Source organism: Haliotis rufescens, unplaced genomic scaffold (genome assembly GCF_023055435.1).
Source record: "Haliotis rufescens isolate VD_foot unplaced genomic scaffold, xgHalRufe1.0.p SCAF_1, whole genome shotgun sequence".
NCBI classification, from domain to species: domain Eukaryota; kingdom Metazoa; phylum Mollusca; class Gastropoda; order Lepetellida; family Haliotidae; genus Haliotis; species Haliotis rufescens.
This window is the reverse complement of record NW_025963779.1, coordinates 26,724,519-26,868,697: the sequence shown is the minus strand read 5'-3', so window position 1 is coordinate 26,868,697 and position 144,179 is coordinate 26,724,519. Positions and strand designations below refer to the sequence as shown.

Genomic DNA, 144,179 nt, shown 5'->3' with positions numbered 1-144,179 from the left:
ATGACAAATCTAAAGTGAACTCAAAGCCTACCATTCACGTTGGAGGTTCTGCAACAGGATGAGCAGAGTTGGACACGATTCAGATTCAAGCCGATTATTACCCTTGTACCTTGCTGATGTGAAGAAAGAGAGACAGACAGATATTTATGTCTCAGACACCCCAAGGGAGGGGAGACATAGTATTTTTTGCTCGGTTCCCGCGTCGGCGTCGGCGTTCCCGTCCTATCTCGAACCATAACTTGAAAACCGTTCAATGTGTTTCAACAAACTTTGGCATATGCATTGCCCATCAGCTTAACTGGTGCATTTTGCCATTTGAATTTGTTCTAAAATATATTTTGTTACGTTTCAATGGAAACAGTTTGGAGTCTCAAATGAGTTTTGTAAAAAGCTATACATGTGCAATAACTACATGTTAACTATTGCTTTTTCATATTTTCCATGTTTGATTGTCTTTATTTCTTGTGTTTCCATGGAAATAATTTTGAATTTTTTAAGAGTCTTTCCACTAAGCATTAAGCTTGTAATTTTTCATTATGGGTACATCTAATTGCACATGCATCTATTATCCAAATAAATAAATAAATAAATAAATAAATAAATAAATAAATAAATAAATAAATAAATAAATAAATAAATAAATAAATAAATAAATAAATAAATAAATAAATAAATAAATAAATAAATAAATAATAGCGACACAACCCTCACCAAATTCATAAAACATCACTGCCAGAAGCAGAGTCGGATGTAGTGATGATACCAGGTGTTCGCGAAAAGGTGAGTGTATCCTGTCCCACCGGGGGCACCTATCAAAAACACATGCAGAGGCAAAAAAAACAAACCACTGGTACATATGGTACAAATCAAAATAGGGAACTGCATAAGACATCATTCTATCGCCCATACTCATGTAACAACTTCATAATCTTGTCTGCCATAAAGAGTACACATGGCATCAACTGCAATGCTGCTTCAGAGATGCATTAAACCCCAATACTTTCAGGGAAATTTGCCTTTTAAATGTAGTTGGCAAACGTTATATCTATTGTTATGATATCTGTTATGAAATGTTTATCCCACTGGATAAAATTATTGTCCATGCCATGCCATATGTACCCAAGAATTTGTTTTAATATGTTGCTTTCACGAAGTCTTGATAATGCTGGAAGGCATTAAATCAGATTTGGTTAAATCAGGGTGTTGGAAGCCCGCACATATTTTTAGTTTCTTTTTCTCGGCGATTGAAAGATGCATCACGTCAAAATTGGCTTTGATATTTACATAGGAAAGTCAACTTAAGATTATATGAACTGTGTAAATATGTGCTACAACCTGAACAGTATCAAGTAAATATTAAGAGTCAGTTATGTAAGAAATGCTTAAGCGTATTCCGTTGTGGAAATCATTATTTACGTATTTAGTCTAGACGATTGAAAATATTTTGTACGAAGAAAGATTATGTTTATAATCTAAACATGTTTGTTTAAAGAAAGTTATCGAAGATGAAGAACATTTTCTGTTGATGTGTCCTTTGTATGAGAATGGAAGGAGAATTTAGCGTTGTGAAAGGACATGTTAACGTTATAAGTATCATGAAAATGTGTGACAACCAACATGCATGGAAACTAGGTCCAACACATATTTTATGGTATTAATGTGAGATGTATTGCATGTACAAAGGCGGGCCTTTCATCAATATATTGTTTGTGAATTGTTTGTGAATTATGGATGGCCTACATTTCCGGAATAAAAACACACAAACATGTATTAATCAGAATCTGTACTAGTATTTATTTCGGATTTCCAAACAACTTTCTAGTAACAACTTGAACTGATGTAGCAAAACAAGGAGCAGGGAGACATCTGCTTTTAGGGGTAAAAACACATTCTAGTGTTATTTGAGTCTCACATATCATACACAAATACATTACTACCATTGAGCAATTCCATATTTACGTAAAACATTAACTGTACATCATACAATAGTGAAACATTAAATGTTTATATCATACAACATTGTACTTATTTACATTTCTTCAGACCTCTTTAGGCTCGACAGAAGCTATTGATGTTTGCTTCGAATACGAGGTTCTCCTCGATCATTATCCTTGGTCTGTCAGCATCACACCCAATCCTCGGTTCCACTGATTCATTATATAACTTACACTTGCCAACAGGGGAAGTACAATGTAATCCAGATGACGCGTTGTATGCACGCACGGGAACATCTACGACTTTCAATTCCTGATACCCGGAACAGTGTTCAAAGCGAAGTTAAACGACTCACTGACCATGTAGTTTTCAACACATTAACCTTTTATTCATCATCTATCATCAAGTGTATTCTATCTGGACCCGTACATACACTTAACGATCCCGGATAGAATAGGTCTTCAGCAACCCATGCTTGCCGTAAAAGGCGACTATGCTTGTCGTAAGAGGTGACAAACAGGATCGGGTGGTCAGGCTCGCTGACTTGGTTGATGCAAGTCATCGTATCCCATTTGCGTGGATCGATGCTCATGATGTCAATCACTGGATTGTCTGGTCCAGACCCGATTATTTGCAGACCGTCGTCATTTAGCTGGAATGTGGAGTTTGAGAACAAACAAACTTAAAAGAAATAATAATATTTAGACTTTTGCAGCTGCGATTAAAAGAGTATCTAGTCTCCAAACGAAATCCCAGCCCCCTAGACATACATGTTTTCCTTGAGGACTGTTGTCTATTTACGGACTGACGTCATATAGCTGGAATATTGCTGAGTGCGGCGCTGAACAACAACCCAACAAACATACCCATAACTTGAGTCTTTCTTTCCTCATAAATGAATTGATTTACAGAACCTTGTGGCTCACCAGTTCAGTGATTGACGCTATAGCTCACTTTTATTTTATCAAATGAGATAAAGGCATCAACCATTGTTGACTCATTGTTGACCTTAGCTGAAGGGTTACAGTCTCCATAATGAATGTCACGGATGAGCCTCCTTTCCTCATCACCAACATGGATCTATTGTTGTTTTACTTGAGGTTGGTATACCCGACTGCACATCCACACTTCGGGTTAGGTTGCTCATTTCCATAAACATGAATTAACAAAAACGACAACAGTCCTCAAGGAATATATGTATGTTTAGGTGGTTTGGGTTTCGTTTGGGGACTAGATACTCTTTTAACTGCAGCTGCAAAAGTCTAATTATTATATTTCTTTTAAGTTTGTTTGTTCTCAAACGCCACATTCCAGCTATATGGCGGCGATCTGTAAATAATCGGGTCTGAACCAGACAATCCAGTGATTGACATCATGAGCATCGCTCCACGCAATTGGGATCGATGACATGCATCCTCCATTTCAGCGAGCCTGACCACCCGATACCGTTTGTCGCCTCTTACGGCAAGCATGGGTTGCTGAAGATTTGTTTTACCCCGGATCTTTACAGACAGATTTGGATAATTGGAATCCAGTACAAAAGAGGAATGGACATGTCTTCAGGTTTTAGAGTCAAGCCAAAAGTTGATAGTACCGATTCATGGTTTTGCCAGATTTATTCCTCAGTTAACATACTGGCCTTGTATGTGGCGTTATTTTATATTTCATTCATACCAAGTTCTTTGATCAAACAATTAATGTAGTGATGCTTACATGTAATGGTTATGTCATTTGAAGCCTTATCAGTGGGATCAACTACAAAACTTTCATGTAGGGCAGCCAGAATTTTGATGGCAGCCGGCGGGTCAGAATATCAATTCCAATTCTGTAGTTCAGTTTGTTCAATTTACCAATGACAACGTCACGCCTTTAATTGATCCTTTGAGAAAGACATTCAACAGTTTCCTCTTCTCTTGTGGCCCATGTTTTGGCATAGGCGTCTACAACATCCATAATGATTTTAGAGTTGTGATCCCAATTGGTAGGAGGCTGCTCACGATATTTTGGTCCATATTTGAATAATTGTCGAAGGTTGTTGTTGTCAATAAAAGAGAAGTCACCTGAGATTATATGACCAACATGTTGGTAGCTGTATGATGAGTCTTCCAGTCACAAGTAGTGGAATTTACATCATCAATGATAAGTATTTACGCCGAAATGAGTATAATTAATGAATACCTTCATCAGTACCCAAGTGTATATCACGGTAGGCTAACAAAATGTATTGATATAAACATGATTAAGTGCCTGTCTTTCAGGCATGCGCAGTGGAGTCCACCCCTGTGGCAGGTTCCGGGAATCTAATGGAAATGGATATATTGTCCTTTCTCGGAGATCCAAATGTTAAAGATCTATGATAAACGCCTGCGAAGTTCTTTGCATGTACCTCGATGTAAAAGACACTATTTTCAAGAAGAAAACCCGGCTTACTGTGCAGCAAAAAGCACCATACACGATGCAAAAACACTCCCTACAGCGAAGGCGGTATGATGCAAAGAATGAACACACCACAAAGACTACCGTTATATATGAACTTCTGACATGACGTATGGCCAATATTTCGAACTTTTGAAAACTACCAAGACATACTTTTCACAATTTGTTTGTCTTCACGTACCGCTCCTTAGAAAATCAACAAAACATGTTTAATATAGGCAATGTGCTTTTTGTGAGAACCTCTCTGATAAAATCGTTCCTCGTTCCTGCCTTTAAGCTTGTTGTAAGTAATATATACTACTCAAAAGTAGTTAAAGAGCATCCGATTCTTTCATATTCTTGTCACGTCATGACAGATTAAAAATGGTAATAAGAAACTATCAGCTGTTTTTTAACTTCTTCTGAGTAGTATATGTGCTATTATTGAAATTAAAAAAATTATAGTCATTCGTATGAACATTCTGATCAGTTTCTGAAGGTTTACAATACTTCTTAAATTATGCAGCACTAGCACGCCCTCTTTGTCAAAATGATCCCGTCCATGAGAATGAGACTTAGCTTAATGGCATCAGAGCCACTAATGCGATTGTTAAAACTTCTAGAAAAATGAAAAAGGGAAGAAAACGGAGAACATTACATTCCCATTGCACACAATGAAACAGCTGTAAATTATTCACAACGCACAGACTTCGAAGTGGAGTTGTTAGCTAAGAAATAGAGCAGGTGCGTTATAGATTTCTGTGTGCCCTTATCTCCATAATCGTTATGTTTCGCATGTGTCAGTTTTGCACTACCAGACATCTATCAGATCTTTGCACATATAAAATGGATGTGTATCTCCGTGTTGTGTGCGCCGTGTCTGTGATCGACAGTCTTACATGGGGTGAGTAGCTGGTGCTTCCGGTAGAACAGGACTTGCTCACCTTCGTAACACCTGGTGTCATCACTGAATTTCAGAGATATTTTTCAGATCATTTTTATCACTTTTTTTTATCTTTTTCCATCCAATCGAATCTTTTTCAGTAGATAATCGAGACTCTTTTTATGACAATATTTACCTTTTCTCTTACATTGGAAAAGTGTTTTTAATGCTCAATATGATATTTGAAACTAACATAAGCGAACCAAATTTCGATAAAAAGACATGCCAGGTCTACCACTATAAACATGACTTTGCTATATGCTCGAATCCTTAAACTGACAGAAATGTCATTTATTTTACAAAATGAACATTGATCAAGAAACGCATAACACTCGTGAAAACCATACACTTTGGCACTTTTGGCTTTTCGTTACTATAGCATATTATTGTATACAGTAAACTACGATTATAACGAACTCAAAGGGACCACTAATTTTAGTTCGTTATAACCGTTGTTCGTTAAAGCATATATATATATATATATACAGCATATACATAGCAAATGGCTGAGACACAAAAACGGTTAGTTATATACGTCAGTTCGTTAAGAGCGTGTTCGTAATAAGCGTAGTTTACCGTAGTTATATTATTTAAGGCTACAGGACATGTCAGGCTAGAAGTATTATTTGGCATAAAATGTATTTACAGCCCATTACACACAGAGAGACATTGTCAGAAAACAATTATATAACTAATAGTGTTTTCATTCTTTCCCATTCAGCATGTTCCGAGAACCATGTGGCCGACTCGGGCACATTCACTTCCCCCAACTACCCGGCTGACTACCCCCGTAACCTGATGTGTACCTACACCTTGGCACCTGTCACCCCCGGGGCTACACTTAGACTCATCTTTGAGGACTTCCACACAGAGGAGGACCATGATGTTGTCAAGGTATTAAGTTTATGTGGTAAACGCGGGGTAAAAGGGGTGGACAGGCGGTGAAGAAGGGGATGGGAGTTCTGAAAACTCAGTCGGTCTCGAGAGGCTAAAAAATGAAAACCTGAAAAGATGAGAGGAGATCGCGTCAGGTGAATCAGCATCGAGGCTTCTAAATTCAGGGTACGAGTAAGCAAAACATTCAGGCCAGATATGTGATTTTGTTTCTCGAAAACGGACTGCAACTACAAATTCCGAATGGAGATAAATAAGGTAGCGTCATTATATTGTTATATCGGATATTAATATTGTATACACGCTATCCTTTGGAATCTAAAACCCGAAAGGGATTACCATCAAATAAGAAGGCTGGGGTCTGATTGAGTGAAGAACTTACACATCCTTCATTTAGAATGGGCTCACAGGTTTCACCTGACGCCACATACTACGGAGCTGTATGCAGATCTTGACGTAGAGAGCTTTCGCATCGGAGTTTAGATCTAATTTAAATGAGATTGTTTTTGAGAGAAAATTTAATTCTCGATGTTACGTTACGACGGCGTAGATATATATATTAGCATTATCCATAGTGAAACTGAAAAAGGTGTTAGCAATTTCATCAATGCAACGTCATATCCCTACAACAAACTAACTGTATAATAATAACAATTCTGTAAAGCCGAAGAGGAAAGTCCCATTGACACTTAAGTGAAAACAAAGTGATTTGTATATATATCGGAACAGCTATATCTTTCCATATAAAACGGCAATTTTTCTTAAATCGTATTGACATGCAGACAGAAATGTTTTGTAACTTCCATTGCAAAAGTAACTTTACAACCCTTTCAATTAAATCCCTGTATCTTTGCATCATATGCTGAGTGTTAGAGTTTGGTTTTACGCCGCTTTTAGCAATATTCCAGCAATATCACGGCGGGGGACACCAGAAATGGGCTTCACACATTGTACCCATGTCGGGAATCGAACCCGGGTCTTCGGCGCGACGAGCGAACACTTTAACCACTAGGCTACCCGACCGCTCGCATCATATGCTGAGACGCTATGTTTCCGATCATCTGGGAAAACATAGCGTTCATGTTCCAACTTACTGTACGTGTCGGTGGTATCTTAGACATAGATCAACATGACGGAAGCGTGTGGACATGTCCTAAAGATGCATGGAAGTTCTGGATGTATAAAATTAAAGAAGGGTTGTGCTACACTTATTTCCAGGTGAATATGTCAACTAAATGGGTTTGTTTTTACATTAATCTGATGGTAATTGGTACACTCTCGCAAAACTAGACACAATTTACTCTTGGCGAAGTCATTCTGCGAAAACTTGAACCTGAGGACCTATTCAGGGTTCGTGTCCTCGGATCCTTTAACTTAATGGCCTCGCCAATCCAAGTGTAATCATTTGATGGTTGTGCCGAAATTCATTTATAAAGTGCTTGATTTCACCTCAAATTCAGTTGGACTCTTTTTGGGATGGTACAAGTCAAAACAGAGAATTGCATAATTTTGGTCACTGATGCATCAAATTTAGATATGTCCTCTACATGTCTAACATAAATGTTTTGAAAGCATTGCTAAGGTTTTGATTGTTGTAACCCTCAGCAAACAACATCTGAGCAAGAATCGTATGATATTTTTGATGAAAGAAAATGCTCGATTCTACCTCAACAGTTGTAAAATGCTAGACACCAAAGGCTGGAGCTGTTGGAATATGTTGGATCATATAGGGACAGCTGACTATTGGACAGTTAAAGTCATCCCCCTTGTCATAAAGTCATATGGGTATTTATTGCTACATGAATATGAATCTTTATGCACAGATCTATATATGAAACAGATAAGGCGGTCTCATTTGTCTCTTTTATTTCTAGCTCAAGTGTGTAAATCTGTGGAATGTAAATGGCTATTTGTCCATTATTGAACGATATCAGATAATCGGTATACCTGAAGCTTAAGTTAAACGTCTTGGCAAAATTGCCTTGTTTTGATTTTGCCAATCGGAGAAGATATTCTGCATAAAGAAACAGATCAGGAAATAAGCAAATTTGGTTCCAATGAGGATGCCTGCATCTTGCAGTATGTCCTAGCCCTACAATTCACGTTCACCCGCTTTCGTCCGTTGTACTTTGTACAGAATTATTAGTGACCAGGTTTTACTCAACACCGGTCTACGAGGAAGATTAAATGCTGGCCTTTCCAGAGAATTAGACAACCCCAAAGAGTTGCCGTTGGACGCGTCTAGAGCACCGCTCGTAGTTCCTCATCATCTGAAAGCTACAACAAAGGGACACAACACTCGTATTACACCCGATAAAAAGAAAGGCTTTCTAGACATTCAACACACTGAAATAATGATACTTTTAGATAAAACACTCCGCGAAAGGAGGGGTTTCAGAGTAGTTCCGCGATGCTGTGCGTGCCGCCATGTTGGTTGTGTTCGCGTCCCTTGCAACGATAGCGTCATTAGCAGCTGACTCGCTCTATAATCGTCAACGTATATCTGCTCATATCTGTCATCTCGCAATCGTCTGTCATTGATAATAACACAAAAGTATTGGACAAAGAAGGTCGCGTAAGATATCTCGAGAAGACTGATTGATCCACAAAGAAGATCCGTACAGGATTCCGAAATTGACATGGGAGTGACGACCACAAGCATTTGGCGGCAACCATCTACATCGACATCGTTAACTATCTGGTATTCCTTTTTGCAGTTTATCAGACATCAAAAACTACATGAGTTTGGAAGCATATGATAGATTTGTGTGTAGTTGGGTACGAGACATTATGTACGTATGTGCATTTGTCCCTCCAATATGGAAAGGCCACATCGTGATGTCAATAGTAAGTATACAACAACTTACCTACATTCTATAACTGTTACTGTGTGTATATAAAGTGATAACATTCTTAATATTCAGGTTTCATTCGGAAAGGTTACGGGGATATTATAAAGGCGGTTAGACAGATCAAATAACAGCCGGTCTATGTACAATCGTTATGAGACAGAATCCAAAATGTCTTCAGAATGTCATTAAAATGATACTTACTGCAAATTACCTTTCCTATCCCACGATGAAACGTCTAGATGCTCAGTTCATATCATTGTGATGAAGTATCAGAATTAAAAATACTCTCATTTTCATTAACTTGTTGAATATGATAGTAATTTCAATCTGAAATAAAATTCACCCCTCCACTATATTTGTACAGGTAATGCATTCCCAGCGCTTGAATGAAGCCCTGGTTCATCACTGATGACACTAGCAAAGTTTTGTCAGCCCAATACAACTGTAGGGCAGGTTTTGGAGCATAGTGCACACATGTCGCAAGTATGGTGTTTTCTTTGGCAGTTATTGTTAGACTAAGGGACAGTACCACGGCCACACAGGAACCAGCCTACTGGAAACTTCCAGCTTCGATGAAAAAGGTTGACTATGTGCCTTTAAGAGATATTGAAGAAGAAACTTGACTTGTCAAGTGGTGATTCATCTGCTACATGTTCAAGTTCATCGAGTGGTAAACTTACCCATAAGTTTGAAGCTGCATCGTCACAGAAGTTTGACATCTTTCTTCGTACTAGTAATGTAGACTGACCGTCTTGTCTAGTGGTTCATAGTGATTATAGTGATCAAGATGTACCTGTAGCACTACAACCACAATTTCTACAAGTGATTGGTCTGTTTGATGAAAGTATGGTTGGCATCCCATATGATGAAGTTTTAGAACACTGTCAGAACTCACAGAAGAGGAGGTTACAGCAGTCGAAGTAGCAACAAGGAACCAAGCAGGTTTCCCACTTTGGTTTCAGTTCAGGGCTGGATGTATAACGGCATCAAAGATGAAGAGTGCAAGTCGTACATCATTGTGGACCCTTCTAGAAGTTTACTTCGCCATATCTGTTACCCTACTCAAGTCAAGTTTTCTAATCCAGCTACGACACGGGGATGCAGCCATGAGGTAACAGCAAGGGATACCTATGAGAAATTATCTTCTGAGCATCATCATAACTTCAGTGTTGAGGAATGTGGTTTATTCCTTAGCTGTGAGTATCCACATCTTGGTGCAACTCCTGATGGTATTGTTGACTGTAGCTGTTGTGGAAGGGTCTGCCTTCAGAATAAGTCTCCTTTCTGTGCAAAGTATGACTTTGTTGATAATAATATAGTTTACTAGAAGTTAATGGTATACTGCAACTGAAAAGGGGCAGTCAGTATTATTACCAGGTGCAAACACAGCTATTTGTAACTAATGATGATTATTTTGTTGACTCTGTTGTTTGGACAAATGATGAATTGTTTGAGAGGCATTTCTCGGAAGTTGACGATGACAAAGTAGACACAATTCATGGACTTCATTAGTTACTGTAAAGACGACGTCTTGATATAGATCCTGAGACCGTTGTATACCTTGATAAACGTATAATGATCTATAAAAAAATGCTCAATCACAGAAAAAATTGTGTCTACTTTGGACAAATGATGATAGGGAGGGAATTCTGGCTTCCAGTAGCTGATCAGGCGGTGCCGTTCTTTAATCTGTTATTCTACCAGAGATTGTTGCATGACACGTCTTGAACACCACACGTGAAAGGGTTGTTCCAGAAAGTGTGGGTGAAGAACTGTTTTGTACATGCAGGACACTAGATGATGAAAGCAAGTATTTTGGCTGTGATGGGAAAGAATTACAGTGAGTTGTTTCACTTCAAGTGTGTTGGGCTTGTACGAAAACCAAAAGACAAATGGTTTTGTAAAGATTGTTGTACAAATAATAAAAGAACGAAACGCAAAACAATAGTGAAGAGTGATGTGTAGATCTCAGTAACATTACCTGATCCGTTTACTTTTCATCAAGCAACTTGTTTCTGTAACGGAGCTGGCTAACCATGCCTTAATGAAACTTGTTCTAAAAATGATATTCATGTGATATTATGTTGAGCATACAATATGTACAAATTATAACTACAAAACTCACTTACCATTTTCCAGCATGCTCAGATTAGATGTATTCTTACATTTTATAGATTGTTCATTTGATCAATAACTCAAAGTCTTATGTATATAATATTTTCTGTTGATCTGCCAAGTTCTTTTAAGACATATTAACAATTGTTCTTGAAAGGTTTGCAGCTAAGTCACGGAGTGAAACGAAGGTTCAGTAATCCCATTTGAATATAATGTAATTTCTTTAACGATTAATTGATCTGATATGACTATATCATCTGGGTGAATGATGATAATACATCCATGCTGAAATTATCGATTCATATTGTTAAAACATTGTTTCGTGTGAACCACAGTGGTGTTTGACACAAAATGAACATGGTCTAGTCTGAATCAGATGTATTTCAGATGCAATACACGACAGTGGGATTTAAGTCATCACTTGGGAGCTCCACATTGAGACAGGGAGATACGTTAATACTCCACGAGAGCAGAGATTGTGCAATAGTTGAAATCAAAGATATGTCGAGAATGAATATCATTTTTTATTAATTTGTAACGCTTATGATGAACTTCGTCTTCAGTATTTACCACAGAAGTATTTTGTACATCCCACTCTTGCTAAATTCAATATGCTTATGGCGGTAAACAGTCAAACTGTTATTAGAAATGTTGCAACATGTACACGAATAAAGAATTGAAAAAGTCATCACTTAACATGTCTAGGTGGTGTATTCCTGAATCCTAAATACGAAATCATTAAACACATTTGACATTTTGTTTATGTATTTTACCGTTTGTAAGTCTAAGTAGTGAACCTTCACTCGAATGGAACAACTGATGGACACATGTTGGTAAGTGCACAGTAAACATGAGTAATCTTATCAAGTAGTGGAACAGTATCAGTATTTTTGTCATCAGGTAATCAATGGGAACGATTCTGCTCATCTTCCCGAGGCATGCGTGTCCACTAGCCTAAATCAAAGCCTAAACAAGACTTTGATAAAAAGGCTAGTGGACTCTCTTGCCTCGGGAAGATGCGTGCTGCTCAGTATCATATATTTCTGACGGACACAAGCAATCACTCTTTCTAAATGAATTCTCATTTAGGCAATTTTTCTTGTCTCCTCAACTTCAGTGTCACTTAACTACGGTTTACCTCGTGTAAAAGTTGGAATCCTTAACTCTGCTCCACCAGAACCAATAATTCAAAAGCCTCCATCTGCTAATACTATATCAGTATGTAGAAGATGGTGAGTGAAATTACTATCACGTGTCAAATACTTAGCGCTAACACGAGTTCCCATCCCTCAGACATGTAACTTGCAGGACCTTGGTGTGTGTTGCCAGTGATATATTTTACGGTATCATAATGCTTGTACGCTGACCAAGTCTGGGTTCGAGATGTCAGATTGGATGGTCTGTCAACAGAAACCTCAAACTAATCTATAATAACAGACACTGCGTCCGAAATACTTTCTGCATACAATTGACATTGTTTTTCATACATTTTCTCCATCAGGCAAGAAAACAAGTAGTTTCAAATTGATGAACAAGACACCCATAACTTGATTAAATCTCCTGGACTTTGGAGCTTTGTTGACACCAAACCTATAACATAGGTCAATAGTGGGTAAATTCATTCTGAGTCTCATTAGTGTAATAACTTTTTCAATTTTGTCAGCGATGAATGTGACGGTTGACTTGTTCCAAACGATATTTAATTGAACAATGCAAGGTGTGACACAAAGGAAGACAGGCCAGTATAATATCGTCCTTTATCTTCATCACCATCAACATCTTCATTACTATTTGCTTTCATTTTAAGAACTATTTTCTTGAGTGGAAGATTCTCAGGTTGTAAAGATCTATTTTCTAATTTAGGAATGTCAGTTTCAATATGACAACTCTTAAGTTCTAATGTATAATTTCACAGTGTCTGGTTCTGCCCCGCAACGTTCCTCCTCTTCTACATCAAACCACAGAGTCGTGTCGCCTCCTTGCGTCCCTAAATACCAAAGAACAGTATTTGTTAGCTGAATACATGCATTTTAAATAAACTGAAATAACATGTACTCTCAGAACATGACACTGATGTGTTCATAGTTTTATCTTAAACAGTGTTCAAAATTAAGCATGAAAACCAAGGAGTCCTTGCAATAAACGTAATGTAAACAACTGAAGATTGAGTGAGTACCTGTCATACCTATGGTTAGATAGCAACAATAAATTAACCTTGCAGCCCTTAATTTTCTCCCCATATGTCTTCCACCAATAGTTTACCCGTAGGCGGAAGAAACCAGAACGTTTGACGTCTTTGTAGCCCTTGTCATAGCCAAGTTTTAAACCGGGTATCCAACAAGGATGAGTGTCCTGATACACGGCTGATAGAGAACCTGGAGAGGATAATGTATTTATTCATATTAACTATCACTTATTACTTGGTTATACTCTTGGCGTCATTATGGAAGGGTCACCTAGGTATGTAGGGTGTCACACTTGAACATATGCCAACAAGCGTCAATAGGTGGTATGTTGACGATGTGATTAACAGTTGAAGAACATGATGTTTGTGTCACACTGATTGAATGCTTTTATGAAACTGGAAAAATGAACAACGACTACCATCACAGTAACACAGTTAATTGTATGGAGGACATGTTTAACATTGTTTACATATATCAACGACAACATTTAGCCCTGATGGCCTGGTTGAAATATTGACAATATGACCACTGATCACCGAGAATAGTTATTATATTGTCGCCTTACAATGATAATGCAAAGGTAATAAAAAAACTTATTAATGTTTAATTTGATAGTTTGACCCCAAAACAGATGTAAATAAAAAGAAGACTTACATTGTGAAACTATGATCGCGGAGAAAAGCGTTTGATATCTTTGGTTGTGTTAAACCCGTTCTACTGTCTCCTTGACAGTGTCTAAACGGTCTTAAAAGTATTTCATGCGAAATAGAAATGACATATATCCAGTTCGAGATTGAATAAATCCGGACGATTGGCTCTACAGACGCGTATAGGACAACTCACACCAGCACATCAGTAGAAATACGAAGGCGTATTAGACCCCTTCACATAAACTCTTCGATTTTACTTCCAGATTTACGACGCAAACGACAAGTTATTGAAGATAAAAAGCGGTGGACGTTACAAGTGGGTTGTTATCGCAACACTGAGCTATTACAAGGTCGTGTTTTCGTCTGACAATACCAACGCTTTCCTTGGCTTCAATGCAAGTTGGTCTGGTAAGAAACCCGCTATGCGAACACCGTATCGCATGGGTGGTTTAGAGTTGCGTCCCATAGCCGTACCAGGATCCGCTGCTTGTTAAAAGTAGGTTTCACCAAAGCGGCCACTTTAGGGTTTCCTCCCACACAACACTTTAGTCGGCCTCCTTTAGCTGTGATTCAGGGGGAATTTAAGACAGGTGGATTACCTGGGCACGTACTAATGACGGGGGACTGGTTATATTCTTGGCGTCATTATGGAAGGGTCACCTAGGTATGTAGGGTGTCACACTTGAACATTTGCCAACAAGCGTCAATAGGTCGTATGTTGACGATGTGATTAACAGTTGAAGAACAAGATGTTTGTGTCACATTTGATTGAATGCTTTTATGAAACTGGAAAAATGGACAACAACTATTACAAACACATCTTTCCGAGGCAAGGGAGTTAAATGACTGTATAAGTCCAGTTTCCACCCTTGTGGGAATTTGGTGACTATTTCCCTATTTATGCCCCTCCTACTGAGCAACCAGATTCAACCCCTCGTATCTCTTGCATTTGCTTCAAACAAAATCGCGGCGCCCAGTTATGAAGATCTGATCGATAATCAATATCTATACGGCATTAAAACTGGTCTTCACTCGCTAAGTGCATCAAACCACTTGTGCACGTTCAATAAAAACATGAAAACATTTTGGAAATATTTGTTGTTGATGGTACACATACTTGTCCAATCCTTCACTCGATCAAAATCTACACGGCAGTTACCATATTGTTTACAAACCGCGTGTCGATTTAATTACGCGAGGGGGCACGGGTGGCCCAGTCGTCTAAGGCACCGCAATTCGCTGTGCAGAGTTGCGTCCCTTGGGCACGCCAGAAACCTATGTTTGTTGGTTCGAATCCCGGTTCGCCCCGATTATGTTTCTAGGTTTGTCAGCACCATACCCGTGCTCGTGGGTTTCACCGAAGTGGTAAACGTCCAAGACCTGCATCACTTCAGGCTTTCCTCCCATATTAAGCTGACACGCCGTGATATAACTGGAATACTGTTAAAAGCGGCGTTAAACCAAACTCACTCACTCACTCACTAATTACGCGATTTTATATTCGACTACACCTAGACTCGTTAGGCCAGCCAAAATAATACTCAGAAATGCCATCCCAGTTCAACAAGGGTGGACTTTTTAGAGTCAGTTAACGCCCTTGCCCCGGGAAGATGTCATAAACAATAAATGTGCAAGATTGTATGTGAAAAGGCTATACAAAACATATCGACGTCAGTAGCGCTGTACGTAATCAACACCGACTGAAATAAAACAAACTGTGTAGATGTATTATTTAAAGGAGTTGGTTGGGTTTGGAGGTGGGGGCATTAGAGTATGACATGTTTGTGATCCGGTTAACCGAAATACTTCCTCGATCGCCGACAAAGAGGACCAACGCCGCTCTCTGCACGTTCACGGGTAATTCAAGGGTCAAAACCACTTCCACATCGGTCATGCTCTAAGACCTAATCTGGCCACTTGTTTTATAAGGGAAGTAATGTTTAAAGGGGCGTCCTACTCCAACACATCACTAGCAGTATAAACCAGGATAATGTTTTGGTGTTATCAGTGGCCTCATCTGTGTGTTGATGTCAAGGATGCTATTCAATGTCTAACAAGTCTATTTCCCTACAGGGAGATAGTGGAATGTTGGTTTCAAATGAGTGAGCATCAGTGAGTTAATACTTATTATCACATCGGCATTATTTCACCCATATAGCCACGACTGTAAGTATGAAAATAGTTGACCCTAAACCGTTTTAGAAAAATATGAACTTTCTGAACAATGAAGTAAGTGAGTGAGTTTGGTTTAACGCTGCTTTGAACAATATTCCAGTATACAATATTCCAGTTATATCACGGCGTGTCAGCTCGATGTGTGAGGAACGTAATGCAGGTCTCAGATCACCTTGGTTAAAACCACGATCACTGGTATGGTGCTGACAAACCTAGAAACATAATAGTGTCGAACCCACGATCATAGGTTTCTGACGTGCCACTCAGGACAGCGAACTGCGGCGCCTTAGACACTGGACCCCTTGAACAATGAAAATGCTGGTGATTTTATTACACTGAAAAGAATTAATTTTCACGGTGGGGTAGCCGAGTGGTTAAAGCGTTCGCTCGGCACGCCGAAGACCCGGTTTTATTCCCGAACTGGGTACAATGTGTGAAACCCATTTCTGGTGTCCCACGCCGTGATATCACCACCAATATTGCTAAAGCGGCATTAGATAATACCCACGAACTTACATATTTTGGATTGGATAAGAACACCCATTTTAGGGAAAAGGATAAAATGTGTCAGAAAGGCATGTTGTGGGTTCAACAGAAATCATTTTGTAACATTTAAACATGAGCACTCCTTTGACTCAAGCTGGGTTTCTTTTAACTGGGCACGTGTAAACAAAGACCGTCCAAACCGTCCAAACACTCCCCCCCTTTGACAAAAAGTGCCCTAGAAACTCACATAAACATATCTAATAACTTTAATAACAATATTTTAATTTTAAGAGATTTGAACCTTACCACTGACTCATATGATTGACGTACAATTATCGTCAAATATGTGATGGTTCCTTCGTTGACATTGATCTTTGAATCTTTCAGTTGCCCCCTCGTCGAAGGCACTTGACTACCAGGTTGCCATGGCAACGACATGCCCGGTTCAAGGACTCTTTCAACCAATTCCAGAGATAAACGGAATCAGAAAGTTGGAAATTATGGCATCTATGACTTTCCATAAATGTATGTTGCTGTGCCAGGTGTTGACGGAATGCTCCTATTTTAAGTTATATGCCACCAGCGGTAACTGTTACCTGTATGAAGAGGAGGACGGCTACGTGTTGATGTATGACGCCACATACAAGAAAGTTACCAACCCTTAGTCAGGGGCGAGCCATTGTGGCGATCACATTGGAGTATGTGAGTGAGTGAGTATAGTTTTACGCCGCTTCTAGCAATATTCCAGCAATATCACGGCGGGGGACACCAGAAATGGGCTTCACACATTGTACCCATGTCGGGAATCGAACCCGGGTCTTCAGCGTGACGAGCGAACGCTTTAACCACTAGGCTACCCGACCGCCCGATCACATTGGAAACATATTCAGTTTTTGCCACTCATGAGTGAGTAAGTGAATGTCGTTTTATGCTGTTGCGGTCGGGTAGCCTAGTGGTTAAAGCGTTCGCTCATCATGCTGAAGACCCGGGTTCTATTCCCAACATGGGTACAATGTGTTAAGTCCATTTCTGGTATCCCCGCCGTGATATTGCTTGGATATGACTAAAAGCGGCGTAAAAGCATACTATTTATGCTGCAGTCAAAACATTTTCACGACCGAAGAGCCATCTGTAGTTGACCAGGAAAAAGTATTGGCTCGGTAAATAAGTGGTTGACGGCATGAACATCGATCCATTCCGTAAACAAGGGTTTGAAACTTTCAATATTTAGTCGGGGGGAACAAAATGTTAAAGACACTATAAATAAAGAAAGGCACCAACGAATGAACAAAAATACCTTTCATTTCTTCATTCAAAGCCACATGAATCCAAGGCGACGGTGGGGTAGCCCAGTGGTTAAAGTGTTCGCTCGTCACGCCGAAGGCCTAGGTTCCATTCCCCAAATGGGCCCATTTCTGATGATCCAGTCGTGATATTGCTGGAATATTGATAAAGGCGGGGTAAAACCATATTCACTCACTCACTCACTATGAATCGAGCAGGTGATTGCAACAACCCAACTTTCGTTTTAGTCCTCTCTTGCGATCTACATGGGAGGGTGGCAGTATAGTCCCACTGTGAGAGATTAAATAGGGACAATAATATGTGATTTATGATAATGCTGTTGTTTGTTATTCAGTATATCTGCGGTCGTTATTAGTGTATAGCACGTGCAAAATGACATCAGCACCTCGTCAAATCCATGTTTTGTTTGTTTGTTGTTTGTTGTTTAACGCCGCACTCATCAATATTTCTGCTATATGACGGCGGTCTGTAAGTTATCAAGTCTTAAAAAGGCAATCCAGTGATTGACATCATGAGCATCGATCCACGCAAATGTGACACGATGACATGCATTGACCAAGTTAGGGAGCCTGACAACCCGATCCCGTTAGACGCCTCTTACGACAAGCATAGTCGCATTTTACGGCAAGCATGGGTTGCTGAAGACCTATTCTACCCCGGATCTTCGCGGGTGTCATCTGCATGGTCGGGCCCACAAAAAAACCCACAACGTGTTATCCCTTGTTTAGGTCATCAGTTATAGTTTAAGTTGCATTGTCTTAAATGGTAGTTCGAGTTGACTGAGTTCGAGATATTTATCTATATCACTATATTTCGCTTTACTTATTATAGAAATTTTATCAAGTTATAACTAATTCGTTATTGACCCGTTTTATCAATTCTGTCATATTTATATTTTTAATCAGACATAATGTTAGCGATGCATGTATTTAATGGAGTCTATAAAGTTGTAATATTGCTGCGTAAAACTACGATCACTAACTCGAATACAGTAGAACATGGATATAACGAACGGCAAAGGACCAGAAAAATCAGTTCTTTATATCCGTTGTTCGTTATATACGTTTTCGCTCGGAAACGTCCGCCATCTTCGACAAACAAAACACAATACACGTAATTGCAGCAATGACTTGTACAGGAGATAAATCGGGGATTTTTTTTAACAGTTCGTTGTATCCGTTTGTTCGCTATATCCGTGTTCTACTGTATATGAAAATTGTCTCCCGAATGGATTCCCAAGTTGGATTATAACAGCTGTAAGGAGCTTCCTTGCTTTGTGCCTGTTATGAGGACATCAGCTACAAGTTCAGCAAGAAAAAGCTAAGAAATCGATGCTGCGCAATAACATAAATAAAATGTATAATCATTAACATTTCGTTTTTTATAAATAAATCTTGTTTGAAGAGGTTTGTGGATATCCATTGTTATAACTTTATTTAAGAACTGACTTTAGGTCTTATGAATAAATACGCCAAAAGTAATAACTTCACAGACTGCTTATTTAATCATTAACACATAAACATTGTCAACAACAAAACGAAATCCATGTTGGAGCTATCTTCCCGAGGCAAGCTTGTCCACTAGCTTATACAAGTTGACTTTGATCCAGGGGATCAACACAGCTCAAAGAGATGTTGAAGCAGACCTACCTATTGATGCAAGTACCTACACTGTCATCACCCAGAAGATGGGACAAATTGTAATCTGCATTTGGCACCCGCAGAATCAGGAATAAGAATATGGCACATTTCAGTTTAAATATTTATGTAATATAAAAGTAGGAAACAAACATATTATGAAAACAAAACGAGTAATATGTTTTCACAACAATGGCTTCCTGAAACTTTTGTTGTTTTCAAGGTACATTGGGTATTAAGTTGACATAATCATAGCGATATATAAGATACCGTTGACAATGATAGATCAACAGTGGTAAAGCTATGAACACACAATGCCATTTAGAAATTGGTCAAATGTAACAAATGTTATATTTGGCATAACACTTTCTTGTTCTTGGTAAAGTACAGATTCTCGTACTTTTTTGGGCTGAGTGCCGTCCGGGATTCCACACTTTAGTGTTAAGTAATTCATATTTTTTCATAATTAATCTTTTCAGAGTAAGAGAGCCAAAGTTTTAATATTAGTTTATAATGAAGTAAATCAACACATAAAGATTGACATGCAATTATTGTTAAAATTGAAACTCACAACGTTGCGAGTGTGTCTGTTGTTTTTCACCATGAACCATACTTGTCTATGAGAGTTACCTCCCTAATGGTAATGTCTGCTCCTGTAGCCTGACGCGTCAATTATTCACACTGTCCAAAAGTGCTAATATCTCGCCTCACGGAAACTGGCCCAACGTTTTCCGCATAGCGATATGCTATAGGTCTATTCCTGACCCACTCGACAGGCAGACCTCGCTACACGGACATGGGTCAACGTTTCCCGCAAAGCCATACACTGTAGGCCTGTCTCCTTCCCTCTCGAAAGAGAAGCCCGCTTCATGGAATTTGGTCAACGTTTCACCGCAGCGAAATACTGTATGGGCAAACAGGGCGGATAGAGCTAGAGTGGTACCCTGCCCCTCGCAGGCGAGAAACGCAAGCGCTCTAGGGCAGGTAAACCAGTCTAGGTAAGAGCGTGGCGCCGGTATGATTGTTACCGAATAACATAAAACATGTTTAGAGTAATAATTTACAGTCAAAATATTTTATATGATCATTTATGTACTTAGTATGTACGGCTTGGCTGCGTGCAATCAAAGTCTAGTTTCTACGAGACTATCATAAATAGGCTAGTGGACGCTTGTAAGGGAACATGAACCAATGTGAACTGCGGTCAGCAGGTTGTCGTCAGAAGTGCACAATTGTGGGCGACCTCGTAAGGAGTGTTACAGACCCCCACATCCCCCAGAAGATGCTAAGTTCATCAGCAAATATTAAGAAGAGAGCAACACGAATGCATGAACTGTACAATCAAGCACCAGTAGATTGGAGCTATGGACTCCTGCTCTGATGTTCCCGTGCTGAGGCCTTCAACGAATACATTGTCTGGACTGTATAGCCAGATGTCCACTTCACCTGTTGGACCATCACCAGATACATGGGCAGCACACAAACAACAATCTTAAAGGATACTGAACCTACTCTTATCACTTCACATCATCATCCCAGCATCTGCAGATGCATGGCCATCAAGCAGATCGAGGCTGCAGACACGGCGACATTGGTACAACTCGACAGCAACCCCCATCCTACTGAGGCAAGAGCGTCTACTAACCTATTTACCAATATCTCGTTGCCACCCTTGCCACATCAAGCCCACTTTCCTGTGCTAAATATGATTGGGAACGTTTCACAAAATAAACCTCAGGGTTCAGAAAACATGGCCGCTGCCATAGCTTGTCGAAATACTTTCAACAATTATTTTCTAAGTATTTCTTAGTTTGAAATCAAGTCGCCCAAGTAATTATAAAAAAAATTCCATACACGTTTTCTCCAACACAACAGAACTGCAAGACTTGTCAGTGTACATATGTACCCTGTTCCTTTTTTCGGAAGATAACATTATCTGATAAATGTATGGCTACCTCACCAACTGTGCCACCCAGCTTTTTTATACTCGTAAGATTAAACAAATATCTCATGTGCAGTTACAAAAATTGAATTTATCATACAGTTATATTTTTTAAACAAAACGCTAAATACCACAGAGCAATGAGTTTTGTTAATGTAAATGTTATTGATCTTAGCTATTTATTTATTACCCATGGAATACCAAAAGTAAGTAAAGACATCAAAGAGTTTCTTCTTCACATAATTGATGTTGAGATGAAAGATAATAATTGAAGATTGATCAGTTACGCTTTGCTGATGCATTGATCAAGTTTTAGTGCCCATACTTCTGGAAAAATAACTACATCATATAAAATTATAACTGAAAATGTTAAAAGCTGTTAACAGATGTAAATAATAGGGACCACCCATCTCCACCCCACCCAACCAGTTTTTTTAAGATGAAACAAATGGCTAATACCCAAACACTTATGTTTTTTATATATATATGTGTGATTTTACATTTTTATGATACACTCCTCGAAAGTAGTCTAAAAGGGAGAGTACAGAGAAAATCATTGATTGTGATTTTGTTGCGATATAGATTTTCCAGAAATCGATAGATTAATTCAATGACCATATTCAAAAACATGGGGCTTGGAAATTAACACACAAAAATCGAACATTGTTGTGTTTAGAAAAGATGAGCGAGTACAGGCAATGGAGTGTTCTTTTGACAATACAGTAAACTACGTTTATAACGAACACGCTTATAACGAACTGACCGATATAACGAACTTATTTTTTAGTCCCGGCCATTTGTTGTATATATACTGTATATATGCTTATAACGAACTACGGTTATTACGAACTAAAATTAGTGGTCCCTTTGAGTTCGTTATAACCGTAGTTTACTGTACAAGGTTTGATCTCGTTGATAGTTTTACATAATTTCGGGTAAGAGGCGACTATCGGGATCGGGTGGTCAGGATTGCTGACTTGGTTGATGCATGTCATCGTATCCCAATTGCGTTGATCGATGCTCATGATGTCAATCACTGGATTGTCTGGTCCGCACTCGAGTATGTACAGACCGCCTTCAAATAGCTGGAGTACATGTATTGCTGAGTGCGGCGTTATACAACACACAAACAAAGAACACATAATTTTGGATTATGTTTCATTAAAATATCAAGTCTGCTATTACTGAAAAGTACTTACAGTAAACTACGGTTATAGCGAACTCAAAGGGACCACAAATTCTAGTTCGTTATAACCGTAATTCGTTATAAGCATATGTACAGCAGAGATACAGCAAATGGCAGGGGGCCTAAAAATCAGTTCGATATATCCACCAGTTCGTTATAAGCGTGTTCGGTATAACCGTAGTTTACTGTATCTGAACAAGGCCGTACGGTAACATATCCTTCGTGTCATACCACCAAGTCTCTTTGTCTCAGTACCGAGACACTACTGTCAATGTTCGATAGTTGTGCGGATAGCGTTTTATGATATCACGATAAACTTAAATGTTTAAGGGTTAATGTGGAATTGAGAATTGAGTAGACAACTGAAAGAATCTTCAGTGATGTTACAACTCCTTGGCATGGTTTGTGGACAAGGTAATCAAACTGGCGAGGAGACAGAAGAGCAGAAAAGCACCGTGAATGGGATTAAAAAATCCGACGTGGAAGCGGACAGACAAGGCGCCGACCGATCGCTGAAATTGCACAGCGCGACAAACTATGGGCGGCCATTCGGTCAAAAAATACAAAGTTTAAAAAAAGGACAAAAATATGCAATTAAGGTCAAATATTACGAATAAAGAACTAAATGTTACTACTAATAATCTGCTACCGTTTTTCAAATTTGATATTTCATCGGGCAAATCGATGAATCGGTCATGGATTGTTAAACACATATATGTAATCAATAAGCTTTTAATGATAAGTAAGAAGCATTGACAACCTATATGAAATCAGCTGTCATAAGTGCTGACTCTTCCGCTTTCCTGGCTCAACGAGTTATCTGCACTCTAAGGGCGTTATGGTAGAGAACAATGGTAGAGAAGAATGCCACCTTACACAGCATCTGTGTACGAATACTGTTATTGAACACCTGCTTTGTGTCATCAACATGAGCACGGGGAGGTCGGGTAGCCTAGTGGTTCAAGCGTTTGCTCGTCACGCCGAACACCCGGGTTCGATCCCCAACATGGGTACAATGTGTTAAGCCAATTTCTGGTGTCCCCCGCCGTAATATTGCTGGAATATTGCTAAACGCGGCGTAAAACCATACTCACTCACATGAAGATCGGATTAAGGGGAAATTCATAGTTTTTACCCTATAACATATTGAAAATGATTTTTAGTAGCCAGTGAGTTTAAAAAATAATTTATTGTTTAAAATAAATATAATTTAAGGAGAAAAGTGTGCGTTGGGCGGTTGTAAAAAATGGTAATGTGTGCCATCGTGATTCAAATTAATAGCGAGGGCACGGGTGGCCCAGTCGTCTAAGGCGCTGCGATTCGCTGTGCAGAGTTGCGTCCCTTGGGCACACCAGAAACCTATGATTGTGGGTTCGAATCCCGGTTCGCCCCAGTCATGTTTCTAGGTTTGTCAGCACCATACCCGTGCTCATGGGTTTCACCGAAGTGGTAAACGTCTTAGACCTGCATCACTTCGGGCTTTCCTCCCACATTAAGCTGACACGCCGTGATATAACTGGAATAATGTTAAAAGCGGCGTTAAACCCAACTCACTTACTCACTCACTCACTCAAATTAATAGCGATGACGACATAGCACTTTGAAGGGATATAATTATTATTTCCGCAGTTGAGGGATTCGTGCGTCTACCATAAAAGGTGAACGTGTTCACTTTTCAATCGGCGTTTAAGAAAGGAAAAGCGAAACAAGACATTAACAAAGGGACTTCTTCTGACACACTACGTGTTAATGAGGTTAAGGAAATTGTAAATTCTTTGTAAACAATAAATCTATTGAATTGTAGAAACAAACTACTCACAAAACACATATGGGAATTCGCTGTGGTCCACGGAGAGTGATTGGAGTGCATTTGTACTCTGCGATGTATCTTTTTTGGAGTGTACACTGGTATATTCAATGCATTCTTGCTGCTGTGTCTTTATATCATTACATTAGAAATGAAAGCGAACTTCAGGTGTCGGGTTACACCTGCAGAGCAGGTGAGGAGAACGCTTGTCAGCCGTTTGATGGTTGAATGATTAGTACTAGAAATGAACGAATGAATAATACATTTGGCAGTGTTTGCAATATACTTTAAATGTGAAAGGAAGGCTAAAGGGTAATATGCATGGTAAAAATCGTAAACGCGCCCTTAACCCGATCTAACCTCAGTTACATATACTTTCATACACAAATCATCATCAGGCATTACCCCGTTGGGATTCCGGGATTATCAGGGTCCCCGGTAGAAACCATTCGTGAGCAACTCGTGACCAACTCGTGTTATCCCGGACAAGCCAAATAGTGACTCGTGCCCCTCTCGTGGCCATTTTGGCGACTGGGTTCCGTCTAAGCACAAACGGGCATAGTTGAAAGAATTGTCGACTCGTTGCGTAATGATTCACCAATATTTCCGCCATGTCAGATATATTCCAGATGCTATTAAAACACACTGGGACTTTCGGTATTTATACAGTATATATATTTATACATTTTACTGTATCTGGGGTATATTTTTTTTATCTGGGGTAATATTTTGCAAGACATGTGTGCAATAATAAATTATTCCCGAAGGATTCTCTGACCGAAGTATATTCTGACTGGTTTGTCGTATTTTCGCACATAACATTCACCGATAGGTTACGGAAAGGGGCGATTGGTGACGGGTGCGGTAGAAGCATCTCTATTTTTTTTATGAATCGACTAGCGAGGGTCGGGTACTTACAACACGTCTGATTGTGTGTTGGCGTGGGTCGCTCCTCAGGACATCACTCGTTTGCTGCAAAAGGGAGCTAGTGTTGGACTTGCCATGGTATGCATCTTGAGGTGTTAGTGAGTGAGTAGAGTTTATGCCGTCGTTAGCAGCGAGCGAAGGCGTGGCGATGGACACAGATATTGTTGTACCCACGTTGGGAATGGAACTGAATCTTGGCGTTAACAGCTTGAACATTGAAACAATGGTTTTGGGGACTCACAATGCGATTTCAGGTTCGTTTAAAACCGGAGGATAAATTGATTTAAACAGTATTTTCGAGAACCGATTACTGGCTTTTTCAAAATATCACATATCGAGTATCAAATTTCAAATATCTCACGACAACAGGACATGATTTTCCAGCAACCAGTGGAACCATACATGAATACTTTTACACCACTCTCTTACGTATGGTACTCTTCGAGGTTATCCATATTTCAATTCAATTATAAAAAAACCCACAAACCAACGTTTGTAAAAAATCATTTTCCACCTACTTGAATTACGTTGTACTCTGGGTGGTAACACACACAAAAATGTAAGAATAAAGTCTTATGTCTAAACAACACTTATTAATGATTAAGATCTCATGGCCCAAACTCAAGACAAAAGGTTTAACGTCGGCTGTTATTTCCGCCTGACATGACGAACAGACAAGGAGCTTCATAATATAATTGCTTCTACGAGTAGGAGAAATCGTTCACAATGATTGCAGTGTACATTAACCAAATTAAACATCTTCACTTTCATTACGCACTTTACCCATTGTACTGTGAAGGGTCTGATAAACATTCTGTTTTCCTAACAACGAGTTCACTTTGCATAAATGTGTCACGTGACAACAATGCACCGCTCCATTTCAAGTTACTGTTTTCCGTCTTCTGAAAATACGAACTATGCAAGACTGATATACCGAATCATTTGTGTACACTTGAATGAATCACACTAACAACATCAACGACACTGGTATTCTCTCAACATTGATGCAAGATTTTTTTGAAGATCTAGCCAACTGTCCTAGATGTGATTAATGTGACCACTTGTTGGATAATGGACGTATATCAGTGTGTGTTCTGCTTTCATACTTTGTCTGTACTCTACAGATCTACATGGGGTAAGTGAGGGTGTGCACCAATCGGGGATGTTGGCGGGTGTTGTAGTGTAGGGGGTGTTGTGTTGTAGGGGGTGTTGGTGGGTGTTGTAGTGTAGGGGGTGTTGTATTGTAGGGGGTGTTGTATTGTAGGGGATGTTGGCGGATGTTGAAGTGTAGGGGGTGTTGTATTGTAGGGGGTTGTGGTGGGTGTTGTAGTTAAGGGGGTGTTGTATTGTAGGGGGTGTTGGTGGGTGTTGTAGTATAGGGGGTGTTGTATTGTAGGGGGTGTTGGTGGGTATTGTAGGGGGTGTTGTATTGTAGGGGATGTTGGCGGATGTTGTAGTGTAGGGGGTGTTGTATTGTAGGGGGTTGTGGTGGGTGTTGTAGTAAAGGGGGTGTTGTATTGTAGGGGGTGTTGGTGGGTGTTGTAGTATAGGGGGTGTTGTGTTGTAGGGGGTGTTGGTGGGTGTTGTTGTATAGGGGGTGTTGTGTTGTAGGGGGTGTTGGTGGGTGTTGTAGTGTAGGGGGTGTTGTATTGTAGGGGGTGTTGTATTGTAGGGGATGTTGGCGGATGTTGTAGTGTAGGGGGTGTTGTATTGTAGGGGGTGTTGGTGGGTGTTGTAGTATAGGGGGTGTTGTGTTGTAGGGGGTGTTGGTGGGTGTTGTTGTATAGGGGGTGTTGTGTTGTAGGGGGTGTTGGTGGGTGTTGTAGTGTAGGGGGTGTTGTATTGTAGGGGGTGTTGTATTGTAGGGGATGTTGGCGGATGTTGTAGTGTAGGGGGTGTTGTATTGTAGGGGGTTGTGGTGGGTGTTGTAGTGTAGGGGGTGTTGTATTGTAGGGGGTGTTGGTGGGTGTTGTAGTATAGGGGGTGTTGTGTTGTAGGGGGTGTTGGTGGGTGTTGTAGTATAGGAGGTGTTGTGTTGTAGGGGGTGTTGGTGGGTGTTGTAGTGTAGGGGGTGTTGTATTGTAGGGGGTGTTGGTGGGTGTTGTAGTATAGGGGGTGTTGTATTGTAGGGGGTGTTGGTGGGTGTTGTAGTGTAGAGGGTGTTGTATTGTAGGGGTTGTTGTGGGTGTTGTAGTGTAGGGGGTGTTGTATTGTAGGGGGTGTTGTGGGTGTTCTAGTATAGGGGGTTGTATTGTAGGGGGTTGTGGTGGGTGTTGTAGTGTAGGGGGTGTTGTATTGTAGGGTTTGTGGTGGGTGTTGTAGTGTAGGGGGTGTTGTATTGTAGGGGGTGTTGGCAGGTGTTGTAGTGTAGGGGGTGTTGTATTGTAGGGGGTTGTGGTGGGTGTTGTAGTATAGGGGGTGTTGTATTGTAGGGGGTTGTGGTGGGTGTTGTAGTATAGGGGGTGTTGTATTGTAGGGGGTGTTGGCGGGTGTTGTAGTATAGGGGGTGTTGTACTGTAGGGGGTGTTGTATTGTAGGGTGTTGTAGTGGGTGTTGTAGTGTAGTGGATGTTGGTGGGTGTTGTAGTGTAGGGGGTGTTGTATTGTAGGGGGTTGTGGTGGGTGTTGTAGTGTAGTGGATGTTGGTGGGTGTTGTAGTATAGGGGGTGTTGTATTGTAGCGGGTTGTGGTGGGTGTTGTAGTGTAGGGGGTGTTGTATTGTAGGGGGTGTTGGCAGGTGTTGTAGTGTAGGGGGTGTTGTATTGTAGGGGGTTGTGGTGGGTGTTGTAGTATAGGGGGTGTTGTATTGTAGGGGGTTGTGGTGGGTGTTGTAGTATAGGGGGTGTTGTATTGTAGGGGGTGTTGGCGGGTGTTGTAGTATAGGGGGTGTTGTATTGTAGGGGGTGTTGTATTGTAGGGTGTTGTAGTGGGTGTTGTAGTGTAGTGGATGTTGGTGGGTGTTGTAGTGTAGGGGGTGTTGTATTGTAGGGGGTTGTGGTGGGTGTTGTAGTGTAGTGGACGTTGGTGGGTGTTGTAGTATAGGGGGTGTTGTATTGTAGCGGGTTGTGGTGGGTGTTGTAGTAAAGGGGGTATTGTATTGTAGGGGTTTGTGGTGGGTGTTTTAGTGTAGGGGGTGTTGTATTGTAGGGGGTTGTGGTGGGTGTTGTAGTATAGGGGGTGTTGTATTGTAGGGGGTTGTGGTGGGTGTTGTTGTGTAGGGGGTGTTGTATTGTAGGGGTTTGTGGTGGGTGTTGTAGTATAGGGGGTGTTGTATTGTAGGGGGTTGTTGTGGGTGTTGTAGTGTAGGGGGTGTTGTATTGTAGGGGGTTTGTGGTGGAGGTTGTAGTGTAGGGGGTGTTGTACTGTAGGGGATGTTGGTGGGTGTTGTAGTGTAGGGGGTGTTGTATTGTAGGGGTTTGTGGTGGGTGTTGTAGTGTAGGGGTTTGTGGTGGGTGTTGTAGTGTAGGGGGTGTTGTATTGTAGGGGATTGTGGTGGGTGTTGTAGTGTAGGGGGTGTTGTATTGTAGGGGGTTGTGGTGGGTGTTGTAGTGTAGGGGCTGTTGTATTGTAGGGGGTTGTGGTGGGTGTTGTAGTGTAGGGGGTGTTGTATTGTAGCGGGTTGTGGTGGGTGTTGTAGTATAGGGGGTGTTGTATTGTAGGGGGTTCTGGTGGGTGTTGTATTGTAGGGGGTTGTGGTGGGTGTTGGAGTGTAGGGGCTGTTGTATTGTAGGGGGTTGTGGTGGGTGTTGTAGTATAGGGGGTGTTGTATTGTAGCGGGTTGTGGTGGGTGTTGTAGTATAGGGGGTGTTGTATTGTAGGGGGTTGTGGTGGGTGGTGTAGTGTAGGGGTTGTTGTATTGTAGGGGTTTGTTGTGGGTGTTGTAGTATAGGGGGTGTTGTATTGTAGGGGGTTGTGGTGGGTGTTGTATTGTAGGGGGTGTTGTATTGTAGGGGATGTTGGTGGGTGTTTTAGTGTAGGGGGTGTTGTATTGTAGGGGGTTGTGGTGGGTGTTGTAGTATAGGGGGTGTTGTATTGTAGGGGGTGTTGGTGGGTGTTGTAGTATAGGGGGTGTTGTATTGTAGGGGGTGTTGGTGGGTGTTGTATTGTAGGGGGTGTTGGTGGGTGTTGTAGCATAGGGGTGTTGTATTGTAGGTGGTTGTGGTGGGTGTTGTAGTATAGGGGGTGTTGTATTGTAGGGGGTTGTGGTGTGTGTTGTATTGTAGGGGGTGTTGGTGGGTGTTGTAGTATAGGGGGTGTTGTATTGTAGGGGTTTGTGGTGGGTGTTGTAGTAAAGGGGGTGTTGTATTGTAGGGGGTGTTGGCGGGTGTTGTAGTGCAGGGGGTGTTGTATTGTAGGGGGTGTTGGTGGGTGTTGCAGTATAGGGGGTGTTGTATTGTAGGGGGTGTTGGTGGGTGTTGTAGTATAGGGGGTGTTGTATTGTAGGGGGTGTTGGTTGGTTTTGAATTGTAGAGGCTGTTTGTTGGTGGTGTATTGTAGGGGGTGTTGGTGGGTGTTGTAGTATAGGGGATGTCGTATTGTAGGGGTTTGTGGTGGGTGTTGTAGTAAAGGGGATGTTGTATTGTAGGGGGTGTTGGCGGGTGTTGTAGTGTAGGGGGTGTTGTATTGTAGGGGGTGTTGGTGGGTGGTGTAGTATAGGGGGTGTTGGTTGGTTTTGTATTGTAGAGGCTGTTTGTGGGTGTTGTATTGTAGGGGGTGTTGGTTGGTTTTGTATTGTAGAGGCTGTTTGTGGGTGGTGTATTGTAGGGGGTGTTGGTGGGTGTTGTAGTATAGGGTGTGTTGTATTGTAGGGTGTGTTGGTTGGTTTTGTATTGTAGAGGTTGTTTGTGGGTGGTGTATTGTAGGGGGTGTTGGTGGGTGTTGTAGTATAGGGTGTGTTGTATTGTAGGGGGTGTTGGTTGGTTTTGTATTGTAGAGGCTGTTTGTGGGTGGTGTATTGTAGGGGGTGTTTGTGGGTGGTGTAGTATAGGGGGTGTTGTATTGTAGGGGGTGTTGGTGGGTGGTGTAGTATAGGGGGTGTTGTATTGTAGGGGGTGTTGGTTGGTTTTGTATTGTAAAGGCTGTTTGTGGGTGGTGTATTGTAGGGGGTGTTGGTGGGTGATGTATTGTCGGGGGTGTTTATGGGTTATGTATTGTAGGGGGTGTTGGTGGGTGGCGTATTGTAGGGGGTGTTGGTGGGTGGTGTATTGTAGGGGGTGTTGGTGTGGCATGAATTGTAGAATGTGTTGGTGGGTGGTGTTTTGTAGGGGGTGTTGGCTGTTGGTGAGTGGTGTATTGTAGGGGTGTTGGTGGGTGATGTATTGTAGGGATGTTGGTAAGGTATGTATTGTAGGGGTGTGGGTAAGGCATGTATTGTAGGGGTGTTGGTAAGGCATGTATTGTAGGGGTGTTGGTAAGGCATGTATTGTAGGGGTGTTGGTAAGGCATGTATTGTAGGGGTACTGGTAAGGCATGTCTTGTAGGGGTGTGGGTAAGGCATGTATTGTAGGGGTGTCGGTAAGGCATGTATTGTAGGGTTGTTGGTAAGGCATGTATTGTTGGGGTGTTGGTGAGTCGTGTATTGTAGGAGTGTTGGTAAGGCATGTATTGTAGGGGTGTGGGTAAGGCATGTATTGTAGGGGTGTTGGTAAGGTATGTATTGTAGGGGTGTTGGTAAGGCATGTATTGTAGGGGTGTTGGTAAGGCATGGATTGTAGGGGTGTTGGTAAGGCATGTATTTAAGGGGGTGTTGGTAAGGTATGTATTGTAGGGGCTTGGGTAAGGCATGTATTGTAGGGGTGTTGGTGAGGCATGTATTGTAGGGGTGTTGGTAAGGCATGTTTTGTAGGGGTGTTGGTAAGGCATGTATTGTAGGGGTGTTGGTAAGGCATGTTTTGTAGGGGTGTTGGTAAGGCATGTATTGTAGGGGTGTTGGTCAGTCGCATATTGTAGGGTCTTTTGGTAAGGCATGTATTGTAGGGTTGTTGGTAAGCTATGTATTGTAGGGGATGTTGGTGAGGCATGTATTGTAGGGGTGTTGGTGAGTCGTGTATTGTAGGGGTGTTGGTGAGTCGTATATCGTAGGGGTGTTGGTAAGAAATCTATTGTAGGGGTGTGGGTAAGGTATGTATTGTAGGGGTGTAGGTAAGGCATGTATTGAAGGGGTGTTGGTAAGGCATGTATTATAGGGGTGTGGGTAAGGCATGTATTATAGGGGTGTGGGTAAGGCATGTATTGTAGAGGTGTTGGTGAGGCATGTATTGTAGGGGTGTTGGTAAGGCATGTATTGTAGGGGTGTGGGTAAGGCTTGTATTGTAGGGGTGTTGGTAAGGTGTGTATTATAGGGGTGTGGGTAAGGCATGTATTGTAGAGGTGTTGGTAAGGCATGTATTGTAGGGGTGTTGGTAAGGCATGTATTGTAGGGGTGTTGGTAAGGCATGTATTGTAGGGGCGTGGGTAAGGCATGTATTGTAGGGGTGTTGGTAAGGCATGTATTGTAGGGATGTGGGTAAGGCATGTATTGTAGGGGTGTTGGTAAGGCATGTATTGTAGAGGTGTTGGTAAGGCATGGATTGTAGGGGTGTTGGTGAGTCGTATATTGTAGGTTTTTTTGGTAAGGCATGTATTGTAGGGTTGTTGGTAAGGTATGTATTGTAGGGGGTGTTGGTAAGGCATGTATTGTAGGGGTATGGGTAAGGCATGTATTGTAGGGGTATGGGTAAGGCGTGTATTGTAGGGGGTGTTGGTGAAGTATGTATTGTAGGGGGTGTTGGTGAGCCATGCATTGTAGGGGTTGTTGGTGAGCCATGTATTGTAGGGGTGTTGGTGAAGTATGTATCGTAGGGGGTGTTGGTGAGCCATGCATTGTAGGGGTTGTTGGTGAGCCATGTATTGTAGGGGTGTTGGTGAGCCATGTATTGTAGGGGGTGTTGGTGAGCCATGTATTGTAGGGGGTGTTGGTGATGTATGTATTGTAGGGGGTGTTGGTGATGTTAGTATTGTAGGGGCTGTTGGTGAGCCATGTATTGTAGGGGTGTTGGTGAGCCATGTATTGTAGGGGGAGTTGTTGATGTATGTATTGTAGGGGTTGTTGGTGAGCCATGTATTGTAGGGGTGTTGATGGGGCATGTATTGTAGGGGGTGTTGATTGGGCATGTATTGTAGGGGGTGTTGCAGACGTATGTATTGTAGGGGGTGTTGGTGAGCCATGTATTGTAGGGGGTGTTGGTGAGCCATGTATTGTAGGGGGTGTTTGTGATGTATGTATTGTAGGGGGTGTTGGTGAGCCTTGTATTGTAGGGGGTGTTGGTGAGCCATGTATTGTAGGGCTGTTGGTGAGCCATGTATTGTAGGGGTGTTGGTGAGCCATGTATTGTAGGGCTGTTGGTGAGCCATGTATTGTATGGGTGTTGGTGAGCCATGTATTGTAGGGGTGTCGGTGAGCCATGTATTGTAGGGGGTGTTGGTGATGTATGTATTGTAGGGGGTGTTGGTGAGCCATGTATTGTAGGGGTGTTGATGGGGCATGTATTGTAGGGTTTGTTGGTGAGCCATGTATTGTAGGGTTTTTTGATGATGTATGTATTATATAAGCTGATCCTGTATTCGAGTCCCGGTTGACGCTGATTATGTTTTTATGTGTGTCAGTCCTGTATCAAGTTGACACGTTGCACAGTTCATAGCGGCGTTAAACCGAATTCACTCACACGCACTCCCTCACCCAGATATGTAAAATCACATTCCACAACTGTTAGAGCAGAAAAAAGGGTTTTCTCCGCTAGAACATTTTTGAATTCACAATTATTTCAAACACGTTGTTATTTTTTATATTTTCCCATTCAGCATGTTCCGAGAACCATGTGGCCGACTCGGGCACATTCACCTCCCCCAACTACCCGAATGGTTACCCCCCAAACAAGAGGTGTACCTACACCTTGACACCTGTCACCCCCGGAGCTACGCTTAGACTCGTGTTCGACGACTTCAGCACAGAGAAGAACATCGATGGCGTGGAGGTATAAACACAAAGAAATTGGGAGATGAACATTCTGTGTTTTAAGATTTTAAGATTCATGCATTATGGCCAAGTCGATGCTCGAAAATTACATTTTGAACCGACATCGTTTTCAAGTTTGAGATTGAGAAAAAAAAAACACTTTTCAAGAACAAAAGTGAAAGAAATTCAGGAATCCAATATTATTAAAAATGTTTTGCAGCACAAACCATGCAAACTCGAAATCTTTGTACAAGATAGATGACCCGACTTTTTCAGCATCTTCACCAACCGAGGCAAGAGTGTTAACTAACTGTAAAAGTCTAGTTTCCATCCTTGCCGAACAAGGCTGGAATTTCTGGGCTCGATCGTAGCGCCACCAGTTGCTATAACGAGTTATGTCCCTTCTATGTCCCTCCTATTGAACAATCAGATTCCACCTCTGATATCACTAGTCTTGCATTTGATTCAAACAAAATGGCGGGGCCAGGTGAGTAAGTTCTGATCGATAATTAAGATCTATATGGTAATAAAACGGGTCTTACTTCGCGAAGTGCATCAAATCACGTGAGCACCTTGATTAAAAACATGAAAATATCTGTTTCCGCTTAGTTGACGGTATACATACTTTGCAAATCCTGCAAGCGATCGAAATCTCGAAAGCAGTTGACGAACCGGATGTTGATTTCGTTACGCGATTTTGATTGGACTATGCATAGACCCATTAGTCCAGCCAAAATATAACTCCATAATTCCAGCCTAGCTCGGCAAGGGTGGAAACTGGACTATTATAGTCAGTTATCTCCCTTGCCTCGGGAAGATGCTTTTTCACAGAACACTTATTGGTATACAAATATAATATTATAACATATAACAAATATTATTAAGAAACTCTGTCTCACTCTCTCTCCCATTTTGCGAACACCTGATGTCATCATTGATTTTCAGTGATCCAATCATATAAATTTAAACGCTATTTTGTCTTTTATGCCAATTGAAATCTTTTTCGGCCTAATGTTATTATTTTCCTGTAAAATTCTAACCAAGCGTCTCAACAAACTAGTGTTTGTTTGTTTCAGAGAAAAATAAGTTAGCTGTTACAGCCAACTTTGTCAGATTTCCATGCATATATTCGTTAAATTAAATAAATGAGTGTCGACGCCGCTTCTATCAATATTCCCGCCATATCACGGCGAAATGATCTTCACAGATTGCACCCAAGTGGGGATTCGAACACGGGCCTTCGGCGTGACGACCCAACGCCTCAACCACGAGGCTACCCCACCGCCTTTGAAATCTGAAATAACAGATTATATGTGAACATCTAAAAAAATAAATCTTAAATGTTAATTTCAGATCTACGCCAAGAACAATACACAGGTGGCTGGCATCAGTGGAGGCCGGTACAGCTGGATCGTGATTGCTACCATGGCCTACTATAGGGTCGTCTTCATCTCCAACGGCGCCATCATGTATGCCGGCGTCAGCGCGTTTTGGTCCAGTGAGTGAACAAGTATTATATGGAGAGCACGTGAGTGAGTTGGGTTTAACGCCGCTTTGAACATTATTCCAGTTATATCACGGTGTGCCAGCTTAATGTGTGAGAAAAGCCCGAAGTGATGCAGTTCTTAGACGTTTACCACTTCGGTGAAACCCACGAGCATGGGTATGGTGCTGATAAACCTAGTAACATAATCGGGGCGAACGGGGATTCGTACTCACGACCATATGTTTCTGGCGTGCTTAAGGGACGTAACTCTGCACAGCGAATAACGACAGGCCCTCATACGACAAGCCCACTGGGGCTCCCTTAATACTGAGAAAACTTGTCTATATATGTCTACATGATCTCATAGTAGAATCTTGTCAAACGTGTGAAACAGACAATGAAGCCAAATTTACAAAACGTAAACATAGATTATGTAATATCGGAAGCACTCTTTTCCGACTGTTATGCAAATAGGCTATGTCAATCCAATGACGTCATCTTGGCATGCAGCCAGATCAAGCTTGGGATTTTGGTGTGACATAACATAACAATAAATAACCTTTAATATATAAGGAGCAACGCTCTCCTAAGCGCGACCAGCTTGCTTCTATGTTGTTGGTTAACATCGCACTCAGCAATAAACAATCTAAATCGTGCCAGCCAATAATAATCGAGTCTGGACCAGACAAACCAGTTATTGATATTTATCAGCAACGCACCACGTTATATGTGTACGATGAAACGCAGTTTAACAAGTTACCGGGCCTGATGGCTTGGGACGCTGTTCATAATATCAATCACTGGTTTGTCGGGTCCAGACTCGATTATTTACAGGTTGGCACGATTTAGATGAGTGCGGCGTTAACCAACAACAGGGAAACACGGTTATTTACAGGCCGCCGTCATTTAGCTGGAATATTACTGAGTGCAGCGTTTTTAACAACAAAGAAACAAAAGACTTTCATTTTGGTAACTACAGGTTCCCATGAAAGGCGTAATCATTGCCCGGATTCGTACCGGACCTTACCGATTTATTATGTTGCAGTTGCCCCATCGTCGGATGCATTTGACTACCAGGTTGCCATGGCAACTTTATGTCCAGTCCAAGGACTCTTTCAACCTATTCCAGAAAAGAACGGGATTAGAGAACTAGAAGTTCTGACAGAAATGACCTTCCATAAATGTATGTTACTTTGTCAGGTTCTAACAAAGTGCTCATATTTCGAATTGTATGCCCCCAAAAGCCTATGTCTCGTCTATGAAATTGAAGCGAGTTACACGTACAAGTATCCGAACACATTTGAGAAGGTTACAAATCCTTAAGGCCCCATTACACAGGGCTGCGACCTTTGTGCCACCTTCGAGCGATCAAAAACTGGCCAGTACGTTCAAAGGTCGCCTAAACCCAGAAAATCATGTTTCTATGTAACTGCTCCAGCAGTTGTTCAGCAGTAACTGCTCGAGTTGTTCAGCGTCTGCAACCACAATGAAACACTGCAGGTACAAACCCTCTATTTATAGGCAGGCTGAGGAGGCACTGTTGGTAGCTCAAAGGAGGCAGAAAAGAGGCAGAAGCATTGCCATGGTGTCTCGGGTGTTGCCGCGGTCGCCGAATGGAGGCACGGCGGTCGCCATACTCATCGTTCAATGCACGGTTTTGGTCGCCCAAAAAAGGCACAAGGAAGGCAGAAGCATCGCCCAGATTGACGGGACAGTATTTCAGCAGAACGCATCTATTACCTGGCGACCATTGGGCGACCACTGTGCCTTCATTCTGCAACAAAGGCAATGCTTGTGCAACCTTCTGCCTCCTTTGAGACACCTTTGAGCAACCAACCTCCTCGGCGACCTTTGTGCGACTGTTTTGAACATGTTCAAAAATTCACGGCGACCATGGCGTCCATGGCGATGTCAGAACCTCCTGTGTACCACCTTGGAACGACCTAGGCAACCTCCTTTGAGCCTCCAACGACGACCTGGCAAATTCTATGGTCGCACCCGGGAGGCACAAAGGTCGCCATCCTGTGTAAAGGCCCCATTAGAGAAATCACTGGTGGCAAAAGAACTGGAATATGATCTACCGGGCAAAAGAAAGTATACACCCAAGTTGATGGTGGCTAAAAATGAAACAAACGAGAAATGGTTATTAGATGGTGATGTATTTGCAACGGGTATCATAGTTGTGTTTTGGACCTCAAATGGACAGTGTTTTCGGCGACTGTTTTCAGCCTTAGTAACGTTTCAGTAACGTATTTATTTCTTTGGTCAACTTCAATTTTCAAGGGTATATTTTCTTTTGCCCGGCATGTTACAATCACATGGTTTGCTCACCCTCGATACACAATAAGTTTTTCTGCATAGGAGACAATTTTGTAAAGTGCTATGATATGGGTGTACCAGTATGTGAGCAAAATGAATTTATCTATATCAGACCATGTTTTATAGATATGACATCGGTAGTAGTTGTCCAAAAGACCGTACAGAGACACCACCTCCCATGTTAATCCAGTGGGGAAATAGGAACCATCGGGGAGCAGCCACCACTAGCGAGGTGGCCACCATGTAGGATGATGTAGTCGTTGGGGGAATCCCCCACACTCTGTTAACAGCCGACCAGGTCAACGATAGCGTCTGTCATGACAGCCTTCCGTGTACAAATCATTGATACGGGAATCTTTGCTGGCTGTAGACATCCAATCATCTAAGACTATAAGGTTTCTCACATACTGCAACAAGAACCCCACTCAGCGAAGGAACTGCCGCTCCCTAGTCCTGTTCAACAACCCAATAGATCAACAACACGTGACCCTAGCTAGACAAATGTATCCTGTAGAGACACAGACATTTATGCAAAAGTATGAAGAGGCATATGCACAACCTTACGGACATTTGCTTATAGAATTGAAACTACTTACGATGAAGTCTGAGCGGCTATGCTCTAATGCCTAACATTAAGACAATCCAGGGACAAGTCTAAAAAAGGACCAAACTGTCGAGAATGACATTGTGCTTATTGTGACTAAGAACTTGAGAGTGAGCAGACGTGTGACGAAGAGCTCTTAGAGCTCTGTCTGCTTGTGTTTCAAGATAATTCACGATTTGCAGAGACTCAAAACTTGTTGGGACTGACAAATTGTGTAGACATGTGAGTGAGTGAGTGAGTTGGGTTTAACGCCGCTTTTACCGTTATTCCAGTTATATCACGGCGTGTCAGCTGAATGAGGCAGGAAAGCCCGAAGTGGTGCAGGTCTCAGATGTTTACCACTTCGGTGAGCACGGGTATGGTGCTGACAAACCTAGAAACATAATCGGGGCGAACCGGGATTCGAACCCACACTCACAGGTTTCTGGCGTGCCCAAGGGACACAACTCTGCACAGCAAATAGACGACTGTGCCACCCAAGCCCCCATAGTTGGAAAATATGTCTTGGGTAAATACAAGATCAGAAAGGGGACGGGAAACCTACAGTTTACAACGTCCTATGAGAAGAACGGTTGCTAGAAATAGAATCGTTGTCACTGGAATTGATGACCAATGGTAAGCTGACCTGATGGATATGGTGAAATTTGCTAAATATAGTGATGGTGACCTATGTTTGGGGGGTAATTGACCGCCCCCGTGGTCTAGTGGTAGAGCGTCCGCCCGGGGAGCGGAAGGTCCGGGGTTGGATCCCCGGCAGCGTCGTACGTTATAAAGATGGTATGTGTTGTTACCCTGTCTGAGCATTAAGGGGCTAAAACAAGAACTGATCGCCTCGGAGTCAGTATACTGTGTCTGAGTGGGGTATTCATGGTAAACTGCGGCATGGTATCTCAGTGTGCTAACACTATAAATCGGCATCATTCCGGACTAGTACAAGCAGCCACACACACACACACATACATGCACGTCGCTATAGCACTGCAATAATCTTGGACGCGACGTTAAACCCCTATTCACCTCACCTCATCTTGTGGTAATTGAAGTGTTCTCCAAATATCAATGGCTAAGACCCTTAAAACCAAGAAAGGGCATAGTGTAGCCAAAGCATTGGAAGATATCTTCAAAGAAGTGAGACAACCAACTCGAATTCGTACTGATCGAGGTCAGGAATTCCGAGCTAGAGAGGTCCAGACACTGTTGAAGAAAAGACAGATTCAACGTCTACTCACCATCAATGAAGCCAAAGCAGTGGTGGCAGAACGAGTGTTGAAGACCATTAAGACAAGGCTATATACACATTTCACCTATAAACAGCCCTATGCCTGGAACAACTGGAAACATTTGCGAAAAGTTGAAAGGAAGCCTATCACAGAGCTATTGGAATGTCTCCGTCTAAAGTGACCAAGGACAAAGAGACCATCATCTGGTGGTGCATGTATTGGCCCAGGAAGAATGTGAAAGAAGTAAGGAAGAATGTGTAAGCAATAATGAATTCACCACAGACACCTTTCCGTTTCAAGGTGGGAGACTGAGTAAGACTGACTCATCTAAGAAATGTATTTTCCGAGAATATGATGAGCGATGGACTGGAGAAATATTCACTATTTCCCAGAAGATCGAGGTGGTCTTCCTCTCTACCGTGTCATAGACAATGATGGGGATGATATTCCAGTAGGCCCAGTGGGCCGACTATGCCCAGTCGTCTAAGGCGCCGCAATTCGCTGTGCAGAGTTGCGTCCCCTGGGCATACCAGAAACCTATAATTGTGGGTCCGAATCCCGGTTCGCCCCTATTATGTTTCTAGGTTTGTCAGCACCATACCCATGCTCGTGAGTTTCACCGAAGTGGTAAACGTCTGAGATCTGCATCACTTCGGGCTTTCCTAACACATTCAGCTGACACGCCGTGATATAACTGGAATACTGTTTGAAGCGGCGTTAAACACAACTCACTCACTCACTGTTAACGAAGTGTGCAGGATTGCCCCAATAACTACATCATCATCCTACTTGGTGGCCATCTCCCTAGTGGCTACTCCCCGGTGGCTCCTATTTTCCCATTGGATTAACATTGGAGGTGGTGTCCTCGTATGTTGGACAGCTACTATCGGCATATGTACATATGAACATTTCTGTTTATTTAACCATAATCTGTATCGATATGACATAGATAAATGAGCATCCATCAGGTTTACATATACACGTTTGTATGTTGTTATGATGTGGACATAAACTGATGGGCAAAAGAAAGTATACACCCATGTTTGATGGTGGTGAAATGGTTATTCGATGGTGATGTATTTCATACGGGAGTCATTGGTGGTATTATAGGTATCATATCAATGAGAGTCGAATCATGCGACTGTCAGCCTAGTAAAGTTTGTAATTTTTTGGTGAAATTCACATTTCATGTGTATGCTTTCTTCTGCCCGGGAGTGTATAAGGACACTCACATTGTCTTGAACACCTTATCTTAAATTATAGGTGGACACTATTAATAGAAATATTTTATTTAACACTCAAGCTGTCATGAAAACCCAGAATGGAATTTAGCTTGTTAAAATGACAGGGATATGTTAACATAATCCCCAGACCATTACATTTGGGTGAGCGATTCGTACATTTGTTTTCGTAGATGTATGATTTTATTAAAATAAAAAAATCGAGTTATGTCATTTTTCCTTAATTCCAAATATGTCATTTTGTTGATTTATTTCCAATGTTTTGCCAGTATTGTTTTTTTTTATCCATTTCCTTAAGCAGTTCCACAACGGTTTTACAAATATTCATCCATTTAATCGATTCAACTTTAGCATTGCGGATTGTATATAATGGTGATGGTTTTAATCAATATTAGTTGTGAGAATTCTATGGACCACATCACATGGTATTGAACTTTTAGTTCGGTGATATCCGTTGCCCGAAAAGCAATAATACCATACGTTTACCATAATTCATACGTTATTTTGGAGTCGATTCATTTTCCCATTTTGTTTTACAACGACGATTTTTGTTTTCATTCAAATTGTTTACTAAACCTGAATAAAGTATCTTGAATCCTTTATCGTTTTTACATAACATCTATAAAATTTGAGGAGAAATGGCAAATCCTAATCGTTTTTTCAATATTGATTTGGTAATTGCTTACGCCCTTTTAATAAAATCAATCCTGCGTATTCAAGAAAATTTTTTTTAGTTGATACAGTTAAGTGAATTCATCATAACTCAAAAACGTACAATCGTTTTTCAGATAATCTTTTACATTTTGATATTTGATTTCCAATAGTGCTAAAATAAAACTGGTTTATTTTTTCCTTGGACATGATCCCTAGTCCGTATATATGTACGGATTTGGGGCCCAAAACTTGAGATTGGTAGGTGAAAAATTGATTATTTTTTTTCCAATTTCAATTTATTTTTTTTATAATTGCATCAAAATGTAAAGAAATAATGAATTTAAAAAAGTGGGGTCCGGAGTTTTCAGAACAGATGTTAATAATAGTAATTTAATACTATTAAAAAGTCTTGCCGTGCGAGCTCGGGCGTTGTCTTGTTGGAAAATGACGTTCGCTTGTTGCATAATGGGAATGACATGTGGCCACAGAATCCCATCCGTGTAGGGGCGGTCGGGTAGCCTAGTGGTTAAAGCGTTCGCTCGTCACGCCGAAGACCCAGGTTCGATTTCCGACATGGGTACAATGTGTGAAGCCCATTTCTGGTGTCCCCCGTCGTGATATTGCTGGAATATTGCTAAAAGCGGCGTAAAATCATACTCACTCACTAACTCACTCATCCGTGTAACGTTGTGCCGTTAGATTTGTCAGAACTTGCACCAAATCTGTTCTACCAGTGTAGGAGATGGCAACCCACATCAAACCACCACCAAATCTGTCCACTTCTTGTATGCAGTTTCGTGCATAACGTTCCCCGCGACGCCTGAAAACACGTCTACCATCGGCATGGCGAAGCATAAAACGTGACTCGTTACTGAACCAAACTTGTCTCCATCGCAGTTGCGGCCATACTCTGTGACCTTGACACCATTGACGTCGCAGCCGACGATGCAGGTCCGTCCAAATAAAACCTCGAACTGGTCGTCTAGCGCGAATACATTTTAGCGCGTAAACGGTTCCTCGGTGTCTGGCCTGATATCTAACGCAATCCTGGCATTGCCGTAGTTTTAGAGGTGGCTGTGGTTGTTTTTTCACGTAATTGACGAAGCTCTAGACCTGGTCGACCGAATCTGGGATGGTCACGTGTTGTCCCGTGTGTCTGACAAGGTTCCACAGTCTTGTGATGCTGCCTGGTGCTACGAGGATGAACCTTGGTACAGCTGAAGATGATGGCGTTGCATGTTTTCGTTGTTCACTTGCTGTAAGATGATGATGGCATGCAAAATGAAAGCCCAACAAGTGATGTTGCACGTGCATGTCATGTTGGTGTGTTTCGGCGCCATGCTCTCACGTGGTTGCGATATTTTCATCTTTTCATCACATTTCTGCTGTACCCCATTCTTTCCACACAAATGAATCCCAATCCTTGCATAAATGACCAATTTAGTTTTGGTATTAGTTTTGTATGGATGTCGGCAACACTCTGTCATATATGAACGATGTTATTACTTTTGCGTATTTTTGCAGAGTATAAACTCGTTCTAAATTGTGAAAAAGAATCCTACAGACGAGACATGCTTTTTGATCCAATCGTTCCACGAAATCCATTCGAAATGTAGCGATTTTGTACCAACATTTCTAGTGATTTCGTACCCCAAAAAGTATGTGATTTGCGTCAGATATACATAATTGTTGTATCCTAAATTTAATTTACTATCACTTTCCTATAAAAAAACAATGCAATATTTTCGACTTTACTACTTTTGCGTTTCTTGTTTTGCAGAGTATATAGTTACTAAGGGTGTGACGATTGTTCGATCTATCGATACATACCTACTGTCCAAGGCCACATCGATGACAAGTTACAGTATAACTTATCGACATCTCTGTCGCGATATTATACTGAACGTGGCTCAGGTGTACTCTGTTATGTATTGTGTTTGTTACACAAGCCTCACTAGAGATGTCCTCTTCTACAGCAGACTGGCGTATCTGTAGATATCCCACTGCTTGAACATTGCACCAATACATTATAATATCATGTACAAAATGGTATTGTATGTATATTATCGATTGGTAATTATTATTTTCTTTCAGCTGATGTGGTATTTTCTGAGGAATAATAAAATATTATTTTATGTTATCTAGTTTCCCCTCTGTGTTCCTGGGAGGCATGGGTGCCTGATTGTGACCATAGATTGTGCCCCCCGGACGAACGCTCCCGAGAGCAGAGGACCGCCTCTCTGTTCTAGCGTCCGCGAGCGTCATACCCAAAGACGTTAAAATATAATACTTGTTGTTACCACGGATGGCACTCTGCATTGAGGGGATAAAGCAAGGTCGGCTCGGAGTCAGCGTACTGAATCTGAGTGGGGTATTCATGTTAAACTGCAGCATGGTATCTCAGTGGGCTAGCACTATAGAATCGACATTAGTCCGGATTCGTACAAGTAGCCACACATACACACGCATCCATCATTTGTAAGAGGGAGAGGCCCAAAATATCAAAATCCTCTCTCAGGTAATTCTCTTTTTGTTCCTTTTTTTTTGGGGGGGGGGGGGGGGGGGGGGGGGGGTTGTTTCCTCTAGATCCGCATATGCACGTCGCTACATAAGTGGAGTAATCTTTGACGAGGCGTTTGTACCCATTTCACCTCATCTCACAAGGGCAGGAAGTGAGCAGCTGCAGACACGGAAGTGGTCGATATATATTAATGTGGTTGATAACGCCGTCGGGTTAAAATGACATACAATCAGCCAGGTCAGTGAGCCTCAAAGACCCGATCCAGCATTAGTTGCTGGGGAGCACGTCTAACCAATGCTCTTTAGGGGCTTGCTAAGTGAGTGTGTGGATGCTGTTTTACTTCTCAGGCATGCATTTTACAGCCATGCAATAGTGACCTACAGGTAGGGCCATTTAGCACGTGCTATTTAGAACAAAAATGTAAACTGGGCTTAATATAGCTGTGGACATTACATCAAGTATATCATGGCGTGTCAGATGAATGTGCGAGGAAAGATAACAAAGATGCAGGTCATAGACAATAAATAAATCACTTTGGTGAAGCCACGAGCACGAGCACGAGCATGGAGGATCTTAATCGGACGGATATTGGAATCGAACCAACGATGAGCAGACCCTAGCACGGTTAACGGCCGCACAATGAGTTGCGGGGCTTTGGCCACAGGGCTGTCCGTCCTCGTCTAAGGGCGTCTGAGACACGACTGACTGTCAACAGTCAACATTGGAGGGGCATTTATAGTATGGTTAAAGGGGAATAACACTAACTATCACATACCCATCAATGATATAAGGCATTTTGCACGTGTGATAGAGCCAACATGGAGACGGTCATATTACTGTGTAATAACCAGACCCGTATTACACCCCTTCAAGGATGATATGGTCAGTCAATGCATTTTGAATGGGCGATCGATATCCGCCCGAGTAGTAGGGAATTAGCGTTACGTCCCTTAGTGCGTCGTCTACTCGGCTAGATTTACCGCGACAATGTCTTCCAAACAAGGTGAACATGTTTGCATTCACTTGCAAATAGAATTATGGAGCTAGATGCTGTCTTGGACAAAAGTGAGGTCGGATTTAAAAGCGAAACGGACACGGAAGATTTTGAGAACAAAATGAAATACAAGAACACGGTACATAAAACCAACAGCGACATGAAACTATTCAGAAAATTATTTGGTCTGATCAGTCGGCGAGATGCGAGACCCGTAAGGGGTGGCACCCATCAATCTGGATAACAAGATTTCTTTTGAATGTTCGGGGGGCACGGGTGGCCCAGTCGTCTAAGGCGCCGCGATTCGCAGTGCAGAGTTGCGTCCCTTGGGCACGCCAGAAACCTATGATTGTGGGTTCGAATCCTGGTTCGCCCCGATTATGTTTCTAGGTTTGTCAGCACCATATCCGTGCTCGTGGGTTTCACCGAAGTGGTAAACGTCTGAGACCTGCTTCACTTGGGGCTTTCACATTAAGCTGACACGCCGCGATATAACTGGAATACTGCTAAAAGCGGCGTTAAACCCAACTCACTCACTCACTGACTTTTGACTGTTCGAAAAAAAGATAAATCTGAGTATCTGCTGGACATGTTAAAACCATTTCAGGCTAGAGCCGGGAGATACCTATCCGAAAATGGTTATACAACAAACAAACTGACCAAGCCTTTCAACACTCCAGAAACGTATGAATGCAAAGAACTCCAGGCAAGGGGAACAAACTGAATAAAGCGGAACCGTTGACAAGCGATGAGGTGGCTATTTTGTTTGAACACGCGGTCAACTTTGCTCAGGTAAGTAGTATGACTAATAGCAGCATTTGTGTATGACGTCATTTTATAACGTCATGTGTATGATAACTTCCGGTGTACCGCCATCTTGCCTAGTTAGTAACGAGGCGCCAGAGATCATAGAAAATGGCGGCAACCACGTGAGTGTTGTGGGATGAACATCCATGAACATTGCAGGTAAACCAGTTTCATTTCAAGTCGACACGGGAGCCACCTGCAACCTGATACCAACTTCTCTACTACCTCCTACTACAGAATTACAGCAGACATCCCAGTTGTTGAGAATGTACGACTAGACAGTCGTCACGCCTTTAGGCAAATGCCCTGTAAAAGTAGTCAACCCCAAGGATGGGAGAAAGTACAAGGTAGACTTTATTGATCTCAGTAACCCTAGTGCCACGCCAATATCAGGCAGTCACGCGTCTATGAGTATGAGTGAGTGAGTGAGTGAGTTGGGTTAAACGCCGCTTTTAACAGTATTCCAGTTATATCACGGCGTGTCAGCTTAATGTTGTAGGAAAGCCCCAAGTGATGCAGGTCTCAGACGTTTACCACTTCGGCGAAACCCACGAGCATGGGTATGGTGCTGACAAACCTAGAAACATAATCGGGGCGAACCGGGATTCGAACCCACAATCATAGGTTTCTGGCGTGCCCAAGGGACGCAACTCTGCACAGCGTATCGCGGCGCCTTAGACGACTGGGCCACCCGTGCCCCATATGAGTATGAAGTGGATCAGGAACAGATTACTATGTTTGATACAGTGATGACAACATCCATGCACTCAATTAATATCCCCCCAGAAACTTACATTGAATGGAATAAAAGAGGAAATCAAAGACGTGTTAACGCGAACAGGACAGTTTGAAGGAGCGTACAAGATCCAACTCAACACCTCGGTGGCATCAGTCGCTCACCCTCCGAGGAAAGTGCCGCTAGCTCTAAAGCCGAAGCTCAAGGCTGAACTAGAGCGTCTCGTGAATCTTAAAATACTCGCTCCTATAACAGAACCAACACCTTGGGTATCTAGTCTTGTCATCGTGGAGAAACCCAATAAACTTGAAATGCATCAATCCAAAAGACCTAAATGGGGCAATTCTCCGCAGTCACTAGCCATTACCAACTATCGAGGATATCTTTAACCAGACCTTGGCAAAGCTAAAGTGTTTAGCGTTGTGGACGCAAAGAATGGGTTTCGGCATGTGGCTATAGAAGACCGCAGTTCATACATCACAACGTTCAACAACCCGTTTGGACATTTTCTTTGGTTACGCATGCCTTTTGGTATATCCTCCGCTCCAGAGGAATTCCTCCGACGGCGAGATCAGGTCATCGAAGGGCTTAAGTGTGTACGAGGAGTTGCGGGTGATATTCTCATCTTTGGTGAAGGAGACTCCTTTGAAGAAGCATCTGTAGATCACGATGCAAACTTCAGAGCACTCATGGAATGCTGCAGAGCTCGCAACCTGCAGATCAACCCCAGCAAGATAACCTTCAAAGTACAGGAAGTTACCTTCATCGGACATCGCCTTTCATCCAATGGTCCAGAGCCTGGCCCAGGAAAGACCAAAGCTGTTCTCGATATGCTTAAACCAACAAGGTGTACCTCGCTTCGTTGGATTCGTGAACTATCTAAGCAAGTTCCTCCCACAACTAAGCACTGCCTGTGAATCGCTAAGGAAGCTGACTCTGAAGGATTTTGGGTGGCGTTCGGGACAGATTCATGATAAACGCCGTCGATGATATCAAGAGGCTTTTTAAGTTCTTCGACACAAAGAGTCAGGTCACAATTCAGTGTGATGCATCTATGTCAGGTTTGGGCACAGCTCCTCTCCAAGATGGTCAACCTGTGGCCTATGCCAGTAGGGCATTGACAGACGCCGAAACCATGTATGCCCAAATCGAGGGGGAATTGTTTGCAGTTGTATATGGGCTGGAAACGTTCCACCCATACACGTACGGAAGGCCAGTTGACGTTCAATCTGACGACAAGCCACTTGAGCCTATAGTATAGGAAGCCACTACACAGTGCACCCAAAAGTCTGCAGAGAATATTGCTAAGACTGCAGCGCTACGACATTCAGCTCGCCTGCAGTCCTCGAAAACGGATGCAGTTAGCCGGCACATTAAGCAGGGCACCACTGCCTGAAGTTGCGGATACAGGAATGGACCAGGTTACAAGATAGACTACGTCCTAATTGCTAAACCAAGAATGGAAGAGATACAGGAGAAAGTCAAGTCTGATGCAGACCTACAACAAGTGTATGACATCATTTGGAAGGGCTGGTCGGATCATTTGAAAGATGTTCCTTATGCCGCAAGACCATACTTCCACTGTCGTGATGAGTTGACTGTACAAGATGGCATCCCCTACCGATGTCAAAGAGTAGTGATTCCCCGAGCCCTGAGAAGAGACTTGTTAGTGCAACATCATTCTTCACACACTGGAGCAGAAGGATGTCTCCGGCGTGCAAGGGAATGTATTTACTGGCCTGGGATGAACGGGGAAGTCAAAGATTATGTCGCAAAATGTGACATCTGACGTGGAAGTGACAGGAAACAAGCTAAGGAACCCATTTTGTCACAATGTTAGCAGACCGTCCATGGTCCAAAGTTGGAGCAGACTTGTTCGTTCTAGATGGCAACAACTGTCTCATCACTATAGATTACTTCTCGAACTATTGGGAAATTGATTAACGTGCAGATACCGGGTAAACCACAGTAGCTAAAGGGACAGTAGGCACGACATGCTATACTGGACACTTGCATATCTGACAACGGTCCACAGTTTCAGCAGCGGAATTCAAGACATTTGCTCATGACTTGGGATTTAATCATGTAACATCGTCTCCAGCCTACCCTCAGAGCAACGGAAATGCAGAACAGGCAGTGAAAACTGCAAAACAATTTTGACCCTTACTTGGCCATACTGAACTTTTGTAACACATCGACACAGGGTCTCGACTCGAGTCCTGCTCAAAGGCTCATGAACAGGCGAACACGAACATTGCTACCTATCTCTGAAAATCTGCTGATTCCGGAGACTGTTTCAGGAACTACTGAATCGAAGCCATATGGAGAGCTATAGTCTTGAGACGCTAACACCGTATTCGTGCGTGCGTGATTCCCGTGCACCCTTTCGAGTTGAGTTGATTGGTTCAACTGTGTCATATGGCCCTGTGACGCAGGGGTAGCATAATGCAGATGGATGTTTCAATGAATGTTCGTTCCACCCGTGACGATGATGAAATATACTGATAGCTAAATAGACAAATTTTTTATTCATGCACCGATTGTCTTTAAATGTAATATCCGGTTATATATGACTGTTTAATAATCTCATACCAACATTGATTGGAGTAGGTCCAATAGTTTTTCAGATATTGTAGTAAACGTCTGTACCTTAAATTACCTTCCAGACTATAGCTAGCTAGTAAATAGGTACTGTCTTGCAACTCACTGTCGCAGTTGTAATAACATTCTATTCTGATTTTTGAAAAAAAGAAAGGTCCGGTCACGTGATATGCAAATTAGCCTGTGGCAGTGGTGTTATGCTAAGTCACCAACTGCGCCGGAGTGTGTGAAACTACCTGATTGATATTTGTCGTGCATGTTTCCTCGGTACCGCGTTAATCTGAATGAATTATGTAATAATTAAATTTGCTACGCGGATTCATACAGTTTCCACATCGGCGTTTTGATTCATACCTCAATGAACCGAAAAAAATACAGTCAATCCTTAAAACGTTTTTAGACATACATACATCAATGAACCGTCGTCATGACTGGAAGATTTCCGAGTGTGGCGTTAAACAACAAACAAATAGCATGAAAGAAACATCATAATTGCATTTTCGTTTATTTTGCGTAAATTTTTCAAGTTTTGTATAAACTTGTGAAGATCAAGCTTTTTCTGGCGGTCTTCTTAAAATGTACAACTTGAGAGTTACGTCCCTTAGATCCACAAACACATGTGGGAAGAACCTTGCCTGTTTACAACTCGAAACTGATGTTTATATCCGATGTGACCCGCCTGTAAGAAAATGGACAAGGTGGGTTGCTTGTTGACATTGTCAAATGTTTCATGTTACTTCAGCCATCTTGTGAACAGATCTGATTACTGAGAAAAAGTTGGCAAAATTGAACATTTTCAACATGAATCATATTGTTGATCATAACAGTTGATGTATCATTTCAAAGAACAGGTCGTTATGGAATAAATTTGTGTTATTCTTTATGAAGGTTTGGTACTACATGTATGATTTATCTTCCGATGAAACACTTAAGGACATTATGGTTGTTGACCAGATAATATGAAGGGCAAGTGAAGTCAACATAGCACCTTTGCAGTGATACTTTAGGGCATACATGCGTCAAGCAGAAGATTAAAAACGTCAGGCGTTTGTCCCCCAAACGACAAATTCCAACACTAAGGGGATTCCCTTTGTTGGGTTGAAATGGGGTCCCGGTGTTTGATGCGCTGCACAATTTCATCAAGTGGGCGGGACCCAATCTGCCAGTCTGCTTTTTGGGGGGTCTTCCTACTTGCCCAGTACCTATTGTTATACTTTTCGGGACAAATTCACCTGAGAGTTGTGATTGCTTAAAGACATTAGCAGATTAAGGGGGTCATCTCACATACGACACAACTAATTGGTGAATATGTCACAAAATATATTACACAACTTACTGGTGAACTATATTCACATACACTGCACTGAGTAATAACTTTTAATATATATATCAATGAGTGAGTACATATTAATCATTTAGTACCATTTGGGCAACAATGTATATGATGTTGTTATTTTTGTCATCTTCCCGAGGCAAGGGAGTTAACTGACTGTAAAAGTCCAGTTTCCTCCCTTGCCGAAATAGGCAGGAATTAAGGAGTTATATTTTAACTGAACTAACAAGCCAATGCATAGTCCCATCAAAATTGCATAACGAAATCGACATCCAGCTCGTAAACTGCCTTGCAGATTTCCATCGATTGCAGGATTTGCTAAGTATGTGTACCGCCAACTTGGTGTCAAGAGAAATTTTCCAAACCTTTTCATTTTTTTAAATCAAGATGCTCACATGATTTGATGCACTTTACGAAGTAGGACCCGTTTTATCACAATATAGATTTTGATTATCAGATTGTCTTGACTAGGAGCCGCCATTTTGTTTGAAGCAGATGCAAGTGACATGAGAGGTTGAATATGATTGGTCAGTAGTAGGGATATTGAAGGCACATAACTCATAATACCCACTAGTGGTGCTACAATCAAGCCCAGAAATTCCAGCCTAGTTCGGCAAGGGTAGAAACTTGACTTTTATAGTCAGTTAGCCCCCTTGACTTGGGAAGATGTTTTTGTAAGATTAAGAGAAATAGCAGAAACAGTATATGTATAGCTGCTAAGAATCACACATCAGCCAATGAAAACCTTTTGTCATGCACAGTTGCACTGGTACTTTTAGGCCACACACACCCCCCCCCCCCCCCCAATATGTTTGTTTTCATTTTCAAAGCCGATTATTTAGCAATTTTATCTTGGAAATTGACTTAATATATATATAGGACAATTGATATTCGCAAAAATATCTCAAGATTCTTTATACTTTACTTGCCCTTTGAGAAAATATGTCTCTTGCTAACCATGCTGACCCATGCCTGTGTCCACATAGTGGTTGTTTTTCATATTACTGCATGTGTAGATAACTGAAGCACATTTTAAAGCACGACTAAGGAGGGTGCAATGACCCTGAGTGAGCATTTGACAGACAAAAAACCTTTTTCATTATTTAATTATGTATTATCTCACCTCATATTGAAAGCATGTTATGATAGTTCTGCATTAAAGAGGTTGCATACAAAAAAAAATAATCAAGAAATGGGTATATTTGGTACCATTTTGTAGGAAAATATGTCCTGAATCAAATTACGCAATAAAAAACCAAGTCACCACGTCATTTTTTTAATAAGTGCGCCATCTAGAGGCACTGGATGATAAAATCATTTTGCCAATAAAATGGTCATTTTAAGGTTTGATTATTAAATGAGTGTTTTTAAATAGACATATTACAGTATTGATATGACACAGAACAGAAAAATGAAAATTCAAGTCAAAACATTTTTAATTTCACACATCATTTGACTTTAAAAAAGCACATTTTCCCAAAAAATTGATTCATCAGTCAAAAAAGCATTTTACAAAATCAAGATATTTTTCAAACTGGCTAATTTCTAATGTTTATTCATTGTAAAATAAAATTATAAAATAAAAACAACATGTTACCAGAGGATATTCAAATTATTTTCAATCAACACAGCATACCCCTAAAATAATGAATCAGAGGAGGTAACTCTTGCCCAAATTTACATTTCTATGAGTTCATTTTGGCGGAAGTACAATTAGCTGTGAGTCAAAGGGACATAACCGCATTACAAATACTCGCCGTTACATGCGCGTCCGGTATGCGCATGAACAATGGTATCCAACGTCTTAAATGCATCATCAGGATTTTAATCTGTTAGTTTGAATAACATGCACATGTGTTTGTTTGATCAGTCTTGAAATGGTGTTTTTATACCAAGGAAATGTATTTTGGTTTTTTTAGGAAGATGGTGCTGGGGACATGACAGACAGTCATGGTGCCACCGTCAGTTGCCAGCCAAAGAACTACTTTGCCAGCTATGAGGATCTCTCAGTTCATGAGCTAATGCTGAAGGATTTCCCACGTACGCAGGCATACAAGAAGTTCTTTGAGGAGAATGCTGCCCACTTCAAGGATAAGGTAGTGTTGGATGTCGGAGCAGGTACTGGGGTCCTGAGTCTGTTTGCTGCGTCTGTTGGGGCTAAGAAAGTGTATGCAGTTGAAGCCAGCAAGATGTCGGAGATCTGTAAGGAGATTGTGAAGTGTAACGGCTTTGAAGATAAAGTGGAGGTGTTCAACTGCCCTGTTGAGGAGCTAGCATTACCAGAGAATACAAAAGTGGATGTTCTGGTATCTGAATGGATGGGCTTCTATTTGTTGCATGAAGCAATGCTTGATTCTGTTATTTATGCCAGAGATAAGTTTCTTGCCTCAAATGGCACAATGGCCCCATCGAAAGCAACTCTGTATGTGGCACCAACGGATATAGACTCCTATCATTCCAGTCATGTTGAGTACTGGAATAACGTGTATGGGTTTGACTTCTCCTCTGTGATTCCATTAGTGACTCAAAAGTTTCAAAAGGAACCTGTGATTACAGAAGTGCAGTCCACAGAACTGCTTGCATCAGCACAGAAAGTTGTTGAACTAGATTTAAAAACTGTTACGCTTGCTGACGTGCAAAAGATTAGCCAAAAACTTGACATAAAGATGGACAAATCTGGGATATTGCGTGGATTTGCATCTTGGTTTGATGTTGAGTTCTCTCCCCTTGACAGTTCCGTGGCATGTGGTGTGCTGAGTACGTCGCCCGATTCTCCACAGACACACTGGAAACAGACAGTGTTCATGCTGCCAGAGGAGATCCCCATAGATACAGGGGATGAGATCAGCACCCTTGTGGAACTCTCACAGGACGAAGGTAACAAACGCCACTACAACATATCGATCGAGCTCCTGGACGTGGAAGATGATTACAGCGATGAGAACGACCACCCTGTGCCGTGTGACTGTGGGGCGACCCGTTGTCTCCTCATCAAGAAGCTGATGGATACCTACGATGAAGAGCATCGGGAACTGGAGGCGGAGGCAGACAGTGTTAATGTTGAGGCAGAGACTGAAGCAGTTAGAGTGATGAACACCGAAATGAGCTTGGAGAGTAGTGACCTTGAAATCATCGATCAGTAGATGGGATTTCTAAGTCAAGATTGCCAAAAGGTTCTTTATCTGCAAAACATTGGCAACAAAGTTTGATCACATTCTTTTAGGGAGTGGCCTGACTCCTATTGTTGCTGATTGCCAAAACGATATTTTAGAAATGAAATACAAATGATGTTTCTCATTAATATTTCATGTATATAATCACAAAGTAACATATGTAGGATATAACCTAGTCAAAATATCAAAGTATGTTATGTTCTGTTATATTGATTTCTGTTATGGGGCAAAACATTAGAAGATAAATATCCCAAAATGTTGAAATTGTGTTTTTTATTTGAAACAATTAATAATTATATGTGGTTCAGCCATGAGCAACATTAGTATGCTGCATTAAGTAACTGGTAGTGATTTGATCTGATTTTATACCAGCAAACACATTTAAGAATCCATTTGTTATATTGTTGGAATTTGATGTTTTAAGAAAATGAACATTATCAAAGATAAAGTTGATTAAACGGATGCTGTTTTGATTTTGTGTTATGCATTACTGTTTTCACAAGAGAAGTGCGAGATGACTGGACATACTGTGACATTCTTTACTTCAGTTCTGTTATCAGATTTTGGTGCTACAGAAGGGTCAAAATTTAATTTTCAAATAAATGATTATGTTACTGTTCCTACATGTGACCAGTGACCTACGCTTGTTGAAGGAGATGACACGATCACAACCCACAATCAGAAATCTGCTGGACGCAGCACAGTTAAAGATTGATAACATGCTTCTTTTAGAAATGTTTGCACACTTTGATATGGATCCTGTTTTAAATCCCTCTCTAAGTATGTTTTCTGTGTAACAACAAATTAAACTGGATAGAAACTTACCATAAACTCCCAACTTTTGATTTTTGACAAATCAATTGTGTGGCAATAACTTGGTCATGCTCTGCAACACTTAAACTTCTCCTCACAGAACGTTACTGGCTTTACAGTGACTACATGATTCAAGTTGGTTTACTGAGCTATGGAATAGGCTGCCATTGAATATCAGGAACATTGACAGTCCTACTTTGTTTCGATCAAGATTCAAAACCTATCTTTTCACCAAATCTTTCTTGGAGTATTGAGGCTGTGTGTTTTCCTAGCTGTGTAATGTCTCTTTTTTGTGTAGACTCAAATGAAGCGCTTTTGAGTAGTTCTTCGAACTGGATACCAGCGCTATATAAATCTGTAGTTATTATTATTATTATTATTATTGCTGCACAGGAAGCCACATGACAGACTCCTGCAAGGTACAGACTTCAATGTCCAAACATCATTGTATATAAACCTGGTCCGTGTCTTTAAGACTGATAATATAACATCAACATATGGTCTATAGCTATGTGTATATATATGTACAGACTTCAATGTCCGAACATCATTGTATATAAACCTGGTTCGTGTCTTTAAGACTGATAATATAACATCAACATATAGTCTATAGCTATGTATATATATGGTACATGCTTTCACAGTCAGTAGTGTTATATGAACATCGTGTATGATCATGTATGTTGTCAAGATATTTCAGTTGACAAATCGACGTGATATGTTGTATGTGGGCTTCACTAGGTATTTCAACATGTCGCAAGCCTTTAGATTTTGTGCGCTTTGATGTATATTTCACCATGCATGTAAGCAACTCACTTTACCGATTTATGAAAAATTCTGTAAATGAGGCTGTGCAAGCTTAATAATTTTTCTGTTTGTCTTTTACTTTGATGCAAAAACATAGTATCAAATCTTACTGTATATGGTATTATTATGATATTTTTTACGCAACTCGAATTTTACAACCAAATTGTATTATGTTGGCATAATACCTGTGTATGATTATTATCATTATTCTTGCCGATTCCTCTTTGATTGTGCCAACACACATGATCTGCAGGCATGGCAGTGTTTATTGGTTTCGAACAGAGTGAGCCGAAAACTGCTCTGCTGTAACTTAGGGCTACCATTGTTTTTGAATTCCCTTGTGTTGAAAAAAAAGGGTCTGTGCTGCCTTGGCTTCTTGTTCAAAATGGCCCACCAGTTTAGACAGTGACCCACCATTTAAGAAAGTGTCACTGTTATGTATTTTTGTTAGATTCTGTTGATTCTACTTCCGGGTTTACAGATTCGAGTGATTTCTGCGACTCTAGCCGTGTTATGGTTGACAGAATTTCCCTATAATTTTGCATAATGACCTATAGTTGCATCTGATACTTGTTAATCGTTCTGAAATGTCTGTGAATTCCTAGCTCAGAATCAACTGCAACAATAGCTTGACATCATCGTGATTGTTTAAACGATGGAGGTTTACTTAATGGCGTCCGGGATTATCCAGTGTTTAGGTCTCCATTGTATTACGGCAAATACCCCGAACTCATCCCCCACCATTTCTTCTTTTTGAGACAAACTCAAATGATATAAGAGGGAAATACATGGCCACGAATCTGCTAGTCCTATACAGAGGGACAGTTTTTTCTTTTTTTATATAAACGACTTACTGGTCGGGTGGTCGGGTGGTCGGGTGGTCAGGCTCGCTGACTAAGTTGATGCATGTCATCGTATCCCAGTTGCCTAGATTGATGCGCATAATGTCAATCACTGGATTGTCCGGTCCAGACTATTATTTACAGACCGAGGTTACAGCTGGAATACTGCTGAGTGCGGCGTTAACAACGAACAGAACCTGAATAACGCTTTCTCAAGTTGGTGTAATCTGAATTGCCCTTTGATTTCAGTTCAGAAAATCATTGGATAAACATTGTGCTGCTAGACATTGAATTATGGGAAAGTCTGTAGGCATTTCACGGTTTCTTAGTATCTTGGTCATTGTGCACATCCCTTATCAACTCCGGTTGTTCCATGGAGGGGGTGGTGTGGTAGGGGAGTGATTAGGTATTAGCTCAGGTAGGGTTTCCAGCATGGACAGAACGTGTGAAGCTCACTGTGATATACTGCTCTGACAGTGGTTTTTGACCAGGAACACATTTGGAAACACTGGTCCGTTAAGACATGTTTCCAAGGTGTTTGCTTAATATTGAAATCATGTTTTGCTGGAATATTTGAATGGTTAGAACTTAACACTAGCCTGCTAGCCCGGGTGTGGTACAAATTCCTGCAGGCTCGTACACATTTCTCCATTGTTTTTATAAGGGCTATTAGCTTTTGAGTTAAGTTCTTATCCTGATTTGCCAGAATGGGTAAAATGTAACCCCTTACATACCAATAAGTTACTATTGGTTTCACCTTTGTCCTCCCCTATTCTGAGTAAAGATTTTAAGAAGTCAACGTGACTAGTTGGCAGCCAACATCTGTCAAAAAGGTTTATGGTGAGGTGAGGTGAATGGGGTTTAACGTCGCATCCAAGATTATTGCACTTATTATAGCGACGTGCATGTACGTGTGTGTGTTGTGTGACTGCTGGTACTAGTCCGGACTGATGCCGATTTAGTGCTAGCCCACTGAGATACCATGCCGCAGTTTAACATGAATACCCCACTCAGACACAGTATACTGACTCCGAGTCAACCAGTCCTTGTTTTAGCCCCTTAATGCCGAGCGCAAGACAGGGTAGCAACAAGTACCATCTTTTAACGTCTTTTGGTATGACGCGGCCGGGGATCAAACCCCGGACCTTCCGCTCTCCGGGCGGACGCTCTACCATTAGACCACGGAGGCAGTCGAAATGTTTATGGAAGGCAGAATTGTTCAACTGCACAAGAATATAATGTTTTCTCAGTAACCTTTAATTCCATGTCTATGTTACGTTCCATGCAAACCAGTGCTTTATTACAGGAGTGAGGACCCATGATGGCATTCCAGTCTGTGTCATTTGTGTCTTCTTGACCCAAGGTCTTTTTATTTGGAGATAAACATTTGTTTTCAGATTGCTTTTTTTTAAAAGTATTTCATTAAAAACTCATTTAAATCCACAAGCTGAAAACACATTCATCAACATTGTAAAGCAAAAAAAGTAGTCATTTTTTGAAGCGCTTTATCACATACGTGAACTCTCAGATAAGATGTCACATGCTTACACAATAACTGAATCCGCCTGGTTCACAGAATGTGGAAAAAATCCCAACTAAATCGAGCTGTTCTGATAAATATTAATCACACGTATTTCATTAATATGTCCATTTTGCCAACCGACTGGCACAATTCTATAATTTGGGATTGAGGTAAAAGATACTATCAAGAAAAGTATCTATGTGCAGTGAATAGTGCAGATTTCCGAGTTTCGAATCCCATTTAATCACGTTCATCTATTTAGATTGCAACAAAGCACTCCCTTCTTTTTACAACAGATCAGTCTTACTTTCTGATCTATTATTAACTAAGCTTACAAGATTGGCACACTCTGGCACTGGAGCAGTGGCTTCAGTCTTAAACTGGGATTCCTAGGCAGATTAGATCACTGACAAAACAAACGCAAATACCATACATGTTGGTTAATATATGAAGACTTACGCATGTTCATGAGATTTTAGATGGGTTCGATGCACAAACGAACATACTGGTATGTTGTGTAAACCGATGCTCATGAACGTATCACATGTGATGTCACAGATCCATGACTCGTGTGCACCATTTGCCTCGTGCAGGATTAGTGTGAAAGTTTGGAAACCACGTGCAGCTTATCGTGATATGACTGGTTGTAAGTTTTGTCACCAATTGGTGCACACTGGAAACATCTCTTCTCAACGTAGATACTTCTGTTCACGCTTCTTTTAGTGGTGAGTATACATCCACACACTCACTGCAAAGTATGACAGGCCCCAGAGAAGGCGACCAACACTTCATGGCAGGCCCATATGAGCTATTCTTGGAATGTTAGCATATCAGCTATTCTTGGAATGCTATCATATGAGCTATTCTTGGAATGTTATCATATGAGCTTTTCTTGGAATGAGTGCACATGAGCTAATTGTAGACAGTCAAGGGCCCATTATACAAAACAACCTAAGCTAATGTTAACCTTAACCACTAAGAATTATGGTTACTTCAGTCTGACGTTACACCCATTTCACAAAGCAATCATGGCTCGAGTTAATTCTGGGTGTCAACCTTAGGACTACGGTTGCAATCATAAGGCTTTAAGACATCGGGAGCTGAAACCATTACTCGGTGTTGTGTTAAAAACACAATAGTTTGGAATTTGTTTGCCTTTTTCTTGCACAGAAATATTAAATAGGCAAAATATTTTAACAATATAAGAGCAATAGTTGAAAAAGGATCTCAAATAATGTAGTACGAAACTCAGTGTGTGCTTGAAGGCCGGTAGGCCGAAATATGGAGACTTTATATTTATGTATTTGAATTCCCATATGGGAATGAACACAAAGGAAGGTTTACTTCTAACACAGTTTTTAGCTGCCGTTTTTTAGACAGATTTACATAATCGTCAAATGTAATTTCTAAACATGAACGGTTACGAAATTATTGCCATCTTCCATCCAATTGTAACTTCCTTTTCTTGACAGCATGTTTACATGTTTAAAATCCATGTGTATTTAACTAATCCCAGGTAAAATGATATAACAATTCTTGTTTGTTTGTTACTTAACGCCACACTCAGCAATATACCAGCTATATGACGTCTGTAAATAATCAAGTCTGGACCAGGCAAACCAGTGATTGACATCATGAACATCGATCCACGCAATTGAGATACGATGACATGCATTAACCAAGTCAGCTATCCTGACCACCCGATCCCATTAGTCGCCTCTTGCCACAAGCACAGTCTCCTTTTACAGCAAGCATGCATTGCTGAAGACCTATTCTAACCCAGGTGTCTGGATATACAGTGAAATGACTAATTTCATTAAACAAATGAAGTTGTGTATATATATACTACTCAAAAGAAGTTAAGGATCGCCTGATTCTTTCATATTACAATAGTTACTCTCTCATGCCATGACAGATTAACATTACCAATATGAAAGAATCGGGTGATCCTTAACTTCTTTTGAGTAGTATATATAAGAGCACTGCTTTTGTATGGGGAAGGTTATTCCATAGAAGACAAACGCTTGGTATATACTGTAAACATGTTTAATTTCCATACAAGGCATTCATTGTGACAGTTCTGTTTATCCCGCCCTGTTGTCCTCTACCATCTTGGAAAGGAAGGAAGGGATGGAGGTGGTGGAGCACCTTCTCCTCACACAACACACAGCTGTCTATACAGTACACATTATACACTTACACCACTGGCCAGTTTAACATACTCCTCAGTCAGGGGGAAATACTGGACCTCTCAGTCATCACATACCACTTTTGTGAATGCAGGAATCAGCCCAGAAAATGTTTCCATCTGTTAGCACTACATTCCGACAAAGAAAAGATAATGAGCTTGGCCCTTACAAATCCCCTGACCTAGGCCACTGTTCATGGACACTAATATTATTGCACAGAGAAATCCTGAAGACATGGATTCCATGCCCCAACAACTCAGGTCAGAGTTTGTTAAAACAAACAATTTCATGACAGCTGTCAGCAATAGAAATATAACAAATAATAGACACTTCAGCAATTGATCGTAAGCTAGAATTCAGAAGATACTGCATGTGGAACATATTTTTCAATGTACAAAGATCTCCTGTTTTACTTGAAATTACGAGCCTTATTACAAATGAACTTTCACATTCATAAATGTTCATCATCTACAACTAACGTTAACCCGAGCAGTACTGATACCTCCAGTCAGCGTAATTTCATCTTAAGTTAATTCTGGAAATCACAAAATAAATCAAAATATATTTCTAAAACATTCCTCCTGACCAACAGTGTAATACTGGAATAACACTTAAGACAGTTTGGTATCAGTATGCCTAAATTTGTCATTACATGAGTAGACAATCCTTGAATAACTGACATAGATGGCACAGCAAGAAGCTTATAAGATGCAGTATCTTTGTGTTTAACAAAGACGAGGTAAACAGTAACTAGAAGTTGATACAGAAGATACAGGTGACTTACTAAGCAAGATGCACACCCCTGTCACCAACAGTACGCAGCTCTAACAAGACACCATGTCAGAATTTTCCAGAATTCAGCATCCACAAAATGGTTACCTTGTAGTTGATTAATATAACCATGGCAACACCAACATACACGTAAAGTCATAGGACACTGAAAATGTACTTAATGAATTGAAAAGAAAATTGCTGGTTGATAGTAAGAATACGGGAACAATTCTACTGTTAGTTTAAGTTTCTATAGCACCTTGTTCTTACCATACAAATTTCACAACAATCAAATTTCTTCAACAATGCTAAGCACAAAATTCACCGATGAGAGGAACACTCCATTGCAAACATGTCATGAGGGAACAGGCCTGACGATGGTTCTTACTGCGTCAGTGATGTACACGACAACAGCTCGCAGCTACCACAAAACTAGACCAACATGTATCATCGGGATGTGGAATCTTGCTTCAAAGTGGGTGAAAAGTTGGCTGTTTGGTAATATTTTCAAAAATGGTTTCCGCTTTCTTCAAGAGTAATGTTAAATATTTTACTGATGGTGATGGTAGAATGATGACAATGAATGTCAAGAATAAACTACTTCTAGAAGATTAACACATAACAACAATTGGCAGTCTCTGTGTTTCAGAGTATTTGCTTGATAACAGATCCAGAATTTGAATTCAAGTTTGTTGAGATAGGGAGTATAGACATTCTACAAGAAGCAGGAGATCTGTAAAACCCTGTTAGATACACACTGTACAAACTAAAACATTGGGCAGTAAGAACCTGAATTCTATACACACTTTTACATATCTACAAATATACAACGGTCATTCGAGATCCTACATTTGGTCAATGAAACATGTCTTGATATATCTTCCTTATTTAGATTTAAATATATTTATCTGTGTAAACATGAACAGCTTCATAAACAATCAATTGCAAATGTTCTTAACTGAATACTAACTTGACCTAAGTCTTATACATCTAGGGAGGTTATATTTTATTCAAAGAGGCAGAATAGACATTTTCTGTAATTTCTGTGCAAACAAGATATTTGTTTTTATTAATCTTGTATCATGGAAATGGTTTGGAAATATGTTTGTATCAATGGGTTTGAAATATTACATGTGCAGTTGAATGATTATGTGATGATATAATGTTAGTGTAATAAATATATGAATGATAACATGAGGAACCAACCAGACGGGGCGTGTTGCATCAGATCCAACATACCCCAGTCACATAAATAGCTCATAGGAAAATACTCAATAGTGTATTTTGTCAACAGAGACATCCAACCTGCAGTTTTTGACAAGTATAACAGCTCAATATACATCATGCTTACAACTTGACTATTTACGTCTAAATGTTAAGACCCTCTCTCATTCCCAGGGTTTCCATAGCTGATATTACTATAACTATTACAGTAATGTTTGAACATTCAAACATTGGTCAAAAGTTGGAATTCCAACTATTTATAAATAAAACCCCAATTTCTGAGAATATTTGATTGGATGAATTTCTCTCACCTATAGAAACCCAAGTTACTTACAATATCATGAATACAGTGAGGCCAAGTTAGTGTATTTGTCCCTGATAATGGCAATGTCGATGAACATGCAACTCTCCACAAGGTACAGGGCTAGAAATTATGGTCGGCGCAAACAGAAATGTCCTCTAACCAGTTCTTTGTCTACAGCATTTCCATTTGCGTGGCATCAATCACTACCCAAAAATCATATTATTGCATTTGGGATGTTTGGTTCAAATGAAATTAACTGAATGAACAAAACGCCAGTAGCAGTCACTTTCTATATCTGTTTTGCAGCAAAAGTTGTTTTTGGTATTTCTTTCTTTTCCTTTTTACTTCTTGTCACCCCTAATTTCAAGCCCTGTGATCTGAACAGGAATATTTCAAACAACACAGCGCAGTACAAGCAAAGCATATGAACATGTTTGAAAATTACCAAAGTTGTCACCACTGACTAGATACATGGAAGCCCAATTCAGCACAGCTTCAGGTAACTGTGACAAAACTAATTCCCAGTGGTAATAAGGTTATCTAGAGTGACTATTGTAGGAAAGGTTTTCGTGAATATCTTAGCAAAGGTTTTGTTCATTTCTGACATTGATAAGGGCTTATCAAGAATAAAATGACATCTTGTATACAGACATATACAATAAAGAAGTTATCTCCCCTACATACACATGCAATAAAGAAGTTATCTCCCCTGCCACATCTAAGAAGGTAGGTATCCCATAGCAGCCACTGCATTTCTGGTAGTGCAGCCAAACAGATGCACACTCCCTGGATGGTAGAATGGAGCAGCATGTTCACCACAGCAGCAGTACACAAGAAACAAGATGGCCCCTATGTATGGGCACGTACTCGGATGCAGGGTAGGGGTTCATAATTGTGTGACAAACTCCTCACTTGCATTAACTAGTCATAGACACAAACCTATCTAGGGACATGGGGGCCAGTTTGAGGGTATTGTGTTTGAGGGTATTGTGTTTGGGGCATGGCAGCTTGTAGCTCCAAATAGGATATGCATTGTGGGTTGTACTGGGGACTAGAGTTCTATATTACGATCGGGCATGGTACTCTCCTTGGTGGTCAGGCAGGCCATGCAGAGATATACCTCATTGGGACACACATGATGGACTTTGTACTTTTGTCAATGGACTTTGACATAATTCCGATCCATATTACTCATAATTCATAATTTTAGTATGCTCAGGCAACATTCTGCACAGTGCATATTGTATGATTTTAATACTTAACAGAACAATACTGAAAACCAACTAATGGATAGATGTGACATTTTGATTTGGGCCGAATGTTGTACAAATCCATCCAACTTCATGCCATCTAAACCCGAGGTTCACATTCTGTGGATTGAAACCTTGATTTGCATAGATAAAACATTCACAGGAAGTGAACTAACTGGCCTGTTCAGGTCGAAGGTCTTTGCTTGTACTGCCATCGCTGTGGACAAGAAAACACATTGCACTATCTCACCCCATTCAGTGAGTCTATCATGGAGAATTCAGCAGGATGCACTACACACATCAGTTGTAACAGTGATCACACACTCCCATCATGCACCAGCAATACAAGTCACGTGGCTGGTATAGGTTACCATGGTGACACAGATAACAGTTTGACTCTTATGTCAAATCATGTGACGAAAATGATTTGTGGCTTGTGTCTAACATACTTTCAAATCTTGCACCATAAAGCTAGCTGGTTGAGACCTCAGATTTAGCAACTCTGGTCATGTTCTGGGCTTGGTGTAAAATGTACATGAATTTCAATAGATGAAACTGCCGAGAATGCTGGGATGCATACTGTGGTCAAACCACTGAAGGTTTAGCGTGCAAGGATGTGTGTCTAGCTTCACACAGTGTTTACTCCTAGTTAATGCAGCCATGCCACCCAACATTAGAGAACCGAGTCTAGTTTGCGCTGCAAGTGTCGAGCAGCGAGCTTTCACATCACCTGCTCAAACTATGGCTTCTTTCTCGGTCGCCGTTACTTTGCGAGTTATCAGGCTCTTTCAACAATTCCTCTTCGTAATATTTGCGGAAGAACGCATGTCGCAGAGACTGTTTGAGATTCACTCGGTTGCTGGGATCGTACTCCAGCATTTTGCCAATGACGTCAAACAGCTGTCTGTGCTCTTCATTATCAGGGTCCTTAATGTAGCGCTGGAATAATGTTTAGTAGTCATTAGTGATGGCCACATGTCATAACGGAGTACATGCACATGCAATATCATTGCTTTCTTTACATCCGAACAATGCAGAGAAATTCTGTGGGAAGGAACTCACAAACATGAACTGAACTGTAACTGCCAATGTTAAAAGTTTAAATGCCACAGACATATATACACATTGCCATAACTTAGTGCAAATTTTGAATCAACCATTCCAGAGTGGTTACAGAACTGAACCAAAACACAACAGAATTTCTCAACATGAAACATTAGGTGGTAGACATGGAGACAGCTAGCACACAATGTCAATACATGACTCTCTGACGACGACGAAGCACTGATACACAGGAGGTGTGCAAGCAACTGACGTACCAGCTGCAGTACTAATGATAGGAACAAAATAGGACTTGGAAGAAAATCTGAAAATAAAGAGCTAGATTAAGAAGTGAAAAGAACGTCTAGATTGACAGCACTGGCTACACAACACACTGAAGGACAAGCAGCCACATAGCAAATTCACAAGCAACACAGGGGTCACAAAGCATGGGATACTGGTAGGTCAAGGGTTGCTTAGTCAAGGTCACACACCAAAATGGTCAACAATACTGCCAACACTAAATGCCTTCATGTATTGATCACAGATCAATTAACCGTTGGACCTTTAGCCCGTGGCCAGCAGAAACAGCAGAGGGCCTACTTCATTTCAAAATCGCTGGCCCAGTTAATCATCTATACTCATGCACAGAATGACCACATGAAGAATTATACGTACTGATATGGATGAGTTTTGTTCAACACAAGCTGGCCAAGCTGACCAATGGATTGTTTCTTCTCAAATCTAACAATGTTGTCAGCAGCTGAATATTTCCAGCGATTCAACAACTGTCTGCAAGTAACATACTCGGAAACATGCGAAGAGTATGTAAGTAGACGAAGATGTCTGCCTATATCTTTTAATAAGTACCTATCCTTCACAATACCTACACTGTCACAATATCTCCTTAAATGTACATGACCTTATTGCACCAAGTCAATAAATCATTTTTTGTTTCATAAATATACACAACTTAAACACAGCAAGTCCGCAACACAATATTTTGGCTAATACAATCCACACAACTTATTACAAGTGATATACAAATAATAAACAAATGATAAAGTGTAGAATATCAACAAAAAGTGACTAAAGCACATTTAATCACTGGAATTGGAGTCAACTGTACAAGCACAGCTTCACTGAGATATATACGTTATTCATATCACAATACAAAGCAAGTGGGACTCTAGTCCTCAAGATGGTTGCGACACCATCCTTACCCAACTGTGGGATCTGTCAAGAGGGAACTAGTACCCAATGATCAACATAATTAGCTTCAACAGTGAACCGATCAATGGCCCAATAACTTGGTTAAGTTCAACAGTGAGGATGATCAAGTTAACCAAAGTGAATTACATATGAAATTTGACAAGGCACATTTGTAAATTTCTGGGTGTGGTACCCTGTGAGCAACTATCACACAACCTTTATATAATCCTAACAAGTCATATTTTCAATGGACCTTTCTATCACTTGCTGTTTCTACTCAGTTTGCCAGTGCTTGTGGTCAAAAATGGACATGGACTGCTCCACGTCAATCACCTTGGATCACAGAAATCATCATTCAAATTGAGACAAGACTCATCAATATCAGTGTTTATTTCTGGATGGGATCTGGCTAATTTGAGCCAAGGATCGTTTTCAGCTTTCCTACGTTCTTCCTCTGCTTCAGAGTCCTCCTCCACCTCCCCTTCCTCCTCCTCCTCAAATGTTTCTGGAGTTGGAGGCTGAGGATCGGAAGCAGGTGGCAAATAACGATCAGATTCTGGCGTCTCATTTGAAGTCATTGTTGCCATCTTGTGATAAGGATCCGTGAGAAAACTCAGCAACAGATCTGGGGCAGGATCTGGTGTACTTGCATTGGACGGGTTTCGGTCCGGCGCAAGAGAACTGACTGCGCCCAACCCATCAGTTGAATCAGATACTCCAAACTGAGAGGCCTCACTGTCGGGCATTTGACTATCAGTACCAAATGAGTCCGCGGTCGATGTGTGACCGTCAGACAAGGCAGTCTGCGAACTAGGCTCTTGATCGGAAGGACTTGACAGTGAGAAAGAAACTTCAATATCTGGCATGATCACTTCTGGATGAGTGATTGCAGTTGGCTGTTCAGCCAATTGCTCCTCGGTGTGAGGGGAATGAAAGCCCGAGTCTTTGACTAATGGCAGAGTAAAACTGGTAGCCTTGTCGTTCATAGCATCGTCAGTGTCGGAGAACGGTGAGTGGGAGCTGCTGGGGGCATTTTTTTTCATGCAAGAAGGGGTAGCAGCTAACAGGCTGTTAGTGTCACTACCATCACAAGATTCGTAGGGTGGGCACTCGGAGGACGGGAGGGAGGGTGGGGTGTCCTCGCGATAGTAGGGCTTGAAGTAGGGGTGTTTAAGCGCTTCCTTCAGTGTGGTGCGCTGTTCGGGCATATAGTCCAACATCTTTTCGATGAGATCAAAAAGTTGGATGTCGTCTACGCCTTTATCTCGCAGGCCGTGCTGAAAGGAAATACAACATCAATAACAAGGAGTTTGTCTACTGGGTGGAGCAAAACACCAACACATCCCTGCAATACCTCAAACTGTTGGAGCATTAACTCACACTTTGGCAAGGTTCTTAGGCCAAATCTTATCCAAGACAAAATTTCAAGAATAGTTTTAAGTGCACATCTATTCTAAGCAGTTATTACAGTTTGTACTGCAGGGAACGCCAGTCTACATTCTGCATAATTTACTACTTGTGCTGAAAAGATCTTTTCATATATGCCCCAACATCATTAAAAGACTACTTAATGATAAATGTATAGGCCCTAATAACTGAAGTCCAAAGAGAATCTACTTGAAGAGGGCTTCAGGTTTTTTAAACTTAAATTCATTACACAATTGATGGCAAAGTAAAATAAACATGTATGCTAACTAATCTTTAAGTCTTGTAAAAATTGAAATTATATTTTCTAAAAATGTTTTGAACTTCAACCGACACTAAATCTAGTGGACTAGATAACACCACAACAGCAGCAGAATAAAGACTGGCAGTCTACTACTAACTCAGGAGCAAGGGGTAGAGTGTTCCGAATGCTGGTGGGACTTGTAATATTGGGTATTGTATTACACATGTACTTGAGATGAATGACTGAATAATCAAGTAAAAGTGAAGGTTATGCATACCAGCTTAAAGCTACATAAACCAAGTACTGCGCCGAGGATGAGATACTCGGACACATTAGTAACATGAATGATCCATGCAGTAATACGAAACGTCAACTGACAACAGCAATGACCAGACTGACATGATCAAATCGTAATAAAACATATCTGTGCATGCAAAATCAGCCCTTCCTTGACACATGAAACTTGTCTTTCCATGAAAGGTGTAAATCATCCTGAAAAGCTTAAATGGATGCTATTCCCTCAAGAACTTATTTTCAAGTCAGAAATGTCTTTAATATAAAACCTAATGTTTGGGACAACTCAGCAGCATAATACTGAGTTATGGAACATGAAGGTATCAAGCAAATCCATTTGGGAGCAGTCTTCATCAGGGGAATATACAGGTGGATAGGTTGACAGGGGTGTACTGACAGGGGTGTACTGACAGGGGTGTACTGACAGGGATGTACTGACAGGGATGTATTGGTGTGTTCATGCCAGGATGGACGTAGTGGTGTAAGCATATCACACATCGGCTGCAAGTAACAACATGCAGCGGTCTTCAGGCTGCCGCCAACATCAACACTGGTGGTGTAAAGCATACAAACTGAAAACAAAGTCAGGCATATGTATGAAAGCTGAAAAGTTCAACAAACATGGTTAAAGATGGCCTCGCCTCCACAACATGCAGTGCCATGTCTTTCAAACAATCCTGTTTCTGTGATGTCCAAACCAGCAATAACAACCCTAAAAATATCCACATCATTTTTCACACAGCACTATTTACAGTGCCTCATTTTCTGCACATCACTATTTACAGTGCCTCATTTTCCAGACAGAACTATTCACAGTGCCTTCTTTTCCAGACAGAACAATTCATAGTGCCTCATTTTCCACACAGCACTTTTTACAGGTCACAATGTCCATGACATTATTTACAGTATCTCAGTTTCTTTTAGAAAGCCTCAGTCATTTTATTGAATAACTTAGTTTAGTTCAATCTGGCTCATCTGAGCCACACACTGGTCACATGTTTAGTTTTGGGTAATAGGACTCATCGTGCTGTGATTGTGGGGGGCGGGGGAATGAGGCAGGTGTGCCATCCGGGAGTCACACCTTCACAATGCAGGCCCCTGACTGTGGAGAGCAGGCCATCTTAAACTAGTGCTAATGTTCCATATATAACAGAGACACATACGGTATGCACTGTACAAGCTACAGTTCTAGATAGACTTGCAAGTGGGTTACAGTTCACTTGACCTATCATGTGGTGAATGACGAAGCTGAATGAATCCAACAGTGGTCAGTTCCACCCCAAATTATATTTAGCCTGGAAGCTTTAATTATTTTTTTTCATATTCAGTACTACCAGAACAGTGAAGTTAATACTGGACACAGATATTAGCAGATGAGGGAAAACATCTTCCATTTCTGGCCCTTTAGTCCAAAGAATGACCCCCCACTCCATCCCAAATATAGAACAAATTGTAATAAAAGATAATTTCTGAAACTAAAGGTTTTATTTGCCTGTCAATGTGACGAACGAAAAGGGTGCAACTCATCACAGCTTGGAAATACTGCAAATCTTGCAATGGCATGTACAACTGAAGACTACTACAAACTATGCTTTAATCTAAAATGATCACAGAAACATGTTCACACATTAGTCAAACCACAACATGCAGTCACCATCCACAATCAAAAAAATCAAATTTCCTTCCCGATAGGTAAACTCAGCCCACCAATATCCTGTCCAAGCTCATCTTCCAGCCTCTCTGAGTCTTGATAACTGAGCCAGTTCATCAGCAACTAATACTACAAGAACCGTGACGAAGGTGATATCTAGATGGTGTACTGCAGCCGTTTCTTGCTACAGTCTGAACTAAGAGATCATCGAGTCTTACCCTGAGTGGTTTACAATTATCTCGAACATAGCGGCCTGCTGAACTCTTCTCCTCCCATTCAAATCGACCATGGTAGAAATACTTTTGCTTTCTTCAAAAAAAAATAAAAGAAAATACAAGCGGTGTGACACATGCAGCACACAACAAGAACTGCCAGGCATGCTGGGAACATTCAGGATGGGCAAGCTTCTTATCGACAGTTACCTTCTTCTTGAAACCGGACAACATTCTGATCTATTGTATGAAATACAGTTTCAAAATCTTCTATTTCTTCAGCAACTTCTTTCTGAATTTAACATTCATATTAATGAATAATATATATTTCCTTTTTTCCAAAGAAAAATATATTGTATAATTTATTAATTTATTTTCCCAAAAGAGTTTGAAGTTCACCTATGTGAACCTTCGTGCCAGTCTTTGGAATTAGGTGCTGCAGATAAGAACTGTCCATAACCTCCTGTTCAACAGTACACTCAACAATGATGAACACTCTACCTAGCACATCATGGACCAGGCATGCATACGTAGGTCCAGGTTGCATGCCCACATACTTACATAGAGGGGCTTGCAGTTCTCGCGGACATATCGCCCTGCGGACGTGGTCGGGTCCCAGTCAAGGCGACCGTGCCAGAAGTAATTTGTTCTTTAGGGTGAAAAAGACCATTTGCATGTCAATAACCCATCTGAGAATTACTTTTGATTAATGTTTATCCTCTTTCATTGTTGTAAACAAAATGTGCATGACAACACGGTTAGAAACGTTCAGTTTCAATGGTCCTCAAAATGATCACGGCCCTGTTCCACAAAGTGACTGTAGCGCTAAGATGATCATAACTCCCACACTTCATAGACTTATGATGGTTGTTGTGCTACCATCATCGCCTTGTGGAACAGGGCCAGCTACAGAGTTGTCATCCATCTAATGGTAAAAGTGGAAGTCTACAAGATGGCCCTCAGACTAGCGGACTGATGGTAACTTCGAACCTAGCTGGTATGGTTGATGTGACTAAAGGAGTAAATGACAAGGTTTTATTGCCATGGTCAGCATTATCTATCTTGATGGTTGCAAATAGATGTCAGGACCACGCCAACCAATGCTGGATGAAGTGGGCACCTATCCACAGAACCGGGCAATGAAGACACCAACCCAGATGAGGCAGTGTTTCTCCCCCCATGTAGTCACAGAATGCATACTACAGGGGACCCTCACTCCACCAACTCATCCCTACTGGTGAAGACACGTCAAGTTGGAACCCTTGATTCACATCAGGGAGTCAAAGGGCCTGCCCAAAGGGTTTATCAATGTATCAAGTATTCACTTCTGTTATAGAGAAAAGTAAACATGTATTGAGATTCATTGAATATCTAACTTATGCTACATGTGTGATTCAAGTGATTCAAATAACAAACTTGCATATTGAGTCATTACTGACAGTCAAATAGGTGTCTGTAGCAGTCATGTGTTACTGTATACGTTCAGATACCAATAATGATCTAAACATGACATTTGCTACCAGCCACCACTAACTTTGTTTGTTTGCTTGTTGTTTAACGCCGCACTCAGCAATATTCCAGCTTTATGACGGCGGTCTGTAAATAATCGAGTCTGGACCAGACAATCCAGTGTTTGACATCATCAGCATCAATCCACGCAATTCGGATATGATGACATGCATCAACCAAGTCAGCGAGCCTGACCACCTGATCCCCTTAGTCGCTTCTTACGACAAGCAAAGTCACCTTTAACAGCAAGCATGAGTTGCTGAAGACCTATTCTACCCCGGATCTTAACGGGTCACCTGGAGGCATGATGTAGCAGCTCTGCCAATCCGCACGTTAATTACTTTCATTATTATTTCATAGGGCAGTCAAGTCATAAAAAAGTCAAATACTTAGCAATGACACTAAATATACATCTCTTCTTGATAAAAGGATAAATAGAAAATACATATTATTTCTCAAAATAGGAAATCAAGTATTTTAATATACCCTAATCAAAATCTAGAGTAAGAACTAACAGACCTAAATTCATGACAGAACTTTTTCTGAATTGTATTTATTGAAAAGAACTATTTCTGATGACGCATCAAGATCGGAGACCAGTGATCCTGTGTACTGAGATTACAGTGTATAGATTGCCACAGTGTTTTGCTTACTTTGTTTTCTTTGCCATTCTGTAGGGTAGGGAGCCAAGAATCCGCTCCATCATTGCCAAATGCTCCTTGTTGTCATGTGTCTGGAAGGAGCAAATCAGGTTACAGCCAAAGTTTAGTTGGTAGGCCAATCAAAGATCATTTAACTCATCTAGGGCCTGATCATTAGATGTTTGCCTCAACGGGAGCGCCACCACTTGTTTCATGAATGTACCAACAAACTGATGAATATCATAAAATTCTTCAGTACAAGCAGGATCTGAACCAGAATGCGGGAACAATAATACAATCAAGTAATCTTTGTTACTTCGATTTCTGCTCTCATGGATTCTGGAACTTGGCTACACAAATAGAGCTATAGTTATCTCCCTTACAGTGAATACACGACACAGCCGATTAAAGACGATGACATTCTTGTGCAGGGCATACACAGCAAATAATTATTTCTCCCTCAATCATTACTTGTGAATCTTGGTACAAGGGGTTTAATTCTGCTCGAGAGATACTGAGTTAAAAGCTATAAACAATGATTTGGCAATTCAAATGCACAAGTAATGTACTTGTTTTACTCAAAAGCATTCCCAATCATTGCGTTTTAACCTAACATATATCGGATGCATGATATTTGATCAGTGTTCGGGACAGATAAATCCGCTGTTCTCAACATGGAAGTGTGCCCAGCAGGTTGGTGTTCTGTTAACGGAGGAGGGAGATACTGACCTGGAATAACGTGTAGCCTGTGTACAGCTCAAACATGATGCAGCCTATACTCCACACATCACATGGTTGCGACCACCCCAGCTCTGAAACACAGCAAACAGGTCAGAAAAACAGTACTTCACAATGGCGACCTTGACATTTAACACACAAGAACTGTGTGTGTGCATGTGCGTGCGCGTGCGGACTGATGCCGATTCATAGTGCTAGCACACTGAGATATCATGTCGCAGTTTAACATGAATATCCCACTGAGACACAGTATACTGACTCCTAGCAGACCAGTCCTTGTTTCAGCCCCTTAATGCCGAGTGCCAGACAGGGTAACAACAAGTACCATCTTATTTAGTCTTTTGGTATGATGCTGCCGGGGATCGAACCCTGCACCTTTAGCTCTCCGGGTGGTACTCTACCACTAGAACATGGAGGCGGTCTAATAACAATAAACGACATAACATTTCATACTTACTCTGAGCATCACAAGGGTAGGTATGTAAGTATAATCAAATACTGTTAACTTATCATGCAGTATTACCTAGTATAACCTCTGGAGCTCGGTAATGCCTCGTTGACACTATTGTGCTGTGGTGTTCGTGGTCGAATGTTGCTGACCCAAAGTCTATTAACCGAATGTCTGTAGACTTCACTCTCCGTTCGTCTCTCCGCTGTCGACAAAGAACAGTTCACTGTTATGTCTGAACTACATGTAATTGTATCTGGATGAGTCTAGACTGGAGACATTCAGACCTGAACGCAATGAAAACATGGTCTTGTTTCAGAGCCATGAAACCAGCTGATACAATTCCATACGTCACCTACACTTCTCAGTCCTCAATAAAGTTCTTCACACATTCCAATATAGTTCTGTGTATAATTATGTGTGACAAAGACTCTTGATGACCCAAATGAGAGTAGAGACTTGTAAAGTTACCCATCAACCAATTACAATTAAAATCAAGGAGTTATGCTGAAATACTTATGATTACTAATCAATATTTTGACTTGACCAGCTGAAATACCCAGCAAATTAAAAAACACACTCCTTAATCTCCCTGATTAGAAACAGACAAACATTCCCCTGATTTATTGGTATTTACTTGGTAAAGATAAACAAAGTTCAACGAAAGTAACCTAAGATGTGAGATACAAGAATATCAACTTACGTTACTCACCTTCTTTTGATTGTATGCGACTTCAAACTCTGAATTTAAAAATAAAATATTTTCTGGTTTCAGATCTGTGTGGGTCAGCTGATTTTCGTGTAAAACTGAAAAGGGAAATCCAGGAGTCAAGTTACTTGTTAAACAGAGCATCACAACCTAAACAAGAAAAAACTATTTGTAGAAAACTAGTCGGTCACTGTGTTTTATACACAGCATTTACAATATTCCAGCCATAACATCGGGAAACACAAGAAGTCTGCTTCACATACTGTATAATATTGAGTAATGCCTTGTTAACATTAACTTGCAGATCTTTTGATGTTATGCAATAATACTAAATAATGTCTTCAGGATAAATAGATCTTGAAGTACACAGTCTGTGCCATAAACTTTTGACTCTACTAGCCCAAACATGGCTCTTAGCATCAATTTTAGTGTCAGCATATCAACTGTTATAAGTTGAGCTTTTGAGACTGAACACAGTTTACTAGACTCAAACTTCGGACTAGTGGAAAGTCACAGACTGAGTACATATATATGAGGTAGTCGAAAAAGACAAACGGTCTGCAAGACTACAAAGAAGTAATACAAGCCAAAAGTATTGAAGAAACAGGAGGCTTTCCAGGATGACAGAGGGACGACACTTACAGTTAACTGCATAGACGAGCTGGTAGGATATGTGTCGGACTTGCTCAAGGGGGTAAGGTACGTAGTTGTTGTCTTTCTGCAAGTCAACAAACACAATCTGATAAACACCCTGTAAACCATGGCTCTTTAATATTCTATATCTTTGAGAAGCTTAAGAACAAGCAACTTATTTCTGGGCCTTAAACAGGTTATATTCAGAAAGGACGTGTTGTAAATTCACAATACATTACACAGGAAATGAAATGAACACAGCATTGGTAATAACATGCAAAGCCTATGTTTCCCCATCTGTAGCTGAACCTAATGTACTGTGAAGGGATGAGCAAGAAAATATACAGGAACTAAACTGACTTCTCCAACACCATGATGTTTAAACAGACTACAGTAACCTGCTCTCAGGCAGGATCGCTTACTGCAAGCCCATCCCAACCCCATGCTAATAGTCTCACAACTACTTCTGACATTTGCAGGAGTAAGACTAGTTCACATACAACTAGCACATGTTCCCTGCACCAGCCATTATGCTTCATTCAGGGAACCTTCCAGCGCATGCTGGTCTCCCTGACATTTCATAACAGTTGTGGAAGCAATTACCTCCCCTGACGAAGATGGGTGCTATGCTGCAGATGTTGTAATCTGCCCAGTAACAGCACCACCAGGCTCTTACAGATGGGAGGAAGAAATATCAGCTGAATACATTTAAAGCAGAAATTTGGATTTAAGATGTTTACTTCAGTCGTAATAAAGGGTTGTAGCAAAGTTGTTGACGAACTTACGAGGAAGTCGAAGACACTGAGTCCCAGCATATCGAATGCCAAGCACATGTGGCCATGGTAGTCAAACCAATCCAGCATCCGCACACATAGACTGAAACAAAATTGAGCAAACTTAATTTCAAAGCATAATTATATGATGCTTAAGGTTATATGAAATTTCAATTGGAAACAAGACAACTGGACATGTGACTTTTGATCTACTTAATATAAACTGATATTGGCTGACTCAAGAACTTGCTGAAAGAAGTTGAAATCATGACTGATGCAAGACATTATAATTGTCTTTGACAATTTGAGCTTAGAGTTTTCAAAATAAACCTTCAGAAACAAAAGACATAATTCTGTATAGACCACTTAGGGTTATGGCGGAACTTATAATGATAAAAGGCTCATCTTGCTAGCTTAATGATACGCTTTCATCAGTGGATGATGCCAAATATCTAAAGACACCACAGTGAGACTTCTTTCATGTTTTCTTGTCTGTTTATTCACTTAGTTTGTCATTGATAACTAAAATTGTATTTCAACAAGAGCAAAACATCACTACTGTAACTAAATGAAGACATCATTTTGAGAAACTCTGTAGATAGTACATCTTTACCTAATGCTAAAATATATACAGTGTATTAAAGGAACATTTCTTGGACACAGGTGCATCAATTTAATCTTGGGCATCATGTCCAACCTCCCTCCTCACTTTTGAGAATCATGTATTTTTTCATATGCAGCCTGTTTTTATGAAGATGGCAAACTATATCAGAATTTAACAAATGTTATTTTTGGGTTAACACGCTCTTAGTTAAGTAGAGATTCTAATTAGTTGTTTTAAATAATGAAAGAAACATTTTCCTTTCATTGCTGTGGGTGCATATTTTCAAGAAGATAGTTGAAATGTTTTTACCATGAATATTTTTGGCGTTGATATTAAGATGATGGTTATCAGCTAAGTAGGCATGAAGACATCAAGCATCTTGAAAAAATATCCCTTGATTCTTTATTCATATAACTGTTTTCACAAAAGCATTTGTCCCATCATTGCTCTGGGCACAAGCTATGTCTGAGTGTCGGCACGTCAAGAGTTTAAAAGCAGAGTCAATGTTTGACGCATGAGAGATACCATGTACCCACTCACAACACTCCAGACCAACTGCTATCAGCCAGTACACACTACACTCCATGCTGGATGCATGAGAGACACTCACTTCGTGAACATCATGACCAACAGCACACTGAACAACTGGCAGACCAACTGCCATCTAACAGTCAACACCGATACTATCCTGTGCAGAAATCTACAATTGGCTCAAAATCCAAAAAAGCATCTGGGGATATGATGTACATTAATGTTTAAAACATCTGCGCTTTCTAAACTCTGAAACAGTAGATAATGGTGAATGGGCTGCAGCGTGAGGGACTCTGGACTCACTGTAGGTAATTTGATAGGGTAATAGCTGCAACTCACTAAACTGTCATGCCCATGGTTTAACCATAGGATATCTAATGGATTGGGCTTATCTTTAACATTAGAAGTACTGGTGTTTCAGTCAACATGACTGAATCATTATGCAACTCAATTCATGACTTCACTGAACATGGTGAATTTGACAATGTTTATCTGTTTTAAGGCAGGTCACACTTGTAAGGGTACTGATCAACAGTAGGCTTCACATGAGTGAGTGAGTGAGTGAGTGAGTGAGTGAGTGAGTGAGTGAGTGAGTGAGTGAGTGTGTTGCATGATACTGCAGTCAGCAAAATTCCAACTTTTGACTGAATCATTATGCAACTCAATTCATGACTTCACTGAACATGGTGAATTTGACAATGTTTATCTGTTTTAAGGCAGGTCACACTTGTAAGGGTACTGATCAACAGTATGCTTCACATGAGTGAGTGAGTGAGTGAGTGAGTGAGTGAGTGAGTGAGTGTGTTGCATGATACTGCAGTCAGCAAAATTCCAACTTTTGACTGAATCATTATGCAACTCAATTCATGACTTCACTGAACTGAGTGAGTGAGTGAGTGAGTGAGTGAGTGAGTGAGTGAGTGAGTGAGTGAGTGAGTGAGTGAGTGAGTGAGTGAGTGTGTGTGTTGCATGATACTGCAGTCAGCAAAATTCCAACTTTTGACTGAATCATTATGCAACTCAATTCATGACTTCACTGAACATGGTGAATTTGACAATGTTTATCTGTTTTAAGGCAGGTCACACTTGTAAGGGTACTGATCAACAGTAGGCTTCACATGAGTGAGTGAGTGAGTGAGTGAGTGAGTGAGTGAGTGAGTGAGTGAGTGTGTGTGTTGCATGATACTGCAGTCAGCAAAATTCCAACTTTTGACTGAATCATTATGCAACTCAATTCATGACTTCACTGAACATGGTGAATTTGACAATGTTTATCTGTTTTAAGGCAGGTCACACTTGTAAGGGTACTGATCAACAGTATGCTTCACATGAGTGAGTGAGTGAGTGAGTGAGTGAGTGAGTGAGTGAGTGTGTTTGTTGCATGATACTGCAGTCAGAAAAATTCCAACTTTTTCCTCTTAGCCTGGAATTTAGAGGGAGTTCCTTCCTGTGTTCAGGTCTTCACAACCTGCTTGTCCCCGACACTGAAGGCTGATAGAGCCAATATAACAGTATCACCAGAGTCAGTGCACTGGTTGTCTTAACAGATGACATAGAAGATATGAAGGCACTAGAGTGACTATGGAAGCTCCTATGGGTTTATTGATGGGTATGACAAGTTTCTAGAAAATATCATGGCTCACCGAGTTTTTCCACAAATAATGTGAAATGCTCAAGATGGGCCAGGATGTGACCACATGCAAGTAATTGGGTTGAGATAAGCTGGGATGCCGGAGATAATGTTCCCCAGTCCTACATCATGGAACATGAATTCATCTCGAGGAGAGATGCACAGGTTTCCATCAACTCCAGGGACTGGCCATCATGCTTCACAGGTCACACTACATCTAAGTTATCAAAGAAATAGGCTATGTGGCTATCATCCAATCTGAGGCTATTCAACTCACAATTACTCCTTTGATCAAATATTATATGGGTACCCCACAAGAAGTTGACATGTACTGTATCCAATCAGAACTCCCCTTTCCCAGTGTGACATGAATGTTGTGTCAGCAACACAGAACTGTACTTCACAAGGTTAAGATTGAATAGTGAGTGAGTTGGGTTTAACGCCGCTTTTAACAGTATTCCAGTCATATCGCGGCGTGTCAGCTTAATGTGGGAGGAAAGCCCGAAGTGATGCAGGTCTCAGACGTTTACCACTTCGGTGAAACCCACGAGCACGGGTATGGTGCTGACAAACCTAGAAACATAATCGGGGCGAACCGGGATTCAAACCCACAATCATAGGTTTCTGGCGTGCCCAAGGGATGCAACTCTGCACAGCGAATCGCGGCGCCTTAGACGACCGGGCCACCCGTGCCCCCTAAGACTGAATAGCTTAAGGTTTGTTTCTGTCCAAATCAATAATTTGATATACGGCAATTTGTGAAAGTACATTTTCACAGAATAATTTGCAAATTCGAATAATGTATTTGACATATAATATTATGAGCCACCCACTTTTTGAAAACATATTTGGTTAAAATCACATTTTGAAACTTTCTCCTTGAGTATGTTCTGGTAACCTTACCCTTGGAATAATTGGAAACAGAATACTAGGTACATGAAAATAAACCTTTAAATTTGAAAAATGTTTTGTGGAAGGGGGCGTGTTAGCCCTTGTTAGTGTCAGTGTGTGTGTGTGTGTTTTAACACAGCACTGCAATATTCCAGACATAAGTTGGGATACATTTATGCCTGCTGCTAAATCCTCATTCACAAGCTCTGATACATGTATGCAAGTTGTAGTGAAGCAAAACCTCACCCAAGCTCTGATACATGAAGATCAAGAAAAAAATATGTTTTGGTTCAACAAGCACTTTCCAAGAAGACATAATATTGAAATCAGCAAAAGAGACAATTAACCTCAAGAGCAAGCACTTCTGACAAGCTAATTTCACCTGAAAGAGCTAACAGTCTTTAGCCATTCATAACTGTCAAACTGCTGATGGGTGCGCTGAGGTGATACTTCTCAATTAACCATTTTAAAAAAAGATTGATTGATCGGTCATTTGAAAAGCCCCATAAAACAATTACTAGCAATTACAGTGCTCGAAATTAAGGATCCATGGAGAAAGTCCTCCTTGGTATTTGAATCAAGACCTCATAACGCTTAACATACTGGGCCCTGTTCCACAAAGCCATCTTAGCGCTAAGTTGATCGTAACTCCCATACTTTAACACTGGCTTATCGTAGCGCTAAGATCTCTTTGTGGAACGGTGCCCAGGCTATTACAATGACCCCTTGATTTTCATGCTTCTGTTCGAACACTGAATAGTCCTATCCCGGTGGATATGAAGCAGGTTGAACATACTAATTAGTGATGGGTGTTGGCCTGACTTTCGTATTGCAATTTACTGTGATAATGATTCATGTATTGTGATATGTACCACAATATATTGTCTTCATTCTTTCGTCTGTAATTTGTTATGAACCTAAACAAAAATAACCCAAATGATAAAGGACTTCCCCCTCATATATTGACACCTTTGTAGTCATCTGACATTTTGTTGGCTGTTGCTATGGTCACAAAGCATGTGTAATAGACACATTATATACAGGAAGCTGGTCGCAAGTAGTTTTGCTTTTTTTCGATCACAGGAATCACTTGCTTATTTCCGAATTTCATAATACTAATTTGACTTGTCACTTAAGTCCCCTTCTCAACATGTGAAAATATGAATGATATTGAAAAACACAATACACCAGTATTTTCCAAATGTATTGTGATATGTACTCAATAGTATTTCAAACCGTGTTATGTCAGTATACCAGTACTGTGCACTTCTACATTAAATTACCTGATTTGGGAGGTGGCATGGAGGAAAGATATATATACTATTTTGGGAAAGTAATGTTCTAGGTAGAAAGTCTATTTGCTGAATTAACACAAGAAAGATATGGGGATCCAAATGTGATCTGTGTGTCACAAACAAAGTAAGGGTCTATTAGAGTTGGTCATCCTTAGGTCGTGGCTGCAATACAAGATATACAAATAATTAAAATCTTAAGTGACCACTCCCGAAGACCCACATATCTGGATACATTCCTGCACTCCAGGGACAGAAAGTCCCACTAGTCTGCTATCTCAGTGACTGAGGTTCATGGAGGACAAGTAGAACTCATGGCCTGTGAGGACTTATAGGGTGTTCTCACTGTCCTCACTTTCCCTGGCTAGTGAATGTTTCAGGAGAATTTCTACTGCTGTGCAAAACAAGGGCCAGACAACTTGGTAGTTCTACTTGGTTTCTGTCCAGTTCATGTACTGACTCCAACAGCACTGATACTTCTGACACAGCCCATAGTCATTTTACTAAAGGACATCATGACCACGACTCAGTGTTCCCAATTACTTTTTCAGTCGCTGAGCGTCATTCCTTGTGCTATGAAATGTGCAGTAGTCCGATATCAGGAACTAACATTATGAAATACAGGCCTTCTGACAACCTCTCTAAAACCTCTACGATATGGTTGCATGCAGGGATTGAAGAAACATTTGTTATACACTGCATGATACAGGTGTTGAAGATGCTTGGCATGCCGTCTAATACCTCATAATAAATTAAACAACTAACTGAAAAGAATGGGTCATCAATCTCATGAATTTTCTTTCAGAACACTTGTGTTATATGTTGATTGCTGCAGTATCAAGGCCTCCAAACTGAGTGCCCTTAGCAGGCAATTTGGGGGAAAAAACTTTTTTTGTTCAAAATTGGTATTTTCATAAAGTCAATACTTCTTGTATTCAGGTGTTTTTTAACATCTCATCTCATGTGAAAAATCTAAAACTAAGCATTACAACAAATACCTAGATTTATGAGCCACAGGTAAGTAATAATGTCTTTGTAACTACATACACATTCCCAGTTAACAATCACTGTTGATCCCTACCATAACTGGAATCATTTTGAGTTAATTTTCAAGTCCATGGACATGAACCCACAAATGAAATGACACGGAGTCCATCAGTACTCTCAGCTTCAGTATGTGTTGTTGACATAGGAACACTATCACAGCAATGTAACCCTAACCAGGGGTAGATACCGGTGTCATACCCAACTGGTCAGCAGCTCACTTTGGACTAATACTTAATGAAAAATAACTAGATTTTTTGTACAAAACAACTGGGTTTTCACTTGTCTTGGACAGACAGACAAGTGGTCATGTCTGTCCCTAACAGAATGAACAGCCTACTGTTACTTGGTGTGTCCAGCAGGTGAAGTAAATAAGTAGGAAAACTCTAGATAGGAAACACTGGCCAGTCACAAGCCAACTTGCCTAGTCTGAAAGAAATTATATCAGACAAAGGTTTTGCCAGTCGGCATAAGTCCATCTGTAGAAACACTGTAGATGACATCATCCAATAATTTCCTCCCACAAGATGTAAACAAACCCAACAGAAAACAAATACGCAACTCATAAATCAATTTTCAGACAAAAATCTCAGAAATTCTCCAGAAAACCTTTCATTTTACAAGGTTCTAGAACTCCCATTTCTTATCAGATGTTACAGAAATGAAAGTCGAAGTGGAAAGCAACAACGTCAGTGATGACACTGAATGGCTACAACTACGCATTTGGCACAAGTTGGTAAACAAAACCCGCCAAAGAAGCCAACCAAACGCCAAGGAAGCCAACCGAAAGCAGCAAACAAAGTCAGAGAGTATCACTATGGTAACGGGTCATAAACATCTTTGTTTCTTCTGCAAACACCCACTGAAATATCAACCCTTCCTTGCAAGTGTAAGAGTGTTTTCACCCAGTCTAAAGATAGGCGTCTCGGGAAAACGTCCTATTCTGGACCCATGTGGCAGATGTTGCCACAAAGTTTATCTCCTTCACAGGTGCTCATTAGTTAGTATATTTGTTCAAGGTAACACCCCTATAGAACACACTGCTAAGCACTGTCCACTCCTCATCACTTATATCAGTACGGGACCTTTAGCTGATAAACAGGAGTTCATCTTGATACTTTTTCATGCTGTACACACATCCATCAGGGTGTTTATATTCCATTTATTTATATTTTTATGTGTGTATATGCATAGTGATCACATAAGCAAGGCACACACCTGGGATACCACCATGAGTTTAGTTAAATCAAATTAGTCAAAACTCAATTATAATTGGTACTTTATGGTAAGTGAGTGAGTTGGGTTTAACGCCCCCTTTAACAGTATTCTAGTTATATATCGCGGCGTGTCAGCTTAATGTGGGAGGAAAGCCCGAAGTGATGCAGGTCTCAGACGTTTATCATTTTGGTGAAACCCACGAGCATGGGTAAGGTGCTGACAAACCTAGAAACAATCGGGGTGAACCTGGATTCAAACCCACAATCATAGGTTTCTGGCGTGCCAAAGGGACGCAACTCTGCACAGCGAAGCCTTAGACGAATGGGCCACCCGTGCCCACCGGTGCTTAATGGAGCCAATTTTGGGGGAAAAAGTACCTGGTAGTCTTTCCAGATTGTGACATGTCTGTCAATAAGCTAAGTGGATGTGTGTAACTGTTCACAATATCCACTTGCCTACTTCTTAAATTTTTTCCATTGTTTACATAATTGAAAAAATTATAAGTAAAAGAATTTTAAATAATAATATTATAGCTAAAATCGAGAGAATTATCATTAAAACGCCTGCATGTTATCAGAAATGAGCAGAGCACTGTAACTTGATAATGCCTTCATATTGCTTGACGACGGGCCATTATCCTGCCCTTTGTTTGATGATGTCATACTGATGTTCAATAGTGACGTTTCCATATTTGTGGGTCAGTGACATTCATTGTGTGTGAGTAAATGTTTAAAAAACGATAATGTTGTTTATTTTTATTTGATAACAAAATCTATCCATTTTATCTACAATAACGATAATGCTATTTTTCAGGGTATTATCATTTGCAGAAGCCCTCGTTCTTTTCAATTTCCCTCCTTTGTCGAGCAGTTATTGGAAAACCTCAGATTTCTGCAAATGATAATGCCCTGAAAAATAGCGTTACCCTTATATCATCACCTATTTTTCGATTACAGTGTCTTTCCACCCAGTAACATGAGAAAATACCTCTTTTTTCGAAGCTTTGTACGAGTCACACGTGCCAAGATTCCTACAATGTTTGGTATCATTCGAAAGCTCTGCACATCCATAATATTACAGTAACCTCGCCTGGGTCGCCCGGGGAATATTCGTAATTGTAACGTGTTACTATTTGACAGGAATTTGGTTTTTTTCACGTAATCCGCTTTAAGTATCGTGACTTGCCAACTTCAAACATGTGCCATAAGACAGCCAATCAAACTACAGCAATGGATACTGTCCTCATATCTAATTTTCAGATTAAGATGAAAGATTTTGGTTAAATTGTGTTATTTTGAACGTTTCAAACATGAAATTGCAACCCATATCTAAAATATGCCAAGTTATGAACTGTGACAAAGATTTCTTACGCACATATTTTGGCAAGAAACATTGTGTCCGAGCGTGAAAATTGAGGGAACTAAAGCCAAGATATCGTTTGATAAAATATGGTGAATTGAAATGAAATACAGCAGAACACGGATATAACGAACAGAGCGAACCAAGGGATACAACAAACTCTTACAAAATCCCCAATATATCTCCCATATATTATCACATAAAAGCTCCGTATCAAACTCTCTACAGTGAACTAACATATATAGCGAACTGATATCCGATCCCCGACAAGTTCAAATACCAATAATTAATGATGTTTATAGCAAACTGAGAAATCTCATTCAGTGTCACTGACAACTGGCTATACGCAATCAGCGGCGAATCAACAATCAGTGCTGACGATTCAACCTTGCTAAACTTGCTTAATGTTAATCTTACCTGTGCATGTAATTGGACTAATCTTGTCAGTGAAATAAATTATGTGTATTGTGTTTTGTCTTATCCAAGATGGCAGACGTTTCCAAGCGAAAACGTATATAATGAACTGATTTCTCCAGTTCCTTGTAGTTTGTTATATCCATGTTATACTGTACACGTTTTCAGACGTAGTGAATAGTGATATTTAATAAACAAATGATATGACAGGTAGGTTCATAAAGTTAAATATTATTTTGATGTAGTTACGGTGGCTGACATACCAAACTGCAGTGTCTGGGGACTCATAACATTGTGGCTGGTATACCGGCATGCGATGTTGAAAGAGTTAACCAGTCTGTGTCCAACACAGCTGGCCATACACATAACTTAGAATCACAGTCACTCTATTGAAGTCTTTCTGTGAGAACTATTGTAAATCTGACACAAGTCTACTCACTGTTTTCCTGTAGCATCCTTCTCCCTCAGTTTCTCTAGAACATTTATTTCCAACTTGGCTGCTTCTCTGTACTTTTCCACATTCTTGATGATTTTTAAGGCAACTCTTTCATTTGGACTGGAATAGAAGAAAATGTTTTATTAAGTATTCCAACAACCAACTGATTGAGACTGGATGTTATGATGTTTGATAATGTGCCCCAGTATCTCATCTACCACAAATGTCAATGTGATAACTAAAACTAGACATGTTTCATTTCCTTGTCCTCGATGAAGTTCAGGGATAGAACAGCCATGTATGTGAGATAACAAAGCTGAACTTGAAAGAGAATAACAAGCCTAAAGAGAGTCATGATACAAAACTGGCAACTTCTAGACCCACACCCAATGATATCAGTATGTGGCCTTATATGAGATAAATTGTTATTCACCGAATAACCAAAACGCTGTGAAAAAACGAAGAATATGGAATAAAAACCAATCCATCATAGATTACTGTATTAAATATATCACTGTGAGTGATGCCTACAGCTCAATGTGTAAAGTGTTGGATAAGAATGGCAGCCATTGCTGGGAATGAATGGCCAGACTGTGTAAAGTTATGCCTGGGAAGACTGTTATGATGGAGGGCAGCCAGATGGGGAGAGATGGCTGCCTCATATTCCAAACAAACTACTCATATCGCTACACTCATAGCTGATAAATGCAGTTGTGTTTTATGCTGTTTACACTGTAGATCCTAAAGATGGATCGAGTGGTTTAGAGGAAATTATTACAGCGTGTAAGAACAAACAGAAAGTGTTGTGTAATCACATCAACTGTATTGGAGGCCTAAGATCAAGTAATTGTATTTTACAAGAGTTATTATGACTCCTGTAATAACAAAGTGGACTAAAGTAGAGACTGCTTTCTTTACAACTGATGCTGATCATCCCTGACACTGGGGCTGGGACGGGCAACTGGGGTACTCGGGTTGGGTGGGTAATGAGTAGGACCCGGGTACCCACAGGACTACCCGGACCCGTGGTTAGTCACGTGATATATTGTTTTATAACAGAAATTATCTAAAACTCTATGGTTACACTACAATTCACTAATGTTGGCATTTCTGTGTTTGTATAAAGATAAAACTTCAGTAAATTTCAGTGTGTGCATGACCAGATAATTTTAAATGTATATCTAAATACATTTTGCCAGGGCTACCGTCAAACATTTCCCAATCGGATATTTTGTATCCAACACTTGAGACCTACAGCCGGTACCTGTGTAGGGTCGGGTAATAGGGGGGTGGGTATCTGGGTAGTAAATGTGGACTCGTCCCAGCCCTAGCTGACACACCCTCCCACCCACCCAATCTTGTCCCCAGGAAAAGGTAAACATGGACAGTTCATTCTAGATTTGAGAACATTTGGCCCATTACCCACTTATCAACAAATATGTCGGCCTTTCTGTCATTCTGATGGGTCATCAATAATGAATAAACGTCTCCCTGTAATTTTTTACTTTTCTATTTAATATTTTGTGTTTCCTTGGAGACATGTTTTTACACCAAGCCAATAGTACACTTTATCATAAAACGGGTTTCTCAGCAGGATAAATCCAACAGATAAAAACAGTATCTGTTTATGGTCAATTACAGATAAATAAGCAAATAAAAGAGGTCAGGAAGGTACTACATATACATGCAAGTGTTTACCAACACGGCGCCACCCATGTCTATCGAGTCAGAATTGACCATCAGGGATCAAGACAAATTGGGAATAATTGGGACATCATAATTAAATCCTATTATCAAATACCACAAAGCACCACTGGTAATCATGGACCATTACAACTGATCATTGCATCAGTACAGGCCAAATGTTCAATTACTGATCATAATCATTCATTGGAGCATCATTAATTCCAGCTTAAACTTGTTCAAATCTGTACCACAAGAATAGCCTAATTCTGTATCGGCTATACATGTACACATCATGACATGCTAAGGGTTAGGGTTAGAGGTTAGATCAAGGGTTAGGGTTTGAGGTTAGATCAAGGCCTTTCCCCCTCACACGGACTTGGCAATTCTATTGAGAACACACTGGACAATCTTCTAAGCCCTGGGGCCATACTTTGGAGTCTTTCCCCTTCTTTCATCAACATTCCGGGGTAGACTAGGTCTTCAGCAACCCAAGCTTGCCGTAAAAGGTGACTATGCTTGTCGTAAAAGGCGACTAACGGGATCGGGTGGTCAGGCTCACTGACTTGGTTGATGCATGCCATCGATACCAATTGCGTGGATCGATGCTCGTGATATCAATCACCGGATTGTCTGGTCCAGACTCGATTATTTTACAGACCGCTGTCATATAGCTGGAATATTGCTGAGTGCGGCGTTTAACAACAAACCAACCAACCAACTTTTATCAACAAGTGGCTTCAAATGCAAAGCATCTTAGTACCCACAATCAGGTCAGACTGAAGCTCCCAATTACTTAGAGTGGTCAGACCAAGTAATGACTGAATTATTGCCCGTCTTAACTCATTTACCTTGCAAGCAGGGTGTGCATGATTCTATTGGAGAATAACAAGAACACTGTCCCTACTAACAACATAACCATTAACCTGTGAGTCTATATATGTCTACAAAACAGGTAGGTGGTAACACAGAATGGTAAAGCACTTGGCTCTGACATTAACAGATGAAGCTACGTCACTCTTCCTGTTGCCGATCTCACTTTAGAATGGCTAAAAATACCATCTCTTCTTTCAACCGTTTTCATAGTAGCTTCTTGAATCATTCTGACGAAATGTTTGATGTTTGTGATCCCAACTTTAGGTTACCATCTTCAAAATACAATTGCCTCGCTCCAACTGTCTTTGTCCATCAATGGAACAATGTAAAGACACTTCTAAAACATTCCATTGGATGTGTCTGCCAAAAATGATATTTAATATAATGACTTGTTTTACAACTGGCATAAATCCTTATTGAGTATATTCTTCTTGTTAATCAACAGTGTATTTCTACAGCCATATGTTCGAGAATTTAATCCTAGGCCTCTGGATCAAATGCTTCCTGCTTCATGTGTAGTGTAATAGAAATCCTTTCAATACGAGAACTCGTGGCATACATTCAAAAGTAGGAAAATCTGCCAGTTAAGAATTGGACACTTTTTAGTTTGCATCACATGCTTATAATAGTACATGGGACGCGACAGTCACCTCAATAACAGTCTTCTTGCCAAGGGAATTCATACTTCGGAAATGAAGAATAGTCTCAAATCAGGCACAGCACATATTAATAATTTCTCAGGTTAGTTCCAGTACATTCTGGGATGCCATTCATCTGTCCTGATTATTGATACTTCACTGGAAGGTATTACATCTTTATCTAGTCTGCTCACATGTTTACCACATCAGAGTAAACTAAATACATACAAATAAGTTAAGTTTGAAGAATTTGTCATCAATCAACTCAATGAAGTCCTAATCAAGCTAAAAGACCAGAAAGCATATCAAGAGATCTAACCAGAAACTTTCTTCAATTCTATAAATCACAATCAATCATTCTGGAATCTTCTACCAGCTAGTTATTCCCTAGTGGAGAGAAATTATTCCCTATTCACCAGGTTCAGTGGCTGGGTCACAGATCTCCTGCCTACAGCCCGGTACACAAACACAATCACACACATCGACACCAGTTCAGCTATGACCTAATTCAGTTTGATCTTTGAACCTACTGGTCTCCAAATCATCTGTAGAACACGGTCTCAAATCAATAGTGAGTGTATCACTGTTCCGCCCACATATTGTGGGAGGATGAGGATGAGGAGAGGAGGGGAGCTAATTGTGTTGCCTCTCAGCCATTTTCCCTCAGCATTCCGACAGACTGCCTACACACAGATTATGTCATATCTTCGTATCTGATTCACATCAATTCCTATCTCTGAATACTTGATAAGGCAAGGGTTTTCAGACAATAATACGTGAATAAACATGATGTGATGTGAGTTGATCAGGTAAGAGACTGGGAGGCAGAGAGCAATGACGTAAATCCATTTTGCACCTGCTGCAGACTACCATTAGCAGAATCAAAATCTGAAGCAAACATAAAATTTAGCCCTGATATTTACATTAGAACTGGAAAAATGCCAACAGAAGAAGTGGCACACACAAACATCATTAGAGTGTGTATAGCTAATGATGTGAACTACTCATCAATGCAGCGCACACCCACCAAGTCCTCCGTGCCTACATTCCTCAAGCTACCCAATGCAAGTGTTACCAAGTCAACCTGCCCCCATTCTCACATCACACCAACTTTCTGTGTAGACACTCTTGCAGGTCACCATGACCTGACTATATGTATTCAGGCATTGATGAAAGCAACTGTAGCAGCAGCAACAGCAGCAGCAGCAGCAGCAACTCAATGTTTTACCAAACTTGTCTTGTCATTATGTCCTTCAAGATTTTTTCCTTAACTTTGATATTGCATTCTACATTACAAACACTCAATGAACGAAATAGCTGTCCAACATATTCATGGACATCAAAAGCAACAAAGTAGGTAAATGCAGGCCATGAAGTAAACGTTTAGGTAAAAAACTATATAATGAACTAATCCCTCCATAACGGGATAAAAGTTGGTTTCCCAGTCTCTGCATGAAGAAGAGACATGTTAAAAGAGCTTCCTGACATCTGAAATGGAACTCAAAATTCTGAAGCCTATCAGCAAGCCTTTAGTCCTCATTTACATCACACAGGTGGGAATATCAATATTATCCAGCACAAAAACTCTTTAGGTCCATCTACTGATCTACGACGGGGACCTGAAGATTAAAGAATTACATTTTCCCTATCTTAATGAAAGTGTCACATCAAAGATTACCTAACAGCTGCAGTATAAAGTGAACATCACACAACAGAAGAAGAAATCAGCCAACAGCTTCTACAACCACCACAGCCTCTCAACAGGGCTAGGGATCAGTTCTTTATCTTGACCAGACTCAAAATGTTTTCCTATTTGGAAAATGCAACAAACAATGCCATGAGAATTATGTTCTCCCCACAGAGGAGGAGTGGAATGCTTTTATGAAAACACTATTCCCTTCTGTCAGCTAAATATTCATTGAAGTCAAGTGTTTGTTGGGGATTATTGATTTTGCAGACTTCAGTGTCAAAGATAAAAGAAGATGGATGCATGTTCTGCTGGTAGATGGATGAACGCATCTTCTGACCTATCAACATTCAGACTTAGATCAGAGTTATAAATACCACTGCGAGATGAAATGAAGTAGATTTGTAAAGATCTGATGGAAGCATTTTATGAAAAGCACAAAGTGTTCTTTAAGCACTCCCAGGTCCGGATTCGACGGCAAATTAATCAGAAAAGGCTCTGTTTCATGTATATATACAAATATTGTATGAACAGCCTGCATTACCAAGTTCTGGTTTATTTTTTGTTTTCCTGATGAGCCAAATTAATGCCTTCAGCCTCTGCAAACGCTTAAGTGTTCTCAGATACTCAGTAATACACACCTCGCCAGTACTCGTCTCATAAAATGGTTAAATGAACATTCAAAAGGGTCAATGATACTCTGAAGACCAAGAATAGAATATTTTCTGTTATGTTCGTACATTTAAAGAATAATATGTACACAAACAAAATTGACCAGAAAAAGGGCAAATAAACAGTGAAAGGTTTTGACAGATTGCACTTATATCACATGAAATAGCATGTTTATACAAGAATAATTTTTTTATTTGAAGTTTTCACATTCTACAGCTTTTCCATTGAAAGAGACGACGGTCACATGACTGTGAAACTGACGTTCATAAGCGTATGAACGAAACACTTTGATGTTCATACGTTTATCACAAGACTGTCAGCATGAATGATGTAGTGTGATTGAGTGAGTTGGGTTTAACGCCGCTTTTAACAGTATTCCAGTTACATCGCGGCGTGTCAGCTTAAAGTGGGAGGAAAGCCCGAAGTGATACAGGTCTCAGACGTTTACCACTTCGGTGAAACCCACGAACACGGGTATGGTGCTGACAAACCTAGAAACAATCGGGGCGAACCAAGATTCGAACCCACAATCATAGGTTTCTGGCGACGCCTTAGACTGGGCCACCCGTGCCCCCACATGAATGACGTAAGCAAGGACGGACTACTAAAATTCCTGGGAAAACCTCTAGGAATTCCGTTGCATGAATACATACAAAAGCATTGTTTCTGAACACTTAGATCATTTAATCTTGAACTCAGCGTATTATCAGACATTGAGAAACTTCAGAAAGTTTGAGAGTTACAGTTTACAGCAATCTATGAATTTAGCTTTGTATCTATTTGACACATCTATATAATCTATCTTCAATGATCGGCCAATTGATCAATGATGACTAACACATGCAACCGCCACAGGATCATTAACAATTTTGGAAATCTCTCCAGACCCGTTTATCCGGTTGGCCATTTTGACGTCTTGCACTTGATGTAAATATATTATGACACGCTGTCATTGTGACTGAATTACTAAGGTAGTTCTTAACAGACTTTTCTCACCAAATGATGATATTATTTGAATACGTTTCTTGTAAACAAACTACAACAGTTGAGCATACATATGCTCATGTCACCTCTCTTTGGACGTAAGAGGCGACTTTGCTTGTCGTAAGAGGCGACTAATGAGAAGGGTAGTCAGGCTCGCTGACTTGGTTGATGCATGTCATCGTATCCCAATTGCGTGGATCGATGCTCATGATGTCAATCACTGGATTGTCTGGTCCAGACTCCGTTATTTAAAGACCGCCATCATATAGCTGGAATATTGCTGAGTGTGGCGTTAAACAACAAACCAACCAACAATTTTAGGGAACTATTTTATTCCGTGATACAGCTGGTTGTTGTATGGCTGTCAGTGTAAACATGAAGTAACATGTATAGATCTAGCTACATCCTTTGAGGTATAAAATAGTGTTGTAAAAAATTATGAGAACTGACTTTCATACAGACGGGCCCTCACTCTAAGAAGGTTCATACTCCAATGAACTCACACAAAGTGAAAGTCAATTCTCAAATAGATGTATCCAAACATTGTGCCCTTGGCAGAAAAAATGTGAGAAGAAAAATATTTGTTCAAAATTTGGAGTCAGACTATCTGAAAGGTCTTTATTTTCTTAAATGTTAAGATGTTATTCAATGCAAAAAACATTAAAGCCTCTTGGTTATTGGTCCTGTTCAATCTCATTAAAATCAGATCTAAGTTTTTGCTACCGCTAAACAAAGATCTGAGGACATCCCATTACGGGTCACGTCAGAACGAACTTTCGCGAATTTTGACTGACCAATGAAATGACTGACAAGTAATTGACATTGGCCAATCAGAAGGTAGCTTTCTCAAGCTTTACAACACTAGTTTCAAACTGGCGACTACACTTCGAAACATATTTTGACGTATTCTCGATTAAAAATTAAAACTGATAAGAAGAACATTCTGGAATGGCTTATAGATGGCCTAGATTGTATGGATATAATCATAAAACCCGTAACTGTCGTTCGGAATACCCCATGTTAAATATATCGTGGTTGCATGATTAGAAAACACATTCCGACTGTCACTTTCATGATCTGGTAAGCGACACTCTGATTGGTTGGATGAAAGGTCGTTCTGACGTGACCCATAATGGGATGTCCTCAGATCTTTGTTTAGCGATAGCCAGAACTAAGATCTGATTTTAATGAGATTGTGGTCCTGTTGTCAGTGAAATGCATGTCTTCTTGCAAAAGCCATAACATTCTTTATTACTGTAATAAAAACTTCTGGGAATTTTTGCGGACTACTTCAAATTTGGTGCAAAATATCGGCCTCAGCAGATCTAGATAAATTCATGATGAAAGTATGTTTCCTGAAGTTATCCTTTAATGACTGCCAAAATCAGTGGCAAAATAGAGATTTATTTAGATTCGGAAATACATTGTTTCCTCAGTCCCAGAAAAAAATGGGATAAAAAATCATCAAGCCTTTGATTAAACAGATATGCATATTAGACTGAAACAATATCCAAGATAAATGTTAGGTTCATGGGTTCCTGTCTGAGTATTGCCATTTCAGCGGTGCAACAGAGGTGGACTAAATCGATGTGGAGAATTCTAATACCTCTTGTGAATCATCACATAAAACCCTGACAATGATGGATGCTGGAAGGTAGTGAAGCCTCTACTGTCTCCAACAGCCCATGTGTCCATAGATCACTGACATTGTATTGGGAGCTCAAGCTGGTTGTCTCACCAACACTTACAGACTTCACCATGGAACTGTCTGGATGAAGATGGCAGACTGTTTATGATGTATTGCAGCCATGTCTTACATGATCTGATATAAAGAGACTTTATGGAGTTGTTAAAAAATCGTGAAAATAGCAAGTACAAGAAGACTAATATCTTCTTTGGAAATATGTAGAATTCATGTTTTTGAAAGTCATTAGCAGTCTTTCAACTTCAAGAATTCAACAGACTTTTGACGTGCAAACAATTACCAGTGAAGTATATCCCATACGTTGGAAATTCTAATTTCTCCTCATTTCTGAAACATATTTCTCAAATTCTAATCAGTAAAGCAAACATCAAGATGTTACAGAAACTAAACATCTGACACCTTATTCAGATTAAGGGCCAGTAAGGCAAACAGCTGATCCCCATTATGGCAAAACGAATCTAGTTGTTTCCTTGCAGTGAAGTCTCTACCAATATTGGCCGAGCATCAGTCAACAAACTGCACTATCAATGGCTCAGTGTATTGGTGTTGTAGCTAATTGGCTTGGATAGAGAACAAGTAATAAATATTATCACAGCCAAGGAATTTATGGGTAGAAACTGATTGCCGTATTGATCATTTAGATCTCCCCCTTTCTGGGATTTCCGGGAGCACCATACACTGTACCATGCTGGACCCTTCATCAGCCTGCATGCTTAGATCACAACACAACCCTTGATTAAGTGATTGCTAGCTAAAATACAATCTCAACACCTGCTGTACATGATCCCTAAAATAAAACAATGATAATCCAGTTTAAACAGCTGAAAAGGGATACCTCATGCTTTGTCACCAATATACAAACCACTTCTGTTTCATTAGTCCTGTGCCATCACTGGAATTTATATACCAGCATATATATATTATTTTTTTACTAAAAGCCTAGGCAAGTCTAGTTAAAACGAAACCAAGTCTAGTTTCCTTGATTCCTCATGAAAACTGCAGAAGAGAAAAGGTTCTTTTGAAAAAAAAGAAAAAAAGAGTGTTACTCCACTGTCTCAATTGACATCTGTTTTACAAATGGCTGATAAAACAGACCACAATTTAATGTGGTTATTTATTTCTAACCACATATTTTTTGTGTTAGAACTGATGGCATATCTGAAAATAGAAACAAGCCAAACAGTTGGCATTTGTAAGGAGGTACCAGGTGCCCTGTTTGAGAGTGGAGGATAAGTCAATCGGTGGTCAGTCCAGCTAAATAAAGATAACAGTGTGGGCTGAAGCATCCCCTGACAGAAGCTGTATGCCACAGTGTTCATCTATCTCCTGTAAGTTGGGAAGAATGTCTGGAATGGTGTTGTTGAGGGTGCTGGCTGATGGCCAGGGCAAGAAGAAAGAAGCATCTGGGGAAGTGTCAGCTTGTGACTGACTTCAGCAGTGTATCACAGTCACTGACAAACTATTCCCAATAGTGTGATCTAGTAAGTGACGAACTATTCCCAGCAATGCGTCTGGTGACTGAGGAACTGTTCCCAGCAGTGTGTCACAGTCACTGATGAACTGTTCCCAACAGTGTGTCACAGTCACTGACAAACTATTCCCAACAGTGTATCACAGTCACTGTCGAACTGTTCACAGTAGTGTGTCACGGTCACTGACGAACTGTTCACAGTAGTGTATCACAGTCACTGACAAACTATTCCCAACAGTGTGTCACAGTCACTGATGAACTGTTCCCAACAGTGTGTCACAGTCACTGACGAACTGTTCCCAACAGTGTGTCACAGTCACTGACGAACTGTTCCCAACAGTGTGTCATAGTCACTGACGAACTGTTCCCAACAGTGTGTCATAGTCACTGATGAACTGTTCCCAACAGTGTGTCACAGTCACTGTCGAACTGTTCACAGTAGTGTGTCACGGTCACTGACAAACTATTCCCAACAGTGTATCACAGTCACTGACAAATTATTCCCAACAGAGTGTCTAATAACTGATGCACTATTCCCAAAATTGTCACAGTAACTGGTCGATTGCATGTCATCGTATCCTAATTTCATAGATCGATGCTTCTGGTGTGAATCACTGAAGTATCACTTGGTTGACGGCATGTCACTGAATCCCAATAGCATGGACTGTTGCTCATGATGTCAATCACTGAATTATCTGGACCAGATACGATTATTTACAGGCCACAGTCAAATAGCTGGAGTTTTATATAGCATATAACAAAAAACACTCAGATACACACATACACACAAAGTATTCCAAACAGTGTGTCATAGTTGCTGACACTTGGTAACAGTGTGTCACAGCTACTGACACTATTGGTCACAGTGTGTCATAGTTACTGACACTATTGGTAACAGTGTGTCACAGTTACTGACACTTGGTAACAGTGTGTCACAGTTACTGACACTATTGGTAACAGTGTGTCATAGTTACTGACACTATTGGTAACAGTGTGTCACAGTTACTGACACTATTGGTCACAGTGTGTCATAGTTACTGACACTATTGGTAACAGTGTGTCATAGTTACTGACACTTGGTAACAGTGTGTCATAGTTACTGACACTATTGGTAACAGTGTGTCATAGTTACTGACACTTGGTAACAGTGTGTCATAATTACTGACACTTGGTAACAGTGTGTCATAGTTACTGACACTATTGGTAACAGTGTGTCATAGTTACTGACACTTGGTAACAGTGTGTCATAGTTACTGACACTTGGTAACAGTGTGTCATAGTTACTGACACTTGGTAACAGTGTGTCACAGTTACTGACACTTGGTAACAGTGTGTCATAGTTACTGACACTTGGTAACAGTGTGTCATAGTTACTGACACTTGGTAACAGTGTGTCACAGTTACTGACACTTGGTAACAGTGTGTCATAGTTACTGACACTATTGGTAACAGTGTGTCATAGTTATTGACACTTGGTAACAGTGTGTCATAGTTACTGACACTTGGTAACAGTGTGTCATAGTTACTGACACTTGGTAACAGTGTGTCACAGTTACTGACACTTGGTAACAGTGTGTCATAGTTACTGACACTATTGGTAACAGTGTGTCATAGTTATTGACACTTGGTAACAGTGTGTCATAGTTACTGACACTTGGTAACAGTGTGTCATAGTTACTGACACTTGGTAACAGTGTGTCATAGTTACTGACACTTGGTAACAGTGTGTCATAGTTACTGACACTATTGGTAACAGTGTGTCATAGTTACTGACACTTGGTAACAGTGTGTCACAGTTACTGACACCTGGTAACAGTGTGTCATAGTTACTGACACTTGGTAACAGTGTGTCATAGTTACTGACACTATTGGTAACAGTGTGTCATAGTTACTGACACTATTGGCAACACTGTGGAACAAACACTGAACAACCCCATTCCCTTGTTTACAGATAATTGTCTAACAGTGTAGTCCCATCCCGGGATACTCATGCATGAGAGCCTAATCATCAACGTAATTATGTTATGCTTACCCTAACAAGAGGCAATCTGGTAGACACAAATCTCCACAATTCAATCACACTTCATGCCCAGAGCAAGGGCCCCATTGTCCTCTCCATCTCCACCGATAATGGCTATATACATCATTAGTCTGGTCGCCTGTAAGCCAGTAACTTGTGCAAGATTTGTAATGGTCCATATAGTAGATATTCTTATTTTCTATTTCTGTGTCTGTGTCTGTGTATGTGAATGTGAATGTGAATGTGAATGTGAATGTGAATGTGAATGTGTATGTGTATGTGTCTGTGTACTGATGTGTATGTGTCTGTGTCTGTGTACTGATATCCTGCTGTCTAGCCTGGCCAGTTATTAGTTACGTCAACAGTCATATTCTAGTCATGTTGTAGAATCTGTAGTTAACAGACCAACACTAATTAGGACTGACTCGCAGAATTCTTAACAGCAGTACTCTTGTGCAAATAAAATTACACCATTGACAGCTGATCACATTCCAACCACTTCCAACCACTGAGTGAGTGAGTGAGTGAGTGAGTGAGTGAGTGAGTGAGTGAGTGAGTGAGTGAGTGAGTGAGTGAGTGAGTGAGTGAGTGAGTGAGTGAGTGAGTATGACCTGCAAGCTGTGCTGGGGACGGAGCACTGTGCCATATAAGCTCTTGCTTCATGGTGAGAGTATATGCAGACATGACATCCATCCTGACAATGAAGCTGTAGTTTCAAATCTGAAAGTCTGATAGACCTCTTTTTCCAGGTTGCCTTCTTTAATGATGGAAATAAGGTACACAAGCATACTTCAACTATCAAAGCATCTGAATTTCATCACAAATACTGCGTGTATGTTTCTTTTTGTCCATGTCAGCGACAATGTCTTGCACCAGAATTGTAAAGATAGGCATATCTGCCACTGCCACCTTGGTACACCAGCCAACCAGCCGTAGAAACTAACAATTTTCGTCCACTAGTCCTTATAATGATAACATATAGCAAAACCCTTAAAAAGGGCAAATTTCTACTAATGGCCAGTTTGGCAAGGACTATAAGACGAGTGCCAATTTCTAATGCTGCCAACTGAATCAGCCAGATCACAGCTTCTCTCACATGGTCTCTCATCCAAGTACTTCCACAATCAGCAGTTAATGGGGCTTCCTGGGGTTGCTTCCACTACTGTCGTAACTTGCATACTAAGTTAGTAACACAGACGTACGATAGTCATAGCTCTGAGATAGCTCTGCGGAATGTACCCTGATCTCGGCCACCTCATAATTGTATGCGAAGCAGACACTAGCCACTGAACAAAGTATCTGTTGGCAAGCTAAGACATAATCACATCACCACTGACACTAATGTGTGGGGGAGCGAGGATAGGATGTTACACTTGCAAGAACAGGCTCGTTATGAGCCATTTCTTGCCAGTGTAAAAAATTACTCCACTTATGTCTCAAAATGAACCAAGTTCTTGTAGCAAGGAATCACATCCACAACTAGGACACCCTGTCGCCTATACAAGACTAATATACAACTTTTCAACTTCACAATCACACATACACAACTTCTACAAATCTGACAAGTCTACAAATCTGACACATTGAAGGAACAGCTTCTTCCAAAAGTTTACAACAGGCTGAACGAAACAGAGGAAAAGATCTATACTTGTGGTATGAGTGAGTGAGTGAGTGTGAGAGTGAGTGAGTTTGGTTTATTCTATGTATTCTAACATTCAAGCTATAGTGCGGCGGGTGACACCAGAAATGAGATTTACACATTGTGCCCAAGTGGGGAATCGAAACAAGGCTACCCCAATTGTGGTATAAAACAAAAAAACATGAGAGAATGGTGTGTTTTTTTCAGATTCAAGCATCTGCACTAAATGAAGGAGACAATGATACACAGGGGAAGCTCCATGATTCATGTAGTTTAAATTCCAAACGTGACGACATACTGTAAGATGAGTCTTGCTGAAAACATGAAGTTATTTACGTCTACTTTAATGTTGGTTGTAACGCTCCTTTCTATCTGTGTAGGCAGGCTCAAAAATAGACACTGCTGAAACCAGGTTACTTCTAACGCAATACTGTCAAAATGCTCGAGAAGATTTGGGTGATTGTCAAGTCGTTCCCAATACCATACATATATATTCTCAGACCCTAGAAATGTCTAAAAGTAACAAAGAATCAAAGACGTCTAGTTCACATGTTATTAAAGCCATTAAAATGGTACAAATCAGCGTTAGAAATTGGCACTAGTCTTGTAGTCCTTGCCAAACTGTCCAATAGTTAAGGTATCATAAGGACTAGTAGAAATGTGACTTTTAAATTTATTTACTTTCAACATCGGTCTGACATCATAACCCAAGTGTATTGATATATTTCACAAGTGGATAAGTGAGTGAGTACTGTTATATGTAGCAGTCAATAATATATCAGAGATATAACGACAGCATGTAAATAAAGGTGAGGTGAAATGGGGTTTAACGTCGCATCCATGATTATTGCACTTATAGCGACGTGCATGCACGTGTATGTGTGTGTGTGTGTGGCTGCTTGTACTAGTCCGGACTGATGCCGATTTATAGTGCTAGCACACTGAGATACCATGCCGCAGTTTAACATGAATACCCCACTCAGACACAGTATACTGACTCCGAGCCGACCAGTCCTTGTTTTAGCCCCTTAATGCCGAGCGCCAGACAGGGTAACAACAAGTACCATCGTTTAACGTCTTATGGTATGACACGGCTGGGGATCAAACCCCAGGCCTTCCACTCTCCGGGCGGACGCTCTACCATTAGACCACGGAGGCGGTCGCCTGTAAATAAAGTCTGAGCCAGGTATACAAGTGTTTGATGACATGACCAACTACCCTTGCATCCGGGCATGATGAATGTCAGGGTTGCACTGTTAGGAACCATCCGATAGTCGGCTCACATGACAAGCATTGGGTACTGAAGCCTGATTCTGCCCCAGAGGATAACGAAACGTCTTAACAAGCATGATCCAAATGATAAAGAGCAACACACATGAACAGGTCTTGTTTCCCATTGTAGCCCACAGAAAGATTTACATAATAGACTTGCTCTACCAAGAGAAACATTCACCAGAAATGTCCAGACCTGATCTGGGACTGATACCACTAGTTGGACACTAAACATGGCAATGTGCAAATCATAGATTGAACAACTCCATGAGGAGGCATAAAATGTAACTAGCGGAAAGTAAGACATTAAATTCCGATTCATCAAGAGTGTCCTCCATGTTGATGATTTGAATATCTACCTCATTTAATGATCAACACTGATACATAGCATGAACCCGACATTTAAGGTCAATAGCTCCTGAATTCAGACAGTCCTAATGTTAACATAAAGGGCATGGAGAAATGTGGCACAGGCAATGCTGCCATCAGCTGATGACTGTGGGTAGTTCCCAGGCAGTGAGCTGGACATGTTGTACATAACTTAGGATTGGGTCTTTGTGTCACACAGCTTGTCCAGGCCCTGGTTTAGAGCTGCAGTGCCACATTCAATGGATTCCTGAAGGGTCGTTTGTAGCCCCATATTAAATTTGGTTGATGGATTTGGGAAGTATTGCTTAGAGGAGATATGCAGTGGGCGTTGTGCAGCACTGGAAGGTTGAGCTGTCATTTAATAAGTTCAATACAACCAACATAGACACAATCTGTACAAATATACATAATGAGAATAGACAATGTAACATACTTCAAATTTGGGATTACACTTTCTCAGTAAAGTACAAATTCCAATACTTTTTCTAGGTGGAATCACATCTGGGATTCAAACTCACACTCTTAGAGTGAGGCACCTAATTGCCAGCACACAAAGTCAGCAATCTAACCCGTTCAGCCACTAGCCACTAAGATGGAAGTCAAGCAACTGGTGGTCTAGGTCACATACTTTGTTTACCCCTCTGACAAAAGTGAAATGGCATTGCTCTCATAGCTGAAACTATGAATAGACAGAGCCTTTTAGAATGTGGTCAAATGTAACAAATGTTTCATACATGATATCATATTTTACTGATATCTCTAAATTGTCTAAGCGATGACTTTTTTGCATTGAGTAAGCCAATTTATGATTATTCAGTGCTGTAAATACCATGTCAGTGTCAGGTCAATTAGCATGTGTTGGGAGTGCCATGACACACTACACTTCACTATGCACCAAGTTACTCAGAATACCAATATAGTGACATGATGCTTAGTTGCTAATGGTTCATCAATGGATGCACCATCACACATCTACAACCAACAGATTCATCAAGGGAGCAGAACATATTGGTGACAGCAACTATCTTAAAATCTACTCATTAGGTATCTATTGAAAGGCTATCAATTATTATTATTGAACAAAGGATACTTTGTGAGCTATCTCAATGGAGAACGGCACCAGCAGCTTAATTGGGAAATAGACATACGTTCACCAATATGACCAACTTCTAGAAAATGGTACTTGTATGTTTGTTGTTTCACACTCAGCAATATTCCAGCTACATGTCAGCAGCCTGTAAATAATCAAGTCTGCACCAGACAATCCAGTGATTGATACAGTGATGGATGCCATTGGCATACGTTGACACGAGCTCAACCAAGTAAGCAAGCCTTATCTCCTGGTCCATTAAGATGCCCTTTATGACCAGCATAGGTTAAAGGTGATGTGAGGTGAAATGGGGTTTAACGTCGCGTCCAAGATTATTGCACTTATATAGCGATGTGCATGCACGTGTATGTGTGTGTGTGGCTGCTTGTACTAGTCCGGACTGATGCCGATTTATAGTGCTAGCTCACTGAGATACCATGCCGCAGTTTAACATGAATACCCCACTCAGACACAGTATACTGACTCCGAGCCGACCAGTCCTTGTTTTAGCACCTAATGCCGAGCGCCAGACAAGGTAACAACGAGTACAATCTTTTAACGTCTTTTTGTATGACGCGGCCGGGATCGAACCCTGGACCTTCCGCTCTCCGGGCGGACGCTCTACCACAAGACCACGGAGGCGGTCGCATAGGTTAAAGGGATCAGTTCTAACCCGGAATCCTCAGGGTTATGACCAGCATATGTTGTAAGGGACCAATTCTAACCCGAATTACACATGGGTTCCAGAAAATGGTGTACCTAGGATAAGGAACCAGTTGCTTCTGAGCTCATCACTGTGTGTATGTACCCACATGTTTGTATGTACCCCTGTGTTTGTATGTACACATTTGTATGTACCTGTGTGTTTGAATGTGACCGTGTGTTTGTATGAACACCTGCATTTGTATGTACCCGCATGTTTGTATATACCTGTGTGTTTGTATGTACCCGCATGTTTGTATGTACCTGTGTGTTTGTATGTACCTGTGTGTTTGTATGTACCTGTGTGTTTGTATGTACCTGTGTGTTGGTATGAACACCTGCGTTTGTATATACCCGTGTGTTTGTTTCTGGAAGATTTTGTACAAAATATTTGGACATTACTCAATTTTGAAAGAGAGTTTCACCTTTTGCATCCTTAACAAACAGTAGTTGCCTTCCCCCAAAGACATTGGCAACGTTGGCTGCCTTTTTCCAGTGGTATGCTATGGAATCATGTCACACATGGCCCATCAGATGATGTGGGTGCACTGTGATCACACTGTCAGGCCTACCACCAGGTATAGAAATCAGCCCAAGGCCACGAGCCTGAGCCATGTATCCTAAGGGCTGGTACAGTATCAAACATTTTTGGGTGTTTCTCAATGTTGCCAGGGTTTATTTCTAAGCCTGGCCTATGACAAAGATAAATCCACCCCAACTATTACAGCAAGGTGAAGAATGATGATAGTTCATATGTCTGACTGATGTTTAGTTTCCAAACGGAGATCCCTGCATGTTTTCTCTTTCATAAAACATCCATAGTTACTTTTATTAGGATCCCAGGGACTTATTCTGGGCAATTTGGGGGAAAATAGTTATTTTGCTAAAAGTGGTCAGTGAAATAGAGTAAAGTGAGTGAGTGAGTTGGGGTTAACTCTGCTATGAACACAGTGAAACAGAAGTCACCTCCACACAGCCAAAACAATAGTTATTACAACACAACATTGACTGGGAAATTTGTGGTTCCAATTTGGGAATTTGTACTGATATTTGCTCGGAGCAGGTCAAGATAAATCCTGGATCCATTTACAACTCCAAGGCCAACTGAAAGAAAGTCCACTGTAAGGATCAGATAATGGTTACAACTCATGAAGAACCATGAAGACAAAACAACAACTAGAGAGATTCTGGGATTTGAACCCACCACCAACAATCTAGGCACAGCGAACTGCAGCACATAGACAACTTCCTGTAGACAACAACAATACTGTCTATCTAAACACAGCTAACTTACCTCTGTCGGTCTTTACATTCCACCACTTTGCCAAATGTACCTTCTCCCAGTGTCTGAACTACTTCATCTGCAAACAAGACAATACCAACATTTCAGAATCCTACCACCATGACAGACCCCTGCAAACCAATGTACCTAGCATTATGGAGCTACCAGTAACCATACTTCAGACTTGCTTCTTTAACATTCAAAATCCAGCCACCAGTCTAGGACATAATTACATTGCAATGAATCTATCCAAAAACAGCCATTGCAATTATTTATAGTGAAGTGCAGAATCATTTCTTAATCATTGCATACATCCTGTAAGGTAAAACATGTCGCAGGCTTCATGGCTAAATTTTGAATATTTGGCTTGCTGGGGCTACAAGCAAATATGTTTGCTTCAGAATTCATCTCATGTCAAGAAACGTGGAGTCCTAATTCTACAGCCAGGCTGGCGTCTTATCGATAACTTATTATGTGGAGTAAATTCTTCAAGCCTAATTTGTTTAACTCTCCTATGAGATGTGCCTGGGTAAAAAGAAGGGTCTCAACACGTACAGCTCTAGTGACATCTCAAACCCAGAATCAATATTATTGACGGCTGTACGTTACTCGACCAAAATAATTCATTATGGGGGAATCATTCCTTCGAACTTTGAAATTTGGTTTGGTCTATCAGAATTTTTCACATCAGGGAGTTCTTCCAAAGTCAAAGATTTTTTAAGGCAAGTCTGCAGTACTGAATAGAGTTTCCAAGGAAAAAGAGTTCAGCCAGATCAGCATTTTAAGCAATGACATATTAGTCAAAAGGACGAGCTATGACAAGCACCCCCAAATACATGGGGATTTCTGTATTGCAGCCACTCATCCTGTTCACAGGATCCATGACATCAGTAAAAGCAAAAATATCAAAGAAATCATACACTAAGTGTCAAAGTATAATGAAGCATTTTGTATCAGAATTATTAAGTATCTGCATGAAACTGAGGCAATGGTAAACAACAATAACATAGATATCCTAGACTAAACGTTACGGAAAGTCGAGTACATCGTGCTTGTAGGACGTCGCCTTGGTGATAGATCAGGTGACCATCATCGTCATCGTTGACGCTTGGTGCTCTTTCACTTGACTCTGGCTGCTCCTGTCAACCCAACCGCCATTTCAATCCCATCATTCAACAGCATCCACATCGGACAGGAAGTGGTCAAGAGAGCATCGAGGAAAGTCGAATTGTTCAGAGGATGTCAGCGTTCGGGGTTTCAGTCACCGTTACAGCAATTGGGCGGCACGACACGCCACAATCGGCACATATGAGATAAACAAGGGGAGGCAACGCCAAGTAAAGATCGTGTCAAAATTCATGTGTATATTAAACGTCATACACAACACAAGCATGTCAACCTAATACTAACAGCAAAGAAATATACTTTACTTCAAATCAATTTTTAATTGGCAATGGACGTTTAGAATATTTCACCTTGTGTGCTCAGTCTTCAAACTTGATGCTTGACAAATAAAACAGGCTTAGATTTATAAAATCTTTGAAAACAAACCATATATCTATTCACAACTCACTGTATGAAGCAAGAAGTGAGACCCATATAGAGGACAGTGATCTTAAAATCAAAAGCTATCACTATATCTATGTCCCTTCGCTTAATAAGTGAGTAACTAAACAGCATCATTTTATTATGCAAACATTCTAAACTCACAGGTTTCAATGAATGAATAAGTGTGTGAATGTTGTTTAATGCTACATTCAGTAGTCCAGCTCAATCACAGACAGCAATAATCAGGTTTGGACCAGGCAAACCAGTGACTGAAAATTTAACGATCCACCACACTGGTATATTGTCAAAGTCAGCAGTCACAGAGCCGGACCACCCAGTCCCTATTGTAGTCAACTCTTATGACAAGCATGGGGAGCTGGGGGCCTATTCCCCACATGTGGAGAATCAAACCCAGAGATAACTCACACTGACAAGACACTGGCCCTCCCATAGCCCGTCCCATTTGATAATCTAGTTGATAATTAGACTACGTGGAGAAAGAGCAATGCAAATGAGTCCGATGAAGAGGTCCAAATATCAGAATATCATCACATAAGAGTTGAATGCAAGTGAGTGAGTTGGGTTTAACGCCGCTTTAAACAGTATTCCAGTCATATCGCAGCGTGTCAGCTTAATGTGGGAGGAAAGCCCGAAGTGATGCAGGTCTCAGACGTTTATCACTTCGGTGAAACCCATTAGCACAGGTATGGTGCTGACAAACCTAGAAACATAATCGGGGCGAACCGGGATTCGAACTCACAATCATAGGTTTCCGGCATGCCCAAGGGACACAACTCTGCACAGCAAATCACGGCCCCTGAGACGACTGGGCCACCCGTGCCCCCGAGTCCACTGCGAACAGGGCCCAGTGCCCACCCACATCCCCATGGTATCATATGTCACAGAAAATAACAGAAATCATGGAAAATTGATTTTGAAAACTTAGGTGAGGTAAACATTCAGTATGAGCAATAGTTCTACATAGCACTTTGGGAGGATCTTGAAATACAACACGAAAAGGCCCCTTTATTTTATATTATTTCCACTCATACTGTCACTCTTGCCTCCAATGGGTCAGTGTTTGTAAATTAGAAATTAAACATCTGCTTCAAGTTTGAAGTCTGGATAACACAATACATCATAACAATAAATAAATACAGCATAAAACATATCTCACCATCCTTTTTGTTGTGTGGATAAGTGAAAACTCTCGCTCACAAGTCTATAGCCATGGGGACACCACCAAGTTATGAATATTTGATGACACTTTCCAATATGACAGAACCAACCATTCACAAAACTGGTACTGGCATTCAGAATGGGGTCACGTATAACCTTGGTTGATATTGCTTTGCCAAATCCAGGAAAACAGTTTGTTTAATCTTTTTTTTAAAAATAGAAACAATATGCAAATACTAATATCAGCTGCATACATTAATGTCGCAAGAAGAAGAGGAACCTGAAGGTAAAATTGTCTTCTCATCTACATGTCAAACATTATTAGTGCATAAACAACTATTCTCATATTTGTATTATTTATTATTTTCCCCCCAAAGCACTGGGGATGAAGCAACTGAGTCCACGGCAGAACCTCTATTGTAAGTGTTTTTCAATTAGATTGTATTATCTATTGACTTATGTGATCATCTGACTAAATAAAATCCTTGATAGAGTCCAGACATCACAATGGCATATTCCTCTTTTGATCTAGACTACAAAGTTACGCATCTAAATAACGTTAGGGAATTAATCTTGAATGAATTTGGATACGAGAATATTCATCTGTTTTGCTGGGTATGGACTTCAGAAAGATAATGGTTTTACAAGGCCAAATAGATCCGAACATGATGCATAAATCTCCCAGCTGCACTAGCCCTTTAGACTCAAATGTCACAAGTCATAGACAAGTGTTTGTGTAAGAATTGTTTCACACCATTATAGTAGTTCTTCTACTACAGATGAAATGAACAATGGCCTGCATCATTGTAAATATGCCGTGATGTTTGGTCCCGAGGAAATTGCAGCATCTAGTTGACAGGGTAATCATCGTCCCACTGTACAGTCAATTATCATATTTAACTCTGACATTTGACTCACGCTGTGGTCTCACAGCACAAGAGCGAGATACCTTCATAACATCCCCATGTTTATTTGACATATTCAAGGTTTAAAATTCTAGGACATTATCATCCAAAATGTGCAGAAGACATTATTTTTTTTTCAAATTTGGTAACAATATGAGTGAATGTCCTATGATAAAGAGTGATTCTGTGAGCAAGTGAATATGGTTTTATACCACTTTTAGCAATATTCTAGCAATACCAGGGTGGTAGACCCCAGAAATGGACTTCACACATTGTAGCCATGTTGGCACCAAAGCCAGGCCTTCTGAATGACAAGCAAACACTTTAACCACGAGGCTACCCCAACACACCCAATCAAAAGTAGAGAAAAATCATGAAAATGTCTCAATGTTATTTGTCACTTGCAAAACACCCATCGTTATTTACAATACTTTAACGTGTTGTATGAGTGTATAAACTGTTTTCCTACCTAACCAAATTTAGAGAATCTTCTTAAATGTTGAATAACTTGACCCACACTTCTTTTTAATAACACCTACCCAGAAGTTTCTTGGATATCAACAGCACAAAAGGCAACACACTTACATACTTATCTAATGAACAGACAGAAGAACGTGTTTTGCTGCAGTTTTATTTAATACCTGGTGCTAGGGAACTTTTGACCAATTTGTCTATCTGAGGCTTACTGATTCAGCAATTTGTTAATGTTGATTAACATGGCATTTATTGACATTCATGCCTGGCAACCTTTCTGTTGTCAAAGCAATACATGTAACCTCATTTCCTCTCCCTCATCCATTTCAGAGGCAGTAAAGCAAAATTCTATTACTATCAATAGTGTTACAAGGCCATGATGCCTTCCCTCCCAAATCTCATTACAGAACACAAGACCAGTTTCCAAAGCATTGAGACAGGCTGTGTGGTTACACTCTGTGTTGGTATAGCAACAGAAACCAACATGTAGTTTTAGCTGGATGAGAAGAAATCCACCAAGGCAGTGAAAACACATGAATGCTTGGAAACATGGCCAGGGGTAGCCATCATTCCCCCTCACATTACAAACTTTATTACAATGCCATTGATTGGAAGAGCCAGCCTTTGAAGACTCCATGGTAATGGTGTTTACATCCCTGATACCAATTGTATCATCTTCTTTGGGACCTGTTACTCACCAAATTGAGGGGATTATTTTCCCTTTAGTACAACTTTGTTATTATTACACAAACAATAGGGCATTTGTCCAGTTAACTACCCAGACAAATGTAATACTTAAAGAAATATCACCTTGCCAAGTTTATTATCACCTAGTCTATGTTTGTGACTTCAAAGTATGCAAATGCTGCAGGAATGTCCCACATGACCTCAGTCTTCTGCCCTTGTCAGGTTTGTATATTTACCAAAATGCTTATTCTCATACCAAAATTGAACACAACTGTACATATATTTTAAATATATTTTTAATATATTTATAAACGTATTTTTCACCAAATATCTTGCCTACAGGTTTAGATATGTCAATCCTTATGAAAACATCTATCATGATACTTTCAGAACCTTTAATAAACTTTGTGAACAAGCACATATTTAATCCACAGAACAGTCACTTGGTTGATGAGCTTTCCAATCCAGCCACTGTTCTGTCAATAAATATGTTCCAATCACACCAGGTGGTAGTTCTGAAAGCGGAATTAAAAATTTCAAACACCAAATTATTGCCAAAGTCAGTGTTCCTGAAGAAATCAGGACATGAATGGTTGGGGGTGAGACTGTCCTATATATAGGCTTGTGAGATGAGAGACTGCACTGTAACCCGACACCAAGGAGGCCATCATATATGATGCTACTACCTACTTCATGTTATACAGATGTATCAATGAAAGGCCAACATCTACTCAAATCTCGGACATACTTCAGGAACACTACCCTCCTGTGTAATTCCTAGCCACTGATGTAAACATACCAACCTTACGTTATCTGCTATGAATATGCATGAATCTGACATTTCGTGTTTGTCGGTGCCAGTTTCCCCTAGTCTGGAATTGAAACCAGCCCAAACAGACACAGGATCAATTTTCACACTCATCTCATAAATGTGTTTTATATCAGCCAGGGAATAAGAAGTTTAGGTATGTTTAGACCTAGCTTTGGGTGAACAGTGCTGTAAGAATTTGAGGTCAGTGTTGCCAAATACATGGCGTGCTTTGTGATGATTCATCCCTGATCATAGAGGGTATCTGTCTTACCAGCACTGGTCCACGTTAAAAATATAGATAACCAGTATTTTTCTGGATCATTACCAAATTCCGAAATCTCTTTTGATAAAATTCAAACCCATAATTTTGATCTATGGTCAACCAAACAAACACAGCCATGTCAGAAAAAAGTAGTACTTAGAAAAACTTTTTTGTGAAAATAACATTTGATCCAAATAAACAGAAAATAACTCCATCAATAATCATCAACATTTTCTGTTTCAACGAAATATGACAAAAAGTAAACTTATTATTATTTTCCCGTACCTTGACCATACTCTGATGCATGCCCTACATAAATGTATCAACTTCCTGTCCCTGCCACTACACACTATGGCCCAAGTAACCCACGACCACATACCTTGTTAGGCAAGTTCCGCTTTGATTCAGAAGCAGGCATATTTTTCCCCCATTCTTTAACTTCCTTGAAAGCAGCTAGAACATCTACTCTCATGTCGAAAGACTGAGCCAGGAGCCTGCTCCTTCTGAGAGAAGGTAGTAAGCCAGCCTAAAGGTACGAGAGTGACAGGAGGGGAACCAATGCCTCCAGTGGGGGCTGCTTCAAAACAACTCAGCCAAACTTTATGTAGCACCGCCAACAACAAAAGCACTGCTGCACCAGCTATGACTTTTCCTTCCCAGAATATCCTCTGTTGTGTAGATGGTGTATATATCTATCTCTCTTCCCCCTCCAAATTGTTCCAGAGCCTATGGAGCACTGGCTTTCTCACAGAGCAGACTGCCTACATCAGAGAGGGGGTGAAACCTCATCCACTGAACTATGGGGGCTGCTAAAAATAGACTGGTAGCAGCATCTGCTAGAGTTTCACTCTCCAAGCACCACATGGGTGCAGGCAGGAGGGGGAGGGGTGGAGAGGAGGGGGAGGCAGAATTCCTGGGGTGTCCTCCTCCTCCTCCCTTCAATACAAGATGGCTGGTGAAGATGGATATAGTTCAGCCGCTCCTGCTGTTATCTACAGACCACTGGGAGATTGCTGGGACCCCTGCAGGCAGGACAGGCAGCAGTGTAAACATTGTGGTTATACTTCCATGGACATACTACAGCCATTCCATAACTGTACTACTCATCAAGTATTATCTAACTTGTTTGGCTTGTTTGATATTTCTGGTATTTTGGTCTGAAGGTATATACATTTTTATTGTTTTCAAAATTGGAAAAGTTTGGAAAGTTTTCTTTGTTTGAAGAGATCAGCACCGTATTAATGCTTACAACTTTTAGGGACATGACAATTCCACTTTTACAAGAATAAAATTTGAACAAAATCATTGATTAAAACATGACCTTACTTTTTTCTGAGACTAGCAAAGAAAAAGGGTAAGCAGGATTATAGACCACTTTGTGTAGCAATTAATATTTGGAAAAGTAACATATTTTGACTTATATTTGTTTTAAATTATGTTATGAACAAGCATCTTCATACTTTGAGAACCATGCTTAGTGTGTTACCTAACAGATAATCACGATATATTGAAAATTATTTCTGAACTAATGTATTTTGCCAAAATGGCTTTTATAGCAATCCAGTGACCACCTAAATGAAAAAATGTACTGGGTTTTTGTAGTTACAAATTTAAATCAACAATATATTTTGTGAATAGAATAGTAGTTTAGTTAAGTAAATTCCCATTCAGATTTATTTAAAGTCAATAAACCATTAATTTGTGGAAAGTGGCAATTTGGCATCAAACCGCTTGACCTTAATTAGCAGTAAAACATCTGGCAGAGACCATTACCCAAGTCTGTCTATCAGCTAGTCAACTTGAAGATCCTATACTCCTACAATCATCTCCAGGACTCTCACCACCCATATCCCAATCAGAATATTCAGCCCTCTTTCCATTGATCCCAGGAGAGGCTAGCACTTCTGGGTCAAGACAGTCACCAAAATCAACTGAAATGTGATTCTGTCAATATGCCAGAATTCCCATACTGTTCACTCAAAATCTGTCACTTATGTGGATTTGAGGAGTAGATTGACCAATATCATGAACAGTGATGTGTCTTCAGCAGTGGCAAGAGTCTTGGGGAGTGGGTCTTTATGTTTACTTTGTGAAAGAAAATGCTGATCACAGAAAACCAAATTAAGAATTTCCACCGAGTCAAGTTTCATCAAGATTCCTCTATTTAAAATTATCCCGTAACGCAATAAAGAGTTTGAGATATGAAAATATGAAACATATCTCATCCGTATTTGCATATTCCATGAGTGGGATTTGATATGGCCATTCCACAGCATGGCAAGCTCTTATTCCTACATAACCATCAGCTAGGCTATTTTTCTGCCACACTTTTGGAAATGGAATAAATCCCATCTTAATACAAAGATGATAAGGGTTAAAACATGAGGTATTTAGAGTGTGAAGTAATGTAAGACTCACTAAACGTTTAATAAAATCTTTGATACTAAACAATAGGGTTATCCTGACAAGATTCCTTGTCTTTATTGCCTATAGCATGTCAACAATCATTTTGGCACCATTTTTTTCATAATTATTTTCCATTAAACACACAATCACGAGAGGATGGTTGGTTATTATTGAATAATATTCATAGCCAGAACCAAAAATACCAGTTTTATAATATATGAAAATATTTTCTTCATTGTTATCATGTAATTTTGTGACCGTTGACATTACCCTGAAGCGTGTCAAAAATGCTTTCTGCATGCATGACCCTAGATCACCTGAATATTCAACCCAATGATGAAAGTAATTGTGAAACACTGTGCGCCAAATTGATGGTTGAAGGACTACAATTGCAAACACTGCTCAATATATATATATGTATATATACACATATACACTTTTAAGTCAAGATCTTCTAGTATTAGGAAATGCATGGTAACACTCACACTATATAGAGCCTAAATTAAACAGTACAGTTTTCAATAATGTTCCTATTTAATAGTATCTTGAAAATTGTTTACGCTATTTATTTTTAAATTAAAGGGATTACTATTGAAGGTTAATGTACTGATAAAACTTACACGTAGCATATTTTAAGTACCATTAGAGAAGGAATTATTTAGAAAAAATGTCCAACCTGATCTGTGAAATTCTGTGGTCGTCCCCTTCAGATCACATCATGTCATAGTTGTTTTCTGTTAACCATCCGTAACATCTGAATATTTCAACTTGACCATTATCAAAGTAAATCCTCTCATCGTGGATACAGGAAATCCTGCCTGCAATTCCGTCTCGTCATATGAGGTTCACTGGCACTGCTGTTAACAAAGCTTATCTGTCACTCATGTGACAGACCCACACCTCCAACAATCAGTGAAACAGGAAAACAAGTGAAGGCGTTATTTACATTCCTGCTAAAACTGCTTGTCAATCAAGAGGCCTGATTGTCAGCATAATGACCAATTAATCTCATGATGTGATGTCATCTTGTGGTATGTTGGAGGACAGCACACACCAGATGTGTCCTTACTGCATCCAGTATGTTTTGACCTACATCACACTGCTCCTAAACCCGCAACGTGAAGCACTGCCTTCCTGAGAGGGAGCTTCCCAGTTACAGCCTCACCATGGGTGTAAGAATGTACACTTCGGAAGTACAGGTCCAGTGTCACATTGGCAGACCAGCCAAACGCAGCCGGGTCAAATTGTCAGTGGTACATGTGCCAAAGTGGCATTTTTTTCATCCTGGAGGACGGAGTCTATTTCCCGATTTACAATTCATCACATCACTTAGTTTAATATTGATCCCAAGCTGCCTGATTATGAAGATGTATCAAAGATATGCTTGTTCACATGGAGCGCATGTAACATCCGTCCCCGACATCTTCATCTTCCGGAGCAATTACATCACATGATCACCACAACATAAACAACACAATGTAGCAAGAAATCACAAAATGAGCCATTTGCCCATGTCCGGGGCAGAACCTCCAAGGTAACAAAATCACAGATCCACCAAAATTGTTCTAACAGAAGAAGAACATGAAACAGCTGAGTGGTCCAAAGCAGAAGTCAACAGTTGTGGTTGGGGTTCGATAAAAACCATCAATATCTCCAGAAACAGTCTAGGGCCAAGGACTGGCGCCTGGTTTGGCAGGCGAACAAGCCCACAGTGTCCATCTGCTGAAGTCTTCCCCCCATCAATTCCACAATCAACATTCACTATTAGTCTTATGCATAGCACAGCTAGCCCACCACTTCACCATCTCTATTCACAAATCAATATCCTAACTTGACTGAGCACTAGTCAAGGCAAAATTTCTCTACGTCCATTGCCTAGTCCAAGAGCTTGGGCTAATTTTTCCCAAAATGCTCATGCGAAAATTTTGGCATACAGTTTTGGATTCCCCTCTCAAACATAGAAACCTTGACAGAATAATGAACCAACCATCATTTGTATGCATGCTGGGCTATTATTGTGTCATTGTAGGACTATTTGATAAAAGACTGGTGTTAGCCTTCAAGGCCACGCTTGTTGTGACTGTTTAAGAGTACCACCAGCTACGCAGACTTTTGCCGCTGTTGTCCAACATATCTAAATACATTCAAGTAAGTATTTGCAGCTGCAAACAATCAAACTGTAATTTGTTATACTTACGTGGATAATACAAGTCATGCAAATTACACTTACCATGTTGTAGATAAACAGCAGGGGTTCAAACTTCTCAACCCTAACTGGTGATTGTTCTGACGCATATTTCCCACTAAATAAGTTTCATGAATGTTGGACAAAACAATTACTGAAATCCACTGCATCTGTAACTTCTTGAGTTTTATCAACATCTACTGTTTTGCTTTCATGGTCATCATCAACACTGATCATTTAGTTACAATTTGAATTCTGTAATTACAGGCCAAATTTTGCATCAGCACCAGCCTCGTATCACATGGCAACAGATGATGTAGACTTGCAATACTTTATGTTGCAGACAGGTTAAAAATACCAATGCATGTGTCAAATTTAGAAATTAACAAATGTGTTTAAGGACACATATACATTTCCAAAAGCATTTATCTCTCATTCTAAAAGTTTTGCTGTCCATTAATGTGATGAATCAAATCAGACAAGGTCCCACTGTCATCCCTTATCACACAAGTAAAAAAAACTGGAATATGTTCCGAAGACTTGTTCCACAAAATACTTGGTGTAATGATGTATAAACTTCATATTTATGGTGTAATTTATTATTGTTCCCTACCTTATGTTGAGTCATAACCATCGCTTGCCCCTGCCCAATCTGCTGTCCCACATAACCCTGTCTTTTGTTGCATGGTTAGGTCTAGCCTATAATCTCACCTCTTATCAGGAGTCTTGTTGGGAACACCAAAACCATTTCTTTCTCCTCCCTACACTCTGATGCAAGTTGCACCTTCCCACCCACCCCAAGATGATACCAACCTGAATGACCCCGTCCAGGGAGTCCCGCTGCCTGCTATCGTTAACACTGTCCTACGCAACTATGTGTACAACTACGTTACGTTATGGACTCTTTATCTACACAGACACATGAACCCAAGGACGACACCTACCCGACTTGAGCCTGAGGAATACGACCGTCTGTTCCTGCGATGGCGGTGACGTCTGCGATGTCGTCGGCTGTCGGAGCGGTACCGTGAGCTTTGATCCGACTCTCCGTAGTGGTGGCTGCGACTGTGGTGACTTGGGCTCAGGGATCTAGATCTGGAGTAGGAACGCTCTCTGTGGCGGTGACGGCGCTCTCGATGACGACGCTCGCTGCTAAGTCGACTATAAAAAAGAAACATTTACATCTTTAGAAGGATGTAAAGGGAAACAGGCATTCGTCTAAATAACAAAATACACAAACTAAATATTAATATTGTTAAAAATAAGAAAAAAAATTCCAGCTTATCAGGATGACTTTGGTTCAATGATGCACCAAACTTTCATAGCTCTGGAATTGGACTGTTCTGGGGATGGGTGTCTGAGTACACGTTGACATTGTTATATCCATATTGGACCATACAATGGTAGGAACATAGCTGTGGGTCTCCAGAATCGATCCACAGCATTCTATTACTTGTAAGATGATCAGACTTGTGAATGGTTGATTTCATGTCATCATCGCAAGATTGCATGGGATGTTGTTGATAGAAATATTATTAATCACTGGTGTGTCGGGCAAGGTTTATAATTGAGACCATATGATATGGCTCAAATATTGCTGACTGCAGCGTAAAACAATAGACACAAAAGGAAAACACTGGAGGGTCTGAACATTCGAGATGTGAATTACATTCACTCTAGTGCCCCATTGATCTTCCCTGCAGTGGGAAGTACAGCAATTTATGGTTTTGACTGGTTCCTTCCGGTAAACGCTTTGAGTGAGGGGGGTACAGAAAAGTTTGAATTCACCATTGTTTGGCAACAACAACGTAACAAAAGGAACTCTGACAGGAAAAGACACAGGATGTCAGACATTTCACAGCAAATTAGTATTGTCCTACACTGAGGTCCCCTTAGACACTCCACACAAGGAGGGAACAACCTGCAACATGTAAGTTAGTGCAATGACTTAATGAAGTACCTCATTGTAATATGGCCAGATTTTCAAAGGGTTGAGTTTTTCCTCAAATAGACCCTGTTTCAACATACTCATTGCTGTGCAACAAAGTGACCCTTTCTTATTAAATCTTAAGTTCAAATCTAAAAAACGAAAACTGTAAACAGAAGCAATGAAAATATAATGACTGTTGTTCGCCCAAAGCATGAAGTCTGGAGCTCCTACATGTAAATTATGTTTGAACTAAACATGAATCATCAGGAGATGACATATATATACCCCCTACCCAAACCCGATTTGGAGCAATTCAGAAAGGGAGTTTGGTTACTCATACCAGTTCACCACAAGACTGATCTGCATAGCAAGTTTCATCTACAAATATTCATTGGTATTGGAGTTCTGCTCCTGAAACAAGTACTACCCTCATTTTCAGTGTAAGTCCAACTTACTTCATGTCATGAAAACATAAACAATTTAACAAAAACAAATTCCAAATCAACAAGACACCAGTTCACCAGTAGACTGAACTGTTTATTGAAAAATTTACTCAATGGTTTTGGAGTTCTGCTCTAGAAATGGAAAATAGGAAAAAAGGACATGCTGACCGCTATATTACCATTGTTCAAACTGGAGGGATAAAAATTCAACTTTTAAAATCTGATATCCGATTGACAAAGATATTATTGATTTTTCCAAAAGTTATAAATTGCAATTGCTTTCAAGCTGGAAATAGAAACTTCTGAAGGAAAATATTACAGCTACTCGAAGGAACAGATACATTTGACATCATAACATGATGATCACGGATTATGGCGACAAAAACAACAGTGATGGAGTGAGTTGGACTTATCAACACTTTGAACAGTATTTTAGTTTTATCATGGCTTGTCAGTTTGATCAGGGAGGATTGTTTGTTTGTTGTTTAACGCCGCACTCAGCAATATTCCAGCTATATGACGGTGGTCTGTAAAACAATCGAGTCTGGACCAGACAATCAAGTGATTGACGTCATGAGCATCGATTGATCCATGCAATTGAGATCGATGACATGCATCAACCAAGTCAGCGAGTCTGACCACCAGATCCCGTTAGTTGCCTCTTACGACAAGCATAGTCGCCTTTTACGGCAAGCATGGGTTGCGGAAGACCTATTCTACGCCGGATCTTCACAGGTCTTGATCAGGGAGGAAATAACACAGGTCTCAAATGGGTTTAGTTTGGTTTATTTGTTGTCTAAAGTCTCTCATGACCAGCATATGTTGCTGAAGACTAGTTCTAACTCGAATCTGGATGGTACCACTATGGCTGGCCTAAAAACAATTGCACCATACTAATAAAATAAGTGCATTTTCAGACATCAGGAAGTCTATTATTTTGAAAAAAAAAAAAATGATCATAAGAACACAAACAATAAAATCAAATCCCAAACTGAGCTGTTTTCAATTTCAAATCTGAAAACATATGGAGAGATTTATTGTATGAAATTGGTTATTTTTCCTAGCTAACGGCTCCTTTTCTAGCTAAGCTATTGAAAACAGATTGGTGTACGTGTGTACATGCAGGTGGTACACAGGGATGGTTAGTCTGTTTACATGCTTACAAAATTAGGTGTTGGCAATTTTTTTTACTACCAGTTTAACAGGCACACTGTTCAAGATGCCTACCGATCTTCATTCAGGGAATTAAGCTTTTGAAAAAGAAAGGGGTTAGTGTGCATTCTTTTGGTGCTTGTTATATCCTGCTTATACTACTCACTTATACTGTAGAGACATTTAGGGAAATCACTCACTCACAGTTTGGCAAAAGGGTATAACTTATAGCGTTTGACTTTTTAAAATATTTTTGGCAATGTGTGGATAAAATGTTCATCAGAAGGAAAACAATTTTAATAGGTTAGTGAGCAATGTCTTTATTTTCTTATGTGCACTGACATTCCATTGATGGCGTCATACAGTGCTTTGATGTCACGCAACAATATCACAAAACAGCGATGTCATAGCTTAAGAACTTCACATTCAGTTTTATCGTAAGTCAGGGTTTTACATGACACACTGTGTCCAGTAGGCAAAAATTTATAGAATGGACGCAGAAACACACAACTGTTTGTCCATCAGGTTGCACAGTAATGATCATTGGACTAAATTCTTGACAAGAAATAGAAAGATCCTGAAATCAAAGCGATTATCAAATCTTACAGTACATTACACCATTACGATACCTTACAGGACCTCATATCGCCTGTAAAGACTGCTGGCATTAATTATTGGGCGTTCCCTGGACCCCAAGCTTTAAAGCCAAGGTTAAACCTTGGTAAGAAATTTGCTAGCTGTGGAATTAATTCACTTCTTGTTTGATATTCTATGCTGTATCTTTGGTGATTTAACTTAGAGTCTATGACCGGCGGTTAATGTTTCATCTTTGCGATAGAGCAACTTATAATATGTTGTCATACACTTCAGGGCCCACTTGCACAAAGCGATCTTAGCGCTAAGATGACCCTCACTCGCATACTTTCACATAGGCTTACGATAGTCTTAGCACTAAGATGGTGTGCATGTGGACCCAGATTCACATCAGAGTTGTGCAGTGAATACAAACCCATAAGAGAAGACTTACTCAACTCAAGCACACCGCTATAGACACAAAAACTGAGTACTGAGTTGAGTTATACCCTTAAATGTTCATGATTCCTGACCAGCTCTATACAAAAAGCGGGAGTCAGATGCACCGATGAGAACGGGTATTTTCCTTTTCAGCTGAAACATCTTTGCAATGCAGCGTGGTCCAGATGAATTTGGGGGTGTTTATGGGGGAAGACGTCAGGTTTTAACAAATTTGTGGTCACTAAAATTTGCGGATCCGCAGAAGATTCTCATCCCTGCAGATGTGAGGAGGGTGGACCAAAGCTTTTAGTTAGTCCTTCTCTCCTGTTGTGAACATTTTATGACAATGTACCATTAATAATCATGAACTGAGATGCTTATGTGCCAACTTCCTATTGATTTGAACACTGACCTAGTGTGTACCAGTACTTGAATAATCTTGATGAATCAACTGAGCAATACATCATGTCATCCAAAGATAATAAATGGACCTCGATCGCAGAGTTCATGAAGAATGATATACACCAGAAAGATGTTGGTTAATTGCTGCCGGAAGGCCTACACAATGAGTTTCTCATGTTATACACATACATCAGAGAAGCTGAAATAACCTACTTCTTTCTGACACCAGGGTGAAATATACCTTGTTTTAAAGCTAGGTACAAATTTCACAAGATCATCCACTTCATAACCTAGGGATCTATATAGGATTCCAAATTAAATGCCCTTGGCAGGCAAATTGGGAACAAAAATCATCAGTTTGTTCAAAATTGGGACTTATATAATAATTATCTTACTTTCTGAAACCATGTCAACATCAACAACATGGCATTCATTGCAATGAAGTATAACTAAGCAAAAATGCCTTTAACTTCACTGGTCCTGATCTGTGAACTCCCACTCACCTCTACAAAGCCAGTAGTTACATATTATGAGTTGGGAAATTCTAAATTCTTTTTTTGGAATGTCAACTGATATTTATTGCAGACTTGGGGACAAATATGGGCCTCTGAGCAAGTCTAGATGAATCCCTGTGATAACCACTACAATGCTTGATGGATATAATATAATGTCCGTCTCGTTCTGAGCAACACAGGTCTTCTGGGCCTATATATTGCAAAGTAAACCATCATTTTCACAAGTAAAGGGTCACGCAACCCACAAGTCCCTATATCAGTTTAAAACTGTGCAGCACCATATTTGACAAGCTTGGTATTCAACTGGCATATATGTGAACAACAAACACAAAAATACAAGCTTGCAGTATTCCAGTCATTCGTGATCAGTAGTGATGGGTATATATCTGACTTTCGAATTGCAATTGATTGCAACAATGATTCATGTACTCATGTATGCGTTACATACCACAGTAGATTGTAGGATTCTTTCATCTAGACTGCATTTTCAGTGGATAATGTAACTGTATGTGTATCATTAAATTTGTTGTTATCACCGCTTATTTCACAAATGTTTGCATACTGAGATGTTATCTTCGATTTTCTCTGTTTTTCTTTTTTAAGTCCAAAATGTGCCTATACATTGGATTTCCACGCAGTTTTGACAACTTTTGTTGGATGTTTATATAGTCACAATCGATCACTTGCTTACTTCTGAATTTTATAGTTTCAATTCGACTTGTCACTTAACATGTAAACTTTGCCTACAAGATGAAAATATGCATGATTTTGAAAAACACGAAATACTGTATTTTCTTATTGTGTATTTAACGTATTGTGATGCGCATTCATTAGTACCGTATTCGACGTAATTAGCACCCATTACAATATTTGCTAATATATTGGCAAGTGAACAATTTTCTTAAGCGCCCCTTCCGGTTGATCAGTGTACACAAAAGTTATTTGTGTATAATACGCACTTGTCTGTTATGAGCACCCTTAATTATTGGCTATTAAATTCTGGAAAATATATCTCTCGTGTAAAATATGCACAGACTTTTTCTTTAGTATCATTTCAGGGTGTCGTATATATATATGACTGTCATGATCCGTTATCGGAAATAGTATACCAACAAATATGTATTGAATTATGCAAGTTGAACCTTTTGTTACACTATTTTAGTGTTCAATGAATATCTGGACTTATTCTGTATTCTATTTCATTAATTGTATTCAAAATTTCATTCAATAAAGTTTACATAATAATTTTGGCGAAATCGTGTCCCTACGATACTTACAACTTCCGTTCACCCCGTTTCATAGAACCCGCTTTACCACATACAGAGACAGCGCGAAATCATCTTTATCAAAGCAACAATGATCTTATTTTCTTGTTTCCTTTTTTTTACGAGTCTACACATCATGATAAACATTTGTCATGGTTAACTTTCCGTGAGAACATATATCAAAACGTGAAAAACTTTCCATTTGCATAGCTTTTGTTTGTTTACATCATATGCTGTCATCGAAGCCATACGGGGAGGTAGTGATACACGGGTGATGCATAAATAGATGATTGTCATGCACCTCACAGTCGCAGTTTTAGTAGCAAATAATTATTCAAAACAATATTTTAGGCGTCAGTCTGCTCTGATTTCAGCGTTTGTTAAAAAAATGAGAGAAAAGTCTGGTCACATGATATGCAAATTAGCCTGTGGCTATAGCTGTTATGCGAATATTCTACTTCTAAAAACGATGATAAGTTAAAAACTAGAAGTACGTTTTAGGATATTTGCATTCATTTTCTTCAGAAAATGTTTACAAATTAATCTCAGGGAGGTGGTTGTAATATTTTCAATCACAAGCTGTATACCGTATTCGATGTTATAAGCGCCCCACTCTAATAAGCGCCCACGGCGATATTTGCTAATATATTGGCTAGTGAGCAACCCCAATTAGCACCCCTTCCAATTGATCAATGTACACAAGACTTATTTATTCGTGTATAATACACACTCGTGTGTTTTTTCCCCCCCTATTATGGGCAATTAAATTCTGGAAAAATATATCTGTTGTATATAAACATTTCAGGCTGTCAGAATAAACCACAAAATTTATGATCTTTTAACTCTGTTTTTTCCACTAAAATATATTCTAATAAGAGCCCCCTATTTCTAATTTTGAGAGCGCCCTGGGCACTTATTACGTCGAATACAGTATATCGATTTTTGAACTGGTGACCTGTCATGACCAGCGCCATAGCCGACATATAATAACAACAAACAAGTTTGGAGAAAATATATTCAAGTTAATTTTACAAATGTGTAGCTGAAAGTGGTAATAAAAATTAAATACATAATCATAACCGAAAAATAAAGGTAAGTAAGACAAGGTAATATTTGAAAATCGCAGACACAAAGCGGATGTTTATATTTTATTTTTCAACTTTACCTGCTGATTACTGGTACTTCCTGTTTGGAACGATGATCATTTTTACTCATCGTTAATGTGGATGTGCGTTTTCACAAATACATAGATTATGTAAGGTAATACGTGCAAGTATGCAGGTAGTATTATTTGTAAGAGACATATATATCTTAAGGGGTAAAATACTGAGGGCGGTCTTTTTCTTGCGTTCACCAAACCATGAAATTTATGATCTCTCAATTCTGTTTTTTACACCAAAATTGTATTCTAATAAGAGTCCCACTATTTCTACTTTTGAGAGCGCCCTGGGCGCTTATTATATCGAATACAGTATATCAAATTGTGGTATACTGTTAATACTGAGTACCTCTAATGTTCAGTGTAACCACACATCACTTAACATTTGACCAACAACAATACTTGAGGATTATCAGTTTATTTCATCAATGTACAGACTACAACTGCCACTTAGGATCATCCATGGTTGTTACTTGAAGATGTGATTTGTTCCAGAAGGGTCTTACAAGTTGATTACAAGGAAAGCATGCTGAATAGCTGGTGTTGTGTCATGTATGGGAGCAGATAACAGCAGATGATATCGGCACCACTGAATCCTACATCGCCATGGTAACTTGATCCCTACCATCTGTTCCTGATGCCACAAGGGTGCTTAAGTCATCATCTCATCTGCATACCTACACAAAGCTCCCAGATTCTAACAGTAAAGCATCAACAGGCGCTCCGAATTGAAGCAGTTGGACTGAACAAGTCAAATGTATGTAAGGCATTAATCAAGGTCTCTCTGGCCAACTGGGACAACACTAAAACAGGCTTTGATCCCCCAATCTCTCCCTCTCCTCCCCCAACCCCTCCCAAAATCATAAGTAGTTATGAATTTATTTTTATTAAAAGCCTAAGGTATTAATAAAATTGTATCTCTCCACATGCATAACTGACTTTCCTAAGGTCCAAAATGGTCATTCCATATGGCTGGCTGTGCGAGCAAATTTGTCACTACGGTAAATCGTATTCAATAGGCATAAAAACTAAGCCACACTGACAAAACACTTTCAGCTAAGTAACTGGCCAACTTAGTTGTATTTCTTTTTCACCTATACCTATTTTGAAATGAAGTGTTCTCCTCGGAACCAGACCATTATTTCTATTAAGCCTAAGCAGGGATCTCCCTGCTCATGTCCAGCAGTCAAGACACTGACTCAGCCCGAAGCATGGTTCCAACTGCCACATCCTCTCCCAGACACATCATCCCTTCCACTGTAACAACAATATGCTATATCATACCAACCATCTGGACAGAGTATCTGTCTGTCTCTATTTCTGTGTCTGCTGATGTAACGCTCCTTGACCAGCACCAGCCCCCCTTCCTGCAGCCACTCACAGGAGGGGGGGGGGGGGGGGGGGGGGGGGGAACATCTCAAAACACTTGGGAACTTTCAATAATAGCCCTAATTTTTAAAAGGGAAACACTTAGGGATAATTTCCCATAAAGGAATACAGGATGGGAATAATAACTTTTCGGTATGGCTAGTTTAGCGATTCTCAGTGTCGATTTGTTAACCGAGGAGACCATGCTCCACAGTTGAAGACACCCGTGAGAAGTTTATTGTACAAAAAACTCTCATGGCGCAGGGTGTAATAAATGTGGACATTTTTTCCATATTTTATACAGTGGGATATATGTAACAATTATATAACTAAGGTGTGCATACATCTAAAAATATGAAATAGAACTGTTAAGAATACTTTAGTTTTTCATTGATCCAAGCAACATTTTCATCCCAAAGGAGAACATTTCATGCACAATGTTTGCAATTGCACATGCATATTCTTTTGATGGGTTCATAATTGACTAAGAAGGGTAATTTTGTCATTTAATTCTGGGTCATTGATTTCTAGTATTGATTTGTTTATTATTATAGGAAGGACATGATGGTAAAACATGCTCTTCAGTCTAAACCCTGTTAGAATTTGGGTACAGCTTTCAATCAGCTGGCACATTCACATACCTCCCCCTTATTTTTTACTGTTGAAAGATAGTCCTTGTAGCCGAATTGGTCTTTAATCAGAGGTTGAAGTTTATGGCTGTTTTCTGTGGTAACTTGGTCAGTTTCTATGAGGAATAGTTCTTCAAATTGTCTTTTCAAAGCTTGTGTAAACTGTGAAGACGATGGATTTGGATACACGGTAAGAGGATTTTGAGAACAGATTTGCTATGGTTGGTCCGGGATGTCCTTACAATCTGTACAGAACAATACTATATGACTTTATTCATGGCTTTACAAATTCGTAACATTACCGCATTGTAACAATAGTATGGCTTCAGTGAAGGTCCTTGGTAGGGTTGATATTTTGTATGTTAGTATGTTCAGCGTAATATAGAGAATATCCTGCTTGAACAAAGGAGAAGAAAAGAATTACGGATTATTTTGCCCTTGTAAATGGATCCTGTAAGTCCCTAGCCAAAGGCTTGAAGATTACACTCTGGACAGATATTACGTAATTTCTCCTAGCTTGTTGGTTATTCGTTAAATATTCAATAGCCTTTGGGGATAATTCTATGCTACAACTGATTAAGATGGCTTGGGTTATGCAGCTTTAACTGTCATCCTAATCATGTGCTAATGTGGGATGAAAGGTAATAATGATACAGGTCTTTGCCAGGTATAACCCACATGCACAAGTTCTGACAGGGCAATGATCAGCAACAGGGCGGTGAAAAGGGAAGCAACTCTGCACAGTGAAATGCATCTGGCCTCAGACCTCTGGGTCATGTTGAGCTGAACTTGTGGATGATGATGATAACTCAAGAGTGAGTGAGTGAGTGAGTGAGTGAGTGAGTGAGTGAGTGAGTGAGTGAGTGAGTGTGAGTGAGTGAGTGAGTATGTTTTACGCCGCTTTTAGCAATATTCCAGCAATATCACGGCGGGGGACACCAGAAATGGGCTTCACACATTGTACCAATGTCGGGAATCGAACCCAGGTCTTCGGCGTGACGAGCGAACGCTTTAACCACTAGGCTACCCGACTGCCCCTGATAACTCAAGAGTCAGAGTGGGTGGCAATTGTCTGATTTTCTGATCACTATATATTTCATGTATGCTACTTTTAACATAATAGATGGAAAAAAGAAGAGGATGAGGATGAAATTGAGGCTAACATTGCACTAATTTCATTTATCAGGTTTATTATATGCTTGGTGTATCAAATGATATTAAAGGAGTCATCACTCAAAAAAAATCCAAAAAAAAAATCACCACACTTTAAAATCCTTCAACCCCATTTAACATCCGAGCTAATATTATTACATAATGAAAAAAGCACAGCAATGATTTCAATCTTGATTCTCAAAATGTAAAAACAACATGGAACATCAAGACTCTTTTGCTGTCTATCCTGTATATGAGATCGATTGGCATTTACACAACTGCTAATGGCTTGACAACTGTTTACATGCCTATTGCACTGATCCTACCGGTAACTCATATACTGCAATGTTCCTTCCATGATGGGAAACAATTACGAACCATTTGTCTCTTTCCCCACCATTAACTCAAGACTTTCTTCCATTGATCGGACAAAGGATGGTCAATGAGGTCATAAATCAGCAAGTGGAAACTATCTTGGTCTCAAACCAACATTACAACATTTCAATCAATACTACTAGTTACACAACAAATGATAACAGTTTGACATCCAAGTCAAAACATCATAACATTGCTCTTTTTCCCCAGAAAAATCAAAGCTGGCAGTACAATTTTCTCACAACTACATCCTAATCCTAGAATGTCATGATGCATTCCTGTCATCTTCTTCTGAAAGAATCCAATCTATCCAAAGGCACTTCAATCTATTCTGTTAGGTCTGTGGAAAGCATTATAAAACAAAGTTCACACCAAGGTCAAGCAACAGTTGTCAAAAACAACTTCAGACTTCCAACCAACACCAATCCAAATCCAATACCAATGGATCTTGATGGCCTTCTTTCAAACAATTTAATATATGTACATGATACATTCAACCAAAAATTGACCTATTTGAGGATATAATTGAAAACAATCCAAAAGCAATATGATAATATGCATATGGCATAACTGTGAACCCTCTAACGAAATCACTGAGACAAAATGTTGGTTATAATGTTCCAAGCATGGTCAGTGAGTAAGACGAAGAAGAAGAAGACATAGAAGAAGAAAACGAAGAAGAAGAAGAATTGTACATAAACACCCACAAGGAGCAGGGTACAAAGCATGAACATGACTAGTTATAATGAAAAATCATAAACATTGATATACAAAATGAAATACAAATAGTGCTATTATGGTCTCGTGGGGAGATGCACATTTTCTTTGCATGAACATTTTGTTAATGAAATATCAGATAATTTTTTGCAAAAGGTGCTGGCGGATTTAGAAGTATTTTAAGTGATATTGGGTGCATGGTTAAGGTGGGCAATGATTTTAGCTCCAGTCTCAGATCTTTGTAGAGAGGCATTTCAACAGAAAGTGTTACATGAGGTCACCAAACGCTGCTGAGAAACAAAACACTGACCCCAATGACTTGACAAGCTTTTTAAAATTTCACATTTATTGTTTTCTGTCCACACGTCACACACAGTGTGGACATCAGTTTTTACGTTAATATGCCCATAAACACAAATATCATTGAAGTCAATCCTTAACAATGAGGATGCTGATAGTAACAATAATGAGCAAATCTTCCACAGAATGCACATTAATATCAATTTTGGATTATCTGAAATTGCAAATATGCTTCAATCATCTGACTTTTCAATATGAGGGTATTATTTATCTCTTGTGAATACCCCCTTCCTACTGATCAAGTTAAACATGGAAGGAAGTCTTGAGATGGTCCCTGATGGACTGATTCACCAACTGTTCATCTGACCAACAGCAAGCCTGGGGAGATGTAAACAGGCCTCCATACATTCCAACATGGAGGGGCATGACCCCAGGGAATTACCACCATGATAAACTGCCTCAAGAAACCGGTGACTATCAAACGTAGAAAGCAGTTCTGAACACTGCTGAATAAGCCTGAATATTCATGATACTTTTACTTGAAACGGGATATGCGTGCATACAGTATTTCACATTGTCCAGAGACTCTAATCGACCCATCTGGATGTCAATCTTCTTATCATTTATGACTTCATGAAACTACTGAATTTAATCACATTGATAATAACCATGCACAACAAATGTATAAATCAAACTTGACAAAGTAAATCCATATCAGCTCCTGATATTGCTTAAGTGTTCTTCAATCATATTCACTTGACTAAACATGATCGGCATTGATATTTTCACATGGAATGTGGTGGTTAAAATTGGCTAATGAAGCTCAACACATTATCGGACATGACTAAACAAATAAGTGCTATGGCCCTAGCAATTGTTTCAGCATTCTCAAAGGAATATGTACACTATACAGAGTAACTATTATTAGCATTTACAAATGTTTGTTTCACAGAGCTACCATTGTAAAAAGACTTTTGCCCAGAATTACAATGTTAATAGTGATAATATACTGTAAATCTTGAAATCAACCCAAGTGTGAATTAAATGCAAAAAATGCGAGAGGTCTTTGCTTGCATTAAGTAAACTTCACGTTTATGTCTCCAAAATGAGATAATAAGCCGGCTCACTACACACTCGGCAATGTTGGAGAAGGCCATTTTATGAACATGTAGGGTAAGTTTGGTATTTCGCGTATATTCTCACATCGATTATCTGTACCTATTCTCCTACTGCCGATTGTCAGTATGTCACATCTCTCTCACTTTTGAATGTTATTGTTTGGCCACTGCGATCAACTGCATCCCCCAGCTAAATCTACGGGGAACAACTTACTAGACACATCCCTTGCCAAAACAATGTCGTCCAATACATGTCATCAAGTTGCGAGCGCATATTCAAATCTCCAGAAATGACATCATGATAGAATAAAGTTTTATTGTTAAATAAAACATGTTTCGTTCTTAATTGCTCTTTGCGATTTATCGCATACCTATCTTATATCTTCATATACACACTCCTAGAAAGATGTTAAGCACAGCATATATTTGACACTTTCATACTGCCATATAGAAACTGAATTGATTGTATAATTGTTATTTGACTATCATTTGAATTGCCTTCTCTGCTTGCTTGCACATACAGGACCTTGCACTTTTGACATCTGGGCACAGCCGCCTCTTTCCCAAATTACAGTTTGTAATTTGTAACAATCTGCTAAACAGAACGTCCAAGCCTGTTGATATGAATCCTCTACAGTAACAATACAGTTGGTTGACTCTGAAATAGTTGATAATTTTATTGCTTAGTTCCTACTGACCTTCGATAATACAAGTGGAGTGTTGGAATTGGACATATGCAACACTACAAATAAGACTTTACACCAGTTGAGAAACAAGACTTGCTCGTAGCAGACAGTGTGAGGCGAAATAATGACCTTCCCTTTACCAGTATCTATCCATCATGTTGCAGTGATCAATATTCTGGGTATGTGTCATAATATTCAATATTCCTCGTGTATCACAACAACTGGACCAGACAAACCAGTGATAAAAATAATTATTAACATTTAATGTGGACCAGACAAACCAGTGATTAAAATAATTAACATTTAATGTGACCGTCAAAAGAATTGGCTGCTAGGGACCATTTCTATGCCAGAACCCTTTGAGTGAGAGAGTGGTCTTTTACACCATGATACATATATACGATATAGCCTACAGCCTATATCTAGTATAGTCCAGTGGTCGGAATTTATCCCGGATCTGAGCAGAGATGATGGTGTTTGAAGTTACCAGAGTACATTCCATTTAAAGGCCTTGCTCTGACCCCTACCTGGATCAAGCCACATGATTATTAATGACCAACATATGTCTATAATATAAAAAGATGAACACAAATACATCAGTTACAAAATCCAAACTTCATATTGCATCTAACATATCCTTTTAAAAGCTAATTAATTTTCTGAAATTTCAACATTTATGTTTATAGTTCTTGTTTCTAGCATTAATTTTGGTAAGTTATTTTCTATCATAATGCTATTTATTTATAAGAAGAGGTCCACCTGGTCTCACATGTCAATTCCATTCTGTATGGTTCCACTGTCCACAGCAGGGGGATTAAGCCTATCATTAATTACACACTTACAGGACCGGAACAAGTGACGAATACCACATTTGACACGGGAGGGCGGAGGGTGGTCAGAAGGACTTTAGAGAGGGGTCAGGATTGTTGACCTTGAGGACGGATAATGGAGATAATATTACTGAGCAAAACCAGTGCATAACAAATATTATCCTGGCAAGTAGTACAGCAGTGTTCGACATTAACACTGGTCTTCTGGTCCGCATCAAGTTTATTTTCTTAAAGACCAGTAAAATTAACTAAATGGTGGTCCAGTTGTCTGGTGTTATTTTAGGGATGAAACAAAGTAATTTACACTTGTACGACTTTTGAAATCAGCGATAGATCAACTCTAAACTCAAAGCAAAACCAGCAGCCTTAACAACCCTGCACGGGGACACCAGAAATGGGCTTCACACATTGTACCCAGGTCGGGAATCGAACCCGGGTCTTCGGCGTGACGAGCGAACGCTTTAACCACCAGGCTACCCGACCGCCCTGTAACATTAGAAAGAAGTAATGCCATTTATAACCTTTGCTAGGTCATCACCATTGCGTCTAGTAGAGATCCAACAGGACCAGTTGATGTTTCCATGTGCTGGTCCTTTGGAGTGAGTGAGTTGGGTTTAACGCCGCTTTTAACAGTATTCCAGTTATATCGCGGCGTGTCAGCTTAATGTGGGAGGAAAGCCTGAAGTGATGCAGGTCTCAGACGTTTACCACTTCGGTGAAACCCAGGAGCAAGGGTATGGTGCTGACAAACCTAGAAACATAATAGGGGCGAACCGGGATTTGAACCCACAATCATAGGTTTCTAGCGTGCCCAAGGGACGCAATTCTGCACAGCGAATCGCGGCGCCTTAGACGACTGGGCCACCCGTGCCCCCTGGTCCTTTGGACAAGTGACACATTGTGGTCAGTGTCAAACACTGTACAATCAGGACCAGACAATCCAGCGGTCAACAGGATCATCTAGGTAAATCAGTGGTCAATAGCATCGTCTAAGAAAATCAGTGGTCAATAGGATCAGATTGGATCCACGCAAACATTTAACTTAATCCTACTGTTTACTAACTACACATCAATTGACTGGGTAGGGTTCTAGTTGAGTAGTTCACTGACAACTGAACATTCTTGACATTTCAGATCAACACCTCACAGGCTTATGGTTATTTTCACTAATACACGATCTTGTAACAAATACTAACATCTGATATGCACTTGCACATGGAGTGATCTGAATATGCTGAAGAAAAGACAGCCTCAGTAGCTGAGTGGGTTAGATCGCTGACTTTGTGTCCCCTATGGGACTCAACCCCCCCCAAAAGTGCTAGAATCTGTACTTCACTAAGAATTTGTTACAATAGACAGCAGTTATCAGAAGTCACACCTTTAAAAAGTGGACCTGTGAAGATCCTGTGAGTGAGTGAGTGAGTATGGTTTTACGCCGCTTTTAGCAATATTCAAGCAATATTAAAGCAATATTATGGCAGGGGACACCAGGAATGGGCCACATTGTACTCATGTCGGGAATCGAAACTTGGGTCTTCAGCGTGACGAGCAAAGGCTTTAATCACCAGGCTACATGACTGCCCCCTTGTCGTAAAAGGCGACTATGCTTGTCATTAGAGGTAACGGGATCGGGTGGACAGACTCGCTGACTTGTTTGATGCAAGTCATCGTATCCAAAATGTGTGGAACGATGCTCATGATGTCAATCAATGGATTGTCTGGTCCAGACTCAATTATTTACAGACTGCTGTCATATAGCTGGAATATTGCTGAGTGCAGCGTTAAACAACAAACAAACAATTTAAATAGTGATTGATGTTGGGTGTGTAAATTTTCTACTCCAGATCATTAACTTGGCTATACATACAGCTCACGCTTGTGATTTACCAACTGACTGAAAGATCGCCAGGGATCTGGGGAACAAAAATGTCGGCATAGATAAAAAAAAATACAATAACTATATAACATTTTCAAAAAAGACAAATTCTGACTTTAATGGAAAATTCACAACCAGGTAACCACACAAAGATAGTGTCAGGAAGATGTCCTAATTTTTTCAAATCAGATTTGGAAAGTAGTAAATGACAAAAAACCTCTAGAAAACTGGCCATTTAATGCTGTACAGGTGTATATATATAGCCATGCACCTGAAATAGCCTATTTATAAAGTTGAAACCCAGCATGGGTATGCTAACAGAAACAGAGTGAAGTCGGGTTAGTTTATCAAGAGCAGCTGTGCTTGCCAGTATAAACGATTACACAGTTAACCTGTTCCACAAATCATAACAAAAACTCACATGTATATCAAATTAATTTCCACTTTCAGTAGAATTTAGACCCTTATCGTTAAAAGGATACCTTGACAGACCGAATTTAAATTTAATTAGCTGTGACTACGGAGGATGCTTAATCTCAGGCAGCAGATAAGTTGATGATAACAGAACACCACAAGAAATGGATGTTGCTGAGGCCAGGCATGTCATCCAAATGTTACTGACTGTCAGGTTCTTCTTTAGAATTGTAAACTCGGCTACATTACACATGGCCATAATAATATGAGTTACTTGTTACATCTTGACAATATCCTACAATTAAGATACACAAGAAATTGATGTATGCTACACTACACTTATTGAATAAGTGAGTCAGTGTTCATTCTAGACTTGAAAATAAGTGGGCCCATGGTACACTTAACCTTCAAAATGTGGGCCACTCAGAAATCCTCATGGGCCATTGCTGACAAAAATATACATCATACTGTATTTTCATGAGTATTTTGGGTACTTTTCCCCAAAGAATACAGCTGCGTAGAGGGGGTGCGCATAATACACGCCTTCAACGAGCTTTGATGGTTTTTCCGCACGTAACATCATAAATACCATGTCAACAAATTTGGGATGAAGTATGCAATTAAATCATATTATTACACTATCTGGTTATAACTAAAGTGTTCATTATGTACCTGGGCTTAATATATTTGTAATCTATTTTATTAATCTTATGCAAAATTTCATTCAATATTGTTCACAAAAATTTCGTCAAATTCATGTGTGAACTGATTTGGAGGATCGCGCCAAATATTTTATTTACAGGAACCATGATCAGATTAGTGCTACTAACTTCTTGAAGTAAACCGTCATTGACTGAATGGAGAAATATCATAAATGTCATATGCATGAGCATCATTTGCCTTTCGTTGATTTGAAAAAAGAGAGAAGATATCATGGTCTGCCATTTGATCGATGACAGCTTGGCCGTGCTTTGCAATGTCATGGCAGTAGGCATCTTGATATATGATTGGCTACGGCTGGTGATGTGGACCAATCACTGAGCTCTATATATGTTTTGGTGCAATTACCTGACTGCGTCTCATGGGCATCACATTGTGTATAATTATTGCTAAAACAGTGTGCAGAGTACAAAATAGCTCCTTACACTCAACTTACAGTATAGCTCCTTACATAGTGACATAGGGAGCAATCTAACCAAGGCTAATGTAATGCATGATTTGTGAGTGCATGATTTGGAGTTTTAATGAGGTTACAATCAAAACAAACTCACATTGTTCTGTTTCGGGATACTTTATTTGTTTGTTTTTTAGATTCAAACTAAGAACTATTAATTTTATTCGATTGGAACAATGTGCCATTTCAATGTGCACCAACTGAAAATTGAATGCGCCACTGGTGCAAGGGTGCAGACTAAAATGAACACTACTGAGTAAGTGAATGATGCAGTACGCCACGGACAGCAAACTTCCAGGAACATAATATTTTGTACTTAGCCAGGGAAACACAAGGTTGATAGCATGAGCAACTATTTACATCAGGGTAAGATGACACATATGATATATCATCCAAGGCCCTGTTCCACAAACAGATCGTAGCCCTACGACTCATCCCATGTTCAAGCACTGACTTATGACCATCTTTGTTTTGATGGTTTTGTGGCAAGGGCCCTGGCTGGGATCTTTCCTAGATTCCAACAATGTGCACTTAGCAGAAAAACTGGGGGGAAAATTGCAACATTGTTCACATTAGACATTTTTAATGTCCCTAATTTCATAAATTGGGAATTGGGAAATCGTATATTCAAATTGGGAATTTTTACTGTCACTTGGGGCCGAATATCAGCCTCTGAGCATGTCCAGGTAAATCCCTGCCTGGTCACATATAACCTCCAAATCCTCTAGTAGACCTTCAGGACTAGCATGGGATGCTGGGGACCTATTCTAGAGATCTATTCAGCACCAGGGAACTACACGTATTTTGTGAATATTTAACATGTAATCATAGTAATAGCACAAGAAGAATATGTCGATTAGTGTACTGTCCTAAATGTTTCCTTTAAAACAAACCAACAAACACGTTTTCCTCCAACTGTATTAAATTCATCAAAGAAAGTTCTACAAAGTAAGACAGTTGGTCTGGAAGTTTGGATGTGAAGGCCTGTCTGTGTGGAACTGCACATCACACAGGTTTGGTATGTATGTAGGCAGCAGCTACTGCATGCACCCTGTACAAGCAGCTGGCTCTACTTCCCACCGTGGGCTGGAATCTTGGCCCCATGCCAACAGACCTGCCTAGACACTGACTACTAATGGGCTATTAATGGAAACATGCTTGTGCAGCAAAAAGGGGGGCTACAGGGAAGCAACTTGTGCTCTAAAAGAGAAAATCTGTTGGTAAGTATGGAAGAGTTATGTCCCTTGGTTGAAATTGAAGGGACAATGTGGGATTGGACTTTGCTTGTGATCTAATTATTTTGCCGCAGACAAATGGCATCAGGACATTTTTATTGTTTTACTGGCATTGGCATTCTTAAATATCTACATACAGAGCTCAAAATAAGCTGCAGATTTGTATAAAACATGCAAAATATATCACCATTACCATGGTTACTCAAATAATTATCAGTTGATAGTGTACAAATACACTTGAATTTTTTTTTTAGAAAACAAAATAGCACAAGACTCCACATAATTACCCAAAGAATGCTTTTCAACCATTACAGATTTATTTACTGATCAAATGCAGCTTCACATGACTGTAGGTAGATAATTGTGTGTTAATTGTTAATGAGACACTGATGTTCCATGAATTAATCCAAAACTTTGTGAAATTCGGACCATGTTTCATAATTTGACCTCAAATGACCTTGACCTTATATTGATGCATTTGAGACCCACCTTAGAGATCATGTATACTAAGTTTCATCAAATTCATAAATACTGAACGCAAGCCTTTTATGACCTTGACCTTCAATGTCATCCAATGCAATTCAGAAACCCCCTTCTCGAGTATATAGGACGTATATAAATCAGGTATGAAGTCTCTTATATCTGCCATGAGCGGGTTTAAAAAAAAACTCTTGACAGCAGAGGTAGTAGTGGTTCATGTGTGCATGTGGCAAAAAGATAAAAAATGTAATGTTATTTAGTCTTTGGGTGATATCTAACACCATTTTGTTTTGAAGCAGTACACAAAACATACTTTGCAAAACCAGAAAACATGAGTTTAGGTATAGGTATTATTCAGGACCAGAGATGGTGCAGCAACCATTGTTAACTTGAAACAGGGATACGCCAATAAACTCACAACTTGGGATACAAGGAAGAAGTTGGAACGAAAAACAGGATCTCAATTCTCATTATGACAAGGCAATGTAAAGGATGTAAAAACTAAATAGTTTCACAAAAACGCGATTTATCTGGTTCAGTAACTGATGGAACTTAAGCACTGTAGCTCACCTGCATATTGTTTTAGTCTAAAACCCAGCAGAGATAGCCATTTAGCAGAAGTTGCTGTCACCATTTCAACATTGCTTTTTAATTTCTTAAAAACATTTATGCAATCATTTAAGTGAAATTAACTGAACTTGATTAATTCAATCTGAGCTGAAAACTTTTGAGTCTTCTAGCCACAACTTCGCTCTTGGCATCATTTCAGTAGATTTTAGCATGGTTATATGGATTATTATCAGCTTACTAAGCCAAACAGAATTTGACTAGACTTGGGCGAAAGTAGCAGAGTGTTAATTGATGTCCACACACTTCTACCTTACAATGAAGGCAAACATTTACAAAGTTTCTGAGGGAAAAAAGCATTTTGAGTCAATTCAACTGAATGGTCATAAAGAAAAGGCCAAGGTCAAATGGCTGAGTAATGTACCCACCTTCTGGAATGTCTGGCATCATAGTGATCATCATCATAATAATCATTTCTCCTTCTCTTGTGACGATAATCATCATCATAACTGGAATCTCTACTTCTGGTCCTCTTTCTTCGTGATCGTGGCATCTGAAATTTCAGAACATATTTTAACATGCTTTGCTAAAAGAACAAAGGTGCCATCAGCACTGTGTACTGTGATAAATTACCCTATCGGGCAGCTTTACACACTCTTGGTGATGTTGATTATGATAATTATAAGAAACAATGATCTGGATAACAAGTTTGTAATGAACATTTGAGCATGTGTAGTGACTGTTCTTTGCATTCACTGTCTCCATCATCATGCATGACTCCTCAAACCTGTCTAATGGGTTCATGTTGTCTCTTCATATTCATGTCTTATCATGAAATAATACTTAATTTTAAACTTAAGTGACAAATATCTTCTGTTGTGTGATCAGTGTTTGAAATAATTTTTAAACCCAACAAGACAGTCAGGTTGGTGACCCATAAGTGTTGCCTGCCCATGTTCGAGATTACCAGCCCGCATCCAAGAATAATAAATATTGAAAAATCATAAAAAACAAGAGTAAAATTACGTCTTCATTCAGTTGAAATGATGCAGACAATTACCATATTCGACGTAATAAGAGCCCCGCTCTAATTAGCGCCCACGGCGAAATTTGCTAATATATTGGCCAGTGAACAATCCCAATCAGCACCCCTTCCGATTGATCAATGTACACAAGACTTATTTATCCGTGTATAATACGCACTCGTGTGTTATATCACCCTTAATTATGGGCAATCAAATTCTTGAAAAATATATGTCGTATGTAAACATTTCAGGCTGTTAGCATAAACCACGAAATTTAGGACCTTTCAACTCAAAATAATATTCTAATAAGCGCCCCCTATTTCTAATTTTGAGAGCACCCTGGGCGCTTATTACGTTGAATACGGTACATGAGAATCTACAAGGAGAATTTACAATAAAACTGAACACATAAGTAGTCTTAAATTTATCTGCCAGATAGTCGGGCAGGTGGAAGAGATTTCATGCAGCCTAAGAGAAAAGATACCTGCCTTGTGCAGGCGGCAGGCAGTATATGTTTAGGACACTGTAAAATGTTTTTTATTCATAATAATGGTCAAAATGCCTGGCAATGAGATTTTATTTAATGCTGCATGGACATTATTCAAGTTGTATGGCAACTTAGCAGACAGACCTTATAACTAAATAATAATGTCAGTGAATTAGGAGACAAACATCCTATTTTTTCAGTGGAGATCTATGTTAAAAGCTGATTTGATGGTACAAAATCATACTTGGAACCCAAACACATGAGTGACAACAACAGGTTTCAAATGTTATATTTCAGTTCAGAACATACCAAGTACAGAAACTCACTCTAATTGCATCAATGACAGTGTTAAGACAGTTACAAATCCAGGCATAAAGCAAGCCTCAAAGATCCCAGACCCCCTAAATTTCAATCACTGAATTTAGCACTTGTAGGATGATGTGATTATTTGATTTTTGTTGTCAAACATATTTAATAATATGGTATGGAACTGTTTCATTTGAAAGCCTCACATTGTGGTATAATGACGCTGATAGACAGTTGGATGTAATATCCCACAAAGAATTTACTGATATATATTTGCGTTATTCTGCAAGACAAAATAACCACTAATGAATAAGAAAAGAAATGTATAATTGTTGATGACATTAAGGTATAACATATAAATATTCCAAAAAACTGATAAACTATTCAACAACAGATTTGGAAATAGGAGAAGGTTTGAGATAAAAGTACAAAGGTATAAGGAAATGTTTTAGCATAAATTTCTCTTAACTGGTTTAGATACAGGCAACTAGCAAGCTAGGAAACAGTCTTGATTACAATATCAATCACAGCAATGTTTATGGAATTGTATCTTATTTTATTGATCATATATATTGAGTCTGAACATCACATGAACTATATTGTAATGTATTTTCAATATTTGTACCATGTCCCATGTGTGCGATTTTTGTGGGATTTCACAGCACGCATAACAATCTGTGCCAATGTCCCAATGCTTTGCTCTTGGCAAACACTCATGCATGCTTTGTATAGCCGTAAATTTATTAATTTCAACATTTTTTTTCTTTTGTAAATTGATAATCAAACAATGTTTCCGACTTGTCCGTCCAGTCCTTGTTTCTCCCCACAAGAATAGGTCTTCAGCAACCCATGCTTGCTGTAAAAGGTGACTATGCTTGTCGTTAGGGGCGACTTACGGGTTTGGGTGGTCAGGCTCACTGACTTGGTTGATGCACGTCATCGATCCCAATTGAGTGAATCAATGCTGGATTGTCTGGTCCAGACTCGATTACTTACAGACTGACGTCACATAGCTGGAATATTTCTGAGTGTGGCAATAAACAACGAACAAACAAACAAACAAAACCTAGCACCAGGCAATGTATGTAAGACATGAAGAATTTTGCATTTAGGTTCAGTGACTTAACGCTGCATTTTCAGGGAAAGATGCTCAGCATAAAGTCTGCAGCAAACAATGGTACGATTTCCAAATTGTTAATCCCAAACCAGGTGACATCCCTAAAGTTGTCTGCTATGGGCACTTAGTTAAAGATACCAGATAGATCCCTGAAGATATCTGTTTACAAACAACCGTTCAATATATATTACATTTACATTTCTCATTTACCACAATATGTGGTATTTCCTTCCATGACAACATTCAGTGAGACATCTCAAGTAGTGGCCAAAATTAAAACAATATTATTAGTGAGAGGATATGGGTAGTTTAAGCAGAATGTAGCTATTCAGGTGTGAAAGTATCAAGTCACGTATATTCCCAATCTGAAGGTGCGAGTTTGCAAGAAATGTGCTTATATGTGAAAAGGAAGGCAATAATTAACTCCTGTTCAAAATGACTGTGCCTGAGGATAAGTGAACTTTTCTTCACCCCTGATGTATAAGTGTAACCAAGAGAGGGCTTCTACTTATTTCGGTTTGACAGTGATACTGTCAGTGTTCACCCTAAGGATCAGATAGTAAAGTTCTGCTGAGTAACAACAGTAAAATGAGAAAAAAAGGAGTCCAACATAAATCTAAAATGATTTGAAAAGTCTAGATTGCCTCAGCTCTAACCTCTCCAAAGCTCACAAGCCAGATTCTAGCTTGTTATTATCAGTTAATCTTGTTCTGTCCACTGGTGTTTACAGCTGATGAGGTTGACGCCCAATGACACGGCTGTAACCCTCTCTCCCTTAAGCTTGATGAATACCAACTGTGGGAGCCCCCAATCACAAGATATATAGCTGCTTGTACCAGTCCTGACTAATGCAGATTTTATAGTGCTAGGCAACTGATATACCATGCTGCAGTTAAACATGAATACCCCACTCAGACACAATGTAAGGACTCCGAGCCGGACAGTCCTTGTTTTATCCCCTTAATACTGGTGCCAGGCAGGGTAACAAGTACCATCATTTGACGTCTTCTGGTATGGCAAGGCCGAGGATACCCCATGCTTCTGCTCTCCGAGCAATACTCTACCACAAGACCACAGGCTGTCTAACAGTAACATGAAAGAATCAGGTGTTCTTTAGCTTCTTTTGAGTAGTACATATGTAGAACTCAGATCTATGGTAGGACTCTGATCCATGTCACAGTCTCAGATCTATGACAGATTCCACGAAAAAGGGCAGATATTGGCATAATACTCAGAGTCCCGCAATAGATCTGAGTCCTACATTACATATACAATATATCATGTATATGTAAACAGCACCCATGAAGGTCTGGATTCGAATAAGTCTGCAGCAACTAATGCTTGTCGTAAAAGGCGACTATGCTTGTCATAAGAGGTGAAGAACAGGATCGGGTCATCAGACTTGCTGACTTGGTTGATGCATGTCATTGTATCCTAGTTGTGTAGATCGATGCTCATGATCAGATGTCAATTACAGGATTGTCTGGTCCAGGCTCATTTGTGTACAGACTGAAGTCATATAGCAGGAAAATTGCTGATTGTGGCATTAAACAACATAGGTATAAACAGTATATGTATATGGGCATATGTGTATGCGCATATTGGTTAGGGAAAAAGAAACATCTCTTTTACTTTGAAATATGTCAGTATCTGATTGTGGCAAATTTCATTGATTTGGAATAGCATCTGAATAATCATGATAACTTAAGGATGTTATAAGTAGCCTAATGAATATTGTTCATAGGCCTACATATTTTTTTAAGGTTGGGAAATGATAATTAGTGTGATCGACAACTTCTCATGTTGTAAATCATCTAATTCGTATCCAAATCACAATGAAAATACAAAGAGCCATTGAAAATTGCCTTGTAACAACATGTCCAAAACGACAGGCACAGCTTGGCTAATTTGTTTACCTTTTTGATTCCACTATAACGAATAAATGTCTGATTAAACTTCCATATATCAACGCTATAGTTGTGACCAGTATATGTACTTCGGACGTTGTAAACGTTGTTTGGTCGTATGAACATATGGGACATGACATTTCAACACATCGTGGCCCATATCGCCAGTGGTTATGTACACAGGTGGCGCGCTATTATGACCAACCAGGTCAAATATGGCTGTCGTTGCGACACAAAAACGTACACTTTTCTTCTGTCAGAAAAGATTAAAATAACGGATATACGGTTAAACGTGAACGTTAACTTGTTTTGATCTTCCTTTACAATACTTACACTGATTGTTCTGCCTCGACTTACTGTTCCCCACAAAAAATCTAAATTCAGATGTCTACGACAAGAAGACACGATCGATGCAAGAGCATCCATTAGGCGTTGTAAGACAGCGTGCGATTGGTCAGAATGAAGCCAATAACAAAACCAGTTTAAATATCGCCCTAACTGTTTCTAACGGAGAAATGTATTGGGCGTGATATTCGTAATTGTCCAACCAGGAACCGTTTCTCTTTTACCGCACGGAAAACCAAAAACATCATGGCAAACCGATCTATAGGAAAGATTTTGAGGAATTTGCAGTTTAGGCCTGTGAAAGATATGAAATTTACTTTTGATCCGTATAAAGATAACGTCCGGTCAATCAGGTATTTATATAATCAAATAAATGAAAATGAATGAAAACAGAATTCCGAATTTATTAGTTTGTTACAGGAAAATCTGATTTACTTGTCCCACTTTGCACACTAAAGTCTTACTGCTTTTATCATGTTTATCACGTGTATTGATGGAAGTGGTGAAACAGTCCACGAGAAGTAGTTCAGTAAGAGACACTTGTCAGCTGCTTATGTCGAATGATTTTATGTTTGTTAAAAATAGTGAAAACTTGAAACGAATACACTTCCCTCGACAATAGAGTCATTTATACTAATGAGCCAATATAGATGTGAGGTGTAACGGTGATCAGCTGATGAACACGGCATTGTGTTGAATAATTCATGCAATAAGTCCAAATTCCGGGCAAAATTACCTCGTTAGTCTCAATACTGTCATTAGTAATGATAATACATGGACAGAATATCCAAAATATCCAATTTCTTCTTTCCAAACTGATTATTGGGATAGTGCTTACTATTTTCCATCAATCATTTTATCATCATTTCCTATTTGAAAGGTAAAAAGCGACTATGCTTGTTGTAAGAGGCAACTAATGGGATCGGATGGTCAGGCTCGCTGACTTGGTTGATGCATGTCATTGTATCCCAATTATGTGGATCGTTGCGGCTGATATCAATCACTGGATTGCCTGGTCTAGACTCAATTATTGACAGACCGTCGTCATAAAGCTGGAATATTGCTGATTGTGACATAAAACAACAAGCAAACAAACCTATTTGAAAGGATCATTTACAGTTGTCATACTAACCCCCAACACCACCCCTTTTACTTTTACACTGATTGTTTTTTAAATGCAATGAATATCTACATGGCTGCTACCAAGTGCAAGTGAACTGCAACAACTTTGGGAATATTATCGTTTTAGGTGTCAGATTAACTCTGAACCTGAATTAGAAGGTCTGGGGTTAAAATCCAAGGACTCAGAAATGTTTTTAAGCTACACTTCCATAAGTATGATTTTAAGGCCAAACCAATTCCATTTCATGTAATGTAGATGTTATTAGTCAACCTGCTTCAAGGCATGCAGGAGACTAGGTTTTAAAAGATCCAATTGCAACCACCCTACCCTTTTTGTTGTAATGATTACCATTAACAGTTTGCCATGTCTATTTTTCAGAGAGGTATTATTTCAGTTGCAGTCGCCCAAATTGATCTCAACTAATGAGAATGTCAATATGAAACTGGACATCAAGTCGGACAGATCTGATCCTCGCATAGACATAAACTTTTGTAAGAAACATAATCTTTGACCAGACCAGTTTAATGTCTTGTTTTACAAATTTGTTGTTCATAAATCCATGATGACGGATGCTGAGCTAAATTTCACATACTCCATGCATAAACCTTTTGAAATATTATTTTTGTTTCTTCTTGCAATCTACCACAGCATTTTAAATGTTTTTTAGGCTCATTGTAAGTCAAGATAATAAACTGGCCATTGATATTGTTGATAATGGTGTCACCTCAAATGGTAATTTTATTCGCCATTGATATTTTATTGTCTGTTTTCTTTTTAATATGATAGTTATCGACATGTAAACATGTTATTGCTTTGAGGGGATGGGAAACAGTTGATGAATCTGATGAAAAAGACAAAGGATTCAGAAAAGGTTTTCCGAAAGAAATGATAGTTTCTTCGTGATATCATCCTCCTCTCCTTCATCTTCATCCAGTAAAGATGACTTTTTATTCATTTGGTACACAGGGTTAGTTCAGAAATGTCTCCGAACCTTCATAGTTTGGCCCTCCATCTATGAAGGTTCATACTCCAATGAACTCACACAAAGTGAAAGTCTATTCTTGTAATTTTTTATCACAATTTCTTACCTCAAAGGATGTAGGCCAAGATCTATACACAATTTTATTTAGTATGTGTAACTTCATGTTTACACTGACAGCCATACAACAACCAGCTATGTCCCGGAATAAAATAGTTCCTCAAAAAGACAGGTGACATGAGCGTATGGATCCACAACTTGCTCTTCAGAAACACATGTATTCAAATAATATCATTATTAGATGAGGAAGGTCTGTTAAGAAATACATCAGTAAGTCAGTCATAATGACAGCAAGTCGTAATACATTTACATCAAGTACAAGACATCCAAATGGCCGTGACGGGAGACATTTCGGGATTTGCTAATGAACCCATGGCGGTTACATGTTTTAGTCATCATTGATCAATTGGCCGATCATTGAAAGGTGATTAAAGATGTGTCAAATAGACACTAAGGTAAACTCATAGATTGCTGTGGACTGTCACTGTCACTCTAAACAAGGATCGAGTCGATACTACCATAGTTTGGATGTGCATTTCTTCGTTTTGATCTACCCATTTTGATGGGTCTTAGTGAGGATTTCGCAAATGATTGTGACGATTCTCAATGTATACTAAAACGTTGAGTTCAAGATTAAAGGGTCTAAATGATCAGAAAGTACATTTCTGTACGTATTCATGCCAGGGAATTCCTAGAGTGTACCCCAGGAATGTGGAAGTAGTCTGTCAGTGTTTACGTCATTTCAAGAACACAGTCTCGTGAAAAAACATATGAACGTCAAATTGTCTTGTCTTTCGCGGTCAGGTGACCGACCTCTTGTCCAATTGAAAAACTGTTTATCATGTAAACTTCAAATTAAAAAAAATATTTAAGGTTGAAGGTGACAACATGATTAATGTACAGTGAAAAAAATAGCTGTTGAATCTTATTTCTCTGACAATGTTTCAGCTGATGGTCAGAAACTGCTCTTCAAAACAGGAAATCTTACTACATTAGAAATTCTTGACCGATTAAACCAAATATGTATAGACAAAGATCCCAAGAAGAATGAGGCAGCCCCCATGACAACGAAGACAGCAAGGAGAAAGAGGTGATGACAGCACATGCTGTAGGGTACATCAATAGAGACTCACAGTGTCAGATGACAGACTCACTGTGTATGAGGTGTGTGCATCAAGAGTGACTTTCTATAATCCTGAACCTGAGTTTAATGCCTTCGATTGTGCTACAAGTTGGAAATAAAATATTACTGAAAGAAAATGTAAACATAGTAACCATTATTTTCTTGTTCAAGCATGACTAGCTTCAAATTCTGTGGACAGGGGAAATAAGGTTTACACTAGGCCTCTGGACTTTAGAAAACCCACACTTGTCTAAGGATGAACTGATATACATCTTTAATTGTAAATGAAAAGAACCAGACATTAAAATTGTATGACAAAGCATTCATGGCAGATTCTTAGTTTGAAATTTGTTTAAGGGTAAAAATCGAAATGTTTAGAAACACCATGGGGTTTATCTTCAACCTAATTGAACACCAGTGCACTGTACCACTTCAAGGAATAGGAAAAGAGTTTTTAGTTGCATGCTTCTATTAAATGAAGATATGAACAAAATGAATATGATCAGTTACTGTTGAGGATATAACGTGATCACCAGTGGTAGGTTTGATTGCTTGTATGTGTAACGTGATCATCAGTGGTAGGTGTGTCTGTTTGTACATAATATGTTTGTGGAGTAACTGCATGCAAGAGGCCTGGATAAATGCTAGATTCTATGCTTTTGTTTGTTTTCATTCAGTAAGTCATGGTAGACTGATACGGGGATGCAGTAATGCAGACATTGACGGGACAAGGATACAATAAGATTCCATGTTGACCCACGTAAAGTAACAAAGTATGTTATTTGGTTACACTTGTAGAACTTTTGACTTTTATCGCAATAAGAACTACAGAGATTTGAAGGAGGAATATTAAGATCTCGCTTGAAGCAATTTGCTATGTCATAAACTTAGGAGAAAGACATTATATGTTTTCAGATTTGTAGGTTTTCTTGAGTACTTGATGTCCAGAAATTTCATTAGTAACCGACAGTGTTGGCAAAACGTTTCAATTTGTTAAAATTTCTGAGCATCATGAATACTCATTAAAACCCACAAATCTGAAAAATGTTATGTTTATCGACATTATAAAGTTATCAGTCAATTTGTGAAGCACTCTCTTTCTTTTTGTACTTTCGCAGTTGTGAGACAGACATGATGTCAACTAGAATGCGAGGACATCACATGCTTCTATGATAACTGGGAGGGGTGCAGAGTTGCATCCCTTGGAAATGCCAGAAACCTTTGGTTGTGGGTTCAAATCCCAGTTCGCCCCGATTATGTTTCTAGGTTTGTCAGCACCATACCCGTGCTCGTGGGTTTCACCGAAGTGGTAAACGTCTGAGACCTGCATTACTTCAGGCTTTCCACCCACATTAAGATGCCATGCCATGATATAAGTGGAATACTGTTAAAAGCGGTGTTAAACCCAATTCACTCACGCACTCCATGATAACTGAACTCGCCTGGTTAGCAGAGTGGAGAAGAAAACCTAACTTTATGGTAGTTTTTCTGAAAAATACTGTTACACCTTTAATTAACATGGTATCCATTTCGCCAAAGGCATGTTTTTAAAAATTTGAAATAGGAAAAAAAGATGCTTTTCAAGAAAGCGCAGTTAATTGTCCAGGAGATTTCTGGTCTTTTAATCCCATTTTTTTGTAGACCATGTTTGTCAGTCTCGCCAAATGTCTGTGTTCAAAACTAATGGGCAGAATTACTGTCAGAAGTTGAAGCCCACTCCCCTCACTGGCTTGGTACTGTGTAAGAACTAAGGGAAGCAACTCTTGATCACCTCATTGGCTTGGTACCCTGTAGGAACTGAGGGAAGCAACTCTTTATCACCTCATTGGCTTGGTACCCTGTAAGAACTAAGGGAAGCAACTCTTTATCACCTCATTGGCTTGGTACCCTGTAGGAACTAAGGGAAGCAACTCTTGATCACCTCATTGGCTTGGTACCTGTAGGAACTAAGGGAAGCAACTCTTGATCACGAAGCAAGCACATGTTTTGATGCTATATTTATGTTTGTGTATACTGGCAAGTCATGTAGGCTATAGTTAACAGTTCTTTAGGTTGTGAGGATTTTCCTTCTTTATTGAATGCAATAGAGATGAACTAAGACTGAAAGCAAAACTAGAGTTAAAAAACATTCCAGACATGTAAAACATTGCTATATTTGCACACTTAGTTACCACATGATCCTGTTGTTGCTTTCAGCATTTTTAGATATTTTTTTTTTCATGATTAGAGTTTTTTCAAGAGCTCAACTAAAACAAAACTTTAAAGATATCTTCATCAAACTGAGCACACACTGTCTTAAGGACATTGTGACTATGGGCACTTTAAATTTTGAAAATTCCATTGGAATGCTTTATTGATAAAACAACCTTGTCATGTGAATCCCTGGCTGTGTCATACCAAGATAAAAAGTGTTGCTTCCTTTTACCCTGCCTGGCGCTTGGCATTAAGGGGATACAGTCAGAGTCCGTGTATATACTTTGTCTGAGTGGGGTATCAATGTTAACTGCAGTATTGTATCTCTGTGGGCGAGCACTATAAAACATGTGCTATTC

The 144,179-nt window shown here is 40.0% G+C and overlaps 5 protein-coding genes across 12 annotated transcripts; 4 read left to right on the top strand and 1 right to left on the bottom strand.

Moving 5' to 3' along the window:
- Positions 1–5,196: 5,196 nt before the first annotated feature.
- LOC125384491 (CUB and sushi domain-containing protein 1-like) lies at positions 5,197–17,430 on the top strand. Its single transcript, XM_048403955.1, has 4 exons — positions 5,197–5,254; positions 6,015–6,187; positions 14,254–14,398; positions 17,039–17,430. The coding sequence occupies exons 1-4, from the start codon at positions 5,197–5,199 to the stop codon at positions 17,314–17,316; spliced, it is 654 nt and encodes a 217-aa protein (XP_048259912.1). The 3' UTR covers positions 17,317–17,430.
- Positions 17,431–26,318: 8,888 nt separating this feature from the next.
- LOC124131753 (cubilin-like) lies at positions 26,319–36,837 on the top strand. Its single transcript, XM_048393948.1, has 4 exons — positions 26,319–26,590; positions 33,294–33,466; positions 34,801–34,945; positions 35,979–36,837. The coding sequence occupies exons 1-4, from the start codon at positions 26,527–26,529 to the stop codon at positions 36,254–36,256; spliced, it is 660 nt and encodes a 219-aa protein (XP_048249905.1). The 5' UTR covers positions 26,319–26,526; the 3' UTR covers positions 36,257–36,837.
- Positions 36,838–49,211: 12,374 nt separating this feature from the next.
- Positions 49,212–53,899, top strand: LOC124131708 (protein arginine N-methyltransferase 1-like). Its single transcript, XM_046495173.2, has 2 exons — positions 49,212–49,328; positions 51,883–53,899. The coding sequence occupies exons 1-2, from the start codon at positions 49,320–49,322 to the stop codon at positions 53,104–53,106; spliced, it is 1,233 nt and encodes a 410-aa protein (XP_046351129.1). The 5' UTR covers positions 49,212–49,319; the 3' UTR covers positions 53,107–53,899.
- Positions 53,900–59,150: 5,251 nt separating this feature from the next.
- On the bottom strand, positions 59,151–138,430 carry LOC124131707 (dual specificity protein kinase CLK2-like). 8 transcript variants are annotated; one of them, XM_046495164.2, is made up of 14 exons: positions 138,331–138,430; positions 133,584–133,708; positions 113,299–113,515; positions 102,943–103,036; positions 101,910–101,976; positions 83,811–83,927; positions 74,401–74,491; positions 73,625–73,700; positions 72,977–73,080; positions 72,349–72,478; positions 71,817–71,899; positions 71,100–71,179; positions 69,499–69,586; positions 59,151–66,388 (listed from the first exon to the last, which is right to left on the bottom strand). In XM_046495164.2, the coding sequence occupies exons 1-14, from the start codon at positions 138,421–138,423 to the stop codon at positions 65,441–65,443; spliced, it is 2,313 nt and encodes a 770-aa protein (XP_046351120.2). In that variant the 5' UTR covers positions 138,424–138,430; the 3' UTR covers positions 59,151–65,440. The 8 variants fall into 8 exon arrangements, with proteins under 8 accessions (XP_046351120.2, XP_046351126.1, XP_046351125.1 ...); XM_046495170.2 differs by having other exon boundaries at positions 59,151–63,797; XM_046495169.2 differs by lacking the exon at positions 69,499–69,586 and adding an exon at positions 68,944–69,034 and having other exon boundaries at positions 59,151–63,797.
- Positions 138,431–138,545: 115 nt separating this feature from the next.
- LOC124131706 lies at positions 138,546–142,281 on the top strand. The gene is made up of 3 exons (XM_046495163.2): positions 138,546–138,695; positions 139,844–139,956; positions 141,453–142,281. The coding sequence occupies exons 1-3, from the start codon at positions 138,589–138,591 to the stop codon at positions 141,596–141,598; spliced, it is 366 nt and encodes a 121-aa protein (XP_046351119.1). The 5' UTR covers positions 138,546–138,588; the 3' UTR covers positions 141,599–142,281.
- The last annotated feature ends 1,898 nt before the right edge of the window (positions 142,282–144,179 follow it).

Coding starts and splice junctions, on each gene's coding strand:
- LOC124131753 (XM_048393948.1), top strand. CDS start 26,527: ATGGACGTATATCAGTGTGTGTTCTGCTTTCATACTTTGTCTGTACTC. Junction 33,467..34,800: donor AGAACATCGATGGCGTGGAG/GTATAAACACAA, acceptor TGTTAATTTCAG/ATCTACGCCAAGAACAATAC. Junction 34,946..35,978: donor CGTCAGCGCGTTTTGGTCCA/GTGAGTGAACAA, acceptor ATTATGTTGCAG/TTGCCCCATCGTCGGATGCA.
- LOC125384491 (XM_048403955.1), top strand. CDS start 5,197: ATGGATGTGTATCTCCGTGTTGTGTGCGCCGTGTCTGTGATCGACAGT. Junction 6,188..14,253: donor AGGACCATGATGTTGTCAAG/GTATTAAGTTTA, acceptor TTTTACTTCCAG/ATTTACGACGCAAACGACAA. Junction 14,399..17,038: donor CTTCAATGCAAGTTGGTCTG/GTAAGAAACCCG, acceptor TGAATCTTTCAG/TTGCCCCCTCGTCGAAGGCA.
- LOC124131707 (XM_046495164.2), bottom strand. CDS start 138,423: ATGGATGCTCTTGCATCGATCGTGTCTTCTTGTCGTAGACATCTGAAT. Junction 103,037..113,298: donor ATTCCTCAGGCTCAAGTCGG/GTAGGTGTCGTC, acceptor TTGGGTTGACAG/GAGCAGCCAGAGTCAAGTGA. Junction 71,180..71,816: donor CAGGCTACACGTTATTCCAG/GTCAGTATCTCC, acceptor TGCTCCTTCCAG/ACACATGACAACAAGGAGCA.
- LOC124131706 (XM_046495163.2), top strand. CDS start 138,589: ATGGCAAACCGATCTATAGGAAAGATTTTGAGGAATTTGCAGTTTAGG. Junction 138,696..139,843: donor GATAACGTCCGGTCAATCAG/GTATTTATATAA, acceptor TCTATTTTTCAG/AGAGGTATTATTTCAGTTGC. Junction 139,957..141,452: donor TCGCATAGACATAAACTTTT/GTAAGAAACATA, acceptor ACAATGTTTCAG/CTGATGGTCAGAAACTGCTC.